The 139,555-nt window shown below is 43.9% G+C and overlaps 9 protein-coding genes, 1 long non-coding RNA gene and 2 other non-coding genes across 29 annotated transcripts in view; 4 read left to right on the top strand and 8 right to left on the bottom strand.

Annotated features, from left to right (window-relative positions):
• Window positions 1-400: 400 nt before the first annotated feature.
• gatad2b (GATA zinc finger domain containing 2B) lies at window positions 401-44,639 on the top strand. 5 transcript variants are annotated; one of them, XR_003270943.1, is made up of 12 exons: window positions 403-883; window positions 27,289-27,669; window positions 28,695-28,824; window positions 30,037-30,168; window positions 31,072-31,200; window positions 32,076-32,246; window positions 33,822-34,194; window positions 34,805-35,007; window positions 35,601-35,705; window positions 35,828-36,038; window positions 36,794-37,837; window positions 37,946-44,639. XR_003270943.1 is itself a non-coding variant. In XM_026155615.1 (11 exons), the coding sequence occupies exons 2-11, from the start codon at window positions 27,290-27,292 to the stop codon at window positions 36,928-36,930; spliced, it is 1,968 nt and encodes a 655-aa protein (XP_026011400.1). In that variant the 5' UTR covers window positions 401-883; window position 27,289; the 3' UTR covers window positions 36,931-44,639. The 5 variants fall into 5 exon arrangements, 4 of the variants coding, with proteins under 4 accessions (XP_026011400.1, XP_026011399.1, XP_026011402.1 ...); XM_026155615.1 differs by having other exon boundaries at window positions 401-883; window positions 27,289-27,666; window positions 36,794-44,639; XM_026155614.1 differs by having other exon boundaries at window positions 36,794-44,639.
• A 7,650-nt stretch (window positions 44,640-52,289) lies between these two features.
• Window positions 52,290-55,079, bottom strand: txnipa (thioredoxin interacting protein a). The gene is made up of 6 exons (XM_026155973.1): window positions 54,675-55,079; window positions 54,446-54,521; window positions 54,195-54,342; window positions 53,746-54,105; window positions 53,364-53,666; window positions 52,290-53,276 (listed from the first exon to the last, which is right to left on the bottom strand). The coding sequence occupies exons 1-6, from the start codon at window positions 54,928-54,930 to the stop codon at window positions 53,229-53,231; spliced, it is 1,191 nt and encodes a 396-aa protein (XP_026011758.1). The 5' UTR covers window positions 54,931-55,079; the 3' UTR covers window positions 52,290-53,228.
• A 2,079-nt stretch (window positions 55,080-57,158) lies between these two features.
• On the bottom strand, window positions 57,159-61,884 carry LOC113014438 (uncharacterized). Of its 3 annotated transcripts, none has more exons than XR_003270966.1 (8): window positions 61,822-61,884; window positions 60,382-60,435; window positions 59,816-59,845; window positions 59,596-59,640; window positions 59,065-59,122; window positions 58,760-58,904; window positions 57,823-57,870; window positions 57,159-57,275 (listed from the first exon to the last, which is right to left on the bottom strand). It is a non-coding gene; the product is annotated as an uncharacterized LOC113014438 (long non-coding RNA). The 3 variants fall into 3 exon arrangements; XR_003270965.1 differs by having other exon boundaries at window positions 58,760-58,901; window positions 61,822-61,875; XR_003270967.1 differs by lacking the exon at window positions 60,382-60,435 and having other exon boundaries at window positions 58,760-58,901; window positions 61,822-61,843.
• On the bottom strand, window positions 58,572-58,702 carry LOC113015453 (small nucleolar RNA SNORA18). The gene has a single exon (XR_003271123.1). It is a non-coding gene; the product is annotated as a small nucleolar RNA SNORA18 (small nucleolar RNA).
• Window positions 59,289-59,426, bottom strand: LOC113015446 (small nucleolar RNA SNORA8). The gene has a single exon (XR_003271116.1). It is a non-coding gene; the product is annotated as a small nucleolar RNA SNORA8 (small nucleolar RNA).
• A 1,367-nt stretch (window positions 61,885-63,251) lies between the features above and the next one.
• On the bottom strand, window positions 63,252-70,116 carry chtopa (chromatin target of PRMT1a). 2 transcript variants are annotated; one of them, XM_026156200.1, is made up of 6 exons: window positions 70,098-70,116; window positions 68,449-68,538; window positions 67,263-67,413; window positions 64,916-65,090; window positions 64,388-64,531; window positions 63,252-63,754 (listed from the first exon to the last, which is right to left on the bottom strand). In XM_026156200.1, exons 2-6 carry the CDS (start codon window positions 68,511-68,513, stop codon window positions 63,564-63,566), a joined length of 726 nt encoding a protein of 241 aa, XP_026011985.1. In that variant the 5' UTR covers window positions 68,514-68,538; window positions 70,098-70,116; the 3' UTR covers window positions 63,252-63,563. The 2 variants fall into 2 exon arrangements, with proteins under 2 accessions (XP_026011985.1, XP_026011983.1); XM_026156198.1 differs by lacking the exon at window positions 70,098-70,116 and adding an exon at window positions 69,032-69,094.
• Window positions 69,267-70,514, top strand: snapin (SNAP associated protein). The gene is made up of 4 exons (XM_026156201.1): window positions 69,267-69,481; window positions 69,607-69,653; window positions 69,726-69,844; window positions 70,117-70,514. The coding sequence occupies exons 1-4, from the start codon at window positions 69,285-69,287 to the stop codon at window positions 70,222-70,224; spliced, it is 471 nt and encodes a 156-aa protein (XP_026011986.1). The 5' UTR covers window positions 69,267-69,284; the 3' UTR covers window positions 70,225-70,514.
• A 2,299-nt stretch (window positions 70,515-72,813) lies between these two features.
• Window positions 72,814-92,980, top strand: smad10a (SMAD family member 10a). Of its 4 annotated transcripts, none has more exons than XM_026155853.1 (13): window positions 72,814-72,971; window positions 77,920-77,995; window positions 78,109-78,352; window positions 82,287-82,461; window positions 82,603-82,626; window positions 83,831-84,016; window positions 84,218-84,469; window positions 85,257-85,358; window positions 85,895-85,948; window positions 86,670-86,853; window positions 88,375-88,543; window positions 89,959-90,112; window positions 90,320-92,980. In XM_026155853.1, the coding sequence occupies exons 3-13, from the start codon at window positions 78,116-78,118 to the stop codon at window positions 90,529-90,531; spliced, it is 1,749 nt and encodes a 582-aa protein (XP_026011638.1). In that variant the 5' UTR covers window positions 72,814-72,971; window positions 77,920-77,995; window positions 78,109-78,115; the 3' UTR covers window positions 90,532-92,980. The 4 variants fall into 4 exon arrangements, with proteins under 4 accessions (XP_026011638.1, XP_026011639.1, XP_026011636.1 ...); XM_026155854.1 differs by lacking the exon at window positions 72,814-72,971 and adding an exon at window positions 73,238-73,325; XM_026155851.1 differs by lacking the exon at window positions 72,814-72,971 and adding an exon at window positions 73,343-74,020.
• A 4,318-nt stretch (window positions 92,981-97,298) lies between these two features.
• On the top strand, window positions 97,299-100,214 carry pex11b (peroxisomal biogenesis factor 11 beta). 2 transcript variants are annotated; one of them, XM_026155855.1, is made up of 4 exons: window positions 97,299-97,590; window positions 97,884-97,996; window positions 98,077-98,278; window positions 99,266-100,214. In XM_026155855.1, exons 1-4 carry the CDS (start codon window positions 97,535-97,537, stop codon window positions 99,657-99,659), a joined length of 765 nt encoding a protein of 254 aa, XP_026011640.1. In that variant the 5' UTR covers window positions 97,299-97,534; the 3' UTR covers window positions 99,660-100,214. The 2 variants fall into 2 exon arrangements, with proteins under 2 accessions (XP_026011640.1, XP_026011641.1); XM_026155856.1 differs by lacking the exon at window positions 97,299-97,590 and adding an exon at window positions 97,598-97,802.
• A 2,381-nt stretch (window positions 100,215-102,595) lies between these two features.
• Window positions 102,596-110,171, bottom strand: ilf2 (interleukin enhancer binding factor 2). The gene is made up of 15 exons (XM_026156393.1): window positions 109,975-110,171; window positions 109,504-109,563; window positions 109,148-109,190; window positions 108,905-109,009; window positions 108,737-108,814; window positions 106,806-106,908; window positions 106,030-106,095; window positions 105,666-105,782; window positions 105,468-105,546; window positions 105,287-105,374; window positions 105,100-105,161; window positions 104,907-105,021; window positions 104,657-104,747; window positions 102,927-103,085; window positions 102,596-102,778 (listed from the first exon to the last, which is right to left on the bottom strand). Exons 1-14 carry the CDS (start codon window positions 109,977-109,979, stop codon window positions 102,934-102,936), a joined length of 1,164 nt encoding a protein of 387 aa, XP_026012178.1. The 5' UTR covers window positions 109,980-110,171; the 3' UTR covers window positions 102,596-102,778; window positions 102,927-102,933.
• A 1,935-nt stretch (window positions 110,172-112,106) lies between these two features.
• LOC113014703 (uncharacterized) lies at window positions 112,107-122,430 on the bottom strand. 4 transcript variants are annotated; one of them, XM_026156395.1, is made up of 9 exons: window positions 121,913-122,430; window positions 120,713-120,812; window positions 120,422-120,535; window positions 120,264-120,320; window positions 118,712-118,849; window positions 114,686-114,733; window positions 114,383-114,496; window positions 113,674-113,781; window positions 112,107-113,257 (listed from the first exon to the last, which is right to left on the bottom strand). In XM_026156395.1, the coding sequence occupies exons 2-9, from the start codon at window positions 120,806-120,808 to the stop codon at window positions 113,153-113,155; spliced, it is 780 nt and encodes a 259-aa protein (XP_026012180.1). In that variant the 5' UTR covers window positions 120,809-120,812; window positions 121,913-122,430; the 3' UTR covers window positions 112,107-113,152. The 4 variants fall into 4 exon arrangements, with proteins under 4 accessions (XP_026012180.1, XP_026012179.1, XP_026012181.1 ...); XM_026156394.1 differs by having other exon boundaries at window positions 120,713-120,815; XM_026156396.1 differs by having other exon boundaries at window positions 112,107-113,254; window positions 120,713-120,815; window positions 121,913-122,428.
• A 3,898-nt stretch (window positions 122,431-126,328) lies between these two features.
• The window catches only part of sema4ab (sema domain, immunoglobulin domain (Ig), transmembrane domain (TM) and short cytoplasmic domain, (semaphorin) 4Ab), a 20,779-nt gene continuing 7,552 nt past the window's right edge, over window positions 126,329-139,555 (bottom strand). For all 4 annotated transcript variants that reach the window (XM_026156671.1, XM_026156670.1, XM_026156669.1 and 1 more), the window contains 9 exons: window positions 137,877-137,999; window positions 137,475-137,602; window positions 136,690-136,871; window positions 135,713-135,857; window positions 130,946-131,135; window positions 130,668-130,783; window positions 129,716-129,879; window positions 129,027-129,121; window positions 126,329-128,730 (listed from right to left, as the gene is read on the bottom strand). In XM_026156671.1, the coding sequence (XP_026012456.1) occupies window positions 127,913-128,730; window positions 129,027-129,121; window positions 129,716-129,879; window positions 130,668-130,783; window positions 130,946-131,135; window positions 135,713-135,857; window positions 136,690-136,871; window positions 137,475-137,602; window positions 137,877-137,999 (1,961 nt within the window). In that variant the 3' untranslated portion in view covers window positions 126,329-127,912. The remainder of the gene's footprint in view (window positions 128,731-129,026; window positions 129,122-129,715; window positions 129,880-130,667; window positions 130,784-130,945; window positions 131,136-135,712; window positions 135,858-136,689; window positions 136,872-137,474; window positions 137,603-137,876; window positions 138,000-139,555) is intronic.

Below are 139,555 nucleotides of genomic sequence, written 5' to 3' on the forward strand. Positions count from 1 at the left end.
GTAAAGGATGGTGAAATGATTTTCCTGATCTTGTCAGTGTGACATAGGCTAGTGCTGGATGCTTCAGAATTTTCAGAATATAGGTATGTGTAAAGTGCTTTGAGTAGTTGATAATACTAGATAAGTGCTATACAAAATCATTTTATTTAGCATGTATATTATTCCATGTTCTGCAAGTCCTAAAGGCATGCGGGCAGCGTCCCCTGACCAGCCTACCACTATAAACCTGCTACTACTGCCTACAAAGACCCGCTCTGCAGCGCAGTAGTTGGGATAGAAGTAATGACGTTTCCTATCATTGAACCATCCAATGCTGTCCGAGCTACATTTGTCCTCCCTTGGGTCTTTGTCATGCATGTAATGACAGAATACCCGTTAGGAAACGGGTGTAACAAGAAGTCACTAAAATTCTCCTCGGAAAATGTAGCTGTTGTTTTTGGTCGCTCAGACGTCGTTGGGTAAAAATTATTTGGAGCAGCATAAATGATCCGGTTTAGTTCAGTGAATACAACCAAACACTGTTTTTTTCGTCTCGTTTGAGGTAACATGGCTCTCCATATAGACACAGACAACAACACTACTACCATCCAATCAAGCCGCACTCTGTCTCCGCCGCGGAAATAAACGACCAATCAGCTGTCTGTCTGGGTCCTCTGTGGAAACGAACAGCCATTCATTGCGCTGTCTGGACTTCACGGAGAGAGCGTCTGACCAATTAGCTGGCTGTCTGGATGCACCGAAAGGGTGAGTGTCTATCGAGGCCCAATCAGCTTCTCAGTGCTGCCTGCCGGTGCCGGGGACTGGTGGTGAGGGGCTGCTGCAACGCGTCAGGACCGGACCGTGAACCCGGAGACGCTACACACTGAGGCGAAAGGAGATACAGGTGAGTCCGAGGATGTGTACGGGGCCTGGTTCTGGTCAGGGATGTTTTGAAACGGCAACTGTGGATTTGACGTCGCAGCCGGACGGTTATTGTGTCGTTTTCCTGTTAGCGGATACGCTGATACGCTGTCAGACAATGGAGCGCCTTTGCTTCGCTATTTATTGATGCATGCTGACATGTTGGCGACCAGCAATGCCGCCTGCAACTGTTACTTTACATTTAAAGGCCTCCAGTCGCAACACAAACACTATGGATCTTTTTTTTATCGTGTGTGGCTTTTTTGTTTTGATAAGCGCCGAGCTGCTAACGGACGTGTTGTAATTACATTCTGATGGAAACGTTGGTCGGAGTGCCTCCAATCCGTTTCATTGTTTCATCCAGAGTCTCTAGGGGTTAACTCAGACTCGATAAAGAAACACGGTCTTTCAGGTACTAGTACAAGCTTCTTGAGAGAACAGTGGAATGAGACGAGGTCGTGAGACGGTTTTATTGAAGCAAGGCTATATAAAGTGGCGGATTAAAAGGCGCTAGGAGGAGGCCGGGGGTGCTGATGGCTCTCAGCAATTAGGAAGAAAAATTCGAAATGCATCAGCCATTTACGTAGAGACTCAACTGACTCCATATGCACCTAAATGGCTGCCTGGCGCCTGTCAGCATAACCAACATTTTACTGTAAGGGCAAGGCTTTACTCGGGCCAGACGGCTGATTGTTTCCTGATCGGCGGATTAACGGAGGTGGATGTCGAGATGACGTTAGACACCAAACTGGAATCAATATTTAATGTGTGCTGCTATTATTCTTTGGTGCACACAAGCTCATTTCAGACAAATTGGTGCCTCTTCAGCCTCTCTGCTGCTGCTGCTGCTGCTTGCTCGGGATTTCAGGCAGTCACATGCTGATATTTACATTGACTTCTTTCAGTCGCGCTACATAGGATAATACAGTACAGTTATCTTTGAGGTGAAATGGAGACGGATATCTGTGCCTTCCTCTCCTATAAGAGGTTTGTCAACAGGAGCTAGCCATTTTAACTTCATCTTCATACAGGATTGACTGTACAACTCAGATCTTTGCCACAGGAAGACTGTGGGAATAAAAGCTCTCATTGTTTTGTCACTTTTCTCTTCTTTATGGCAAATTTGTGACAGTGTGGCATTAAAGCAACGCCCGAGCCTTTGAATGTTAGGGTAAACGTTTCCAGACCTAAAACATTCTGCCTTCCACACACTTGGTGATTGTGGGGTTGTATGAATGAAAGGTCCCTGCTGTTGAGTAGTAGTGTAATCTCAGCTGTGGAGTTTTTTACTCGTCCTTTTTCTTGAATCTCCTGGCAGCCATAGCAGGATACACATCCTCGCTGCCACAGTGAAAGCTTTTTACATTTTTGTAGTAGTGTACCTCCTTGATTTTTAGAAAGGTGTGACAGTGTGGAAAAAGTAAACAAAAACAATGTCATGGTTTGTAAGTAATGTATTGTCTCGACTAAAAATGGAACAAAGAAAGCATTTGAAATGTCGAAACTAAGAAATGTTGCACATTTTAAATTTGATGCCAACCTTGCAGTAAAAGTCGAGGACGGTGGTTTAAAAAATAGTAGATGGAAAAGTGAGTGGTGCTTAAAAAAAACATGGTTATTGTGTCAGTAATGGTTAGTTATAAAGTGAGCATTTATCCAGCCTATAAAGGATTCTATATGAGACAGAAATCATTCAATTTCCATTTCATACCTCTTTAAGAAGTTATGATAAAAAAAAAACTTGAAACAATCCAATAAGATAGACTTGTTTTTTCCCAGGTAAGTAACTATTTTACAAATACCATCAGCGTTGGAGTCAGAAGGCTGCGCTGAAGACCAGCAGGTTTAAAGCTCCTTTGTTTCAGCTGAAAAGAAGGAAACATGAGCTCTGTAAGAATACATTAACATTGCTTAAATAACAGTTTGTCCAGACACTTAACAATACTTTGGTACTGATGAGTCTGGAAGTGGTACTAGTTTAATAAAAGGCTGTGGTACATGTCTCAGTAACAGTCCGTAGAGAGACATGGCTGTTCAGAATAATATCCTGACTTTGGACGCTTTTGTGTATTAGATACAGGTATGTTTCTGAACTTTCATATACATGCGGTTTTCCATGCTTCCCAGTGGCGTCTGTGGTGTGATGAGGTTAATAAATTTTTTGATCTGTTCTTGAAAACCTAAGACTGTAATATTAAAGAATGTCCAAGTATATTCTTGGAAATTTCTTATTATGATCTGTGACCAGGGGTGGAAATTAGCACCCGCCACTGGCCAAATGCGGGTAAGTTTATGAAGTCGTGGTAAATTTGAACAATGCAGAAGCCACCATGGCGGATTTAAGTTTGAACAGAAAAAACTATGTTTAATTTGCACTCCTGACCTGTCGTGGGCGGATGTGTTGCTGCCAGTCTGCTCTAAATGCCATTATGCGATCTGAGCAGGTACTAAAATGTGTCGTCGACAGATTGGCTGGTCAGTAGCGTCACTTGACGAGTCACGAGCACGTCTTGTTCACGAAAGTTAAAACTGCCATCTTTGAAACCAGGCAAACAACGCTGTGGTTCACGAGTGATGAGAAGCCACAGACGGAGCAGCAAGTATATCGTCGCCTCGACGTCGCAGGATGCCCAAACACATTGCAATGGTGACAACCACGCGGGTTTGGTAGTACTGGTTTACAATGGAACACCAGTCGATCCGAGTCTTGGTGATCCGTGGCGAGTCGATCCGAGGAGGTACTAATGGAAAAGGGGCTTTTGAAAGAGGAGGGGAAAATTCGAGCAGTTTAGCAATGTGGTGTTACATTTGTGGAGCTAAGCAGGTGGCAGAAACAAAAACACTCCTCAAGAGGTGTTACGATGGGACGTTAAACGGCAGTTTTTTAACGAAAAATGGAAAAGAAGTGACAACGGCGAGTTACGCGACTGGCTCACTTTTGATGAGAGCAGCCAGTCAATGTTTTGTTCCAACTGTCGGCAGCACACGCCTTCCAGCAGCAAGACTGATAGCTTTATTGTTAGCACAAAATACTCGGAATTAGAGGCCACGAAGGACCTCGGATTGTCTAAAGGCCATAAGGAGGTGAAATGCATCATTCAAATGTTACACACAAAATAGAAAAATAATGGCTGGTGAAAAGTTTGAGTGGCCGATACAAAAAGTGAAGAAAATCTATAATTTCCACCCGTCTGTGACAACAGTCTGATATTTAAAAGATTTTTTTTTTCATATTTTTCCATCTCTCTCTCTAATCAATTATGGATGTTGTATAAACACCTGTTCCCACACAGAGAAAGGATTTACCTTTTTATGGCCTGACTATGCACACGGCTGTCCATATAGTCAGTATACTCGATAGATGTGGAATATGCTCATGTGTTCTTCAGAGGGAATGGCTGATGGGGGGGAATCAGTCAGGCTCAAACTTAAAAACAAGAAGGTTTCCAAAGAACTTGTTGTGGCAAATCCACTTAGCCAAAAAAATGGATCGAAATCAGTTGTAGAAACGATAGTCTTTATATAAGGCTTCAAAAGGGGGAATGTACAACAAATAAACTGCTCGACATCAGAGCAACATATAATGGCTTCCCGAAAACTTTCTTCTTGCTAGCTAAAAAAAAAAACCCAGAGTAACTTTCGTCTACCACAAAGGATTCTGGGAAACGCAGTTTTCTAATGAAAATACCTGTTAAATGCTCCCCTTTAGCAGAAAATTAAATCTATAATTAACAGCTCTCACTAAACATGTGACTAACACTTAAATCACTTACAAAATAACCAAAATGCTGTTAGCAAACAATAAACTGCAATAAAGTTACAACAGAACTGTTGCAGTGGTGGCCCTCTGTGCAGTCTGGGAATCCCTATGCTCCCACACTAATCTATCATTGACACGCCCATAGAGAAAGACCTGCTCGCAGATCTGTGCCTCCAGCTCATCTGCAGCGACTGCCCCGGGCTACACTGCAAAAAGTGAGAGCGGGATGTGACCAGATGAAACAAAACCTGAGCGGTTGTAAAGACACATTGGGAACGTATGGCTGTGCACAAGGAAGACAACAGCATAAACGTTTGGTTCGGTGATGTTTTTCATTCGTCATGTACATCACTGTACAAAGTTTGTGGATGCAGTCACTCGGGAATCTGTCATCGTATGATTTTTAATTTGGTACGAGATGTGCGTCTACTAGAAATTTCAGATGAGTTTCAGTGTCACAAGTCAAGTGTTCTGAGAATCTTGTGTGTGACTCTTATGAAGGAAATCACATTGGATATTCAAAGTCAGACCAAAGCGCATGTACTAAAAATCTTAGATCAATGGTCACAATCAAGCTTAGAGGTCAAGTTTTTCTAAAAATCTAAAAAAACAAAAACATGGCAACATAAGATTTTTTTAAAAAAAAATCATACCATACGTTACACTACTAAAAATCTCAGACAAGTTTGAATCCCGATGACTTTGGCGTCAAGGTCAGAGGTCAATTTTCTGAAAATCACCTGGGATTTTCAAATTTATACTATAGGTGCATCTACTTGGTGCCAGAGGGGTACTTGTATATAACCAAGCATGAAAGGTGCAACCATTTCCACTGTGTATGTCAGCATGGAAGAAACCAGCACTACCTCGGGTATCGTGTGTTTTAGGGCTGCATCGGTTATTCTAACAATCGAGTATTCTGTTGAATATTCCACTGATTAATCGAGTAATTTTAATTAAATTAAAAATTAAAGATAAAAAAATTCAAATGAAAAATCTAATAAATAAAGCTATGTATGTGATCTAAACTAAGGCATAAAAAAGTATCTTTGCTTTGTCTTCTTGGAGGCTTTCTGATGTTAATGGGGATAAAAAGAGTTCTGTTTTATTTCCTGAGGTAGATTCGGTGTGTGTTCATGTTTGGTTGGTTAATGCTTAACCCTAAACCAAGACATGATGGTGGAGATGGTAATTAACATTAATAATAATGTTAATATGAGTGATGGAAGAGATCCCTCGTCCTGCAGGCATTGTGTACTGTAACATGGTCCTGTTGAAAATCCCAGTCGTTACCAGTGAGTCATGGGCCTTCAGTCATGAGGGATGCTCTCTGCAACATCTGGACGCCTCTGAACCTCAGCCGTCCCGCCTCAGCAGCGATGGCGTGCTGCTTATGCAGTTCAACAACCCGACCACATTCAAAAAGGAAAGTTTGTTTGCTTTTGCCATCAGAACGTCATGACAGTGTGACTACCTGACAGAAAATGAGAATGAATCCACATTTTTGCACAGATTTGGCCTTTCAATGTGGCTACAATGTAGCTGCCATCACCAGTGTGAATGGGTGGATGACAGGTTGTGTAAAGCGCTTTGGGGTCCATAGGGACTAGAAAAGCGCTACACAAATACAGGCCATTTATTTTACCATTTCAAAGGCATGTGCTCCTAATGTTTAGATCAGCTGTAAGATAAGATAACTCTTTATTGTCATTGCACAGTCATACCTAGTACAATAATACAGCAACATTGGAAACTGTCCCGCATCAGCACTATGTACAACACAGCAGCTCAACGTAATAAAGAAAAAAGAAATAACTGAAACATCCTGTTTCAGTTTAAGTGCTGTCAGCCTTGAGCTGTCATTTAAACATCGTATCAGGCTAAGTTTAAAACAACCTCTGGATGCTTGCTGCAGATGTTTTGTTGTGTAAAGCAAACTGTGGTGGACGAGCACCTACAGTTTGTTGGTCAGGTGGTTTGATGAAGGACTCCCACTAGCCTTTTCCTGGCTCCATGTTCCAACTACGACAGCATCGTATTCGCTTTGTTATCATAGTTTATGTTTTAAAATGCTGGCGGCGTAGGCGTAACTTTGTCAAGTTACACACACATGCTGCTCCTCAATACGTTTCTATTCCAGGTCTGTTTTTAGTTATAAATGCAGGTGAAGCACTTGCGTGACAACCGTGCGCCACAGAGCCGTGGATTAAAAGAAATGTCGAAGCAAAGTTTGTGTCGAGGATTATTTATAATCAGATTACTCGATGAATCAGCCTTATTATGTTTCAGTGTAATACATGGTGCGAAGTGCTGCACCTTTAAGCAATATTTAAAACTCGATTTGATTAACAAGGATAATAACTAACAGTCTCTTATAACTCTTAAAATACGTATAAAATTATAATATGCATTAAGAATTTGTCCATTTTCTCTATAGTCACAAAAACACGTACCAGGGTGGACAGAGGAGCAATAGGACAGGATGTACCACGGCTGAAAGCTCGCCCCACCCTGTAAATATATGAAACCCATCAGGATGCAGATTTAATATTATTTCACGGCTACACCCGTATTAACTTTTGGGTTTTGTGCCAAGAGCGAACTTTTAAATAAAATAGACATTTTTATGAGAAGTTAACGTTTTCCTGGTTTCACATTGGTTTTACCATTTCACTGATTTAATTTAATGTATCCTTTTTTCTTTTTGTTTTACTTAATAAAAGTCTCATGTCAACATCAATTTCTGTACAAAGTGCTTGCTCATTTTAATAAAGTCAACAGCTTGAGAACTCTTGGTATATAAAGCATACCATGATTTTTTTTTCTTTTCTTTTTTTAAATAAAACCATGGCAGTTTATTCTGTTTCAAAATAATATCATTTAAATGTGATTTAAAAAAAAAAAAAAAAAAAAAAGCTTTTCTTTGCCACCTTCGTCATGGAAAGAGTCCCTGCATGGCATTTTTGGGACAAGTGTCCACAAAACCCTGACAGTAACAGGGATGATGTTTTCTCAGCCATTTCTACTCATGTGAAGCACAACCGGCTAACACATGCAGACGACAAAAATCTTTTTTAGTATTTTATTCAAGATTAAATATAAATAAATAAACGTAGCAGAGTGGACATGTTATGTTTTTCCACATTAATGAACCATGAAGAAAGAGGTTGATCAGTGTGTGATATTTACTGAACCTGGTCAATGATTTCACTCCTGAAAAAGTATAACTTACTGTAATTTATGTGACTAGAGGAGAAGTGAGAGGACTTGTTAGATTTCCTAAACAGTACTGGGGGTCGGGCAATTTGGGAACACAACTTATGTAAAAATGTAAATGTTTAAAAAAAGCTGTAGCACATCTGTGGGAACCCCAACACATGTACCATTAACACAGCGTTTCTTGGTCGCTGCAGATTTCTTTATTCACCACCAAATTTGCACTTTCCAATGATTTGCACTATGTTGTCCAGTCAGCTCGAGCTCACTGCTACACCTTCACAGGCTACACCTTCACAGCTGGCAGCACTAGACTCCTGCTGCACACACCTTGATCCCAGCGTGCTACTGTGTGAAATCAGAGAGACATAATTATATGTTTGCTGGCATATGTGCCAGCCAGTTTCCCCTGGCACTGCCCACCCCGTTCCCTGTAATTGAGCCATAAACCACAAACCACACCCTGCGACCACATACCTCCATTCTGTGGCCTAGCCTACTCCTCCCCCCATGAACAAGACAGGAAATTGGCCAAAGCCGTCTGCACCCCTGGCCTACAGATTCTTTTATTTAAATGGTCTTAAGGAGCGATACCAGTGATTGATCCAGGCATGGCCTCTTTTTTTTTGTGATGGAAAGTGGGAAAGGATGAGCAGTCTGGTCGCACACTTTGATAGCTTTTGTCTCGAGTAACCCACTGGTGGGGTCGACCCCCTTTACCTGCAGGGACAAAACAGGCCTCATGCTTGAGGCATCAGTCTGCAGAACAAAAACAGTTCGGAGTGTGATGCAGGTGTTCCCCACAGAGAGCCTGTTTCAGTCAGACACTGCGAACACAGCTCTGAGCTAGTAAACCTGAGCTAGTAACCAACCACATGTAAAAGCCAGCTTACCTTTTGTTTGGTCTTGGAATGGTCTTAGTACCCTAGATACTGATAACGAGATAGCAGATACCTCCCTCCGTCCAAACACCCACTTCTCCGTGTTGGCCACGAGCTCTGCCGCCATCAGAGATTTCAGCCAGATGTCAGTGCAAATGCTGAAATCATGTAAAGGCATTGGAAAGTGATGGAGCTTTCAAGCTGACAGGAAGGGTGACTGTTACGGCCCTAGCAGGGCCTCTCTCTCTCCTGAGGGTGCCTGTGTGGGCGTGTCCCACTACCTCCTACCTGAGATGCCACCTTTCCCTCCGGCACAGCTGACTCCCATCAGCAATTAAGGGTATTTAAGCCCAGAGCAGGGTGAGCTCTGGGCCAGAGTGCCATTTGTGTGGGTACAGCTAGTGAGCTGAGTGTTTTTGCGGTGTTTCCAGCTGGTGAGCTGTGTTTTGTGGTTGTCAGCTAGTGAGCTGCGTTTTCCTTTTGACATTTTGCATTACTGACCAATGCCTGAGTTTTGTTTGTGTTACTTTTATGGTGATAGCGGCTTGTCCGTCTCTTTTAGTTGAATTACTTCAATAAAACTGTTTTATTTAACTGTTTCGCCTCCTTGACTCCTTTTTCTGACCCGGTCACTTTTGTTACTTCCCCCTCCCCGCCTAGACCCCCCAGGGGAACGTAACAGTGACGAATTGGTAAAACCATACAGAGTGGAAAGCACCATCTTTTCCTTCTGGAGACAACCATACTACCGGCAGATTCCCTTAAGTCCAGTGAAAAAGTGAGCTGTCAATGTGAGCAGCCAGTTACCTCTGAACCATTTGCCTTTTGTGTTCAGGTAACCTACAGAGCCGTGAACGCACCATCAGACATGGGCGAGTTTCAAAGTGGTGCAGTGTAAGTGTGGTGGGACTGTGCGGAGGGGAACACATCCTCAAAGTGATTTTGGAATGCAGCAAAATCAGATTTCTGGGCTTGTGTCAGATGTTTGGATTGTATACCAAAAGCTACTGACAGTCCAGTTCAAAACTTAATAGGAACATTTTTTCATACTGCCTTATCATCTCATCTAATCGACTGCGAGAAAGGAGAAAAACATATTTATCAATGTGTCAGAGCACTCCTTACATTGTGGTACATCTTATCACTCTACCATATCACAGCAGAGTGAGGTGGCAATGAATTTGGAATTTCAAGCCATAGCTAATGTCTTCTTCAGTCTTCTCACCAGAGAAATGGGTCCTGCCTCGCTGTGCTTTCAGCAGGTTGAGGTGGTGTATCTGTGTGGCTCCACCCCTGATCATTTCATAATTAGCATAGCTTACTCAGTAGCCCTCGCCACTAGGTGAGTAACTTTGAGCTGGATGAGTAACATCAGTGCTTTCTCTCTGTGTGTCTAGCACCTTATGGTCGTGGGCCTGTTCATCCCAGTCTGAGGTCCAGAGTGCTTTGAAGCAGGTTATCATCAAGGATGTCTCTACATTGCTGCATTCGTCTTTCTTTCAACTCTGAAATATGCCTGCAGCAGGATGCTGCCACAAACATGCTTCGCTGTAGGGATGGTACTGGCCAGGAGCCTGGTGTCAGCGCTACATTCAGACCAAAGAGTTAAACCTTTGTTTTAGCCGACTAGACAGTTTTGTTTCTCATGGTCTGAGAGCCTTTTAGGTGCCTTTTGGCAAACTCCCGGCAGGTGTTTACTGAGGAGTAGCTTCCGCCTGGCCTCTCTACCACACAGGCCTGATTGGTGAAGTGGTGCAGAAATGGTTGTCTTTCCTCTACAGAGCAATGCTGGAGCTCTGTCAGAGTGAACCTTGGGTTCTCCGTCACCTTCCTAATGCCGCCGTATTTGTTGTGCTTTGGTTTTAAAACCAGGTGCGTTGTCCCACAGCTAGGTTGAGGACACAAATGTATGATTGTGTTGGTTTTTACCACCATTTTGATGATATTCTAGTGCAGGCGATCAGAGATATACAGACACATGAAAACGTGAGACTTTGTGGAAGAAAAAACAAAAACCACTCAGCCAAAAACCACTCAGCCAAGTCTTTGCTTCCAGTTTTGAGTTGTCTCTGTATCAGCGTGTATGCGGCTTTATTGTCCTTCAGGAGAATAATGTGATGATATGGTGGCGGCTATGGGGCCTTACATAAACAGGTATGTGTGTGCCTTTCCAAATCATGTCCAATCAACTGAATCTGTCACAGGATGACTTCAATCAAGTTGTTGAAACATGTGACAGAAAGTCAGTAGGATGCACCTGTACTTCAATTTTGAGTGTCATGGCAAAGCCGTATGTTATATTTTAGTTTATTATTTTGTAATATGTGGATTTCAAACTCTATTTTCACTTTGCCACTGTGAGGCATTTTAAAGTGAAAAATGAATTTGATCCATTTTGGAATAAGGCTGTAGCATGACAAGTGGAACAGTGTCCTGCTGTTAGGACGCACTGTGCTTTGAAGCAGTGTAGTGCATTTATTTTAGCCTGTGCAACAGAAAGATATGAGACCAACTATATGAGCGATTAACTGGTTTGGTGAAATTAACAAATCTGTTTGAGGCATAAAGAATCGTATATTCAGAAGAGAGTGAAGCAAATTGAAGAGAATTCTAAAGATGCTTGAAATCTATTGTGAAATCGACAATTTCACTACTATTAGAATATACTCTCATATCAACAATCAGAATTTTTCAAAAAATAATTATGGGAAAGTGAAGGTTACTACAAAATGCCAAATCATTCTAGAAATCTTTCTAATTATAAAATATTGATTCTTCCTGTTTCACTTATTTATGTTCTGGAATCGATTGTCATATTAATATATTAGTAATTTCTGTAGGTTATCATTAACAAGAACACTGTGTTACTGGGAGCGTGTAAATGATTGGTAGGATCTACTTGTTCTTCCGCCTGTCACAGTGATATGTGAAATACGGCTGCAGAAATGCATCACGGCTCGTGTCCTCGCTCGTTTTGTTGACAATAACAGCTGATCATAGACGGAGCCAGGACGCGGTTTGCGATGCATGTGGCAAGAACACAAACCTTGTCAAACACAAACAAAAGTAAATCATAACACTCAATATGATGATGAGGAGGAGAGGAACAGTTGCTGCTACGGCGACACAGTCCTTTGGTGCTGCAGGCACTGTCCAGGAACTGAGAGAAGATGTGGAGCTGTTTGCGACGTGTAGCACTGCTGCTTCGGAAAGCGACTAGGTTTACATTTTTGTGTCAATGTTTAAACAACTGGAATTCCCTGCATGCCTAAAACTGAAAATGAGTTTAACTTGGAGTAATATGTGTGTCGGTTCAGTTGGTAAGGCTGTTGAGTAGATCAGTTAAAGTGGATTATTTGAATGATTAGGCTTTAATGAGACAGCGTCCTTGCAGTACACTGTGTAATATCTACGCATACATCACGAAGCTCGTTGAGAGAAGGTCAAGGTTTCACTGTCAGCAAAGCAAAGGGAGGATGTTTTGAAGAAATAAAAATATCAAACATGTTTTGAGTTTTTCACACAATTTTTTGTTTACCACGTAACTCCGTATGTGTTCGTTCATAGATTTGATGCCTTTAGTGAAAATGTACGATATAAATAGTCATGGAAATAAAGAAAAATGAGAAGATGGGTCCAAACTTTTAACAGGTAGTGCACGCTGCTTTAGATTTTCCAAGCGCATTAACTTTTTATACAAAGTATCAGATCAATGTCGTCAATAGTAGCCTGAATTTTTCTTTGTGTCAGGTCGGAATGGAAATCAGTGGTGTCGCACATCACTACTTTGTAACAACTTTAATTAGAACCTGTTACAAGATGTCTTTTTTTTTTTTATATGTAGGAAGTTTTTTACAAAAAAAAGTGAGTTAGCGCAGATCGCAGGGCTGCACGTGTCAATGCGTTAACGAGCTAACCGCGCTAACATGTTGACGCCGGGCAGCCCCGCGCACGGGGTGATCCGCAGTAACTCGCTAAGATTGGCTGAGATGTGCCACGTTAATGCGGTTATGGCGTTAACGTCATTTTAACGAGATTAACGCCGACAGCACAATTTCTTTCTTTTTTTCTTTTTATTATCTGTCATTTATCTTATTTCATGAAAAATAAAGGAACATACCGAACAGTGGATAATGGGATACAAGTGCAGATGTGAGTTGGTGTTTCTGTGCGACATAATGAAATCCCAAAAAGTTGATTCTGTTCGTCTGGACGTGGCGTTTTCAGAGAAATGTTTCGTCATCATCCAAGTGACTTCTTCAGAAACTTAGATTGTGATGCTTTATTAATACTTACCATAGCATGTAGTACAGAAGCCTCTTCTTTTGCCTTCTATATAACATTTGTTTTGTGGATAAAATAGCAAAATATTTTATAGGAAATATCGAAATTATCGAAATATAAAAATTTGAGAAAATGAAAATTCTGTCAAAGTAAAGCACGAGGTTACTAGGGCAGATTCAAATGAATGAAGTTTGAACTTTGGCCAAAAAAGTATTTTTGTGTGTTTTTAGGAGCAGTCGTGTTTCCAAATAATTAATTTGGAAATTATTTTGCAGAGTTTAGCTAACCTGCACAGTCCTGTGGGGTGGTTAGAGTACTAGGTTTTCAAACCTGATGTCTGATACCTGATATGCTTAGAAAATGCTCAAAACTTTCAGTACCATGGGATGCAAAAAAACCCAGTACATAAGAATCTCTCAGGTGGTGCCAAAAAACGACGACACACTGTTCGGTTGTCTGAGGTGGGCTGTCTTGTGACTTGGTGTCATTGTTGATGAGGTACAGTTGCTTAAATACTGTTTCTGTCTAGTTGCAGGTGAACCTTTTGCAGCCTCATTGTAGGACTTTTTAAAAGAGTTTAAAGTTTTCAGAGCATGTGCAGAGCCTTCTTGTGCGAGTGCAGACATCACCAGGTTGGCTGGCTGGCTGCTACTAATAGACTTAACTTACTAACATCCATCAGCATGTCCGCAAGGCAACAAACCCTTTGTGTTACGCTCTCCTTCACTTTCATTTGGACTTTGCTTTTCCTCACTTTTAGTATGAACTAATCCACTCAGTGAGATAATGTGGGTAAACATAAAAATTTCCACAGCAGCTGCAAACAGAATTTCTAAACCAAAATAAGGTGATAAGGTTACCTGCTATCTCTTGATATCTCTTACTCAGAGACTCCTGTTGTTTTTGCTGGTCCCAGGCGCACGCTTCCTCTGCCGAAATAGTTTGATGAAAGTGCTCAACATAATTTGAAGGTAGACTATTCTAAACTCAGATACTGAATGCCACAAATTCATTTTTCAACATTAAACGGGGCAGACGTGTCTGTGTGCCAGTGCAGCCATGGACCTGATCTTCCCGTAACCGTTGTGTTGGCTTTAAACACTTTTTCAGCAAAGCCTGAATTTTCTAGTCTTGGAGGACATCCCAAAGCTCTTCTTTGGAAGTTTGCTCTTTTGTTCCTCCTAGCTGCCTTTTGAAGGTCACTCCATGACTGATAGGGAGACAATGTAACACTATGTCTTCTTTTACTGCATTGACAATATATTTGGTGTCATGGTTTTGCTGAAAAATGACACGGCTACCAGTCAGGTTCTTTCCACATGGTTTGCACGGTTGATCAAAATCTGATATTACTTTTCTGCATTAATATATCATTAATTTTGACAAGATCCCACCACAACTGGCTGAAATGACTCAAACCATGACCGCCTCCACTGATTTTTACAAATGGCTTTAGACGCCTTTTCTGTTGACCTCTTCTGTAATATTTGAACCAAAAATTAAAAATGTGGATTTGTCGCTTTAGAAAACCTGCTACCACTGATTTCTGGCTGAGTTTCTGTGTAATCTGGCATACCTCTGTCCTATTTGCTTTGCTTAAGAATGACTTCTTGAAAGCCACCCTTCACTGAAATGAAACTATTTTGGATTAAGTTTGGCGAACAGATGGATAAACTGAAGGGTCAGATACGTGTCTTTGGACCTGTGTCAAGTCTTTTCTTCCCTGTTTCTTGAGGACGTGACTTTCAGATACTGTTCATCTGTAGATAGGCCTGCCACTTCTTCTGACCTCCATGACAGATGGCCGCCCCTCCCTGGAGGTTCTGCTGGAGGTTTCTTCCTGTTTAGAGGGAGTTTTTCCTTCCCGCTGTCACCAAAGTGCTTGCTAATAGTGGGTCACTGAAATTATCCACTAATATGACATGTTATTTTATGCCTCTTAAAATTCCGCTGTCTTTGGGTTGGCTCAAATGTTTTGCCAGGCACCACATATACTGTATTGCCAAAAGTATTCACTCATCTACCTTCACATGCACATCAACTTGAGTGACGTCCTATTCTTAATCCATAGGGTCTGATATTGTGTCGGCCCACCCTTTGCAGCTATAACAGCTTCGACTCTTCTGTGAACGTTTTCCACGAGGTTTAGGAGTGTGCTAGTCATTCTTCCAGAACTGAGGTCAAACGGTGATGTTGGATTAGAAGGCCTGCTCTAATTCATCGCAAAGCTGTGCTGTTGGGTTGAGCTCAGGTCATTGTGCAAAAAAGTTCTTCCACAGCAGACTTGCTCATCATGTCTTTATGGACCTTGCTTTGTACACTGGTGCACAGCCATGCTGGAACAGGAAGTTGCATAAAATTGTCCAAACATTAAGAGTTTCTTTAAGTGGCGCTAAGGGGAGCAAAACTCCTGAAAAACAACCCCACAACATGATCCCTACTCCAGCAAACTTTACACCTGGCTCAATGGAGGCAGACGAGTACCGTCCTCCTGACAACCAGAACCAGAGTCCAGTGCTGGCGTGCTTTACACCACTGCATCTGATGCTTGCATTGCACTTGGAGTTGTAAGACTTGGATGTAGCTGCCCAGTCATGAAGCTCTCACTGTTCTTAAGCTAATTTGAAGACCACATGAAGCCTGCAGAAAGTTGGCGACCTCTGCACACTATGCACCTCAACATCTGCTGATCCCACTCTGTGATTTCTTTTTTGTAGCCTACCACTGTGTGTGCAAGTTGCTGTCGTTCCCAATCACTTCCACTTTGTGATACAGCTAACAGTTGACAGTGGGGTATTTAGTAGCAACTAGACGTGTTGCACAAGTGTGTGCTGCACCCTGAGCTGCAGAGAGTGACCCGCTCTTTCAGAAATGTGTTTGGAGAAGCAGACTTTGTGCCCACGTGCTGGATTTTATACACCTGTGTCCACGGATGGGATTGGAACACCTGAATTCAATGATTTTCATGGGTGAGCTGAATACACTCGGCAATATAGTGCACATAGTTAAAGTCCATGACTTCATGTAAATATGCTGACAATGAGCAGATTTTGAGCAAACAGGAATTTTCGTCTTTCTTTTTCTTTGTGAAAACAACTAAAGGCAACTATAGGCTGATAAGATATCGTTACATTTGAGATGCAGAAACCTTTTAGAGGGGAAAGCAGTGAAAGGATGCAGATTGCGTCATGGAAAGCAAGACTGCAGTAATTGCAATTCAAAAATCCTTGTTGCATTCAAATGTGTTTTAGCGTGTCAAACATAAGTTTCCTGGGCTGAGAAGTAATTTCATATAACATCTTTGTGACGTGGATGAATTTGAAAACGTTGACATCAGTGGTTACTAACTGTCACCTTTACAGTCTTCTTGGATATAATCGGTCTTCAGAATTAAAGATGCACCAAATGCAAATGCAAGTCTGACCTGCTGATTCTGATTCTAGTGTTTCTACTGAGACTATAATGGAAATCTGTAGATGTGCAGAAAGTTTCTAAAGCGTATATGAGTTTGGAGATGTGCACGCACATGTTGCTGGTGGTGTTTATGCTTTTCATTTAAATCTGGAATGATACATCTGCTGCAGATGTAATCAGTCACCAGCATCTAGCAATGGTTATGTCTGAAGCACACAAGTGTTACATGAAAGTGAAATGTGTGGAGGTTAGCATGTTGTGCAGATCTGCTGACTGTTCAGTGTGGGTGTGTTTGTGTTGATGCTCTGCTGGCTGCCACATTCAGCCTCATTTTAAGATGTCTGTACTTTGACTAAACGTCTCCTGTTCCTACAGTTTTCTTTCTGTTTCTTTGTTTTTTGTCCTCTGTGGAAGAGTGTATGCCCCACCCTTTGGTCTAAAGCAGTCAGTCTTTTCTTATCAAAGGGCCTCTCAAAGAGGAGCTTTTCTTCATTCAGCTCTCAAAATGCAGTGGCTGCCCTAACACTCCAACAACGCCCACACCCACCCGCCTGCTCCTCCTGCTCGCCTCCCACCGCGTTGTTTTTCTTTTTCTTTTTGGATGCATGCTCGCGTGTCATTCTGTCTGTAAATACAATAAGTCAAAAACTTGTGCTTGAATTCAGATAAAATGTCGTATGGGTGCAGAGCGGGTCATGGTAACCATGCAAGAGCATTTGCTATATCGAGGTCATCGAGGTCTTCAAAGCCAACGTAAAGAGTTATTGGTTGAAATGTACAAAAAGCCGTATATTTAGGAACCCTGATCCTTACAAGTGTGGTGTGTACTATCAACATACAGAGTACCTTATAAAGGTTTTAAATAAGCTATATTTAACTACCTTCACTGTCAGTAGATTAAGGTCAAAGGGATAATGTTATATAGAGCTATTTAAAACTGTTTGTTTGTTTGTTTGTTTTTAAATTGCCATTACTTGTCCTGACAACACATCAGTCTATACAGAATAGTATGTAGGGATTTTAAATAAGAAGTTCGCACTTCTGACCTCTCCTCCAAGGTCAAATAAGGTCAAACTTTCAGAAAAATGTTTTTATCTTTAAAACTATGATTAAAATTAGACTGCCTTTGTTTGTTTTGGCAACATTTAAGAAATAATAATGGTTGAAGGGGAATTCAAATGATTGTCTGGATCCAAATATCATGTCACCTTTGACCTCTGAGCTCACTATTACATATATATAATCATCATATCTGTCTTTCTTTGACTGCAAAAGTTGTGATATCCCATGCAAGATGGCGGCACGTAGGCACCCAGCAGCTAGGAGCTCACAGTTTCACAGAGCATGTTTCTGTGTGAATGATTGAGGGTAAACTTAGCTAAACTTTAGTGTCTCTGTGTGATTAGACTGGTGCATGAACGGTAGGATCACACTCGCACACTGGAAGCACTGACTGTGCTGTGCAGAGAGCTGACAGTAGTGATCATCGCTGCAGTGTACGTACCACCTGATGCTAATGTTAGCATGGCGGTCTCCCAGCTGTACACCGCAATAAACAAACAGTGCAGGTCTGTCCTGAGGGAATTTGTATTGTCGCTGGGGACGTCATCCAGGCTGGTGTTAAGTCTGTACAGGAGTATGTTGCCTCATCAGCGGAGGAGACGAGACTGTACAGCAAGGAGGTTAAAAAACTGGCAGCATGGTGGTGTGAACACAACCTGAACACAAGTCCAACAAAGACATCCTTAGGAAGAAACTGTTGGTGGCTTTTTACCACAGCACCATCGAGGGTGTCCTCAGCTACTGCATCATGGCTTGGTGGCAGACGGGAAAATGCTGCAGATCATCGGCTGTGCCCGACCATCTCTGAAGGACTAAACTGGCAAACAGTGTCTCAGAAAACTGCTGCCCACTTGTCTCACCTTGGACAGCACCTGTTCAGCCTCATGCCCCCTGACAGGAAGTACAGGTGTTTAATAAGTAGGACAGCCAGGCAGAGAAATGGCTGACCGCTAAGCCCAGTGAATCGACCTACTGAGCTCCCCAGCTGCAGTCACAACGCTGCCAAATGTAATGTTACATGATGGTACAGAACACTACAATAACATGGTACAATGTTCAGTATGACTCACACTCTGTGGCTGCTGCTACCTACCAACAAGTGCATCATCCTTTTTAGTAGAGCAGTGTTTTTTGTCTATTTATACTTTTCTATTAGCTATTTTTGTTGTATTTGCTCATTTTTCTGTGAAATGAATCACGAGTGAACACATGTAAGGATGAATGTCCAGCTGGTCTGCTCACTGTACGAGGCCCAAGTACAGCGACATCTAAGCTGGTCTTTGTTTTTAAGATCAAGTTGTTCATGTCCAGGTATTTACAGAACAGCACTTATTATCCAGACCTGCTCCTTACTGTTCACAGACAAAATGCAAAGCTGTTCCCTTAAAAGTAAAAACGGCCCAGAGAGAGAACTTTGGGTTGTTTGTTGTTTGGGGTTTTTTTGCCACCTTGCTGTGATATCGTTGCCACTAACTGCTACATAATAAAAGATCATTTTGAACCCTGAGCTTACAGCCCAGCTCAGCTGTGGTCGAACTCATTTCTCTTTCAGAGATTTTGACTTTTCAAAATAAATTTGGATTAATGGGCCTTTTTTCTTTCTTTTTTTTTTTTTTTTAGATGCTAGTGTGTAAAATTGTATGCATATTTTCAAAAAGCACAGATAATGAGGGGTATTGTGTTGTAGGCTACTTCCATTGTAAACATGAATCATGAGGGTTAAGTACACAGTAAAGTCGAGCTGATGCCATCAAGTATGGTGCTGTCTCACTGAGCTGTGCTCATGTGCTCAGAGGTCTAGGCTGCTGAGTTTACTAAGTCAGAACTAACAAGTAATTACAGACTCGGCCTCAGAGGTTAGCGATACATGAACCCATCAAAGAATGACAGAAACAGTGCAGTGATGACCTGCTTTTCAAGATGTATTAAATCAATCATTTCAGTTTTAATTAAGTAATGGGCACGGTGGTTAGCACTGTTGCCGCACAGCAAGTGTGGAGTTTGCATGTTCTCCCCGTGTCTGCGTGGGTTCCCTCCGGGTACTCCGGCTTCCTCCCACCGTCCAAAGACATGCAGCTTGTGGGGATAGGTTAACTGGATAATCCAAATTGCCACTAGGAGTGAATGTGCGAGTGAATGTGTGTGCGAATGGTTGTCTGTCTGTGTGTTGGCCCTGCGACAGACTGGCGACCTGTCCAGGGTGGACCCTGCCTCTCGCCCTATGACAGCTGGGATAGGCTCCAGCGCCCCCCGCGACCCTGAAAAGGAGAAGCGGAAGCGAATGGATGGATGGATTAATTAATGGCACATTAGTTAAAGTAAAAATCAATATAATCCAATATAAAAATGAGAAAAAGTACACAATAGCACAGCAGATTAGATGACAACATTTGGGTTAGCAAGACAGCAACCCTCTGGTTATTAAATCTTGTATAATTAATCTTTAATAATATGTTTGTCTGTCATTTTAAATATTTTCACAATATGTTTAGAATATGATATCTAACAAATTTGTCATTAAATTCAGTGTTGCTCTGGTAAATCTCCCAGTACATGGATCTTCCTTCATAGGGTTCTATAATATTGATTGTGCGGCTGGGATGATGTGTTGACATGATAAATGGACTTGTATGTAGTGGTCACTTTGTTCACAATACCACCAACAAACTGCTGTAACTAGGGCTGTTTGATATAACGATTTTACGAGTTGATGTTAGTAACAACGACGGTAAACCCAGCGTGTGGCTCCGCCGTCTGCTTGTTTGTTTTCCACATAAACCTTTCACAATAAAGCTGAAGTTCCTGTTGAAATTTTTCAAAATAAGCTAAAATGATGACAAACAGAAGGACCCGTCCAAACAAATCGAGGACCATGTTCCTAAACGCGGGGCTGCCTCTGTAGCATGGACATGGTTTGGTTATGAAAAGTCTGACACGGACCAGATAAAACTGTACTATGCAAATTATGGTGCAAACGGTCCGCACCTCAGACTCAAACACAACAAACCTCTACAACCACCGACACAAGAATCACGCCAAAGAGTGTGAAGAGAGTTTACGCATGAGAAGAAAAGAAGCTCCAAATAAACCTTAGACTCAGACGTTAGAACAGGCTTTTCCCCGCAGCACGCCGCGTAATAAATACTCACAAAGAAAATGGCGGCCATTACAACCTCTGTCTAAAAATATATAGTTTCACGTATCGGTCAAAACACTCTCCTCCAGGTACACAGCGCCCAGCTGAAAACACTTCATACAAGTCGAGCTGCCCGAGATTCACAGAATTTACAGAAAAGTAACATTTTTGTGATTGTATATGGTTGTCAGGACGATAAATGTCTTATATCAGGATATGAGATTTTGGTCATATCACACAGCCCCAGCTTTAACGTTTCATTATAGAGTGAAATGAAACGGGAACAAATTCTGTTTTTGCGACAGGCTGTGAGTAACAGTGTCTGAAGATGTCATTTAAGACTGAATCTTTGCAAAGTTTATCCCTGAATGATTCATAGGTTAGTGTTCAGTGGTTGGACAAACAAAACATTTCTCCGAAAACTGGTGAAAAAGCACCGGGGGTGTACGGGGGCACTTACACAGTAGATGCTTCTTCATTGTTAGCGAGCTGCACTGAAACAGGGGAATCCACCCGTAAGCTGTAGCATGTGGAGGAGATGGTGTTTGAGTCAAGTGCCACAAGCTGAAGTCTGCCCTGTCCCCTCTGTCAGGTTTGTCCGGAGCTGGCAGAGGGTTTGTCCTCAAGTGACATGATATTCTGTACTAAGAGCGTATGAGTGGTGCTACATGCTCTACGAACCTTTTTTAAATGTAGCCTCATGGCCAGTGTTAAATCTGTTAAGGTTTTTTGTACAGGGCTCCATGGTCTAAATGTCCTATTTAACCTCCTAGGACCTGGGTCCACAAATGTGGGCATCACATTTTGGGTTATTTAGACCAAAATACTAAATTTTGCTCTACAAGGGCCTGATATGCACTTACGAGGACGTTATGCTGCCACTGTTCTACTGAAATTTTAGACGAACATCCTCATATGTGGCTCTCAGAAACAAAGACCCGGTAAAAAAAAATAAATCTGGTAATTCTTTGTTTTTACATTCATCGGGTCCCAATATGCACAAATATGAAAAATGAATGAATGAAGGGTTCGGGTCTTAGGACCTTTTATTTCAGTTATGAAAGGATCACTGCAGGTAATTACTGAGTTAATTACAGTGTAGTCATTTACTGTTTTGTGAGTAACGTGTATATTTGTGCAAATAACACAAAAAAAGGTCATAGATGCAGTTGTAATTTTTGAACGTGTGTCCCTGTTAGGAAAATGTATGAAATGTATTACCTATATTTAAGATGCTTTAACTTGTAAGTATTTGACATTTCATACTTGTTGACGTGATCGGGGCGTGGGCAGGATCTGCAGGTGATCTTGTGTGGGTACCTGGTTACTGGATGAGTGATTGCAGTAGTTGGACGGCGTCACGCGCTGGTATCAGATGGATCCTCAGTACTCATTCATTCTGCTCTGCTCTTTGTTTCCTACTGCACACTCCCCCCTGCTTAGTGTCTTGGTCGCTGTTGCCCCCCCCCCCCCCCCCCCACCAAAAAAAAAAAGAAACACCCCCGTAATACCACCCGCACACAAACAGGACATGGGGGTTGGGGTTTGCATGTTGTTGCATACCCCCACCCCTCAGGCAACAGTAGAACAGGAATTGATTAGTGGTATGTCTTAAAAATAGATGACTGGTTGTCATAGCAACCCCCACAATGAGCTGTTGTCTCATTTAATAAAGAGCAGTCTGTGCATAAGGTGTGTGAGTCGCCTTATGTGCTGTGCATCCACAGACAGCAGGTGAAGGTGTGTGTGATTGTTGTTGTATTTTACTTGTGATCGATTATTCAGGAACAAAGCATCAGCATTCTCCTCGCAAGTCCTGTTGGGTCTGAATCTTTATCCCACAACCATCAAGTCCTAAGCTGCTCCCCACTACCAATTGCAACTCTGTTGCTATGGGCGGTGTTCTGATCGGCCTCATTAGTATCAAAAACTAGCCACATGCAAATTTTGGTCATATTCCCAGCAACCCTGTCATCAGCATCTTCTACAGCCAACCAACCACTGTGTGTGCGTGTGCGTGCGTGTGTGTGTGTGTGTGTGTGTGTGTGTGTGTGTGCGTGTGTGTGTGCACATTGCTGCTTTAGTGTGTCTGCTGGACCAATGAGCTAGGCTCCTTCTTCCTGAAATCACAAGGAAGGTTTTATTGTTTTCTGCACATCTCTGTCTTTTCTAGCACACGAGCTAAAGAAGCCAGATGGTAGCTGACTCTGGTACTTTCCTGAAGGATGGTTGATATGATTAGCAACAAGGCGTTTCCACCATACAGCAGGAATGACGTTACTGTGGATAGGACACAAGCCACTCGGGACATTTTGTTTTATTAAGGTCCAACAACATCAGTGGAAGAGAGGTGCTTGTGCTCCAGGTAGTTAGCATTGTCATGTTGTCAGTCAGCGTTCTATTTATGCACCAGTTTGTCAATGAGACGCAGTGACAAGAAGGAATAATATCTCATTTTTTAATGTTTTAGGAGAGAAACTTCAACAAGTTTTAATATTCTTGACAGTGTGTTTTGTCAAAATTGTCCTTATTCTGGTTGAGAATGATTAAGCTAAGCTCCTGTGGGACCAAAAATAAACAGACCAACTGGTGATGGCTAACCAAGCTGACAGACTAGTGGTGGGAAAGTATAGGAAGAAGGCTGCAGTGATACCAAGCTGTGTTTGCTATACCGAGTTACAGCACCATGAGGGAGGAACACGAGAAGCTAAGAGAGGAGATGGGTGTTGCCTTCACCTTCGATGCTTCTCTAGTCCAACCATGACAGGTTATTTGCTGCTTATTAATATTACATGGTCAACTATTAGTGCTATGATAACAACATGGAGGCAATTGGAAACAATTCAGCCACAAAGTAGCAGACTGTGAAATCACACGTAGTCACAGTAGTCAGGTTATTGATAGTCTTGTCTTTTAGTCAATAGGTGGAGCTGTAAGCAGTCTGGCTTTCATTGTGTGCGTTTGGATGGCAGCTGTCTGAAACACCTGTTTATTCTTCTGCTGATTTGTTGATAAAATGCATGACTAACAAACCAGCAGCAGAATATCGTGAGGGGAGTGGTTCCACTTTTTCTGCAGCTGAATTCAGTGCATATATCATCCCATCTGAGAAACAGATCAGAATAACAAAGGTCAAAATAAGAACAGGATGGTAGCTCCATCGTTAGCATTGAGTAACAGAAAGTGGAATAAGCCATAGCAGCAGAAGCACAATACACACAGCCAAAGTACATCATCACAAATGTTTACCTGACTTGTAAAGTCCAGAAAACTCCGAGTACATTCTGTGATTTTGTTGTACTGACATTATTATGTTTGTGTCATCAGCACATGTGCTGTGCATACTTAATGGTGTCCTGTAAGCTTCAGTGTCTGCAGATACGCTGTGGTCCGCTTGGCTCTAAGCAGCATAGATTTTGGGAGTGCAAGGCTCCGAGCAGACGTTTACATGCCTGAGTGTGACCACGTGAACCTGCCTGCAGACGGCATAAACTGCAGTGCACCTACTACGTATGAATACAGGCAGACTTTAACAGGCATGGCTGCTCGTCTGCAGCCACATCAGAGGTTGGATTTGGACTTGAGGTGCTAATAGTTTAGTATAACAACGTCCATATTTACAGTTGGATGAAAAGTACAAAATGGGCAAAAATCAAATCAGTAAGTGAAGCGATTGGATGTCGGGCCTGACGTATCAGACTCGCATCCACCGCCGAGTAGAACCATCAGTTTGAACATTAAACACTTTCCCACAGAAAAAGGACAGAGTGGACAAAAGACAGGAGGCGGTCAGGCAAATGGGTTTTCACGACTGTGCACTCGCTTTATTACCATTACACCCAGTTTGGCAAACACTGTTAATCTGGTGCCACATCGACAGGACAAGACATCAAGGTTATCTCTGCCATGGATTTCCAACAGCGCCGTCAGTGAGAGGAAGACTACGGATTTAATTGTGAGGAGAATGTTTTAGTAGCACCCTCCTGATTGACAGCTCTTTGAATAAACGTGTGTGTGTGTGTTTTGGGGGATGGGAGGTGGAATTACAAGTTGGCGTTATTTCAGGAGAGAGCTGCTGTCTCTGCCTCTTTTCTAGCCCTGCACACACACGCTCACGCACACACACGCTCACGCACGCTCACGCACACACACGCTCACGCACACACACGCTCACACACACACGCTCACACACACACGCTCACACACACACACGCTCTCACACACACACGCTCACACACACACACACGCTCACACACACACACGCTCACGCACACACACGCTCACACACACACACGCTCACACACACACGCTCACACACGCTCACACACACACACGCTCACACACACACGCTCACACACGCTCACACACACACACACGCTCTCACACACACACACACACACACACACACACACACACACACACACACACACACACAGCAATAAAGAAAAACCCTCTCTGTGTCTCGGTGCTGCTACTCCGTTCCTGTCCCTGCAGCCTCAGAAACACTCACGTGCACACACACTGTTGGCTGGTATAACGTGAACAAATGAAGCACTCGGCTTTGGCGGCATCGAAGGGGCCCCTGAAATTAAGCTTGTGTTTATTTTTGCAGTGAAAGAAGAGGGAGGAAAAGATGAGCGTTTGAGGAGTTGGGGGAGGGTAGAGGAGAAGGGAGGAGTGTTTCTTTGTGGTACTGTACTGCTGGAGTAGGAGGGAGGATTACAAAACTCTGCCCTCTATCGGAATGCTGAGCTGCATGTGTGTTGTCTGTGTGGACGCCGTCTATCTGCTGGTGCAAACTGGAAGCATTCCTTGGAGCGCCACAGTTTTTCAGTGTGACAGATGTTTAATGTTTTATCCTGCTGGGGTTAGGAGAGGTGTGATCGTAGGGCTGAGTCTGTGTTTCTCATCTATTCTTTTCTTCTCCATTATCGGCCTGGCAGTGTGTTGGAAGGGTGTGGTGGATGAAAAGCGAAGGGAGAAAGTGTGCGTTTGTTTATTTATTTATTTATCTGGGGGGCACTGCTGACTGTAACAGTCATTATATTATGTAAAGCCTGGCAGCAGCGACAGTAACCAGGGGGAGGGGAAGTCTAAGTGAGAGAGCGTTGGGTGCCAGTTACTGACGTGCAGAGCAAGGCTAGCTGTGATTGGCTTCTCAGCGCAGATCTCTGGCTCATTAAACGTGGTGAGGTGGCTGGATCGGCGGAGGGGTTACACGAGCTGCTCGTGTTTGTACTCCCAGCAAATGGAGGCGACGACTCCACTGCTGCGTCACAAATTAATTAGAGGAAGAAGTGGCAGGGAGAGCCATGCTGTGGGACCATTAAGACTCCTCCCTGTGCTAAAGAGGCAGCTGTAGATGCGAGGTTAATAACTGACACGAGTGGAGGACAGGATGAACAGATTAGAGCGGTGAAAAGCCCGACACCATGAGGGGCACGCCAGAGTGACGCCAGCAGGTCGAATCTACCAATAGGAAGTGACAAAGTGAGGAGTAAAATGTGTTTGTCAAGCAGTGCTCGAGTGTGTGTGCGCACGTGTGCGTGCGTGTGTGGTAATCGGAGCAGTAACCTCCAGACTGGGCGAATGGCGTCCAGGAGAGCAAAGGCCAGCTCCCAGGCCCAGAGCTGGAAGGATTGTAGTTTTCATTCGTTTTGTATTCATGTAGACCAGATGACTCACTTCATACATGACACTTGCTCCAGAGTTCTCCACCACACTGGACGTTGCACACCCACTGGCTGCTGGGGAAAATGTGCTTCTTGGAGGTTGTCTAGTGTGAGGTCTCCGTCTGATTTTCTACGTACGTTTCTCTACAGTCACTATAGAGCTACTGTAAAAAGTGCAGCACAAACCAGACACGGAGCCCGATTACCTTCAAAGTCAAAGTTGTGCCTCAGCGCTGTCTGGCCTCCACTTTCCTCTCAGCTTTGCCGACATGCAGAAGTCATTCATGCTAAACTATTTTATAGTAACCCAGAGGAGACGATCAATGAAATATATTGTTTAATCTGACTCGTCCATCTGAGTGAGTTTGCTGTCAGGTTCGCCCCCTGCTCTTCCTCATTACACACTGCTTTGTGTGTTTTGTCACGCTAACAGTGGAACTTAGCAGGGACAGGGTTTGCCTTTCCAACTGGTCTATGATCTGGTGGGGTTGTATCTTTGTTGCTCTTTGCTTTTTCTTATCGATCGATTTATTAATTTCTTTATTTTTTCCAGTCTACACAAAAATAGTATTCATCATCGAGCGCCATGCAAAGCTGTGTTCTCTGTATTTACATCTGCATTACATTATCTGGATTAGGAAAAGTGTAGAAATATACAAACGTAATCATGTTAATACCAGATTAAAAACTGATTCGAGCTCGGATCGCTGGGATAACTTGGAGTTGTTCCCCGTGGTTTCAGAGGAACATGGGATTAACTTTGCTGACAAAGGGAGGAGAGAACATCTGGAATAAGGGTTGGGAAGGATTGGAGGTTCCAGAGTCGTTCAGCTATTGCACCCAATGTGGTGGATAACTGTACTCATGCTTTAAGTTACATAGAGGAGTGTGTTTGTTATCTGACCTGAACCTATTTGGGTTTAAGGTGGCTCTGCTGACCTGTCTGACCTCTCTTGTTTTTAGGATGGAGCAGATGTCTGAGGAGGCGCTGAGGCTGAACCTACTTAAGCGAGGCCTTGAGTCAACCAGTGAGCGAGAAGAGGCGTTGGCCAAGCGCCTCAAAATGGAAGGTCACGAGGCCATGGAGCGCCTGAAGATGCTGGCACTTCTTAAACGCAAGGACTTAGCTGACCTAGCAGCCCTAGATGTTGCAGGGAGCTTGGGAGATGGAAAAGGCCCTGGAGCCAGCAGCCTCCATCATCAGAGCCTAATGGGTGCTGCTTATGAGGAGAAGTTAAATGGGAGTCTGAGGCTGGGAAGCCACAGTAGCCCCGTTGGACCAAGTAAGAATGGAAAGGAGAACATCCTGGATGAGCCAGTCGACATGAGCGCTGGGAGGAGGTGGTGAGAATAAACATTTTAAACAGAAGGATTCTGTGTAAAGAGCAGGCATGTGCTTTATAGCATGTCCGTTTACCTGAATCCAGCCATCGTTTATCTGATTATTTGAAGGACAATACCAGTTCACCTTAGCAGCTAGTTTTACTCTGCAAAAGTAACTAGTGGGTGAAACCTTGGCTGTCAATGAAAATCTTCACTTTTGTCCTCGTTGGCACATTTTTGGCCACCGAACTGCAAGAAGTGTCCACGGCACACTGTCTCTGTGGCTTTTACATGACTACAGAGGGACCAACTTATTCCACAGGTTCAGTAAGAAATCTGTGGAATAGTCCACATACAGTATTTGGTGCCAGCTCGCCCCTACAGAGCAGGGCTTGTATGTACATTGTGTGCAAGGTGCATAGCAAAGGTTTAAACCACACGAAAAGTAACGAAAACCCTCAAGGGCCCAAATTACTAAACGGCACAAAGTAACACAGGTGTACCAAAGGTGTGGTTAGTTTTATGGCTGTTTTACAGTAATGAAAATGCACATGCAGCAGGGGCAGCTGTAAAAATCAGTCAGTTCTTCAGTAAATCGGCCCTCAAACTGTGGGGCTGATGAAATGTATAACATGGAACAATGACACAAGGGCACCACTAGCCTACATGTAATCTAGTGTTGCTATACAGTATGTTCAATCTTCTTTGATAAATGAAATGTGTGACAATGTACATTACTGTTTCTGTCCCCCAAACCTTTGTGTCTGGAGCTGGTGAAAGATTTGCTTTTAAGTTTAAGAATCAGCACATGGACGTTAGAAATGGGGCGCAGTTTCTTTGTTATTCTGCTTTTAACCAACGAGCATGACTAAAGATTCCCAACCTGTAAGCTGACTTCCATTGAACCTACCGGGAAAACCAGCAGAACAGATGTCAAGCGACCCCACGCAGTTTAGTAAAGCTGTCAGATCCTGTGATGATAAAGTACGACTTTAAATGCTGCAGAAACTGACTGCACTTTGTGTTTGATCTTTTTTTCTTACTAGTGATGCTGATCACGACAGACGAACTCCGTCACCGGATGTCATCATCCTGTCAGACAACGAGGCTTCCAGTCCCAGAACGACACCTCGGCCCGAGGAGCGTGTGCACAAGGCTAACCTGGACATGTTCAAGGTAAAAGGCATTCGCAGCACTCCTGCAAGGGGGCAGAAATAGACTGAATATGCTGTACAAGTCCTTTAACACTGGTGCATAAATCAAGTGTAGAGGTCGGTCGCTCAGATATTTCAGGATGCTACACTTAATGAGACCTGGCTTCACACCCTAAAAACCCTGCAGCTAGCTTAAGCCCTGCGGTCGGGGCAAGCGATGGTAGCAAAGCCACTGTTAGCTCACCCAGCAGATTGTCCTGAGCAGCAGGGAAAACAGGCCGGGTGGGTGACGGTCAGGAGGAAGCGTAGTCCTGAACTGAAGCTGCCGATGCACCACCAACCAAGAGTGATACCAGGAAGTCCTGATTGAAGCTTTTCCTTTTCACAGGAGCTATTAACACTGTTGTGTTTTTGTTTTCTTACTCCTGCACAGTTGGCGTGGCGCACCAATCATTTGTACATGTACAATGACAATAAAAGGCAATTCTGTTCTCTTAAGGAGGTGACTTGTGTGGGAGTAGAGCTTGGGTAGCTTCTCTGTACGGTGTTGTCACAAGGTTTTCAAGAAAGGAACAGTGGAGGAGTTGTGACCTTTTGAGTCACAGCACTTTCCAAAAGACATCTACTGTAATGAAATGAGTCTAATTTCATCCTGTATGTCAGAAGATCCAGAGTGTGATCAAAGTGGTGGATGGACTGTAATGTTTCCAGAGTCTGATTATAGATGCAGAGCAGAGGACGTCATTGTCAGCAGCTGTTTTAGCCGAGCAGAGTAATCAGGGAGAAGCTCTGAGTAAACGCAGGTGGACAATAAACAACAACAAATATAAGTAATAGTCAGTGTCACATGTGTGAAACCTGCATGTTTCCACAGGCTGTCATGGAAACAGGAATACAGATGTGTCTAAATACCAGCAATGACATTACTACAGATGCATGAAGAATCCTGTGAATGAATTGGTCAAAATCACTTTTTCTTGACGTAAACAGGTTTTAAATTGCTGCTTTTGACTTTGCACAAAAGAATATTTCAGCCAAACGTGTCCTGTTTACTTTCTGCAGTCACATCCTGTGTCGATGCAGAAACACGACGCGCTGTTCAAACTGCAGCTTCTGTGTAGGTTTAGTCTGGTTTATACAGACTGGCTGTTGAGTTCAACGAGCTCGAAGTTGCCTCTGGTCTTATGTCCGGATATAGTGTGCCTTTCTAATTTTGTGTGCTCGTTTGTACCAGGGGAAAACAGGAGAGGAGAGGCAGCAGATGATCAAAGCTCTAAGAGAAGAGCTTCGTCTGGAGGAGGCTCGTCTCGTGCTGCTGAAGAAGCTCAGGCAGAGTCAAATGCAGAAGGAGAATGTGGTCCAGAAGGTCAGTGCTGCTGATGCCACACATTCTCACAGTCACGGCCACTGTTGGAGCTCTGCAGCTCTTTGCATCTGTCCGTGGTGCCTCGCCGTGGTTATGTGGGTTCAGTTCAAGTCACTTTTATTTGGTGCCAAATCAGTGTTTGCTCAAGGAGGCTTCAGTGTCTTATGTCATCACGGCAGCAGTTTGTCATGTTAATATTTCAATAATTTAACTAGACAAATATATTGCATAGACTGATCCTAACATCATAATAATAATAGTCTAATAGTTTATATCTGGAGAGCATGACCTATATAGACAATGGATAGTGCAGGATATTGGAAATCAGTATTGAAACATGTGTGTACCCCTTAGCTGCAGACGGTACTGTAATATTGTTCTAAATCAGGGCTCCCAAAACCGTGGCTCGGGGACCACTCGCAGCCCCCGCTTGCTGCCATATATGGACCTGTAGAAATAAAATGCAGTTTGACTGTTGAAGTGACGATTTTGTTTGTTGTTGAGTGAAATGTTAAAATAAGTTCGTCAAATGATTGAATATGAAGGCGACGTGAGCAGAGACACAAACATGACGGGTGTGTTAGTCCACTGACAGACTCACAAACTAATGTGCACACCTATGTCTGCACTTCTGTTAAATACGAACAAAAATAGGAAAAAAAGATTTGTCTTGTTGTAGAAAATTTGAATTTTTTTTAAACAAAACTACATTTTAGGGGAGATTTGTGGGTGTTTTCTTGTTTGTTTTTGTTTGCCCTCGCATGAGACAACAGTGCCAGCAGTGTCTCGTTTAGTTTGAGAGCCCTGCTCTAAATCATATGCAGTAAACATTTATATATGAAGAAAGCACCAGAAAATCAATCTGAGATATTCCAGTCCTGGTTTATCGTTGCTCTCTTGCAGGTCCCAGTGGTCCAGAATGCTGCGTCATCTGTGCAGCCTCCTCCCATCCACAGCTCTCCTGTCCTGGGGAAGCTACCTGTGAGGCCAGGTCTACACAACCCTGAGCCCCAGAACCTCCGCACTGCACAGGTGTGTGAGTGAGTGTGAGGCGAAGGGTACATTTTCATTAGAGATCACACCAGTGAAGTTCCTGTTTTCCAGGAACTTTGTGATTGTTGGGGTTCTGTAGTGTTGTCTCGACCTTGCACCTTAAACCAGCCGTGCTGACTTTAAATGACGTCTTTGACTCACAAAGAAAGAACAAGAACTACAGAAGTCACTCAGTGTAACCAACAGCAAAGCTGCACCAGTGTCTATGATGTAAATGAACCTTAGACGTTTTGGCTGTAAGAAAGGGTCATGTGACCATGTAGGACAGTAATGGAATCTGAAATGTCTCCTTTTTATCTGTAGTCACATTTTAAACTTCACCAAATGTAGAGTACTTACAGAGACGGCTCCGCACGCTGAACTCCCGCCTTTTGTTGATGTCTTTAGCAAAATGTCAGTTTTCTTTGAGACTGAATCCACGTCTCTGCTGTGGGACAGCGTGGATATGCTATCAGTGACTCCAGGTTAGCCTATCTGATTTACTGAGATGATTCATCGCCTTGTTGGTGGTTGCACCACTCACTGTAGAGGAATGTTCTTACCAAGTACGGTCTTGTTTTCATCTTTTAGCCAATGATACGTGCCAGTTTTTAAAAACTGTGCAAGCTTTCAGTTTTGAGACTCAAAAGGGAAAAAAACTAAATCTTCTGGATTTTTAGCTCCAGATAAAATTTTGAGCTACGGTGGATAAAAAAGCACTTAAACATAGAAGAACGTGCTTGTGTGAATGAGCCATGGTGTGTATTATCCATTTACAGTAAACCAGGTGAGCAGGTGTCATTTGCAGACATCAGGGATTTTCTCTGATCTCTGCTGAACAATGAAACCCTTTGTTGCCCTTCTCCTTTCTGCAGGGTCACACAGTCATCCGGTCAGCAGCTAATGCAAACTTGCCCCCCATATTGATGTCTCAGCGAGTGATAGCACCCAACCCTGCCCAGCTGCAGGGCCAGAGGGTCGCGTCCAAACCTGGGATGTCTCGTTCCAGTTCCAACAGCATGGCTAATGCTGTCAGCTACCAGCAGGTATAGAGTCAAACCGACCTGGGGTAAAGCATTCTTTTGAGAAAGGTGTGAACTTGTATGGTGAATGGTAGGACTGCCTAGAGAGAGATCACTGATCAAATCCTTTACATATGTGGCTTTTCTCAGTAATAGAGGGTAGGGCTGGGCCATATTATACCGTTCACGGTAATACTGTTAGGCAACGATAGGAAAATGAAATATCGCGATAGAATATGGGTAAAACGCGCATGCGCAGTGCCTTTGTTTTCATACGCACATGGCCGCTTGTTGAGTGAAACAGATGAACCAGAATTGGTTTGTAAAAATGGTGCAACTTCCGTGATGTGGAACTGGTTTGGTGTTTGTCCGTCAGATACACAACAAAGCACATTTTTTTGCAGAACATGCAAGCGGCCGTTGTTATTGTCATATTTGTCGGACTAAGATGCTCTTAAATCTGGGAGTAATCTGGGTCCTAAACTCCATATGCTTCAGGTCAAACAACACTGCAGCATCACTTAGAGTTAAAAACTGTCTAAATTCTTTCATCTTTAATAAAACGATCAGCATTGCTGCTTTACCAGGTGTAACTATGAAGTTTAACATCCAGGCATCCATGAAAACTAAAGTTATTACATTTAACGGAGTTAGAAGTTAGCAGGAAGCTAGCGGAAGTTAGCTCGCTAGTTTCGCTAGTTACCTAAGCATGATATAGCATGTTCTGACTGAGAGATTTCTGAAAAAATTCAAACGTACAGCTCTGCTATCACTTCCAACATAAATGAAGACAGGAAACTAAACAGCAGTGACGTTTGTAGGGTTACTGAAGTTGGGCTAGCTGGTATATAATGATGTGCTACGTGATCGCTAGCGACACAGCTATGTTAGCATAACATAAACAGTGAAGCTGGAGGACGAACACTAACACTTTTCCACTTATAAAAGTTAACGTGAAGGTTCTTCATGGTTAGAAACAAATGCAATCGCATGGCAGGATGCTGTAAACGGACCAAACTTCAGTCAGGAGAACAACTGAGATAATCCATCCACAGTACGAAGTTAGTCTTTAATATACTGCAACAACATGGGAATAGAGCCGCTGCCAGAGAATTCAACATTAATGAATCAATGGTACAGAAATGGAGGAAGCAAGAAGAATGAGTTTAATAAAGTTTGATTTATCTGACTGCTTTGTTTCGCTTAATGTGCCTTATAATCCCGTGCACCTTATGGTCCGAAAAATGCGTCCTGCACACTGCAGTTTAATGTTGCAAAGCACCTCTTTTTAACTTCAGTGGATATTATACATGGTTATGCTCAGGATATGTCAGCCCATTTCTACTGGAAATGCCTTTTGGTTAAACTTTCAGCAAGGAATTTGCATTTGCACTGTTACATTTTTATAAAGCTTTAATGTACATAAAAACCAGCTTCTTGTTTAAGTGAAAATAAATGGAAGGTTGTCTTTTTGCACTAGTAATGTTGTGGAGTTGTATTTTGTCTCGCATCAATTATATCGTCAGTTATATCGTTATCGCAAATTTTCAAATATATATCGTGATAAATATTTTTGGCCATATCGCCCTGCTCTAATAGAGGGTGTATATCTCTCTGCAGGCCAGTCAGGTGGCAGCTTCCCAGCGCTCAGGCTCCAGTGCCATGTACATGAACCTGGCCCACATGCAAGCAGCAGCAGCTGGGGCCGGCGGTCTGGGCGGAGCTTCGGCCGTCAGCCCGTCCACCATGTCTGGTTCAGCCAGCGGAGCGGTGAGCTCCATGGCAGACCAGGCGAGCAGTCAGGCAGCAGCCAAGCTGGCCCTAAGGAAGCAGCTGGAGAAAACCTTATTGGAGATCCCTCCACCCAAACCCCCAGCCCCTCTCCTGCACTTCCTGCCCTCTGCTGCCAACAGTGAGTTCATCTACATGGTGGGCCTCGAGGAGGTGGTGCAGAGTGTGCTCGACAGTCAGGGTAAGTAAACATCAGATATTGGGGGAGGAAACATCTGCAGCAAATCTTTGATTTATACCTAACCCGTCAAATTGAACTGACAGACAAACCATGAATACGGTATATTTAAATAAATACGTAAGCGTTTGTGTGTTTGCACCAAACTCCTTTGGTTGTGTGAGCATGACCCAGAGACCATTTTGATAATAATTATAAAAATTTGCCAAGACTTTGTGTGCTGACTAAATCTCCCCAGCAGGTGGTGCTATTGTTTCTTCTGTCCATAGTTTGTGCATCGCAATAACCAATCAAGGCTTAGCAGAGCCAGAAGCAGGAAGTTCTTCTCGTATGTGCGGTCATGGTTGAGAAATCATTGTCCCTGAATCCAGCTCCATCCTTGTAGCACTGCCTTTTTACCCTGTCAGCCTTTAAAGGTCTGAATACAGGAGGCTACACCTGGCACTTGTCTGCTCAGCTGTGCTTGAATCACTAAGAGCAGAACAAAGTGCCTTCAGTTTGTGTCAGGAGTGCTGTGATGACTTTAAGGTTTAAAGTAAATTCTGGGTGTGCGTCTGCTCGAGCACCGCCTGTCGCTGTAGCTCTGTCGTTGTTAACGGAGTCCTGTCTGTAGGTAAACTCAGAGGGACGCTGGCCCGTCTGGAGCCTTTCTTCTGCGCCCAGTGCAGAACTGACTTCACCCCCCACTGGAAGCAGGAGAAGAGTGGGAGAATCCTCTGCGAGCAGTGCATGACATCCAATCAGAAAAAGGCTTTGAAGGCAGAGCATACCAACAGGCTGAAGAATGCCTTTGTGAAGGCCTTACAACAGGAGCAGGTTAGCAGCTTATGTACCTGCATCATGCTGGCTGATTCTTACTCTCACTTAAGTTTGTTTATGTCACGAGATTGTGTGGCTATCACAATTTTACTGTCTAGCCACACAAAGTGTTGTCGTCTGGTGTTGGTAGCAAAGTGATAAATAAATAATAGGGACACAGTTGGGACTGCGTTTCATGTTTTTAAACATCCGAGTCACTAATGAGCACGTTGTCGTTCTGACTCAGCAGAGCCTCACCTGGCTTCACCCTAAAAAGCTGGTGTCAGCTAGCTAGGTTAACCCAGGGTTTTCACTGCATGGTCACATCACAGGGATGGCATTGGCAGCATCTGGATAAATAAGTCTGCTGTGAGCAGAGCAGCTGATTTTAAAAAGGAAGTTAAAAGTGCTCCAGAGCTTTTCAGTACTGAAAACCCTGAATTAGTGCTGAAGTTACTCAGATAAGATGTAATCCTGCTTTGCAGTCTCTTTGTTACCACACCTAAACTCCCAAACATAGCTGGGGTATTTGGTAGTGATTGTGGAGTCGTTGAATGTAAGTACATGGTGGCACCAATGCACAAGACTCCTGAATGTGGTTCTCTTGTTAGGAGATTGAACAGAGGCTGCAGCAGCAGGCTGCTCTCTCTCCCAGCTCAGTCCCTACCAACGCCTCCAAGTCTGACACCATGATCCGACATCATGCCCTCCGCCAGGTATGTTCCAGCAGAGAGTCCACTATTAACTTGGAAGGAATAAGGAGATGTATGGTGCTCGTGTGTATGTATTCCAAACCAAATGTGCTTCAAGCAATAACTAGCAAATCTCTGGTTCTTAGGCTCCCCAGCCTCAGGCCTCCCTGCAGCAAGGGCTGTCGAACTCGGCACGAGGGGTCCTGTCCAACTTTGCCCAGGCCTCCCAGCTCTCTGTGGCCAGCAGCCTCATGGGCATGACCAGTGCCAAGCATTGTGGCGGCAGCGGAGGCGGCAGCAACAGCAGCAGTAACAGACTGCAGCATGACAACCGTCGGCAGATCTACAACATCCCAGGTACCTACACCTTTGCCCTTTCTGCTTGATGGGTGAGGGTCCGTGTGTGTGTTTTGTTTCCTGCCGTGCATCTTAGTCAACATCAGCCATTCGTAGGTTTATTAGCTCCACCCAGGACGTTGTGTTTTGTCTTTCTGTCTGTAAACACGACAGCTCAGAAACTATGGAATGAATTCTGATAAAACTTTGCAGGGGTGTAGAGCGAAGGCGACAACCAGCCATTCAAATCAGCATCCACCAAGGTCTTTAACATTAGCTTAAGCAGAGACGTGGCTATCAGCAAGTCAGAAGGTCAGGACGAGTTACACTGTGGCTTTATAGAAAGCATATGATTGGGTGTTGGGGGGTGGAGGGGTGGGGTCGACTGATACTGCACGAAGACAGAGGAGTATGTGAGGGTGGTGCAGAATATGTGACAGTTGGATTATATAAGCCTGGGAACAACTCTGAGTGCAGTCTTGTTTACATGGATGTGAATGAGAGTGAGGCAAATATGCCAGAGAAGGTTATCTGGGGTCAATCATTCAAACAAACGGGAGAAGGTGAGGACGCAGATGTTTCGCTGTGTCCACCTCTGTATCGATGTAGTTTTATTGCTGTTTCTTTACATTCAAAAAATTCTAGTAAACGTATAAAATAAGAAAATAAGGCTAGTTCATGTCAATAGCAACAAAACAAAAGGTCACTTACAAATGTTTGAGCCTTAAACTCTACAAAGTGCATCTTCTCTGAATGTTGTCCTTCTGCTTCCACAGGGTTAAACATTGCCTATCTGAACCCAGCGGCTGTCGGAGCCCATAAGAGCTCCAGCTTAGCAGACCGGCAGAGAGAGTACCTGTTGGACATGATCCCGCCTCGATCCATATCGCAGTCGATCACTGGACAGAAATGAGCCCTGTCCAGCTCTTGCCCCTTGAAGCCACCTTCATCTTCATACCTAAACCATACCGAAGCACTCCTAAATCAGTCGATACCCTCTCCTCTTCACCTCTCATCGCATGCAGTGCCTGTCCATGTGCCTACCTTAAACTGACCCATAAAAACCCCACCAAGTTGGACAAGGACTCTAAACGACCAGTGCATTTGACATGCTCTTAATATAGTAAAATCCTTCTTCTTCAGTCTATTTAAGAATTATAATTCCCCTTATTATAACTGGTGGTAGCATTATTATTCCCACAACTACCATATTTGCTTCTGTTACTATTACTCATTATGCTTTTTCCTTTTGATGGTTTGTTTTTCTGCTGTTTATCTTTGACTCTGGGTAGTGACGGCCTGTCGTTGTCGGTTTCTTTAGGCCAAGGTCATATAGGATTTTTTTTTTCTTTATAATTTGTCCTACAGCTTAGCTGTGATTGTTGCTAGTAACAGAAGATCAAGATGATGCGTTCTGGTTGCTATGCAACTTACAAGCTTTGTAAAATAGTCTCGACTTGGATGAAACAGTGGAAAATCCCGATGGGTACAAAAACAGACAGTTTGAGGCTCTGCATGCTCTTGAAAAGAGGATGAAGAACCCATTTTAAAAATGGAAAAGCTGGAGGGAGGGAAGGAGGGAGCAGCAGAGCACCCACACCTGTACAATCTCCCTAAAAGGGCCTGCTTCACAGCGACACACAGCCAAAATTCTGATATGCTAAAGTTAAGTTTCAGGACAGCGCCGGAGATTCTGCCACCAACAGAGTTAATGAACTGGAAGCGAGCGACAGACGAAAGCAAAAGAAAATCCTATGTGATCGGCGTTCGGATAATCTTTCCTTTGCTTCCACCGTCGTTCACGAAAAGCTTCTTATCAGGTTCTTCATTTCAGATTGAAACAGTAACACACTTTTTTATGCTGGATGATACTTAAGTTGTACTAATCACGATGGACAGTCACAGCAGTTTACCATCTGCCTCTTCAGGAGACCAGCAGTCAGTCGAAGCTCCAGCGAGACGGAAGCTGACAGGCCGAGTGTGTCGTCTGTGTACCTGCCAAGTATTGGGGCTGCTGATGCTCTTCATTCAGACAGAAACCTGTTGGTCCCATCCCATTTCACTATTTCCCAGTGACCTACTAAACCACCTCACCCATACTCCCCACCCCAAACCTTCGGCTGTTCAGTATGCACAGACTGAACCCTTTCACCCCGCTGTTCCTCGTGGCATCGCGTGTTCTTTGAGAGAGCGAAAAGACCTCAAAGCTAAAGGTGGAAGCATATTTTGTGCGTCCAAACCACAGACTCTGTAACTACAAATCTGGGTTCTTCTTCTTTTTATATTTTGGTTTTTAGATTATTTTCTAAATGTTGTGCAACACCCATTCCCAAACCCTAACTACTATTCCCATCCCTACCTCATCCCTTTTTGTTTGTTTGTTTAAACTTTATGCGGCGTCTCCTAATAAAATGGTTGCGTACCTGAGAGGTACAGCTGCCGGAGACGATAATAATCAACATAAAACAGAAACTATTAAAATGTCTGTATGGATTATGTATAGATACCTAGCTTCAGAGAAAAAGGACGTGGATTTTATCTTTTAAGGAGAGGCATGGCTCAATCATCGTGTGTCTGCTCTGCACACACGTTTCCTCTCCAGAGGAGCACTGTGCATATTTCAAATTCGATGTTTTTGTATGGAGAAGAGTTAAGAGTGGCTGCGGTCTGGATGCTGGCTGACGGCTAACCAGAGTCCGGTGAGACGCTCCGATTTCACCGAGGTGTGTTTTGTGTTTCTCGTTTTGCTTTATTTACAGGCTCATGTTCATAATCCCCAAAAGATGTTTACATGCTTTTAATGTTCAAAAACACTTTATGATCCTGCACTTCTACAAATGCTCCGTTTGAGTTTCTGTCGCTTTAAAGCCCTCCTTCCAAAATTCCAACTCCACTCTTATTGGTCAGCTGTGATGACACAAGCAAGGCAAAGTTGGTGACATAGCTGAACACTTTGTGGGCTTCTTAACAAAGGCCTTACCTGAAGCCACCACAGGATGACTACATGTTGCTTCTATCCCTGAGGGCGCTCACTGAAGTCACAGCAGAGCTGACGTTGGTCTTGATGGCGTTATTTGTCACTACTTGTTCTGTTGTTGACAACATGAACAGGAGGAAGTCGATGAAAACAGGTTTGTGTGGAACGTCTCTTTGTTGAAACAGCTCAGTTAGCATGTTAGCATGACCAGTGCTAAATGGACTGGTAGCGCTTTTCTGCTCTGAGCGCTCAAAGCGCTTTACACAACTCGGTGATTCACCCAATCACACAAGCGCTGTCTGACTAACATTCACACACATTCACACTCCGATGGACGCATCGGAGAGCACCCTGGGGTTAGCATCTTGCCCAAGGATATTTGGCGTGCAGACTGGAGCAGACGGGGATCGAACCACCAACCTTCCGATCAGTAGGCCACCTGCTCTGCTGCTGGTGTGTCACCTCCAGTCATGCTCCAGTTGTTACTCCTTTGAAACATGCACAAAGAAGTTATCGAACACACTGAATAAAGTTTGGAGAAAAGCTGAAAGAGACACTCAACTTGTTGATAAATGACTAAATCCTAATTTACTCTCTGCAAATGTTGGACCTCAGTCCCAGCTTTCATTTCACTGGTGCCCAGTTTGTACATGTATCTAGAAGATGGAGTTACTCCACTCATATTCTGACACATAACCCTTACAGAGCCCAGTGTCAGGCCTGCACCCCGCTCTCACTCATGTGACAGATCACTGCAGCAAGTGTGCCGTTGGTAATGGACCGGTTCTTACGCAGCCCTTTGCTACTGTACCTGAGCACTCTGTGCGCTTTATACAACGTAACCTCATCCACCCAAACACTTTTTCTCTTTTTGCTCAAGCGTTTTCTCTCTAACATTCGTACTGTGATGGATGCATCGGGCACAACTCGGGCTCAGTATCCTGCCCCAGGATGTTTGACAGGGATTGAACCACCGACTCTCTGGTTAGTAGTTGACCTCCTGCTCGAGCTCCCGAGCTACAGCTGCCCCTTTGTGTTTGTGTAAAATGATCCATTGTTGTTGTTCTTTGGTCGCACATCAGTTACAGAGTTCTTATTGCAAACTAAATTCCATCTCAGTCCCAGGATCGGTAATGTTTACCATTGGTTAAAGTGACAGCACTCGTCGTTGAGATGGAGAACTTTTGGCATGAGAGTGAAACTAGTGAGAAGAACCAATCGTTCAATGTTATTACGAACAGACTCTTCGCCTGTTCCAGGCCCATCTTCGCTGTGCTCTGGATAAGAAACGGTGAAAGTTGGTGACATAACTGTCACTGGGCTTTTACATGAGCAGCTCTCAACGCTGCAGCAGAGTAATGTGCAGTTTCCAAAGTGTCAGGAAATGTTATTCTTCCAACATAGTTGTGGAGATGAGACGGGTTGAAAACTGCGGTGCTGTCAAATGAACAGAACTAAGCATCTGATGGTGTTAATCCACTTTTATCTATTTATCATGCAAGTGTGTGTTTTCACAAACCATTTGAAGTATTTTCATGACGACGTCGATGGTTTTGCTCCGGACTAAACCTCTAAACCTGCCCAAACCCAATCTGTCTTACACAGGTTGGACAGTTGCTTCATCACAGTTAGTTTGAGACCTAACAACAGCTGTCACAACCAGCAGTGTTAGATTGTGGTTGGCTGCCTACAGACAGCAGGCAGAAAGCTCGTTTTCCCATAAACGTAACTTTTTCTTCTTCTTTCTTTTTTGCTTATCTTGCCTTAGTGGACCATCACAGTGGATTTGAAATCAAGGTGTTATTGAAATGCAGACTTTGTTTTAATTCAAAGGGTTTAAACAAAAATATTGCATCACCTGTTGAATCTTTTTTACATCTTTCAGAGGCTCAAAAGTATTTGGACAGACTGCTGTAATTTTAAATGTACGGATTATTTTTAATACTTCACTGAAATCCTGTGCTGTCAAAGACTGCCCGAAGTCTCGAACCCACGGACATCACCAGCTGTTTCCTCCATCGTGATACTCTGCCAGGCCGTTATTCCATTTACTCCAGCTGCCTTCAGCTGCTTTTTGTGTGTGTTTGCCTTCAGATTTGCCTCAATACTCAATCAATGTCCCATTTCTTTGTCTCAGAAAAGCTCTAGGGTTGCTCATGCAGTATGTTTGGGACATTGTCCATGTGCACTGAGGTGTCATCCAGTCAGTTTTGGAGCATTTGGCTAAATCTGAGCAGAGAGATCCTGTACACTGCAGAATTCATCCTGATGCTTCTGTCACGTCACCAATAAGTTGTTTTCAGGCATACATACGTATGCCACAACACTGCCTCCACCTGCTCTTTTAGATATTCTTTGTAAATGTCTCATCTGTCCTGGTTGATGGAGCGTAACCACCTTCATGCTGAGAGTTCCCATGATCAGCTAAGTACAAGTTCAACATTCACCATTAATTCCACATCTGTTTTCTCCTTTGTCAGGGAACAATGAGGGAGTCTGACCACGAATCTGCTTGTCTGTCAGTTGTCCAGTTACTTTTGACCCTTGAAGAATCAGTCAGTCAACAGTCAATGCAACACTTCTGTCAATTAAACCAGAAAGTCTGGTTTTGTCACATGTTGATTTGGTTTCAAGTCCACTGTCGTTGTGTGAAAGGCATTTCATGGTCCAAAAACCTCTGGAAATAACTGTATGATGGTGGTGTTGAAGGTTTGGGAGGGAACATGAGCAATCTTCATAACTGTAATGAGGCTGTGCAGACAGCAGGTTATATGACCAACACATCATTCAGACTGCAGTCGAACCCTCTCATAATCTACGCAAGGAGAACGTGTTCAGGTCAAGTCTTTGGTGTTGTTGGTGACAACACTCGGCTATTTCGAGCAGTGTTCAGTTAACGTGCAGTATTAGTCACAGCACACTGGCCCTCCAGGAGTCTGATGCATGCAGATTACTGATGATGATCTGCGACAGCATCCCGGCAGATTCAGATTATTGATAGAGACCTTGGACTAACGTGTAGTGAAACATGGCTGACCTGTTGCAAAGGACTCCGCATGACCTGACACGACCTCTGGCCGCCATGTTGGATTTCTTCAGCTCTCGGGTACCAGCTGATGTTTCTCACAGAAACGTTTACCTCGGTTTGTGTACGGTGTTTGAATGTCACAGATTACAGTTGTTTCTCTGATCCTTTGGTTTATGACTGAGCAGCTGCACAACTACACTCAGTTCATTGAAAAGTGTTTGCTAATCCACATGAACTGCTCCTTTTTAAAAATGATTCACATATTGCAACTTGACATTGGCATTTAGCTTAAAGCACTGCTGTGTTCAAGTAAAAGGCACATGTGAATGTACGAGCCAGAGAAGTGATGGTAGCAGTTAAGACCAAAAATACAGTTTTAAGAAAATGGATAAAAGAGCTTCTCTCTAAAGTACGTCAGCACTTCATCAGCTAATCTTTGCAGGTCGGTCACAGTAGTCTTCTCCTGTTTAATGAGCCCACCAGCCAAGAAAATCACCTGTAAGCTGCACGCGGGACGATTTTTGGTCCATAAAGAGAGCAGCACCAAATCATGACAGAGGAGTGTTGAACACAGTGGGAAGCAAAACTATCCAAAAACATGAGTTTTGCATCTGAAAGCACTTTGAATGGTCAGACGACAGTAGAGAAGGCAACACTGTCCTGAGCTTCTTCACAGCTCAGGACAGTGTTGGAGTTCACATGATGACCCATGGAAAGGTCAGTGTTTCCTCTTATGCCCAGTTTGAGAGCTGTTAGTTTCCCCTCTCCCTAATTCAGCTGTTTTCTCACATGTGCATCTTATAGCCTACTAACAATCAAAGTGTGTTATATTGTTATTGACACAGGGATAGAAGTTTCAGTGTTCAAATCCACAGATTGTGGCTGATACTCTCGTAAGTTTCTCAAATTTGCTTAAATATGAAGGTGGGTGCTGTAACAGTCTAAGGCCTGTCGCCCTGCAGTGAACGCGCTGCCTCATAAAGGCTGTACGATACAGTAATGTCAACTTTTATTACAGTGTTACTGAACGAATCCTAAGCAAGTATCGGTACTGAGTCGACTCTGATGAAGCTCCGTGTGAATCCATCTGTGGTTCAAAGCTCAGCTCCAATAAGCCCTGCATCGTCTACACGCGTATAGTGTTTGTGCGGTTTTTTTGTTTGTTTGTTTGTTTTGTTGTGCGTTCTGGTTGTGTCCAAGTAATCCAGACCTGCCTGTCACTACTACAGAATGATCCAGTGACAAACAGTCCACAGAGAGCGATCCAAGATCCCTGCTGTGAGCTGGCACTATGTGTATAAAGACTGAGCTGAATGGGAGACAACGTTTGAAATTGGATGTAGCGAAACGATACCTGAAATCTATTTTTGCTCCAACTCCTGGTCCGATCTGCTTTAGCTGCAAAGCTAAAGTTTAAATGACAAAATAAGCTCCCGTCTCTCTTTTTGCAGATGCATTTATACATCTTTGTATTTGAACTTTGTTCTTTTCAACATCACTTTTTAGATTTAAGTCATTCTTTATTCTAAGGATTTGTTTGTTTTCTTTCTGTCGCAGTTAAAAAAAATATTGACTATGAAATAAATGACACAATATTTGCTAGGTTTTAAGTGATAATGACTTATTGTACATATGCATTTTTCCTCCGTTACTGAAAAAAGAAATTAAATGGTTGTACATTGTGTAGAAAAGCAAACAAAAAGCCATGAATATTGTGAAGCTTGTCATTTCGTTTTGTGATCACTGTGTATTATTGTGTAACAAATGTGCAAAATGTTTGGGATTCCTTTTCTTTCGCCCGTTCTGCTTCTTGAAGCAGCCTTGCTGGTTGCATTTGCTGTTATTTTGAACTAGTTAGCGTTTGCAGGGAAGTGCTCACTGGTTCAGATCAGAATGGTCTGAAACTCCCGTCTGAATACTTCGACGCATTAAACTTTAGATACCTTCAAATTACTTGTTGATGGAAACACTCTGATTGGTCGGACTCGGTGGGCCTAGCCCTCACTGTCAGAACGCCGTCACGTTGGCGAAACCACCTCTCGTAATTACGTTTCTGTGTTTTGATGGAAACGATTACTGCTCCCCGGTTTGTTACACGCAGGCAGACAGCGGATCCACACGAACCACTAAGACGCAGATTCTTACAACTGTTGAAACTTTTTGTTTGTTTAGCTTTTTCGTAAAGAAGCGCTCGCCCTGAATCAGTGACCACTTTTTCTGCCGACACCAGCATACAACACGTATGATACTGTACTGTTTGGCTTTATCTTCTATTAATTGTTGTTGCTAATGCAGGGAATGATTTAACTGCAAAATCATTGTTTCTTTTTGCATAGTGTTGACAATTTTAAATATCTGGGAAGTAGGAACGAATGATAAAACGGACCAGAGACTAATCAGACTAATTTTTGTTTTACTTGCATCAATCCTGACCTTTTGCACATACTTGATATTTAACGGTCTTCAAAAAAAACGTCAAGAAAATAATGCTGTTTGAATACTGCCAGTTGATTGACAATTATGCATTGATTGAAAAAAAATAAGCTAATTTTGGAGGAAATAACTTTGTAATATTTATCTCTTGCAAGCTATGTTTAATAAAGGTTGAAACAATTTGCTTCAAAGTGTCAACGTCATTCAGCTTTCTTCTTCTTCTTCAGCGACGCTCTGGGCAGCGTTTTCAGCCGATCTGTCCCGACCACTTTTCCTCTGGTCTTTTCATTAATTTTCAAGTTATCATTATCTCCTCAAAAACAGTCTCCATCTACCCCAACAACATACCCTGGATCACCAAGGAGCTCAAGGAAATCCTTAATTTAAAAAAAAGAGGATTTTCTTTTCCGGCTCTGCTCTGGATAAAAAGGAGGTCAACAGGGAGGTCAAGAGCCCCTTAAAAACTGCTAAACTGGAGTATCAAAACACTGTTGGAAAAAAATTCACCACAGGGGACCTCCACTCAGCCTGGCAGGGCCTCAAAACCATGGCCTCTGTGAATACTGTGGTCACCACCTCCAGAACCATCCAGGTTCTCATTCTTGGCCTGTTTATGCCATGCCCTTATCTTTAACGTCTGCTCCGTTGTACCTTAATTGGCCCTTGGGGATAAATAAATAAAGTCTCTCTGATTCTGATTCTTTAGCCGTTTAAATCAGCTGTGTTGGCTCAAGCACACCGGCCCTCGAGGCCTGGAGATCCCCACCCCTGGATTAGGGGGTCTATACTTAAACCAGCGTTTATATCATGTACACAACGCAGTACTCTCCACTAGGTGGCAGCCTGGAGCAACAAACCATTTCCCGGGTCAGCTGAAATTTGACCTGTGTCGAAACCGTTTCCATCTGGAGAGCTTGAAAGAGCCTCCAGGAAAAGTAGAATGAAGCAGACTGATCAGGACTCAATCTGAACCCAAAATGTGTTTTTACTGTAACTTGTTTCATGATGTCACTTCTTGATTTTTCAGTGTTGACTAAACAGCCATCCTCTGTGAGCTGCTTTGAATGAACCGGTACATGCAGGGATCAGGGCTGGTGGACACACACACACACACACACACACACACACACACACACACACACACACACATACATTATTTGGAGCAGCTGTTACAGTATTGTTTCTGTGCTGTGTCATAACGTGACCTGTTGACTGTCTGCCATACTGCATTTGAGATGCCATCTACTGGAACATGCAAAGTTACAAAGCAGAATAGAATAGAAATGGTTTTTGCCTGAATATTAAATATTATTGTAGCATTGATCCTAAAAAGCGCTCTGTGGGTTTTATGGCTCTTTAAGTCATAAGACCACTGCTAACAGAGCAGAGCAGATTTACTGAGCGCTCGCTAACAGTCTTAACTGACTCCTGCTCCTGCCTCCTTTGAGCGTATCAGAAGGTTCCGATGCATAGTTTGAATAGACTTTTCTAAAAATAAGGCTGTCAGACATGTATTTACTTAAGGATGTTTGCAGAAATGCCCGTGCTTACACGGAACCGTTGGACGGTTGGTAATAAACAAGTGTCACATATCTGTTTCTGCCATCATACTGAACTCGTACTGTTACCAGTTCAACGTGTTGATGAAGTCTTTCAGGCTTTGTGCACATGCAGGAAAACAACGAGCTGCATCTCACTCCCCTTTTGTCTAGAGCGCAAACAGTCATTACACAACACAACCACAATCATGTGACCTGTAAAAAAGGAGAACAGCTGCATTAATAGAGTACATGATGTGACGGTGGGCGGGGCCGGCTCTGTGTGGAACGTGTGGAACATGACGTTCTCTGAGTGTTTACATATAGATCTGCCTGAAGGACGGGAACACGGTAGGTGGACGACCTCGAGTGTGTAACTATAGTGCAGTGCGACCTTCCAAAGTGCTTCAAACCACACAGCCTCCCTTAAGTGAAACAGTAACATCGCTCATCTACATTTGCTCTGTGTTTGTCTGTTATGGACTGAACTCTGTTGTCACACTTTAACAACCTTCAAACGTCAGAAAATCTCCCAGCGAGTCATTTCCTTATTGTCAGCCTCGTCGAGCCTGAGTGGCACACACACCTGGACGTTGATTTAATGTCTGCATGTGCACAAGTCAATACGCAGTTAGGCCTTCCTCCATCACTGTAATATACTCTAGAATAAAGAGTTAAGCCACATCTATCGTATGCAGCTGCTCACTACAATAATTCATTAGGATTCATGAATTAATCCTAATATTTGCCTCACTTTTTTAACGTAAACTGTCACGGACTCCTCACAAGGCAAACATCTCCATGTAAGATACACAGAGTGGACGAGACTGAACAAGCAGCAGGGCTGATAATGAACCACAGAGACCGTAGACAAACATTAACATTGATAATAACTCGGGGGGCATCCATCTGTTGCTGTCTGTTTCTCCTGTTCCAGCCAATGAAAGGGCTTACCTGCTCTACAGCTGTGTGCACGCTCTCAGTCACTCTGGAGCGAAACACATTCACCTTACTTTGGTCACTGCTAACGTCCTCTCTCCTGCCCGTCAGTAAATCTTTTCAAACTGCTCACAGTTGTTTGAATGTGCTTGAAGTCCAAACAAAGGTTCCCAGACCAAAGTCTGTTTATTCTGGAAAACATTGCTCAGCACAGAAATGATCAAATCTGTTCTTGCACACATAAAACGTGCTGATCGGTGCTGGTAAAGAGCGGAGCGTCTGCCGGGAACACAAGCCGGGAAGGTTAAGATCCTGCGGTCGGTTTGTTTCCACCGGCCTCAGAGTTTATGTCTTCCTCACTCTCCCCAAAAACACAAGTGTTCACGTCTGTGCGGTTTTATCTGTATTTTCAAAATATCTGCCGATTCATGTTCTGTCCTGCTTGTTGTTTTTCAGTGCGAGCATGCACGCAGGTGGCAGACGGCTGATTAAGGTGGATGTCAAGGTGACGAGTCTGTCTGTGCACATTGCTGTTCCCCACACAGTGAGTGAAATGCTGCAAACGCTATAGCTACTGATCAAAACGCTCAACAAGGAAAACTGTCATTGGTTCAGCTTCCAGGCTTTTATTCTTTCTCACTGTTTCTTTAGAATATGCATGAATAAAGTAACTGTTGTAATGGCGATGACCTTGTTCACTGTTATCACTGCTGACTTTGTTTTCTGAGTATCTCCTCCCAGGACAGACAGTGGGTGGGCCCTCTGTGTTGTCTTCCTTTGGGGACCCTGACTTCCTCCCACCACCCAAAAGCATGAATGCCAGTTTAACTGGTGACTCCAAACTGGTCACGGATATGAAGCAGAATACAGTACTGTAGGAATACATGGTTAACCATGTGACTTACAGTTACATACCTGTGCTTGCACCATATTAAAGACTCCGCTGACTAAACCCATGTGACTTTTTGACAGTCAGAGTTCCCTGAAAGGGAACAACCTGTAACATTTTCAACACTTATTCGCTTCCATTTAAAAGTAAGTTTGGCAAAAACCCACTAAAATATCAAAACTGAAAGCAGATCAAGCAGCAGGAAGCAGAAAGTCCCCCCCGTCCTGCCCAGGAGCCATGAGAAAAACAAAATTCCTCCCGAAGACGCCCACATGCCCTGTGTGCATGCCCCACGCATGAACAAGGACTCCAACCAATCACAGAACACTTAGCAACAGGCTTCAGCCAATCAGTCCTCAAGTTTTGGGGGAAACAGAGAGGACTTTTTTCTCCTGTGGTTGACACTGAAAAGAAAGAATGAAGGAAACTCGTCCAGTTCCTGAGGAGCAACTTTTGTGTCAGTTCAGCAGCAGCAAAGCAGCAAAGCAGCAAAGCAGCAAAGCACAACCACGGTCGCCTCCAGGCGGCTTTATACTGGAAGGCAGACGCTGCAATAATTGTTATGTGAAGAAATGTCTTTCAGCCACTTTTCTCCTTTAGTGGTCAGTTCTCTCTTTGTTTCTCTGCCTTTGCACAAGCACATTTCCCTTTCCTGAAACAGGCTTCACAAAGGCCGAGTTCTGTTCAGTTAAGAGCTTCCAAATCGAAAACTGGGAAAAGATGAAGCTGCTTGAACATCATTCCTGTCTAAAACAATAAGAAGGCCTAATGACTTGAACCTTTGTACTGTCGCCATCGTGCACCTGGTCACATTTTGAGAAATAATGTTTTTATGCCCCCTTAACTGGATTGAAGGCATCATAAATGGAGGCTTTAAAGAGGCCGGTTTTACAGTTCAATGCTTTTTTGGAAGAGCCTCAGCAATCAGTGTTTATTTGAGGCAACTGTATCATGATGTCCCACTCATGACTAGACTCGCTCAGTAAGCAAACTGAACTTCCTGTGGTGAATCACCGCCTCCGCTGAGAGAACAAATGGGCGGATGAGGAAATAGACAGCGATCTGCTGAAAACCGGCGGGTGTGTCTGTGTACTTGTGCTGCTGGTATTTTGTGAGTGTCTTGGTGGGTGGGTGTGAACACGCAGCTCGTGAATGCTAGCCTTTATTCAGTCAGACAGGGGGCAAGTGCTCTGGCCTCTCAGCCAATCACAGCTGGCGTCTGGGGATGGCTCGAGGCGTGCGCCGAGTTATGACATGATGGTGTAGCTGCCCGCAAACACACATGCCTGGAACATGAGAACATTTCTCATCAGCCTTACTTCATCTCTCAGAGTGAAACTTAAGAATGAGCCACAATGCAAATGTCTGGAGATTTATCATCATTAGTTTTATTCATTTTTATGACTATGAAGGATCTCCTGAGGGTTCGGCGCTGCCAGCCCGAATCTTTGTTGTTGTTATTAAGTTGTTGCAAAGTCTCCGTCTGTGTCTCTCTGAGCTTCTGCACTGGAACGACAATGGAGGTGGAACAGGCCTGCAGGGTCGGCGTCTTCCTCTTCTTGCCTTAAAGACAAATGTTAGCCTCAGTGAGGCGAGATGGGAGGAGCCTGTTTTTGAAGAAGTCATTAGAACCCACCCCCAGCTCGCTGCCCTACTGCTCGGGAACGCCTTGATGGACCTCAGACGGTGAAAAGTGTGGATCCAAAGTCAGGCAGACCTTAATAGGAGGGAGTGAAGCCCCGATGAGTTTCCTGCTGTCCTCACCGTCTCTGCGTCTGAGGCACTGCAGGCTCCAGTTGGTTCAGATGAAATTTGTTTTTTAGCTGAACTGTTTAATCTGAATCTAACTCCAGGAGAGAATTCCTGTAGGGCTGGTCAGGGGTCAATAAATCAACATTCTTCCAATCTGCCACAGATTGGAAGAATGTTGGCTCATTTGAAATAATCTGTAACACTGAGGTGTTTATCCTACTAAACAAACTTCCAGTTAAAAACTCATCCAGGGACGAGTCCGGAATAAAGAGGTCAAATCTTTATATCATTTTATTATTAAGAGTTTGCAAAACAAGGCGTTATTAGAGCAAAAGGCCTTATCTGCACAACACCAAAGACCCACACAGTTCTTTTAATGGCACAGCCTGCCAGCAATGTAGCAATCACCTGATAACACCTCAGTGTCCCCAGCAGATAAGTGTGATTCAGAGCTCATATCTCAGAATCAAGCTTAAAATAGTGCCTTCATCTAAAACCAACCAGGACAGAAGAAAGCACCTGCTGCCCTCACTTTGACCCCCCGGGTCCTAAAACCTTTCAGGGTTTCCCAAACTGCAGAATCAAAAGAGTTCCAAGTATGAAAAATCAGTCGGCCTGAGATGATACTCATGGAAAATCCAGTTAGTTTCCTGTGTTCATGGCCTTGATAAGTGGGGCCTTTTTTGTAACAACATAATGTCTGCCTTTAAAGACTGACCCACAGCCTGGACCCAGATAATTACTCATTTTCAGGGATTTAAAGGTGTCCCGTGTGGAAGCACTTAAGCATAGAAAAAAACAAGTGCTCGTACGAATGAATGTGAATGTTGAGGCATGTTGTATGTTTGAGTTCTCTGGGAAAGTAGAAAGGTGCTGTGTAAGAATCAGCCCATTTACCAGACTTTAGCCCCAGTGAGGTCACCTGAGGCAGGGGTGGAGATCTCAAGCCTGTAGGCGACTAAACGCTGGTGGTGTAAGTCCCCACCAGCTGGCAGCTATATGAGGCGAGTCGCCTACATTTGTGCTCGGGCTGCCCAATTAACTAATTAAAATAAAACATATTATATGTATATTTTGCTTAAAGGTAACAAATTGACAAAATAAAATGCATTTAAAAATTGGACTAAATTTCATTATAATTCTTTTTCAGTCTAAACCATATGAAGTTAAATATATCATGTGTTTCTCTAATAAAACATGTCTATTAACACCTGAATTAAAATACATTGGCAAAGACAGACTTAAATATACATATGAACGAGAATGTAACAGGAAGCATGTGTGGCCGGTGTAACGTGGAAAAAACTGTTGTAGCATAAGAACTTTTTTTTAAACCCTTCTTACTACGTTTAGATGAAACGGGATATTGGGAATGAGCCACCTGGCTGTGGAGACACGGATCACTGGTTAGACTGCATGTTTGGATTCGATGTTCCAAAACAGTCCTTTGTTTCGTGAAACTGCTCTGGGTTGTGTTTTGAGAAAAGGTGGAAAGTTTCAGCAAAGGCTCCAAAAGCTGGATACACGTCTAGTCCGAAAAAGGTTTTCCAATTTAAAAGAAGCAGAAATGTGTGTTTGATACGTTTCAGTGAAAAGTGTTTCCTGATGGTTTTCTTTCTGTTTTATTGTTTTTAATAATGATATTAAAATACTAATAAAGTCGTTCTTCTTGAGGCTTAAAAGCATTTTGCTGGTCACCCTTGTACACGAGGCTGGTTTGTTTCCCTGTTATGAAGTTTACATCCATAGTTTCATATTTCTAATATCAAACTGTGTTTATTAGTGTTTGCCAAATGTGTGAAGGTCACTTGGCTGAAAGTCAAGCTGTGAACTTTTAATAACAATTAGACTCCAGTAGTCATTTCCCAGGGAGAGGAAAAGAGCAGAGGAAATGTCACTGCCTCTGAGAAGCTTAAACATGACTTTTCGTCGTTTGCCATTGGTTGGCTGTGAGATGAGCTGAGCCTGTCAGAGGCACTGTTGGATAAACAAACTTTGCTTATCTGTTGCTCGCAATGGCTACTGACGCACGTAGTATAGAGTGGAGAACATCATTTAAAAGTGTAAGAAAAATATTTTCAATGCAATTCAGTTTTATTTATACAGCACCAAATCACAGCAACCGTCGCCCCAGACGCTTTATATTGTACGCTAGACCCTACAATAATACATACAGAAAACCCAACAATCATATGACCCCTATGAGCAGCACTTTGGCAACAGTGGGAAGGAAAAACTCCCTTTTAACAGGAAGAAACCTCGGCAGAACCAGGCTCTGCTGTGATTGGTTGGGGTGAGAGAAGGAAGACAGGATGAAGACATGCTGTGGAAGAGAAACCAAATAGATTCAGCCACACTGCTGCAAGTCACATAAACCACTGACTAATTTCCCCTGTCAGATTCCACAGTGTGTGGAATCTATTCCAGCATTTCTATGACAAAGGTCCATATTACATTTTAATACAAAGAAATATAAATTAGTACCATTCTTTGACCGAAACGCCTTTATTGTATTAATCTTTGTTTCTGTTGTCATCTACTCAGGGAAAACGCCCCGACTCACAGAAACGGGCAGATATAACGGCACACGCGATTAAAGACCTCTCCATCGGCTCACTGCGCAAAGAGTTTGTGCAAGCGGAACAAAAACCTGCAGCGATTAAATTTTTTTAGCTGACAACCAGAAAAAAAAAGAAAAAAGGAGGAGGTAGACAAGTGAGTGGATAGTTTTTAATAAAAAAAGAACCCATAGGGTTTCATACAAAAACATCTGCACGTATCAAGAGCGTATTACAAACATATTTTCTCACAAATGAGTCATTAACAGTGATTTCCCTGCGCCCTGAAAGAACAGAAGTTGTGAATTCACAGAAGTGGAACTCTTAAATGAAATGTTGCCTGGGACAACTGCAGATCAGATACAAGGATCCTCAGATAAAGTGCGTTCCATCGAGAGCGTGTGGTATGGACGGCACTCGCAGTAATTAGCACCAGTCACCAAGCTGTGGTGACTGGTGGAAGTTGGTGGAAGTTGCATATCTCCACATCAAAAACATTGTTCAGTTGAACAGAGTCTTCTGGGCAGTAGGAGAGTCAAAAGCGATCAAAAAGTGCAACAATATAGGAATAAAGGACTTTTTTCAAACACTGGTAACACTACTGACATTTAAGGAAGAAATTTACATGCTGTGATTCTGAAAAGCAACAGTGTTCCCAACAATTTCGTAACAGCGATGCAAACTGAGTGGACTGGTAAAAGGATGTTTCCTTTTGAGTAGTCCTGTAAAAATACAGGCTTGGAGTGCAATGAGAAAAAGCCACGGTGCCACAGCAGGCCAGTGCTCGGCCCAGTAACAAAGTCATAGTGGCTGTAAATGGAGAGTCTGTGGAAAGGGCAGCTTATTCAGAAATGCAGCATATCACTGTGCCATCGGGCCTCAACATCTCTGGTCTGAGGAGCACGAGCAGGAAGACTCATAAGCGATGAAGCAGGTTGAAGGCAGCTGACGTAACAAACGACCAACATTTCAGTCCACCTCCACACTCGTGCCTTTACTTCTCCATCCAACCTCCTCTGGAGTTCAGACCTTCTGCCTGTTTTCAAGTTTGGTCCTTAACAGGTGGACCACAGTTCCACGGTTCCCACTGGTGGACTTCAGCAGACCGGCAGCATGCGAGCATTGCCGTTGAACTCCTCCTCCGCCTGAAAAAACACGTAATTCCTTTTAGTTATCTCAAGGAACGCAACTTCTTACTAACAGGACACTTTTAAGTTACCAGAGATGCTTACCTCACTGTAGGCTGGCGGCGCTGGGTACTGGAAGGCTGGTGCGTTCATAAAGATGGGACTGTCATCGCCGTCAAAGTCATCAAGGAGAGGTGTGAGAGGCTGGTCTAGGCGGCAGTCCCGGGTCACGTCGCAGTAGCTCGGAGGTTCAGAAGGCATCCTGAGAGACACCCAGCTCTGGGAGGCAGTGCTGGCTGAACTGTCCTGGCTGCTCACACTGTTGCTGCGGCTGCCCAGACCGGCAGTCCCAATGACCAAAGGCAACTCCAGGATCAGCTTGTCACTACCAGGAATGTGTACGTAAATCTATGATGTAGAAAAACACAGTTATTAACACCAATGTTTACGAGATAAACACCAAAACTTTCAGAAACTGAAGGCTCACCATCAGAGCGTACTCCACGCGGATGATGTTGCAGCCCAGCATGGATGGTTTGATCTTCGGTACCCTGATAGTTTTTCCCTGCCAGGCGTCACACATCCCAGAGATGATGTGGTTACCACGCACCGAGGACAGCTTCTGGCGTAGGATCTTGGTGCGGCCGTTTGCCTGGTAGGTGTGTTTGGCTATGATGGCAGCCTTGGGCACAACAATGCGGGAGCAGGTGTTCTCAAACTTCGCATTGATGCAGATCTCTTCGCCTTCACAGAATCCACGCCGGTCAATTTTTGCATTCAATGACACCTGACCGTCAGGGATGAACATGCAGGTGACTTTCTTCTCCTTCATGCCACCTGCTGGAGACTGAAGAGCAGCAGAAAGGCTGTTCGGTTATGCAGTCCCAAGCTTCAATGACAAAAACACTGACTATGTTCTGGCATTAGTGAACTCACCAGCAGGTCTGGGGTGTTGACATCCAGTGGCTCCTCCACCTCGAAACATTTCTTGCACTCTAGCACGGGCTGCTGCGGCCTCTCCATCAGGGCTTTGACACAGTACTGGACGTAGCCGAACTTCCCCTTGTATGACGACACCAGTTGCCTGTAAGAACCGTTATTGCTCCATCACTTGTAAGTCGGTGGAGAGGTGCACACTGCATCTCTTTAGTTAACGGAAAATCATGCGTCACATAGCGCATCCTCACCCTTGCTGAGGGAGCTCGAATCCAAACGTGTACTCGTACTTGTTGCCAGGTCTCAACACCACAGAGCCGTCAGAGTCTGGAAAAGAAAGTAAACCGTTTACAGCAATATTCATGCACAGCAGGTTTCACGGCTGCCCTGACAATTCTTACAACACCCACAAACATGTTTTAAGCCGGTAAATGTCGAACACACATTCCAGGATATCCAGCATAAAGGTAATTCCCGTACCTGTGGGCTGGTCTTGCAGCCGCAGGACCGTTTCATGTCTGAGGTACTCGGCCTCCTGTCGGCACCGCTGCTTGCCTTTAGCGTACTCCACCTTGGCGCAGCCCAGACCCAGAAGCTTCAGCGCGGACACCCGCATCATTTCGCTGACTTCCACTTCGACACGGCCGGACACCGTGTCTCCGCCGCAGTAAAAACTCTTACTGGGATCGGAAAAGATTATCTGAAAGATTTTAACTTTCTTCGTCATCGCCACCATGATTGACGACCTCGAAAATGGACAAAATGAGCTGAATCGTGAAACTTCACAAATAAATCCCTTGGAAACTACCGATAATCCAAACACGTCGAGCGACCGATTCACTTTGCTGTAAACAAAGGGAGGAGGCAGTTTTTATGAGCGGGGCACGAGGAGGCAGAATGAACAGCATGGCTCAGTGCGTGCACACCGCTCTGATTGGTGGAGAAAACTTTGTTTGTGTCAGCCCTGCCCAATCAGCGCAACGAAACAACGCGTGTACACCGCGTGGCTGGGAGAATGTACAGCGTGCTCAGCAGATGCGCGCACAGGAAACTGGAAGTACACCGAGAGAACATTGCATTTATAGTAAACACGTTAAAACGTGTGAAATCTTGGCCTGACAATGAGTCAACCCAGTATCACATGTAGGGGAAACTTGAAAGCTCACAGTATCACAAACGACACCCTTTTAGCTCCTACCGCAAAGCACACTGTGCGCTGTCGATCTTACGTGCTGTTTAATATTTAGTATTTACTGTTATATTCACACAGATCATCGCGATGTTGTTTATTATGTTGCTCTTTTCTTTCTTCTGCCTGTTTTCTCTTTTTCTTTCTCAACAGGTGATTGATATTTGTATTTTTTTGTCTGCTTATTTTGTTGGTTTTTGTTTTTTGCCCTTTATCTCCGTCCCTCTTCCCCGCTGTTTTTCTTTCCCCTCTTTCTTTTCCCCAGTCAAGTCTGTCCCGTATTTAACAAGTAAAAATAAAATAAACAATAAAAGGTGAATCAATTATCAATCATTATGGCAAGGCTGGGATGGTCCATTTGGTAAAGTAAATCTGTTGGGCATCTTTCTTCGCCTTTAGACAAGAATTCTGATGGCGAAAGAGCCAAACGGGACAGGCAAAAAAAGAAAGCTCACAGTATCACCAAATACTTTGATAAAGTAGAATAAACGAAACAGATTATAATCACTCGCAAAAACAAAAATACACAAGGCACATGAAATTATAAACCTATTGAAATATTTAAATTTTGAACATCTTCAGTTTCACTGTAGCCTTTTTTGTCCAGTAGCTGTTTTAAAGAATGACTCGAACGCTCAAGGTTTCGAGGTCAACACTAAACAGAGGGCTAAAACTGGATGGATATCCTTTATATGCGCTTCAGGGAAATAAGGGAGTGTTTTGTACAATATAAGCATTTAAAAGGGGAAGTATAATACTGAGTCTTGGTCTAAAACAGGGATGTCAAGCTCATTTTATACTCTTACCTTACATGGATGAGTCAAACTAATTTCAGTCAGTGGCAAGAGTGCAACTATACGTGCAATCAATAAGATCTTTTAACATAAGACAAAGAGCAGCAGGTTCAACATTTCTCAGTTTTTCCTGTAGCAAAAGAAAGAAAGCGAATGACTCTGAGCTTAACCTGCAATTAGTCATGTGCAAAAATAATACATTGAAAATGTAGTTACCTTGGTGTACTGTTAGTGGACACATGGGAGGTTTTCATGAGAAAGAAAGTAAAACTAAAACCTGTGAAGACAAGTATAGACTAAAGAAAATGTATGGCCTCAGGAAAACCCCAACCTAGCCAAGCAGGCTGGGTTGGGGTTTTCCTGGCCCCCAGGCCTCATGTTTGACAGCACTAGTCTAGAAGATGTTAAAATAGCCTGTCCCAACAGCTTCATGACAGCCCATGGAGAAATCTAGCCATTTCTAGGTTAAACCTAGTATTGGAGAACTCCCAGCAGCTTTCTTAGGAACGTCGATATGGTGTCTGGTTCCTGCACGAAGCCGTTCTGAGCTCTGTGAACTTCAACCTACTTTTTGTAGGTTGTACTTGTTAGGTTCAAGCTAATGGAGTACTGCTGCCTCCTAGTGGAGAAAGTAAGCTACTACAGTATACCAGCGCCCTCTGCATCAAGATCAAACACCCAGTATCAGTGAGTGCTAGTCTCAAGTTTAATAGGACAGTGCAGGAATTAAATCTATGACAAGGCAAGATTTTAAAAATAAAACCTTGATCTTTTCTTTAAAAATAGTCAGTGATAAAATAAAAATCCCCACGTCCCTCAGTAGGTTCTGGAACACGTGTAAACATCAACCCTCAGACATCCATGTCCCAAAATCATCATGAAGTACGGAGCTTTAAAATGTATTACCACCAAGTATTCATTGACCTTGTTTCTGCAAGCCAAAGACTTAAACAAGGTCCAAACACAAGTGCCAAGTCAAGGTTTGCTGTAACACGACATCCTTTATTAAATCCTCATTTGCAAAGGTTACAACACGTTTCCTCCAAAGCCAGCGTCAGCCTGGAGAACAGTCTCCTCTCAGGAATCACTGATCCACTCCTGAAAGGAAAAGAACAGATTTCAGACACAGAATGACTGCAGCACCGTCACTAAGTGAAGTCAGTGACATCAATTGTGTTGAATATGTCAGCTGCTTAGCTCGACTCTACAGTTTGTCACTACACTCAACTACTGCCCCAATGGGCTAGGCGTCGTTATAGCAACAACATCATGATCGTTTACCCTCACCCCAAACCAGTCACAGGAGACGACTGCCACCCCCTGAGCCTGGTTCTGCTGGAGCTTCTTTTACATTAAAAGCACCTTTACTGTGAACTGGCCTTATAGAAATACATTTTTATTGAATCAAAGTGACTGAGCGACACCTTCCTGAAAGTGAAGCCTCAACATGTCACTAATCCTGGAATTTTGCTTTTTCATATACCCCTCAGGAAATGTTCCCAACAGGTTCTTCTAAGCTGGTTGCTTGAGAAGCCCACTGGGATGGCTTGCTTTTTGGTCATGTCCACAGCTAAACAGGAACACAGAATCCTGACAGCCTTGGTTCATGACCACTTTGACACACAGACGCACAAACACTACTTACAGCGATCAGCTGCAGTCCTTTCCATGCAGGCAGGACAGCCTTCAGATTCTGAAACACATGGGTTTACAATACAATTTTATTTATATAGCACATTTAAAAACCCGAAGGCACACCAAAGTGCTTCACAGTAATATGGAGAGTTTATTAAATTATTGGAGCGTGTCCTGTCATGTTCTAATGAAGACCGTCTTTAGACCCAGGCCTGCTTGCTGCAGGCTTCAGTTAACTGTCAAGTCTAAAGTTAATTGTTCACCTGCACATTTCATTTTCACTGCTGTCACTTTGCATGCGAGCAGCTGGCTTTTCCTCATACTGGAGCTTGTTGAACAGGAAGTTTTAATGTTGATTACGGTAACAAGTGCTGCTGTTTTTGATGCTCGGAAAGAATTCCTCCATGCCACCTGAGCTCATCGTCGCGGTAACTGCTCTGCCTCTTTGCTCCAGATCTCTCCCTCTTTTTAAAATTTCCAAATGTTGCTGAAAACCTCATGTTGTGAGTTTTATAGAGTTCAGGGATTTTCAGAGATCATTCATTTAAAAAAATATTAAATTTAAAAAAAAGAAACTCTGTTAAAGCAGGCTCGTGGTATGCACAGAACCTCACGGTACTCACACTATACCGATTACTCCTATCCATGTTTATCTGTGTGGTCCACCCTAACCAGTGATATGAAAACAGTCCACTGATAAGACTTGTAAACAATGACAGAATAGAAAATCTATGGAGCAGTTGGTAATATTTGACAGACACTTGTTCTGCATCAGTATCTCACAACGTTCATGGCAGTGAACATGTGGGTAAAGCGAAACAGATTTACTTTGTGAGGCATTTCCAACAACACGGCCCTACAGAGAAAGGTCTGTCGGGATAGACCTCAGCATACTACAGAGCATAAATGATATGCACGACTACATCAAGCACCAGTCAATTTCTTACTTGAACTTGATTTATTTCAGCGTCTTCAGTTGGACAGTCTGCTGCTTCCTCCTAACAATAGAGGGTTTGTCACTTGCACCTCGTGGGAAACATGTTGACACTTACAGGGGAATGAGGTGTGGCAGCAACATTTTGGCACAACCTGCTGATACAAAATTATTTTAGTTACACAAGATAAACAGCATTAGAAACAAGAGAATCTGCATATGCACTTGTTCTTACTCTGTGCAAAAACACATTTCCACAGACATTAGTAAGGAAGGACCAAGGCTCCAGCCCCTTTTGTCCTTTGGGCCAATCCTCACCTTCATTACTGCAGTTGAAACCTTGGATCAGGACATGATCAGTTGTGGCAGCAGAAACCTGGAAAAAGGTAAACAGTGAGCTCAGCAGTTGATGCAGGGTTACTGGGACAAACACCATGGCTGATTACAAAAGCAATTCATTTTCAGATCAGCAACAAAAATTAAGTTGCAGGAAAAAAACAAAAACAGCTTTATTTGATGAGTACGGATCCACGAGTAATGCAGTGTGTACCAACATGTTTACCAGGACTCCAAACACAAGCAGTCGGGAGACCAACGATGCCATTTGTTGAGTTCATCTTGCACTGACTTTTGAACAAACCAGCTAACGAAGCAGCTGGCTGCAGATACCACACAGTGCTGCCATTGTGGCTCCAATTCACTTCTCCTTGAGATTAACATTCATTCTAACAGATCTTGTTTTTCCTTTTGCACATCTTGATTCACTGATTTAATCATGTGTCAGTCTGGTTTTCACTGTGGTGGACATTTACATCGTGGGAGTGATATGGATGCAGAAACGCGACGTACCGTTTACTGCTGCCTCAGTGCAGAAAGTCAGGTCAAGAGGAAAACCTGCCAGAAGGAGGTAGGATGGAGGTCAGCGGGACTTCAACAACACTCAGTTTGTGGTTACAGTGCAGCAGGTGTTCAGAGAGGCAGCTGTCACTCACACTTCAGAGCAGTTGAACATATTAAGCCAATCATCATTACTTGGTCTACAGCACATTAGTCCTCAAGCACGACTTACCGAGTTGGACTGAAGCGTCGTCTGCGACACCTGCAGGGAAACGGTACAGTTTCTCGTTTTAACAAGTTTTCAAACTGAAATTTCAGGTCAGTTTACAGAACACGCGAGGTCACCAACAGATGTTAGTCCTCATTAGTAACACTGCTGCGGAAAGTCTGCAGCAGTGGGTTGCAAGAGAATATATTGCTCTTTGCACTGCATAAGCTTTATGGCCCACTTGACAGAACCAGAGCTCATACTGTGCTAATCAACAGTCATGCGTGAAAGTAGTGTGTCATATTCATTTTGGTGCTTCACCACTGCTAAAGCAGGTTTTTGTTTTTTTAAAACACAGGAAGAAATGGATATTTAGCTGAGGCACCACAGCCAAGCAGATTATGGTTGGACTCTAAAGCCCATTTCTGTTGTTGAAGTGAAAACATCCACTGTTTATCTTCTGCTTTGTTGCTTGGATTAACAAATCTTTAATAGTGCTTTAGCTGAGGCTGACCCATGAGCGTTGCAACCAGACAAAAATCAGCCATTACAGTACAGTTTTGTTGAAACAAACATTAAATACAACTGACCACATGCACCATCGCAGCAGCAAGAACTGTAGAGCCACTGCTCCCCATCACATCCTGCAAAACGAGAAGTTTGTGTTAAATGGGAGGAGATGCAAACTTGTATGTCGAGTGTGTCAGGGCTCATTGTCACCACTAAGCAACCAATGATGCAGAGGTGAAAGCAAAACCTGATGTTCTATAGCCACTGTAGCCCAGGGATTAGTCCACAGTGCAGGAAAACCCCAACAGGTGATTGCACTGTGGCATTGTGGGCAGATACCATATAAAAATATGCATACGATTCAGTTCATAACACCCAAGCTGCATTCTTTCAAACGGCAAGAGGTGCACTGCTCTTAATACTCTGGTTTCTTAATTAACAGCACCGTCTCCATGGTAATACAAGCTTAGATATATCACTAAGGCAGGCTTGCCTTGTTAACACTTGCTATGATAATAATGCATCGATGTACAATAGTTTTTGACTACAGGTTACCAGAAACAGTCTTGTCTCTACATTTATACGTTGCACTTCTGGAAACTTCTAAAGGACGGCTTTCACACATTTTACGTCGTGGGCCACATGCAGCCCACGTTGGTCTTCACAGGACTTTTAGAGGACTTAATACAGACATTCAATTATTTCCAAGACCCTGACTGCGCGTCGTTGGAAGCTGATGACGTTTGAGCCTGCCGAATTTTGATTGGTTGACAAGTGAGCCGGAACAGAGCACGGAGCGATAGCATTGCTCAGAGTACGAAAGAACCACGAAAAAACCCAGAGCGCAAAATATAAAGCAGGAAAAGCACAGACAGCGGCTGCAGCGACGCTTTTCATCATTTTAACTCTTTGTTTCACCTCAGCTTTTCTATTACAGCTTCGCTCTGTCGCGGCTGGCTCACAGACACGCTGTAACACATCCGGCACACTGCCTCCCTCCGACAACAGCGCGCACTGCAGGCTGACGGACAGGCCTCGGAGTGGAGCGGGCAGCAGAAGTGCCCTCTCTGCTCGGCCAGATATTCCTCGGGCACCCCACACTAACATACACGCCGGCCACGGCGCCTTCCACGTGCGTAGGTCGGGTCGTACTCCCCGCAGAAAGCTAACCAGGCCCTCCGGGAGTCCCGAAGTTAACACCCTGTGTTAACACCAGGTTCGAGCAAATCACAGAGTAAGGACTGTCCTGACTTTGTGATTCTGTGCGGTGAAACGCGATTCTAACCAGAGGAAAACCAGTCGACGGTTTATTTTTTTGTCGTTTTTAAAAATAAATTGGCGCATTGTTGGAAGCTTGTATACTAAAAAACGCGTACAGTTTTAGCGCCAAGCTAGATGTTAGCTATGTTCACAGAGGTTTAAGAGCATCGCATTTAAGTTTTAAATAATAAAACGTATGCAACCACATATCTATATACACACAGAGGACATAACTAACCAACACGCTCAGTTCGGCTTACCTCTCGTCCTCGCATGACGGACCGCAGAGAAAGGAACTCGAGACCCGGCGCAAAGCCCTTTATAGGAAGTGTTACGTCACTCGAAACCGGTTTTCGACACCTACTCACGCGACGCTGCAGATCCGATGCTAAGCAAATACAGTTCCAGCGTCGCTGATAGCAAGAGCCCATACTATTAATGTACAAAGCAGCTGTGTTTATCGCGAGTGTTCTTGTTTGTATAAATTGGTGTCACAATAGCAAATAGCCTTCCTGCAAAGTTTCTAGTGTTTGTGTCTCCACAGGATGCTCCTTTGTGTCTGCCATCACTCACTGCGTTCTACATACGTCACGCGTCAGCTCAGCCTCATTCATTTGAGGGCTTGGCAACAAAATATGCAAGACACGTGACAAGTGCTTTTAGCACAGAGACGTCCACTTTCGGATGAAACAGCAACAGTACTAAATGCAAATTTAAATACTGATCGCATTATGCAACCATCGGATACCAATGTGGTATCAGCATTATCAATCTTTGGATTGATCCGGTGTTCTGGTAATCCATCCTACCCGTTGTTTCTGCGCATGCGCACAACACGAAATTCAGTGGCAAAATTGTCCTACCTTTATGAATATTAGCTAGAAAAATACTCTGACGGGTAAAATTAAGTGCCAAACCATGCTACCTTTGTGAATGTTACCTACAAGCATACTTTAACGGGTGAAATGACCATCTCTGTTTAACCTTTTGTGTTGACACACGAACGATTTCTAAACAAAACAGGAACTACATTAAAATTCATCGCAGAAAATTAACCAAACAAAGCTGAACAATGAAGAAATAAGATTCTAAAATCCAATCAAGTCACAACAAACTATTCAGATCAAAGACTGCACCCAAGTACAAGCTGAGAGAAATGCTGAGCCTCCAAACTCCAGAAACTCACTGTAGTTTTCTTTTTACAAAAAAAGGTCAAAGAGGGCAAAGTGAAAGACTTGGGAATAATTCAGTTTCATTAAAAAAACAAACAAGGTTTTTCCAAAAGTTGTTTATTTTTTGTGGCACTAAGTCCTCTGACTTCATTAGATACCCCACAGACTCATGAGAACTATTCTGTTGGTGCAACAAAGCCATCTTCGGCCCAAAATGAACATGGCATCCTCAAAGTTACTTTGTGAAAACAGCAGAAGTGAAAGCATCAACCCCCCCTCCTACAAAAACACCATTCAAAGACAGCCAGCTCTTGGATGTGAATGCACATTTAAAACTCAGACATTTGACACAATTAAGGAAATAGTTTCCACTTTAATTCAAATTTCACCTAGAACATTTCACTGTAAGCAAACGGCAAACAAAGTGATGCTTAAAACTTCTGAATTCCCACGATTCGAGCAGGCAAATGTTTAAAAGAAAAGCACATTTAAAAACTGCTTTCAACAAATGTAAAATTTTGACAGTTTGTCCCTTTGGAGAAAAAAAAATAAATAAAAAAAATGACAACGGAAAAAACCCGTCTTGGACACAGAAGTCTAGAAACAGCAGGGTTTGTTAATGCATAAGAAGTCCCTCCAGGATTAAAAGGGCTCTGAACGAGCGGGTCGATGCACAACCGAGCAGTGACCCACACAATATTGTTTAGACCGCTACTGGGTGCCACCTAAAGTGTCATCACTTTCAGCTAAATTAACAATCATTTCTCAGCACATCAACACTACACTGTTCGTCCAACTTCAGCGCCTCTGTGTGCTCAGTCCACAGTCCTTTACTCCATAGAGTCGGGGTCTGCCTGGGCCATGTAGGCATCCAGTTCTGCGTCCAAATGTCCCTTAGTCTTTGACATGTAGGCATCCAGCTGGTTGTCCAGCTGCTCGCGAGTAACAGCCGGTCTACCGACACCTCGGCCACGTCCACGTCGCCCAGCAAAACCGCCACGTCCACGCAGCCCCCCGCGACCTGTCAAGCAACACAGAGCAGAAATCTTCAGGAGTTTGTTCAACTGAAGAGCAAATGTTTTGTTGGCTCTGAATTTAAAGTCCCCCTCACAAAGTCTTCAATAATCTTATCTTAGAGCCCTCAAAGAACCGCATCACCCCAACAGAGCACCTCGCTCCCAATCTGCTGCTTCACTTGTAGCTCATCAGATAATTGAAGTTTAAATGGGAGGCAGAGCCTTCAGCTTATGTGGAAGAGCTCCCAGTCTGGATCCAGGAGACAGACACCCTCTGTCCTTTTTAAGATTAGGCTCAAACCTTTCCTTTTTAATAAAGCATATAGTTAAGGCTGGATCAGGTGACCCTGAATCCTTCCTTAGTTACTCTACAATAGGCCTAGGCTGCCAGGAGCTTCCCATGATGCACTTTATGCACCTTTATCCAGCTACAGCATTTACCCCACTCTACATTTAGTCATTAGTTATCACTTTTTGTTGTCCTGTGTCAGCGTCTCTACCGTAACATGAAGCACTTTGAGGCGAGCGCTGCTGTGACTTGCACTGTATGAATAAAACAGTTTTGAATAGATATTAAAAAATGACAGTTCACTGGTGCTACACAAATAAGCTGAATTAAATAACAATAAGCCCCTGACCTCTGGGCATTCCTCGAGCTGCTCCTCGGGACAGAGCTCCTCCTCTTCCAACACCTGCACCACGCTGGCGGCCTCCTCTACGCATTGCCATACGACCGGCAGAACCACGGCCTCGCATGGGCCCACCTGTAGAACCTCGCTTCCCTGTGTAATGCAAAGCCAACACTCAGTAGGAGCACGAAGCAAGACTTAAAAACGAAGCGACAGTCAAACCAACGTTTCTGAAAGCATTTCACTAGTCCCACATGGCATTAAGGTTGGCGGCCCGTCTCCTGCAGACATCCCAGGTACCAGTTGCCTAGGTAATTCTCTAATGCATTCAATGCTAGGCTACATGTCAATCAATGGCACCCTGCGCACTCATTGGTAGTCACTTGCATGGACGTTGAGATGAGAGATAAGATCCTGGGTCCCACCTGCCAAATGTGTTTCACCATCTACAGTCTCCTGCAAATCACTTCCAGTATGTACACAGCTTAAAGGATGCCATTAGAATCCAGGCAGACACTGAAGTTTGTTGATACATACCTCTCAGGGACAGAGCTCCCCTCATTATGCCTCCTCTGCCTCGTCCCCGAAGACCTCCTCTGTTCATCCCACGCATTCCTCCTCTGCCTCCAGGAGGTCCTCCACGCATCAGAGCCCCAACAGGCCGACCCAGCCGGGCTTGGATGTTGCTCTTCCCCAGTCGCTGCTTTAGGCTCTGACACATGTTAATTACAAATGCTACATTACAAAAGCAATTACGACAAAATTAAAATCAGTAAGCTGAATCCTCAGGAAATATCATCTTGCACATGGCAGTAACAGGAGCCTCGTAATGACCTGCGGCTCAGACTCACAGCAAGTCTTTACTGAACGAGGCCAGCGTGACCTACAGGTGCTGGGCAGGCTGGATTTCACGTGCTGCCACAGAGCTGCGATGAAGGCTGCAATCATGCTGCTCTGTGTGCATGCACACGTTTCACCCAGGACTCTCACACTCTGCACAAACGCTGCAGTCGACTCCAATCACAAACGTTAACAAATAAGAAATCAAATCTAAAATGCTGTCGGTACCTTAGCTGGATTCTTCCTTTGATTTTAATTTTGAAAGAGCCAGGAACTTGTTATTATAGACTACATCATTTTAAAAGGTCTTATACTTGTACAGGAGTTGTTCCAAAATCAAAGGGCTTTGAACATTTCTGTCAAAAAGGACATTTTAACTTGGACTCTGCAGTCAGTTTAAGGTTGCCATGAAAACTGAAACAAGCCCAGGGGATAAGATAAGATAAGATAACCTTTATTAGTCCCACACGTGGGAAATTTGTTTGGATGATCGTCTTCCGACCCATTTTTCAATCCCCGTTATTTGGAAAGAACATTTGGAAATCAGAGCAGCGTGTGGAGAATTAAGTCACCCGAAACGTAAAAGAAATGCCTAATTGTCAAACACTGACCAGAGCTGTGAGCAGCAGAAGCTTTTCACATTTCAAACTGGGCTGTGGCAGTCCAAGGTTTGGGGAATGGCTGGAATAATAAACCGTTTTGGCACGATCGCTTTTACGTCATTGTTAATATAAAAATGGAAAAATCCAGGTGTTTTCCTATCAAACCTGATACCATCCCTCAGCATCACTGCTGACACTGTGGTTTGATGTCTGCAGGCTCCAGGTAATCTTTTTTTTTTTAAATTTCACATCACACTTTGTCCACAGACTGACCAGGTCAGAGACCAGCTGGAGGACTGGATGGATCCAAAATATTCAAGATGACAGATTCTGACTGGACCATAGATGCAGTTCAGCTTCGGTTGTGCTCTTTATTTACCCACTGCTGTGGTGAACAGCAGCATCAGAGAACCACGGGTGACTGATTCCCTTCTCTACTCACACACTCAGGCCACGTCCACATGGACACCGGTGTTTTTGTAAACTGAGATTTTTCGTTTAAATAAAAAAATCCCGTCAACATTTATATGCAAAAAACAAATTGAATAGCTTTCAAAAACGACCCAAAGCAACAGGTGGCGATATAATCAGGGCTGCACATAAGTGGTCCGCAGGTACGCATGCGCTGTCAAAATGAAAGACGCGCACCAGATAAGAAATGACAACGCGCGTTTGCGTCCATATAAAAGGCCGTGTTTTTGTCCACTAGAGTGGGAATTTCACGGCACATTCCGCACCACATCTCTGTGCGTTCATCATTTGTTTGAAGCCAGCTCACCTCCTGCAACCACTTACGAGAATACGTGTTTCTTCGGACTCCTTCTGCTATTTCTTTGGAGGTGGAGGAACATCACAGTAATTGCTTAAAGGAGCTTCTTCGACATCTTTAAGAGTTCTAAACAAATGTCTGTCCTCCTCCAGAAAATCTTATGTACGCAAACGCACGTTGCAACTTCTTATCTGGTGCGCATCTTTTATTTTGACAGCGCATGCGCACCTGCAGACCACTTATGTGCAGCCCTGTCTATAATCCTAACTGTGTAGAAATGTTAGCCAATCAGAAGTCGAGCAGCCTGAGAGGGAAAGCGTAAACAAATGTCTTTCTAAACTGTATTTGTATATGAAAGCATGTAAAAGCTGCAGATTAACAGCAACAATATTTTGTCAATATTGTAGAAATTCATCGCATGGAAACAATAACGTGTGATGCAAAAAAAAAGGTGCACACCCTTGGCGTTGAGTCCACACATAAAGTTTTTAAAAATCTGTTTTCAGTGATGCAAAACGCCGTGCACGTGTGGATGAAAGGCCCAACGCACAGAAGAAGCTGCGTTCTCAAAAACACTCGTGTACGTGTGGACGTAGCCTTAATTCGGGTTAAACATATTCAGATGGAACCAACAGTGCCACGGACACCAATTTCACCTGAGCGTCGCGCTCACCTGCTTGTGATTCAGAGCGGCTTGCACCGAAGGCCGGTTCTCCATCTGCTGGGCCAGCCGACGATTGCGGGCGCTAGCCAAATGCTGCTGTTGCATGGTGGCTCGAATGCTTACCGCAGTGGGTTGCTTGTTCTTCAGCATGTTAGTGAAGCTTTAGAGGTGGGAGGGAAAAAGAAGGAGGAAGTAAAAGAAGGGGACAGGGGATATACAGAGGAGGAGGAAGCAGGGTTCCACATCATGTCATTTCTCATATGGACGATCGTGGCAGCTCTTTAGTCATGTTAGACTTTGTTCCACTTGTTGGCACTTATTTTCTCTCTCAATCATATGATATTCCAGAGTTACTTACACTTGACTTTAGCCTGTGTTGTAAAATTAACACAAGGAGAAAAAACAGTTGAAAGCAGACTTCAGGACAGAAGGAGAGAGAAAGTTTCAGAAGAAGAGCCACAATTGCCACTTACGAGCCTCCAGCTGACACTGCAGGGATGTCATCATGTCGCAGCAGCAGAGGCCAGGGCATGAGGTGTGCTTTGGCACCCAGCCACTTACAGGATGGACCGTGACTTTATTTAAACCACCAAGTGGTCAGGAACTAGGGAACTGGGGGGAAGGGGTAGTCCCTTGTCACGTCCAAGCTAGGACTGAGTACTCTGAGCAGGGAAAGGAGAAAGGAGAAGAAGAAAGATGATAGAACACGAGGAGATAAAAAGCTTCACTTTTACTGGTCTGAGAGAGAAAAAGATGAGAGGCAGAAAAGACGAGATGCCCCATCTCACTGACTTAGCTTTAGCCCTCCTGTCCCATTTAATGGTGTATACATGACGTATACAGTGCTGTTTAAACGGGGAGCCAGCGTGCCGAGGCATTTACAGGATGGTGGTCTGGTTCTGCGTATGCTTTACCAACCACGACCGCTACAGTCACCCCTCGTCTACATGTGCGTGCTGCTCACACAAAACATTTGGCCTGGGCAAGCCCCTCCTGCCCCACACTTCATTTACATGTAACACAAACAAGGACAGGGCCAAGAGAGTTGAATGAGCAGCGCACACACGGGAACAGCCAGAGCTGCATCCATATCAGGTTTGGTCCCAACAGTAGGTTCCGCAGAGAGTATCAGAACCTGCACAAGCCAAGGCTGGCAGCAGGTGACTAATTTCTGACAGGGTGCGTAGCCTCTCACCGCTCATTTAGGGACACTTTGGTGGTGCTTTTCAGGACAACTTTTTGGGAGGCAGCCGCACTCATTTTGAAAGACTTTGATTGTAGAGTCCTGGAAACAGAAAAGAGAATGTGTTTCACCTCCCTCTCTTTTACACATAATGTACGCACTACTACTAGAAGTTAAATTACCACTTTTAAGTCACTGTTGCAAGGAATTTGCTGTAATTAACATCAGCTGTTACACACGTGTTTAACAGAGAGGACTACACACAGTGTCACACAAATCCTCCCTGTAGGAGTAACCCACGACCCCCTCCCACCCAAGCTACACTTCAGACCACCGCCAGTTTGGTTGACTTAGCAAAGTTTTCAACTTCTTTAAACTCTTTTCTGTGTCACCAGCAACAAAAGGGATCGATTCTTTAAGAGAACGTTTTAATTTTAACCCAATTGTCGATCACGTCCGGTGGAAAAATTTAATGTTTAGCGAGCGTCCATCCGGTTATAACAAACTGCAGAGACAAGAACACGGAGTAACGATTCCGCCTCGTCTTCGCTAGCATGTCGTTTATCGACGAACAACAACTTCGTCTCATACTTACAGCGGATTCTGCGTTGGTAGAGAAATGCCTCAAAGCTAGCTAAGGTTAGCTTTAGCAGCACGGCGGCTTCGTATAGGTGTCCGTGTATCCTGTTTAAATACAACTGACCATATACAGCTCCCCACGCACGCGCGGTTTGAAACAGCGCTTAGGTAAGCGACCCTATATCAAACTCTCCCAGGAATATTGTAATAACGCGGAAATCGAGACTCCTTCGCGATCCGAAAGCCTAAAATGGTGCTCCTGGCTACTGATGGGAAGAAAATGGAGAGGTTCTTGTGACGCTGACGTCACGAGGGCACGACTTCCTGTCCGCTCGCGCTGGTTCAGTAAAATGGCAGCTACAGCTTTAGTCGAAGGTTCTTCTGGTAACGATGCTGTTGCCGAGGGTTTGCTCGACCTCCTGAGACCAGCGATACAGCAGCTCGACCTGCATGTGAACTCGGTCAGGTAACTCGCGTCCTCGTTAGATTAGACCGCGCCAGCTTGTTGACAGTCAGCTGACTTTCCCCGTCAGACTGATTGTTTTGTTGTTCAGTTGTCTCTGGACTCACGTGACTCACGTTTCTTTACAGAAAAAGCCAAGTGGAATTAAGAGAACATATAGACGGTCTGGCCACAGGTAAGGTCCTGCTTCAAATATAGCATCAGCTATAAAAGATTCATAAATAACGTGCTGTGTGCGGTTTTTCAGAGTTATGCAGGATAAACGAACATCAGAAGGTGGCTCTGGACCTGGACCCATATGTAAAGAAGTTGCTGAATGCGAGGCGTAGAGTTGTGCTAGTAAACAACATCCTGCAGAACGCTCAGGTCAGTGACCAGTCTGTAGCTGATCTTCTTCTGTATCACGCTCTGCCCGTCAGCATGCCTACGATCAGCCTTCGTCACATCAGACATTAGGCAGGAAATTAGTATAATGTAATATTGGGCCCCTGTAAGGGAGGTATACTACAAATACTGTATGACGAGACTTGTAATTCCGATTTCCATGGCGACCACAGATATACTAACTATTCAAGTTACCTGAAAATGGTGTGAAAACGATATAGAAACATTACACAACCTGAGCTTTCTTTGTCCAGGAACGTCTGAGGCGGCTCAACCACAACGTGGCCAAAGAGACGGCGCGGAGGAAGACGATACTGGAGACATCGGGCGTCTTCGCTTCCCGCTCACCTAGTAAACCATGAACCTCACCTTGAACCTCCTGCTCCACACAGTAAATACTGTGAGCTATTTTGATCAGCAGGAACGGTTGATTGTGATTATAGGAAGCTAAAAACCAGGAGGGGCCGGTCTTCCTTTGACATTTGCTTGTCTTTTTGTTTAATACCTCGCTGATGTTCTGCTTTTGTCACAGTGAAAAAGCTGCTGTCTGCTTACCATTTGGCAACTTCAGAGTACGGGCTTGCACAGTGGAGATATTTATGTAATAATTCTAATGCACTCAATAAATAGATACACTATGTGGACAAAACTATAGGAGCCACAGCTCTTAATCTTTTGATGTTTTTATTGCCACAGGTGTGTGAAATCAATCACTGGCTTTGCAACTTGCCTCACAAACATTTGTGAAAGAATGGGTCATTCACTGTAAGGCAGTGTGGAAGTGTACAAGATGCCACTGTCGGTGAATCTTTACTCCACGATGATACACAATCAACTGGAAGTGGTATTCACTGGTGTCAAAAGTGGAAGTGTTGGAAACCCCAGTAACTCAGCAGCCCAGTGGCAGACCACAGAGTTAGGGCCTTATATATTTGGACACTGACACAAGTTGCTGTTGTTTTCTTTCTTTTTTTCTTTTACCCGTTTACTGAAACATATTCCAATTATATAATGGACACTGACATAATGTGCAGCTTTCATTTGAGACGATCTTCATCCAAATTGGATGAAGGGTTTAGGACACAGGTGTCGAACTCCAGGCCTCGAGGGCCGGTGTCCTGCAGGTTTTAGATGTGTCCTTGAACCAACACAGCTGATTGAAATGGCTAAATGACCTCCTCAACATGTCTTGAAGTTCTCCAGAGACTGGTAATGAAATAATCATTTGATTCAGGTGTGTTGACCCAGGGTGAGATCTAAAACTTGCAGGACACCGGCCCTCGAGGCCTGGAGTTCGACACCCCTGGTTTAGGAGTTTCAGCTCCTTAACATGTGCCACCTGCTTTTTAAACGAACCAAAAGTAATTGGACAAATGTGGGTGATTCCTTCGTTATGTCATTATCAATTAAGCAGATAAAAGGCCTGGAGTTGATTTGAGGTGTGGTGTTTGCATTTGGAAGACAACATGTGGTCAAAGGAGCTCTCCATGCAGGTGAAACAGGCCGTACTTAAACTGTGGAAATAGAAAAACTCATCTGAGAAATTGCTGCAATATTAGGAGTGGCAAAATCTTCAGATTGTACATCCTGAGAAAGAAAGAAAGCACTGGTGAACTCAGCAACACAAAAAGACCTGGACGTCCACAGAAGACAGCAGTGGTGGATGATCACAGAATCATTTCCACGGTGAAGAGAAACCCCATCACAACCAGGTGAACAACACTCTCCAGGAGAGGTAGCTGTATCGATGTCCAAGTCTAAATGCAGAGGGTTCACTGCAAGGTGCAGGCCGACCATAAGCCTCAAGAATAGAAAGGCTAGACTGGACTTTGATTAAACAAAAAGAACTGAAAAAGCCAGCACAGTTGTGGAAAAACATCCTTTGGACAGATGAAACCAAGATCAACCAGAACGATGGCAAGAAAACAGTATGACGAAGGTGTGGAACAGCTCGTGATCAGAAACATATCACATCATCTGTAAAACACAGTGATGGCTCGGGTGTGCATGGCTGCCAGTGGCACTGGGACACTGGTGTCTATTAACGATGTGACACAGGACAGAGGCAGCAGCGTGAACTCTGAGGTGTTCAGAGACAGCCTGTCTGCTCACATCCAGCTAAATGCAGTCAAACTGAATGTTCCATAGTTCAGATGGACAATGACCCAAAACAACCCAGTTTATCAAAGAAAAACAGTGGGATATTCTTAAATGGCCAAGTCAGTCACCTGATCCTAGCCCAGCTGAGCATTTCACTTACTGAAGACTGAACCTGAGACAGAAAGGCCCACAAACAAACAGCAACTGAAAGCTGCTGCAGTGACGGCCTGGCAGCATTAAACAGAAGGAAACCATCATCTGGTGATGTCCACGAGTCCAGACTTCAGGCTGTCAGTGTCAGCAAAGAGCTTTCAACCAAGTATTACAAGTGAACATTTTACTTTCAGTTATTTAATTTGTCCTTTTCAGCCCCTGAAATGAAGGGATTGTGTTTTAAAAAAGATCCAGGTCGTTTCATTTTTCTGCAATCATTTTGTTCAACCCACTGAATTACAGCTGAAAGTCTGCACTTCAGCTGCATCCAAGTTAATTAAAATGCATTGTGGTGAATTACAGAGCCAAAATCAGCAAGTGTAATATGTAGGTGGCTCAGAACGTTTCTCCATGTAATGTACAGTAAATACTTCTATCCATGACGGCAATGTTAGAAATGTTGCTCCTGTAACAACATGCAAGAGAGAAGATGTGATGGACAGTTTCTTGGGTTGCTGCTGGAGGCACATGGAGGTCATTGGCTTCAGGACCTTCTCCTATGCAACATGACTAATGTCCTTTAAAGGCTGTATTTTAATCCAAACATTTTCCTAAAATAAACCTGAACATGATGTAAATTATTAAGACTTTGTATCAGAAAAGCCCCAAATGTAAACTACTGGCTCTCTGTGCTGATGTGATCTGAGTTTGTTTGTCCTGCAGTTACACAAGCACAGTGTTTGTTCCCTTAATGTTGTGGCTGTTTGTCCTGGAGTAGTTTCAAAGCAGACGCGTATTGTTAAGTACTTGGAGGGCCTGTTTTGTTTAAACCAGAGTAGAAACTTACTTGTGGAAGGTAAACTCTCTGTACACGTTGAATTGTATGTTCAGCTATAGACACATTAAATACTTAAAGACACTTAAATGCAAATGTACCTGTAGAGCGTAGTGTCTTTAGTTGTCTGTATTTTTACCAAATCGTCACCGTACTGGGAGAAATGCGTGGTGTTCACAGATCTGACATTTTGGAAACAAAATGTTCTGTTTGGACTGTGAATGTTTCACTGAGTCCATTCTTCTGCAACAATCTCAGCACTTCTGGCTTGTTATTGGGAGACAGGATCTAAAATTTTCATTAGAAGGGTCACAGCTGATTTAAAACGATCATGGCATAGCCCCCTCCCCCCACGGACGTTACCGCAGTCTTCGTGTAAGGATTCTCCGAGTGCCATTTTCCCTGTTTTTGCTGCTAGAAGGCCAAAGTTGTGCTGTTGCACATGTAAATGACGTGTCAGTGAACTAACATGCGTTGTTGATGTATTCAGTGTGAGCTGGAGTCGTGCTCAAATACCGAGCCGTGCCGTTCCAGTTGGTGGTGGTGACTCGGGGCTAATCCTCAGCGGCGCCACTTTAGAAAAACAGTCTCGCGGGCCAATCTAGGCGAACCAGACAGTTCGTGGCTAGCGGTCCTGCTGTGAGAACCGCGGCGCGATTGGCCGAGAGGTGCGTGCCCTGTGACACCTGGCCGCCGATTGGCTGCGGCGTGTCGAGACACTGACGCGCACGTCGTCTCCCAGCTATTGTTATTGTGGCGTGCACGAGAGGAAGGGGCAAGATGCACGAGGAGACAGTGGGTCTGATAAAGGGATGAAACAACTGAGAAACATCAAGCTAGCGCAGTAGAGCCACTGAGAAACGCTGGCTTTCTCCACTACAGGAATTCACAGAGAAATCCCCCCGTGAACACAGCGAGACACTCAGATCTAACAAAAATCGCTATAAACACAAACGGCAGCTCTGGGCAGCAGACACAGCACGCAGAGCTGTCGGAGTGCAACACTTGAGGCAATTGTCGAATAGCTCAGCGATCGTTCTGTCCAAGTTCTTCTCTACTTTGGCTGATGTGTAAGTAGAAATAGTTTCTCTATCTTTGGTTCTATTTTTCGTCATTGCTGTTACGAAAGCGTGAGGAAGAGTCAAGTTAGCTTGCTAAATTGTTGCTTTTAAAATGCAACAACTGCTCTTTCTACTGTCCCGTTTGGTACATACTGACCGGTGTTGTATCGTCCGTTTTCCGGTTCCAGCGTTCAAATATGTCCAATCTTATTGGTAAAGTTTAAGTGGAAAATGTAAATAACCTTCATATTTATATCTGTATTATATCAGCTGGGCATGTCGAGGCAGCAGGTTTCGGGATGTGCGGAATGTCACTGACTGGAATGAATGGCCTGGAAACTGTTCAGGTTTTGTTAAGCACATAGGACACGGTCAGTTTGGCGTGGCCGTGTCCATTCAACTGTGATTTTGCATTGCGAGTATTATATTGGTGCTCCTGTTTCATGAACAGCATGTTTAGGGAAGTGTGTGTGCGGTTAGGAAAGTATAGCAGTCACTAAAAGCAGCGGCTGCCTGTATTCTTTCCATGAGTTAGGCTATAGTAAAAGGCCGTATTGCATTACAATATCCTACCTTCTCCACACGCTTAGAAACTGTGCGCAGAACACACTGTGCATTTCATTTTAAAGCAAATAGCAGATATTTCAAAGTTCGCATATGTGTTTGCAAAAAAGGTGCAAAGAAACATTCACAAGACTGTGCTGTACAGTTTTAAAGTATGAACCTTGAGGTAATTCTATATGCGATCGTGGCTCAAGAGTTGGGAGTTCGCCTTGTAATCGGAAGGTTGCCGGTTCGAGCCCCAGCTTGGACAGTGTTGGTCGTTGTGTCCTTGGGCAAGACACTTCACCCGTTGCCTACTGGTGGTGGTCAGAGGGCCCGGTGGCGCCAGTGTCCGGCAGCCTCGCCTCTGTCAGTGCGCCCCAGGGTGGCTGTGGCTACAATGTAGCTGCCATCACCAATGTGTGAATGTGTGCGTGAATGTGTGGATGACTGGATATGTAAAGCGCTTTGGGGTCCTTAGGGACTAGTAAAGCGCTATATAAATACAGGCCATTTACCATTTACCATACTTTGCTTTGTTACAAAATGCTGCATGACATTTACTATGTTGTTACACTTCAGTCTGTAAAGTTGTAGTTCTTTTTTACCTTTGGTATCTTGCTTGGTATCTCACTGTGGGAAGCGCCCTCTGGTGTGACCAGTCAAGGTCTACCACGCCAGGCTAAGACAAACCAGTCGCTTCAAGGACAGGGGGTCCCCAACCCCCTTTTTTAGTGGCCACACCAGGCATTCCTTCTTCCCCATGAAGATCACTAGACCTCCTCAGTGGTCCCCGACCAAGTTTATCCAGTGCTTGTTGATGCAGGTCCATGAACGTGGGTTTTTCCGCTTTCACAAATGTTCCTACACTGGAATTATATTTTTTCGTCACAGTATATTGTTTTTAGTAAGCGGTTTTAAAGCTAGCACCTCAAGTGAGCTTGTGACTGTGTAGCTATTGTTAGCTGTCAAAGCTGAGCATTAGTGGGTATGGCTCACATTGGATCCTCTCAGGGGAACGCTGGTGGTGGGAAGGTTAAGGATGTCGCATCCTGCCCTCACCCAGCTGTTGTGGGTTGACTGTCTTGGGGAAACTACCCATCCCCTCTGCATCTGTATCGTGTCAGGCACACACTGGCATCACTCCCAGAATCCTGGTCCCGGAGGCTGAATTTCCTCCTCTCTTCAACCGGCTTCTTGACTGGAAAGAGGGATGCGGAGAAGACAAGGGGGATGATGTTGACATGGATATCCTTGGAGACAAAAATGATGCCCAGGTGTCTGTACGAAAGGAAAACATTGGCAGCTCATTAGACAACCACCGATGGAAGTTTTGGTGCATCCCACCCTCCACAGGGACTTAGGAACTGTGGTGCTGCGGCTCAGTGGGCAGCACTCACAGAGATCCAGGCCCTGAGCACTCTGGGGCCACGTTCTCTGTTCCCTCCTCCCCCCAAGAAGCAGAGAGAGGAAGATGTTTTGCTGAAGTCCACTCTAATCTGCAACAGAGCATTAGGAGCAGATCCCCCCCCCCCCCCCCCCCCCAAAAAAAAAAAAAAAAAAATCAAGATTAAACTCGAAATAGTATTTTGGAAAAAAGTGACATTACAGTTGAGTACCACATCAATAAATCGAGTCAAACCAAGTAGGCACCAGTGGAAAAGAGGCAAAGGAGTGCTGTCCTCTTTCCCCATGCCTGATTCACAATCACAATGCACACAGAGCCATGGTAAGTTTGTTCAGAGCTTTCTTTTAGTACATTAGCACTCTGATTAATGAGGACATCAGTGCAAACATCACAGTTCCTTCACTTCTAATTAGATGCAGCAGCAAAAAAAGCATGAATGAAGAAACAATGTTAGCTAGCTAGCTATATAGCATAAATGCACTGATCAGTATGCTGCTGTGACAGCTTGGATATGCCTCAGTTTGACCCAGCTTGGCAGTAAAAGAGGACCGTTACTTCACCTCTGAAACCAGAGTCTCCCTCAGTACCTCCATGTTTATTATGCTAAAAGGCGACTGTGCCAAGTTGGTGTCATGCAGCAGATTGATTTGATTTCTAATGAAATTTCATGCAGATGAAATCCATGAATCACATCAGGGAACTTTGCAATGATTTAAGTAAATGAATGTTGTTAAACGGCTTGTTAAAACTTTGTTATTGTTGTTTAAAAGGAAAAAAGAATGAATGCCAAACCACATAAACATGAACAATCACATATGGTGTTGCATATTTCTGAGGTTCTATTGTAGTAATGATCACATACTTGATCATCATCTGTAGTAGATGGCTGATGAGGAAGCTGGGTGACACACAACAGACCCGTGGTTGGTACAGTAAAGATCAGACAGAACCAGTCAGACCACAAAGTTGGTTTCAAAATGTCTGTGGCTGTCATCCTGCTTTTTAACACAAAGTGTCTAAAATGATGTAAATATGTGAATTAATAATTAGTTGTTAATCGCCTGAGCAGGTCCAATGATGGTGGAAGATGGTTTGCCTCCCAGTGCTGTCAGTGGGAGGCAAACCATCTTCCACCATCACAGAATCCTAAAAGGACGGAGACAGGAGCATGGACACGTCTGTGCCTCCACCGTCTCTGCTGTTCTCTGTATGTTCTCTGTATGTTCTCCCTGATCACGGATTTCTGATGTCTGTGTGGATTTACTCAGTGCTAATGTGCTAACGTTTATTAAGATGAAGAAAATTTGAATTATTCAATTAAAGCCTCTGGCTTTGTGAAGATATCAGTCTGCACATTTGTGAATATTTTTCTGCAACTGCAAATTAAAAACACGCGTGTGAACAATGTCAAAATACAGTCCTCACATTTTATTTGACAAATGTTCACATTTTGCATCATATGTACCTTCATACCTCAGTGTGCCCTCACAGCTAGCTTTGCCTTTAGGAAGAGTAACCAGCTCTTTGTGGCCCGGCTGCCTCGTGGAGCCTTTTCAACCCTCGGGCAGAAAAAGCTGATTGGGTGTTATCGTCAGTCAAGTCTGTGACTCAAGCATGAGGTGACATAGGATTTCAACATTTCTACCATAGTTGCGTCCACTGAAAATCTCAGATCAGTTTGAATTTCAGTGACCTCGACCTCAAGATGAAGGTCAGAGGTCAAGTTTTCTGAAAATCTTGTGAATGGGATAATTTGAGGACGAGGCAGAGTAGCGGTGGCTTAGTGCTGAAGTGGTTAACAGTTCTTATTCACATTCATATCTGTAAACAATCACTATTCAGGACTGGGAGGAGACAAAAAGCCAGCCTGAGAAACACCTTCTTCATCTTTAGTGACTCTTGTGTACGTGGCCTCACTAGGATCCACTAAGTGTTGGTGTTCTTGCTCCACTAACAGGGAACGATTCAGAGCTGGGCCATCATGATGCCAGTGAACTTTCTGGTCACTCATTGGTGGACCAACTTAACACCAGGTAAGCAACACAGGAATGACGCCATGTTTTAGCTGCCATCAACTTTAGATGTCTCTGCTTTTTGTCACATGCCTAGTAAGTAGAACAAATGTCCATTTTTGGCCCTGTGACAGCACCATCATGTCAGTAAACCCACCAAGCAGCAACGATGCCTGCCTCAGCATCGTCCACAGCCTCATGTGCCACCGGCAGGGCGGGGAGAACGAGGGCTTTGCTAAGCGCGCCATCGAGAGTCTGGTGAAGAAGCTAAAGGAGAAGAAGGACGAGCTGGACTCTCTCATCACTGCCGTCACCACCAATGGTGTTCATCCCAGCAAGTGTGTCACCATCCAGAGGACTCTAGATGGACGGCTGCAGGTCAGTCCACCTGCAGCATGAAGGGCGTCACTTTGATCACTGCTTTGATCTTTCTGTGCATGATTCGTATGTTTATCAATGATTTCACTTTTTTCATTTCATGTTTACGAATTTCCTCGGCGGGTTAGAGTTGCTGTGGTCAGTATTCAACTGAAGTGCGATTCTATACACAATTATTAGTGCTTTGAGGTTTATTGGTGCAGCAGTCGTTTTGTTTAGGGCTGACAGTGCGATTCAGGTTCACTGTTTATCACATACAGCATGTAGGCATAAAAAACGACAAAATGTTAGTGTTACAACGTCACAAACTTTCTGCCAAAATCCTGATGTCTTTGTGCAACAACACTCTTTGTATCCTATTGGCTTTGTCTTGCTCTGCTTTGGGGAATCGTCCCACATCACATTTCCTGCTTGGTTTGGTTTGTATTGACCTTGAAAGTTGTCAGTCTCTGGTTTGAATGAAGCATCCAGAGCAGGAGTCTCCAACTCAGAGGAGCTGGGGGCCGCTGCTGGCACTGTCGTCTCGTTGGACACTAAAGTGTTCAATTAGAACAAGAAAACAGCCACAATTATGTCCAAAAACAGTGTTTTTCTTTATTTTAACCTCCTAGGACCTGGGTCCACATATGTGGGTTATTTAGACCAAAATACTCAATTTTGCTCTACAAGGGCCTGATGTGCACTTACGAGGACATTATGCTGCCGCTGTTCTACTGAAATTTTAAACTAATATCCTCATATGTGGCTCTCATTCTTCTTGGAAACAAAAATCTGGTAATTCTTTGTTTTTACATTCATCGGGTCCCAGTCAGCCCAAATATCAAAGAGAAATGAAAATGCTGCTGTGGAAGAGCTCAGGTCCTAGGAGGTTAAATATTGTATAATAAGACAAAGCTTTTTTCAACTCACTCTTAACTAACCGAAGCCTTTCGTTGAACTGCCAAATAAACAAATTGGTCCTGTCTTTCTGCACAGACACGTGGCAGCACCTCTGCTATAACTTTGTTCGTATTTAACAAAGTGAAAATGCAGACATAGACCATCTTTGTTTTCTTTATGAATAACTCTCACTAACCTAACACAGTTTGTACTCTCTTGTTAGCTCAGCCTGGTCTGAATCGTAGTAAAGGTACCGCCGGCTAATACGTCGAGTTAAGGGGTCTCTTGACTAGCTTTACTGTCTGGGTCAACTTTGCTAGCAGAGACAGAGAGAGACGTTGAAAGGCTGCTCCAACGGAGCTTATTGATTCAGAGGAAAACTCGAACACGCTGTACAGTCGAGTCTTAACAGCTTACTTACAGCTGGGCTCGTCAGGCTCTCTGTTTGGCTGCAGTGGTTTTATTATATTTACATGCTTCCATCTTTTTGATTCTGCTTCTCCTCCCTTCCTCGCGCTCACACACAATGGGAGAGGCGGTCCCGCAGGTTGTCCCTGCAGCACGGACCACACTGTGAATGAGGCTACGTTCTTAAAGGGCTCCGCCTGTAACACTCTGCCTGTTGCCTTCATATTAAATTCCGTTTAATATTTACTTACGTCACCCCGCAAGTAGGGGTGACGTGGGCTGCAAACGGGCCGCGGGCCGCGAGTTTGTCTCCGTCTACATGACTAATTACCTACCGATCTTTGCTGCAATTTAAAAGCTGACCTTTATGTGAAAACCTGAACTGTCAGAAAATTCTGTAGGTTTTTTTCATACAGTGTCATCAGCCACTTTATTAGGTACACCTATTCAGCTGTAAATCTACAGCGGGATGCAAACGTTTGGGCAGCCTTGTTAGTAGTCATTATTTGCCTGTATAAATCGTTGGTTGTGACATTAAAAATGTCAGTTAAATACATCATATAGGAGACACACACAGTGATATTTGAGAAGTGAGATGAAGTTTATTGGATTTACAGAAAGTGTGCAAGGATTGTTTAATTTTCCCTGGAGAGCAGCAACACAGGGTCTCAAAACAACTGTCAAATGACCTGAAGACAAAGATTGTTCAGCATCATGGTTTAGGGGAAGGACACAGAAAGCTGTCTCAGAGAGTTAAGCCGTCTGTTTCCACAGTTAGGAACATATTGAGAAAAAGACCACAGGCTCAGTTCAAGTTAAGGCTCGAAGTGACAGACCGAGAAAAATCTCGGAGAGACAGAAGCAACGGTGAGAACAGTCAGAGTCGACCCACAGACCAGCACCAAAGACCTGCAACATCATCTTGCAGCAGATGGAGTCGCTGTGCATCGTTCAACCATTCGGCGCACTTTACACAAGGAGATGCTGCATGTGAGAGTGATGCAGAGGAAGCCTTTGCTCCGCCCACAGCACAAACGGAGCCGCTTGAGGTTTGCTGAAGCACATTTGGACAAACCAGCTTCATTCTGGAATAAGGTGCTGTGGACTGATGAAACTAACATTGAGTTATTTGGGCATAACAAGGGGTGTTATGCATGGAGGAAACAGAACACAGCAAGAACAACACCTGCTGCCTCCAGGAAAATATGGTGGTGGATCCATCATGCTGTGGGGCTGTGTGGCCAGTGCAGGGACTGGGAATCCTGTCAAAGTTGAGGGACACATGGATTCCACTCAGTATCAGCAGATTCTGGAGAATCAGAGACAAAGCTGAAGCTGCGCCGGGGCTGGATCTTTCAACAAGACAACGACCGAGACACTGCTCAAAATCCACTAAAGCTTTCATGCAGAGGAACAAGAACAACGTTCTGGAACGTTCATCTCAGCCCAGACCTGAATATTATTGAACATCTGTGGTGTGAGTTAAAGAGAGCTGACCATGCTCGGAAGCCATCAAACCTGAATGAACGAGAGATGTTTTGTAGAGGAAATGGTCCAAAATACCTTCAGCCACAATCCAGACTCTCATTGGGACCTACAGGAAGCGTTTAGAGGCTGGAGTTTCTGCAGACGGCGGATCTACTAAATATTGATTTCATTTCTTTTTTTGTGGTGCCCAAATTTATGCACCTGCCTGATTTTGTTTAAACAATTCTTGCACACTTTCTGTAAATCCAATAAACTTCATCTCACTTCTCAAATATCACTGTGTGCATCTCCTATATGATGTATTTAACTGACATTTTTATTGTCACAACCAACGATTTTTACAGGCAAATAATGACTATTAACAAGGCTGCCCAAACGTTTGCATCCCACTGTATAATCAGCCAATCACATGACAGCAACTGCATTTAGGTATGTGGCTAAGATGACCTGCAAGTTCCAACCAAGCATCAGAACGAGGCTGAGCGGTGATTAAAGGGACGTAACGTAACATGGCCGATGGTGTCCGATAGTTGTAGTATTTTAAAAACTTCCGAGCTTCTGGACTTTTCCTGTACAAACTAAGGATTTGGCAGAAACAACATGAAAGCACAGGTCCATCCTGCCTTACATCGGTGGTGGTGCAGGTGTGGTCTTGTGGGGATATCTCACCCCTTAGTAACAATTGAGCCTTGTGTAAACGTTTGAAGAAGCATTTTTGCCGACCATGTCCAGCCCTCCACAACCACAGTGTACACATATCAATGCAAAGTGGCGGATGAGTGTGTATGCAGCACTGGCTTCCCATCATGGTAACCAAGGCAAGCAGGGCTTGTGTGGTGAAATCTAACTTCACCTTGAAGTCTGGTGGCCATTGTCGGTGTATTTTTATTTTGGGTGTTGTAGTGTTGAGGCCAAAATCTGAGACAATAGGACTAAGATGCGTGTTGAAGCTGCGCTCTGCTCTGCTCATCTGTACTGTTGTTGAACGCTGTCACTCAGACAGCAGTATACAGATCCACAAACAATTCTCTGCTGTACGCAGGAAGTCAACAAAGGTTTTCCTGTTACGCTTCACAGCTTCCCTGTCGTAGCTCTAAAACAGGCTTCCTGGTTTAGACTGTACTGGAACTGCTGTAATGTTGCTTTGCTGTCTCTTCAGGTGGCAGGCAGGAAAGGCTTCCCTCATGTGATTTACGCACGGCTGTGGCGCTGGCCTGACCTCCACAAGAATGAACTAAAGCATGTCAAATTCTGCCAGTATGCTTTTGACCTCAAGTATGACAGCGTGTGTGTCAACCCCTACCATTATGAGAGGGTGGTGTCACCAGGCATCGGTAGGTCAACGCTTTACCTCAGCAGCTCTTACGTGGACTCCACGGTCTCCTGCAATGACATTATGACATCATGAATGACAGATATTGTTGTGATGTCTTCAGTCAAAATGTTTCTCTTATTCTGTCCCTGTTCTCTAAAAGTTGGTCTCAGCCTTCAAAACACAGGTGAGTTCTGTTTCACAGAAACACAGCATGAACATTTCCAATCCACATGTAGTTGTGACAAAATACATTTAGTAAATGTTTATGTTGTAACTGGGGACCTCGAGATTTGTTTGTATTCATATGCAATGAGCAGTCTATAAGAAGTCTCTGTATTCCTCAGACGTGTGGTTGACACCACCTAACTAATGATACTGACAGAAAGCGTGTTCTCATCATCCGAGTCACTCTGTGCTGTGCAGCCAACCACACACTTCGAACTCTCAAACATCTCTTTGTAACCGGGACAGAGAAGTCAAAAAACATTTACACAGCGACGACCGAAGCTGCCGAGAGGCTGGACTAAAATGACCCCGGGATCTGTGGGAAAGTCACACGTAGGGATGGAATCAGTAAGAACGTAGCAATTCAAATTCCACTTGATGATTCAATTCCTCATCGATTCTGATTGGCTCCCTCTGCCATCACTGCTTAATTCCTCCCAGGAGACAGTAATTTGTTCCAGCAGTCGTTACGTTACTTTGTTGCCTGAACGGTGTCGCGAGCATTAGTGGAACAGATACGCGGGATCGACAGGCAAGCGGACCAACAAGTCCAAGGAAATGAACTGCTGGGAGCTGCTGCTCCGTTCCAGTCATTTATGTTTTTACTTTAAGGTTTATGGTCGATTCTCATGACAGTGATCAGAAGTGTTACACATGAATGTGAAATCATGAATCAGTTCTTATTACTAAACAAACATGTTTCATGACATAAATGCAAGTGTTAGTAAATGAAAGCAAAAAACAGCGTTAAAGATTTGTTCGTGTGCATTTGTCCCACATGAGCAGCGTCTCTGATAATTATGTCCCTTCGTGAAAAAAGAGCCTCGACAGCATTGTTGTTTCTCTCATTTTATTCCTAATATCACAACTTTATTTTTAAATAATGAGGAAACGAGCAGAGGAATGTATGTGTGTGATTTACACGAACACTAAACAGCTAAATGAAAACACCAGTGGTCGGCTGTAGTGAACAGGCCCACGTCACACTGTGACTTCTGTTAGAATATTAAGTACATTCACATCATTGAAGGCCTTTGGCAGGTGACCCCTTACATGGTGTAGTCTGATATGAACTCTCCTTCGCACTCATACATCCATCAGCATTAAATACAAATCAGTGCTGTGCCTCTTTGTGTGACCTCACCTCCTCCTGCCTCTCACAGCTGCATCGAGCGGACTAATCAAAGAAGAATACATCCCTGATTGTATACAGATGGACCTTCCGCCTGGTATGCCTCTGTCCGACCACCAAGCAGCTCCAGACCACTATAGTCCCCTTCTGCCCCCTTCTGAACCCCACGGCCCCCCACCTGTTACCAGATACTCTAACCTGGCTGTGTCACCCAAAGGTCAGCAGATCATTATTCAGCGCAGTTTGATGAACCTGTCAATGTTCATATCTTGTCATGTGTACTTTTGTTTTACACTGGGACTGCTCAAACTTTATATTAAGGGACGACAAAGCTTCTTTCTATCTTTCCTCCGCAGATAGTTGATAACAGTCACAGCATGTAAACCAGGTCCGACGTGCTCCTCTGTTTGTCTTCCAGTGCCTGCCTCTGGCTCCATGCTGCCACTGCAGGGCAGTCATGGTGATGGCTGTCTCCAAACTCCATCTCCACAGGCTCAAGTCATTCAACAACGACCTCAAAGCCCACCCCAGGTTTCCTCTCAGCAGCAGGCTGCCCAGCATCCCTCGCAGCACACCCACTCACAGCAGCCCCCTCTACCTCCCTCTCATTTGAATAGACAGAATGGATACAGCAGCAATACGCAGTCTCAGACTCAGCCTTCATTCCACAGTGAGCTCACGTCCTTGTACTAACGCACTTCTTACAAATCAAAGCCTCTTGGTCCTGTTGCCAGTTCACCCAGTAATAAAAGAATCAAAAGCACTTGTTAGCATTCATATTTGTTTCCGTGGGTTAGTGCTGGACACGTTAGCTGGTTTGATTCATTCATTAACACCAATCTTTTCATGCATGTGCTCCTGAGCTCGACACTAAACAGTGTAAACATGATGCTGCTTAATTCAATTCAATTCAGTTTTATTTATATAGCGCCAAATCACAACAAAAGTCGCCTCAAGGCGCCTCATAGATACAGAGAAAACCCAACAATCATATGACCCCCTATGAGCAGCACTTTGGCAACAGTGGGAAAGAAAAACTCCCTTTTAACAGGAAGAAACCTCCGGCAGAACCAGGCTCAGGGAGGGGCGGGGCCATAGTCTTGTCTTTTGTCAGCTTAGTCTGAAGTTTACAGCCACTACAGACTGGAGGATTGTTTAGTTTCAAACATGCACTTAAACAGTAAATGTTGGATAAATATCTGAGTTCTAATCATTTTTAATTGGAAATAATATTTGTTTTATTTACAAATGAATTCTTAGTGCTGATTATATGCAGGTTATAAATAAATATGCAGTGCAAAGAACAAACAAAGGTGCTTCTGATTTCTTCTGCACATTTAGCTAACGGATGTTTAGTAAGTTATTCACTGGTTAATTTGACTTTTGCATACATTCATTTCAGATTTGAGCGCGTTATTTCAAAAACACTGATCAGATTTTGCTTTCCTGTGACGCAGCTGTTTGGACAGGCAGTAGCACGGCCTCCTACACTCCCATTGGACCCCAGCAGGAAGGGCGCGGTCACCAACAGCCTCCTCTGCATCTTCCAAACCATCACTGTAAGAAATGCCTCACAATGTGTCCTGTTCTGATCACTGATACTCTGATATTTGAATGCACTGCTGCAGAACTTCCTCCCTTATGAAGCCTCACACAGAGCGTGTGCACGCTGTGATGTCTGACACTGTGCACAGTCACATGCACAGGTCAAAAACTCACATTTCAAATGTGCTGTGCTTGAATGTTTGGGGAGGGGTTTGCTCACAATCAATAACTTACTTCATGTTACATCACATTATTTTTTGATTTAACTATTTTCTGCATGACTTTAGGAGTTTTTTTTTTACTCTGTCCTGATTTGTAAAATATTCAAATTGCAAGAAGGTGTCCTTCTTTTTACCATGATTGTATGTTCAGTTCACGTTCAGCACTTCTGTCATCATGTTTTTGTATGTTTGTTGTCATGCACACACCCCGGACAGCCACACGTCTCAGCGTAAGGTCGAGTGTGGAAACGTCACAGCCTGCCACAGCCTTACAAATGTTCTGCTTTTTTGCCACTCCAGACTAATGTACGCATCTTTTTGCTTTTTAGGGTCCCAGCATCACAGCTCAACCTCTTTCCCTCCTTCAGGGTCCAGTCATTCAGGTTAGACACCATTTGTCAATATGAACACGGCTGTTCACCAATAATATTCCCAGCGGTTACATACGGAGACTTTGATGCTCGTCTTTTGTCAGTTTAACATCTTAGTTGTTGGTTTTTTGTCCACTGCAGTTTTTCAGTTTCTGTGGTTGTAATGGTCACTGTAAGATGGACCCAACACACACACACACACACACACACACACACACACACACACACACACATGCACAGCTCCACAGTCTCTGCTCAGAGCTGGTCTCTCGACTGTGATTAGTCCAAATGCACCGCCTGTGCCCCCCCTGCGTCACTGAGCCGCCCCTCCCCTGCAGCTGAGCCAGTCGCACCCCCACAGTCACTTACTTTGTCCAAATGAAATTTTAACACAAAAATAAGGCTTTTTCCTAATTACTGAACTACATGGACGTCATAGAAATTCTAGATTCTGATCCAGCCATCTGTCAGTGTGGACCAGTCCGCTCTACCTCATATTGTCACAATATAGTTTCAGAGCTCTCAGGGCTGTGGGCTTGTACGTTGAATATCTGTCTTTAGATTTTCTCACAGAGTAACAGAAGCTGATGATGTGTTTTACTTACATATGGCTGATTTTCACGCATATTAAATGTCTATTAACACATCTCAAATCATTTTTGAGTCGTGCACTTCACAAACAGATCGTCTGTTTTCTTGACTTTGTTGTAAACATGTTTCTCTCTTACTGCAGGACCAGAGTTTTGGTGCTCTGTCTCCTACTTTGAAATGGATGTTCAGGTGGGGGAGATGTTCAAGGTGCCTTCCAGCTGCCCGGTAGTGACTGTGGATGGTTATGTTGACCCGTCAGGAGGTGATCGCTTCTGCCTCGGCCAGCTGAGTAATGTCCATCGCACAGATGCAAGTGAGAGGGCCAGGTGTGTTGACGCAGACACACAAACTGTGCAATGACTTTTCGAATACTCAGCAAAGAACATCACCCTTCAGTTTTATTTATACAAATCACAGCAACAGTCGCCTCAAGGCGCTTTGTATTGTGCGGTCGACCCTACAATAATTCCTCTCCCAAAGTGAGACTGTACAATACAGCACTGATTAGTGAGGCTTTATGATAGCTCGTAAACATCACAGGTGAACTTTACATTCAATATCCACAATTAATCAGGATATGGATAATTCTTGGATATTTGGGACAGATACATTAAAAATGTCTGTATATTAAAATTCAAGCAGTCCCACATTTGAGTACACATTAAAAAAGAAGTTCAAATTCCAAAAGTGACCATTTCTGGATTACATGTGGTTGGATTTCACTGCAAAATAATCCGCTTACCCGTGTCAGGGTCGGGGGGGGTGGAGCCTATCCCAGCTATCATAGGCCGAGAGGCAGGTTACATCCTGGACAGGTCGTCCGTGTGTCACAGGGCTTACACAGAGAGACAGACAACCATTTCCAACCTAACCCAGCTAACTGCATGTCTTTGGACTGTGGGACGAAGCCGGAGTACCCGGAGAGAACCCACACAAACACTGGGAGCAGACTCCACACAGAAGGACCCCGGCCGGGTGCTGGAATTGAACTCAGGACCTTGTTGCTGTGAGGCGACAGTGCTAACCGCTGTGCAAAATTTTAAAAATGTGAAATATTTTTTTATCATGAATTTATTTATCGCAGAAATGAAGAAAATCACAGCATCAGTTGCCTCGTGGCACTTTCTATTGTAAGACCTTACAGTAAAACAGAAAAACCAGAGAAAACGCCAACAATCGCATGACCCTACATGAACACGTGCTTTAGCAACAGCGGGAAGGAAAAACTCCCTTTTAAACCTCCAGAATCAGGCTCAGGGAGGGGCGGGGCCATCTGCTGCGACCACGTGATGGGAGAACGACAGGTAGATTAGAAAAGTGCTATAAGAACCAGTCCATTTACCAGTCCTTGGGACGGAGTTTTCCAGACTACTAAATTTAACCCAGTTTGTTACCAAGTGCACCGATTTAGAGGGGAGCTACAGGGATGTCTGTAAGATGCCGGGTTTTCTTAAATGAGGGAAGCAGAGGGATGTAGGAGCGGGCGAGTCCCCTCGGCCATTGGCTCCACCTGAACTCTGCACAGTACCCGTAGGATTCGGACTTTTAAACAGAAGCTGACCCTGACTTCCTGTTTTGGGGGGCTGCTTCCACAGATCCACACTTTTGAAAATTGGCCTCTGATGGGTAGTTAACCGCCCGTAGTGATGTGGCGTCGGCTTCAGCCAACACTGGTTGAATAAGCAGATAAAAATGTTTTCTCATGGTAGTATTTGGTGATAACAATGACACTAAGACATTTTTCAAAATAAGCACAAAAGGTTTTATTTTCATTGCATCATTTCCCTGCACACCGTCCCAAAGCAGAGCTACATGCTGGCTTCCTGACCTGTTTCCCTGTGTTCCAGGCTACACATAGGCAAAGGTGTGCAGCTGGAGTGTCGTGGTGAGGGGGATGTGTGGATGCGCTGTATGAGCGACCATGCTGTGTTTGTACAGAGCTACTACCTCGATCGGGAAGCGGGCCGGGCACCAGGTGATGCTGTGCACAAGATCTACCCTGGAGCCTACATCAAGGTATAAATCCAGCTCGCTCGCATCATTCATATGTAGGGATGGGTACCGGTGTCCGGTGCCATGATGGCACCGGTTCTGACATAAACGGTAGTAACCAGACCGAAAAGCAGCGCACATTTCGGTGCTTTTTTTTCCTGAGCTGTGATACACTTTAGATTCTAGCCAATAATTTTACGTTTCCGAGGATAGTAGGCGGGGCCAGGTACATACGTTCTTTTAGAGCAGAGCTACAGATTAAAAATGCCCAAGGCGAAGCGGTCAAAGTCTGGCTGTACTTCACAGCAAAAGATGCAAACTCAGCAGCAACAAGTGCTTTAAGCTGATACTGTGATACTGTCAAAGGAGGTAACACCAAGAATCCGATGAAACACCTGGAGACGCATAGCGTTTTTTTTAAAAGCCCAGAAATGCGCCGTATTTGATAGCTTGCTGCGAGACCTCACACCGAGCGCATCTACTGCGGGTGTGGTGCCTGTTATCTGACCCGGAGTTAGCAACATCCCCCAAAAACACGAAGAGGAGAGTCCTGGCCCCTAGCCCTGCCAGTGTAGCAGAAATGATGATGATGCAGCAGCAGCCGTTCTTCTCTGCGTGAGTAGCTTAATGTTGTTTGTGTGTAATTTACGTTGAGTAGGCTAACCACGTTATTACATTAATGCATGTAAGGTGAACTAGCAAACATCATCATAGCTACATGCGGCTGTCTTCTTGTTTGATGGCAGATACTCCCTTCACCCTGGACAAAAAGGCTAAAATGACCAAAGAAAAAGTGGAAAACAGTTAAACATGAGCGGTTTTTGGACAAAGTTTGTGTTTTTTCCATTGTTTAAGCACTGCTTCCAGCCAAGAGTGATACCATATATGCCCCATAGCTGGGGGCACGCCATATAACGTTGTTATCTTTTTACAAAAAACAGCTGAACATGAGGTTTTTGGACCAATTTTGTGTTCTCCATTCTTTAAGCACCGGTTTGAGCACCGGCACCGTTTCAAAAGTACCGATTTGGCACCGGTATCGGATAAAACCTAAACGATACCCATCCCTAGTCATATGTTTTTAAAACTGTGAACACCTGTGAGCAGCACTGGGTTTATAGGTGGCACTGGGCACAAGAACACTGTACCAAACACTTAAAATGCTCAGTAATAAACTGCATATATTACATATATTTATTACCAAGGTGCTTTTTTAAGACCCTACAATAAAACAAGGAAAATGGCAACAATCAATGACACCCACTGAGCATGCACTTGGTGACAGTGGGAAAGAAAAACTCCCTTTTCACAGGAAGTAACCAGCCAGACTCAGGGAGGGGCGGGCATCTGCTGTGACTGGTTGGGGGCAATGGGCGGAAAGTAAAGCAGTATTCATGAGTTTCATGCCTCAGGTGGTTTGCTGTTACAGTGTACACCAGTTGTGTCTCGGTCAGGTATTCGACCTACGGCAGTGCCACAGACAGATGCAGCAGCAGGCAGCCACGGCTCAAGCTGCAGCTGCTGCACAGGCAGCCGCTGTCTCAGGAAACATTCCTGGTCCAGGCAGCGTCGGAGGGATTGCACCTGCAGTTAGTAAGTGCTGAGACACGCACAACACTCACAGTGGAGTTAAAGGTAGAAACTGTCATGATGGGGAAAAACAGCAACTTTTAAATATACTAAGAATCTACTAATTCCATTCACAGTGACCGAGTACAGCCAAACACCGACCAACAGCAGGTGGAAATGTCCTTATATGGTCTCTGATATTAACCCCTCCCCCTCCCTGTTCACTGGCAGGTCTCTCTGCAGCAGCAGGCATTGGCGTCGATGACCTGAGGCGACTCTGTATCTTGCGGCTCAGCTTCGTGAAAGGCTGGGGGCCGGACTACCCCCGTCAGAGCATCAAACACACTCCCTGCTGGGTGGAGGTCCACCTGCACCGTGCCCTGCAGCTTCTGGATGAGGTGTTGCACACTATGCCACTGACTGACCCAGGGCCTGCGAACTGAGAACCCTCAGCAGTCTGGAGTCTTTGAATGTGCACACACCAGACACACATGGTTGCTTCTTTGTTTCTTCTTCAAAAGGATTTCTCCAGCAAGTCAGTCAGAAACCATCAACAACCAATCATGCTTGTAGCAATCACTCATGCTTTTTGAAACGCACATACACACTGTAACCAAAAGGTCTGTCCAGACACATATATGCTGATGTCTTTGGGATTTTCCTAATGCTTTAGTCCTAAGAATCTAAAGTCAAGGCAGGCGACATTTGAACCCACCAGTAGAGAAATCCAGGGATTTGTTTCAGATATTCAATTCTCCGATATGCAAGTTGGATTTCTTCTTGCAGGAGTGTTCTGCACATTCACTCATGGAATATAAACAGATGTTTAAAAATCCAGTCTGGAGTCAAAAGCACCTCAGACAGGAAACTGCATACCTCTGGAAAATGCTGTCAGTGAATCTACGCTGAGCACATTACACTTCTCTTTATGTGTCATTGACGTCAGAGCTGATGTAGAGGTATGGATTATTCCATCTGCGTACTTGTACTCTGCTCTTCACTCTACGTTGGTTTATATTATTACTATATTATTTTTGTACCAAAAGACAAAAAAGCCCAAAACATTTAGCTTTAACGCCGTGTTGTTGTACTTTGTAATGAAACAGTGCTACTCTGTATGTAACCAAATGGTTGATATAACTCATGAAAGCCAGATTACCTCATAAGTACAGTGCAGAGTCACAGCGTCAGGCTGAAGTCAGTCTGTGACTCGGTACCAAAACTAACAGGTCGGCCGATCAGATCCTGACGCCAACATTTAGTCTCACAGCAGAGTGAACTCATAAGACAGCAACTAACTTCTCACACGCAGAGACAGAAACCCAGACAGTGTTTGCATGGTCAGACTCAGCATCTAGCACCAGTCTGTACCTTTGACACCAGTGCCTTTCTGTCCTCTGAGTGACCGCAGCAGTTTACTTGAACTCTGACTGGTTGTGTGCACGAGTTCTGGTTGGGAAGCTGATTTCAATCATCCTGCCCAGTCTGGGTCGTAGTCGAAGCCATGACTACAGGCTGCATTCGCCCATTTACACATATATTATTATCGCACTTTATCACAGCAGTGGATCCGTCGGAGCAGTTTGGGGTTAAATGTCTCGCCGAGGACACTTTGGCTCGTAGATAAACCTGAAGCACCGACCCGACCCGTAGACAATCTGCTCGACCTCCTGAGCCATAAAGTGTAAAGATCTCATCAATCAGAAGATTGAATATTTAAATGAAATAATTGAGCTCAGTGCTTGTAGTTAACTATCAAAGAGATATAATAATAATAATATAATGGGCACATCTGGACATTGGCTGTCTCGTGTAAAACCCTGATGCATCATTTCTCTTGTAATCTTCAACATGACTGCATTTCATGCAGGTGTGATGGATTTTTCCCTGATTTCCCTTAAATGTATGGGAAACGTCACCTCGGTGAGGAGTGTCTGACTCGAGCACCCCAACAGTACAGCACACACCCAAATACACCCTGTGCCTTTGTTTTCTGTCCTCCAAAACACCTGTTACATAAAGAGTCTTGAAACCACACAGATGTGTCGTTTAAAGGCAAAGTCAGCTCCCCACGTGTACTGTCTGTACGAGTGTAGCTGGATCTGCCACAGAGTTCAAATACACTGCACACAACACGGCCTCACATACAAAGGCGCGTTTGTACCATGTAGAGATAAATCTGCTTTCTTGTGACTTGACAAAAAGAATTCTGGAGAAAACGGAACTATATTATACGGGAATGTTGTGTGTTGATCTAAATGTGAATACATGTACCAACCAGTCTGTGTAGAGATGCTTGGACACTGTGGAATCTGCCTGGTTCAGCTGCTTTACAGTGATCAGCCATTAACATATGAATATTTGTGATGTGTGCCTTTTGTTGTAACAGTAGATGCACCGACACTGGATATAAGAAAACACTATAAAGATCGATGTTGCACATTGTGAGTTGGTTTTTCAGCTGTTCGAATCCTTCTGCGATATTCTGTGGCTCCCTCAGGTTTCAGCGATGTGGAGACGGTGTGCGAGAGAACAGAGGTCCTACTGACAGATGACTCTTTGTACCTGAGTAGTGTTATTTATTGCCTTAGTCTTTGGTGAGTTAAATATTTCAGAGTATGCTTAGCACTACTTCATTTTAGCAAGAACGATATAAGCATGTGATACACGCTGGTTTTCCTCTGTTCACACAGGGTTGTGCAAACCATCGCATTTTTATCATGTTATCCAGATCTTTCTACAACCAGTCACTTTCATGATGTGTCTACCAAAGCACCTGTAGATTGCTATTGTCTCTTTATTCATCACTATTAAACATGTACTTGTACTTTTCCATGTGAGCTGCAGGATTTACAGTTGGTATCGATTAAAAATAAAAAGATATTTCTAGGCTTTCTGGATTTTATTTCACCCATGGCGACCAGTCATCATTGTGGTTTATTAGAAACATGACTTTGCTCACATGTAGACAAAAGTCACTTAATGAACCAGCTCAGTGTTGCGTCCGTTTGCACACTGAGTGCTGAACTACACAGTTCTTTGCAGGAAACAATAATTAGTAGGAAACTGCAAACGTATGCGTTGCCCCTCAAATAATCCACGATGTTTTCTTCCAAAGTTCTAAAGCTTTGACGAACCTTGTGTTAAAGAAGGCCCGTCGTGGAGTATAACTCACCTACCACCATCTAGTGGTGATAGGTATTGGGATAGGGTTACGCGATGGGTAAAATATACAGGGACGGGTGTCTGAGAACTTCCTTTCTGTCCGTGTGTTTGTAGAGTAACCGTAGCAACAGGCCTCGCTCATTACGACGAAAGGCTTCAACTGTAAACTGGATGTTTACAGCTCAATATGTAACGTTATTTGAGCTATTTTGGGGGGTTGGATACTATATCTCTGATAGTGCTGATTTCTGTGGGATTGTAAGAAGGATTTAAGGAGGACAAACTAGAGCTGTTGACTAAGCGAGAGTACATGTTGCAAGACAACGATCCTGCAGTCACTGAAGACCTGCCACTCCCTTAAGAAGAAGCCACAATGAGGACTGACTGCTTGTGCTTGTGCTGCATATTTCACTTTATTTGCACGATGACCCAAATCCGCACGCTGTCTTTCAGACTTCCTAGTCCAGCCAGCTGCGATGCCATCTCTCCAACGCCACTCTTCTTCCAGATCCCTGCGTGCTACTCAAATAAGGGAGGCATGATTAGACAACGAGCACCAGCCCTCTGAATCCACTGCCCCACCCTTCCCCTGTAGCCAAGCCTCAAACCACACACACCCCCAGAAATCTAACCAGGGAGCCATCCAGCCTAGCTTACCCCTCCCATCTGTGCTCCCGGCCTATGGACCAGCTTAGTGTTAAAAGGCTGGAGAGCCAGACTGCAGTAGGGCGTGACCTGAGCAGAGGGTGAATGGACATCCCAGAAGGTAATAGTGAAGGGAGTCGACCGCCCACTGGATTGTCCAGCATAGCAGCTAATTCCTAACCCTTAACAACTTATCTTTTATGTTTAAGCAATCTTTAGGTCACTTTTTGGAGGTCCTGAGGAGAGGTGCTGAGATGGAGCCTCCAACAGCAGCTGAGTGTAGCAGGCTAATTATTGTAAACTACTGACCTGGTGTTCTAGTCACTCACCCCACTGCCCCTGACTTCCTGCATTTCTTGGTGCTGTTGGTTTTGATCCCAACGAATATCCCCAGTTTGGTTTTGTCAGATTCAAATGCCACAATGTACAAAATGTTAATGACTGCAAATATGTGCATAGATAGAATCTGGTTCCCTTACTCCTAAAGAAGAGCAATTCATGTTCCTGGACAGTGCAACGACAACTGCTCATGCAGTGGCGTGACTTTGTGTGGGCACAGGAAGACTACCTTGTGCAAAGAACAAACACTGATACAGATGTGCGATCAGCACGATCAGAGGAAAAGTGTCTCAGATGCTTGGCTACATTCAGATAATCTGATTAAAATATTTGTTTCTATATTTCACCTGTAACGTTAAGATATTTCTTAAATACCAAAGCATGAACATGAAAAATACACTGGGTACATATTTATCAGAAGCTATATAATTGAACTGATGTGGACAGAGGTCGGAGCCAGATAACATAATCCCTGTTTATGCTTCCTTAAATCCTCGACCTCTTTGGACAGGTCTTCTGGAGATGATGCACACATGTCCAGTTCAGGGGGTGAGCTGTAGTTATGATAATTTATGCGACTCTGCTCTTCTTGCTCTGGTTCAGTGAGTCGCTTCATTCTCTCCAAAACACGATGATGAGTCATTTTGACCCGGAACACAAACTTGTTTAACCAGGAAATGAACACAACATGAGGATTAACAAAGGGTTTGTGGGTCTGCTACGAAAAAAATATGTTGCAGATACAGACTTTAATGAGCTGCAAGTAATAAAAGTGTATTTTTGTAAAAATGTTTCATTTGAGCAAAAAAAACAAACTATTTTATCTCTTTGTCTTTTTCTGGGTGTTGTTTGTTCAGGAAACTCCATTTGGAAATGTTGGTCAAAGTTGCTGATGATTGTTGGTTAGTTCACCTGTAAAGTCATTCTTGTTGTTCTGTGCAGCGTTTTGGGCCTCTGTTTGCCGCAGGTTGTGTCTCAGGTTCTTCCTCCAGTTGTTGTAGAGGAACCACAGCTATAAAAATGCACTATATAAATATTTGGTAAAGGAAAAAAACTCAGTCTTTAATATATTAATAATTATTAAAAATAAAAACAATAAATCATTAATTAATTAAAATGTGTTCTTCTTACAAAATAATCCTTTCTTTCTTTAAGATAATCTAAATTTAAGAGCACATTAAACTTTGGTGCACTTTATTTATTGTAATCTGTTTTTTATGAGATTAACTACTTTAGATTTATCTAATAATAATGTAGAACACATTTCTGTTTTTTCACATATAAACACATTTGTTCTATGTAAGCTTTGTCTTTTATCTATTGCATATATGTAGCAACACAGTACAATAGTCTTTAAATTGTGCTACATTTGTATAGTATATGCTTCGTTGTTATTTTATCTACACAAATAATAACCCACTGCTCCGCCACTGTTGGAAGCCCCTAAGATAAGCACAGATAAGAACATGTAAAAAAGAAGATAATAATAATAATAATAATAATAATAATAATAATAATAATAATAAAATCAGCACGTGTTTCTGGAATGTGGGAAACATCCATGAAGATAAAACAAATGAAGTTTACCCAAAGGTCACTTATTTTTCGAAGAAAACAGGCTCTACAGCGCCGGTTTCAAACTCCGGTCCACAGGGGGCGCCAGCGGGTCAGCTGCTTTGCCGAGCAGCAGCTCAACCGAAGAAGAAGTAGTGATGGGATTTCCGGATCTTTTTAGAGAACCGGATCTTTCGGCTCGACTCACTAAAAAGAGCCGGGTCTTCAGGTTGTTTTGTTGCTTTAATTAATTTATTATTAATAATAATATAAAATTATGCACAAAAAGAATTACTATTTTTTTAAAAAAAGTTGTTTTATTTATATATGTTTATATATAAATATATGCGGTGGCCCCTTGACACAAAGCACTCCAAAAAGCATGTACAAATTCCAAAGCATGTACAAACTTCATAACACATTTCTAGCATTAAGTGAACTTCCAAAACAGAGCTACCTAGATCACACCAAATCCGGTCGTTGGTACTTGCTGGCTTGTGTAGCCACGAGGTAACAAAAGCTCAACACGCCTAGCGCCTAGCATTCTGGAGCACTGCCGTTGTGTTTTGTACATGTTTTGGAGTTTTTAGTGTTTTGGAGTTTGTACGTGCTTCGGGATTTGTACGTGCTTTGTCTCTAGGGTACCGTAAATATACTTTTATTTATTCACTCCACATAAAATGTAATAAATAAATCATATAATACAAAAACCAACTATTCACATTTCAACTTTTAAATATTTAAATGTTCAGCTTTTTCCTTTTAAACAAATTTAAAGTGAAACAACACAAAACTGCAGCACAGCAAGAAGGTCCTGAGTTCAATTCCACCATCAGGCTGGGGTCTTTCTGTGTGGAGTTTGCATGTTCTCCCCGTGTCTGCGTGGGTTCTCTCCGGGTACTCCGGCTTCCTCCCACCGTCCAAAGACATGCAGCTTGTGGGGATAGGTTAATTGGATAATTCAAATTGTCACTAGGTGTGAATGTGCGAATGAATGTGAGTGCGAATGGTTGTCTGTCCCTGTGTGTTAGCCCTGCGACAGACTGGCGACCTGTCCAGGTTGTACCCCGCCTTTCGCCCTATGACAGCTGGGATAGGCTCCAGCGCCCCCCGCGACCCTGAAAAGGATAAGCGGAAGCAAATGGATGGATGGATGGACAACACAAAACACTGCAAACCACAACACAATTAAATATAAATTGAAACGTGAAAACAAAAAGAACATGCACATTCTCTGTCATATGGGCCTGCATGAATAAACTTTCTGAATCCTTTATCATCCGCAACTGAAAATAGTTGTGGATGATTACTATACCTTTCTAATGTGACGTTGTTGTCCCTGGCTCTCTTTCTTCCTCCCGCTCTGTTCCTGTGCTACTGTGAGTGTAACTACCGGCCCTCCCCCTCTGCTCAGCGCAAAGCAGAAAAAGTGCGAGAGAGAGAGAGAGGGTGAGAGAAAGAAAAGAAAAAACACGGCTCGCGATAATTAGTCGGCTCGCGTCGTTCATGTCAAAGAATCGGCTCTAAGAGCCGTTTCGTTCGCCACCAACACATCACTAAGAAGAAGAATTAGAAGCGCTGGATTGACCCTCTTGTTTTCTACTCGGACAGTTAAGCGTAGAAAGCAGAGCTAAAAACGGAGGAGCTCTTCTGGCATTAAAACAAACAACCGCACTAAAGCATTTAAAGATAAGTTAGCAGTTTGACAGCTAGCCGAGCAGCGGATACGAGCCGCGAGCCAACATGGACTCTTGGGTTCGCTTTAATGCCCAGAGCCAAGCCAAGGAGAGAGTTTTCAGGTGACGTTACTGACGTTTGGCACGTTGCTGGTTGAGACGCGGGATTCGTCGAGCTTGTTCATTTCTGCTAATGTGATAAAACCGTCGGCTGGATGTTGCAGACTGAGTTCCGTGTTTGAAGCGGAACTTTTATCTGCTCAGTAGGAGCAGCTCTTCCTGCGCTGGTTTCAAATCAAGCGGCCTTAAGATGCCAGCTGCAGCTGCACAGAGTAGTTGAGTTTGTTAAGCGCACTGCTTTCCGTCCTGGAGACGTGTGTGTCTGTTGATAATGACTGTGCGTTGTGCGTTCACAGGGCTGCACAGTATGCTTGCGCGCTGCTCGGATCCACTCTGCAAAATGACGAAGCAGCTCAGATCCGCAGAACTGTCAGTCAGCTGGAGGCACACATGAGTCTGACAAGAAAGTGTGAGTAAAACAGCCAGAGCGAGTCTGAGTCGTTTCCACGTACCAAAGCTTAAGTGGGACTGGTGTTGGTTCTTCCACAGTGCTACGCCTGGGCAACTCCGTGGAGGCCCTGGAGGCCGCCAAAAGGGCCATACACCTTTCTGACAGCGTGCTGCGGCTGTGCCTGACCATCAGTCACCTTAACAGAGCCATGTACTTTGCCTGCGACAATGTGCTGTGGGCGGGAAAAACCGGTCTCATCTCCAAACTCGACCAGCACAAGTGGAGTCAGAGATCTTTCAGGTGTGTGAGGAAGAAATACATGCAGGACTGGTTGTGTAAAGTGTCATGTTGCTCCACAGATCAAACTATATGTACATCTACTGATCGCATTGAGGGCCTAAAAATCCTCCATGTCATTCATTAGCAACATTATGTTGTATTATTATAGGGTCTTTACACTATAAAGCACACTGGGGGAACTGTTGGTGTGATTTGGCGCTGTATAAATACAGCTGAACTGAGCTGCCTCCCCAGTGAGCCTCTGGTCCCTTACAGCTGTCCCTGTTCAGCTTTCTGGAAAACCTTTTTCAGAACTAATCAGAACTGTGTGGTGACGTGTGCAGTTATGGCAGCCTCACCGAGGTTACAGAGTAAGTCAAGCCATTGGACAGAGCGACTGCACAACCCTACAGCCGCAACATAGTGACCTGACAACCTGTCATGTAAGCAGACAACAGATACAAAGTAGCGCAGGATGAACCTGTTAATGAGAAGCAGTGGGCTTAATCCAGTTAATCGAGTGCTTCCAATTATGAAGGCTAAGTAACTTGTTGTTAGACTCAGGTTTCGGTTTGCAGCTCCTTCAGTCCACATGTCTAACATGGCACTCGAGTGTGTAAGAATACACCAGACATTCCTCTGTGAAAGTGTCACTGAGGCTTTTAATTTGAAAGTACTTTAAGCGCTCATAATAAAAAGGTTCAAGTCTGTTTACTGATAGTGGTAACGAACCTGTTTCAGAGGACATGCGGAGCTTTAAACCAGAGCTGGTGTGATGCCTTTGTGTGGGAAATTAAGTCATGGTATTTAACTCACCTGTGTCCACTTCCAGCAGTTACCCACAGGGCTTTGAGTTTGCATCACATGCACTCAAAGCCTGATTTGAAGTGTGCTTGCAGTCATCTTCATATCAGGGTCACAAAGGAATCACAGTTATCTTCTAGTGATTGATTTCAGGTAACTGAAATTTAAAATTGAGTTAAACAAACTGTGTGGTTAAACCTGCAGGTACTACCTCTTTGCTTTGATCCTGAACCTGACCCGAGATGCCTACGAGCTCCATCTCCTCATGGAGCGCGAAGCACGTTCCACAACCAGCAAACAGCCATCCTCCCCCAGCATTCCTCTGCCACCTGACCACCTTCCCTCTTCCTCCTCACCTGCCACACAAGCCATGGGTTTTGGCTGGCTCTACAGACAGCTTCATCTGGTGGGGACTGTGCTGTACAGCAACCCGCCACTGCTGTTGGACCTGGTGAAGAACAGTTGTGATGTCTTCATCCCACTGGACCGGTTGGGGATTTACCCTACAGGTCCAGGCTTTGTCGGGGCTTGTGGCCTGGCCTCGTCCGTCCTGTCCATCCTCACCATGGTTCACCCCTGGCTCAAGCTCAAGCCATAAATTGTAAGACTTGGAGGAGATATTCATTTGAGGACTAGTAAGGATTGAGAAAAATCTACTCGGGTTAACAAAATTTATTTCCCCCTGATTCTACACAAAGCAGTCCTGACTGCAGGAGCTGTAGTACTGCCACCATGCTGTGTAGTCGAGTTCCTTCAAATCTCTTGCTACAGAAAAGCTGAGGAGTTTCTAAAATGCTAAACCAGTTTCACATATTACTTCAGACCTGCATGAACACGGTTGTTTGGCCTTAGATCACATTGCTGCTTTAAAGCCCTCGCTTCCCTCATGTGAAGTAAACCATGCTAGTTGCTGCCGTTCTGCACATAACCATCACATCTCCAGCTGTCTATGACCGTGTCTGTAACAGAGTGTAATCAAGGCAGTACTGTCTGTTGATATCACTCCAGAACGTGTGATTTCTGCCCTCTGTGTTTAAAGTTTTTACATCATGTGATTTTACCGCCTGCTCCCAGCAAGTTTGTGTTTGAGATATTCTGTTTTTGAACTACTAAGTGACTTAACTACTGGAGAAATAAATCCAAAGGAATTAGATTTGTCTGAATCACTACAGTAAAGTGTAACAACACTACATCCAGTTTCGTACAACATGGATCTGGATCTATTGCATCTGTAACCAGGGTTAAGATTCCACATGAACTATTAACAGTGTTTGTGCAAAGTCAGGCCAACATCAAGAATTAGTCTTCTCATGCTGATGAAAGTTGTGTCAGATGTGTGTTGAACACATCAGTTTTATAAGTAAATATATTTATAGGTGCTGTTGACACGACGTCACCAGTAACAACACATCCAATCCACACATGCAAAGAAATTAACTACAGATGTCCAGAAATGAAACGGGGTAAAAAGTATTGAACACATGAAGAAAGGGAGGTGCAAAAAGGCAGGACAGTCATGACTAGGGATGGGTACCGGTGTCCAGTGCCATGATGGCACCGGTTCTGACATAAACGGTAGTAACCAAACCGAAAAGCAGCGCACATTTCGGTGCTTTTTTTTCCTGAGCTGTGATACACTTCTAGCCAATCATTTTAAGTTTCCGAGGATAGTAGGCGGGGCCAGGTACGTATGTTCTTCTAGAGCAGAGCTACAGATTAAAAATGCCCAAGGCGAAGCGGTCAAAAGTCTGGCTGTACTTCACAGCAAAAGATGCAAACTCAGCAGCAACAAGTGCTTTAAGCTGATACTGTGATACTGTCAAAGGAGGTAACACCAAGAATCCGATGAAACACCTGGCGACGCATAGCGTTTTTTTTAAAAGCCCAGAAATGCGCCGTATTTGATAGCTTGCTGCGAGCCCTCACACCGAGCACATCTACTGCGGGTGGGTTGCCTGTTATGCAACATCCCCCAAAAACCCGAAGAGGAGAGTCCTGGCCCCTAGCCCTGCCAGTGTAGCAGAAATGATGAGGATGATGATGCAGCAGCAGCCGTTCTTCTCTGCGTGAGTAGCTTCATGTTGTTCGAGTGTAATTTACGTTGAGTAGGCTAACCACCTTATTACATTAATGCATGTAAGGTGAACTAGCAAACACCATCATAGCTACATGCGGCTGTCTTCTTGTTTGATGGCAGATACTCCCTTCACCCTGGCCAAAAAGGCTAAAATGACCAACGAAAAAGTGGAAAACAGTTAAACATGAGAGGTTTAGGACAAAGTTTGTGTTTTTTCCATTGATTAAGCACTGCTTCCAGCCAAGAGTGATACCATATATGCCCCATAGCTGCAGAAAAGGCTAACATTGTTATCTTTTTACAAAAACCAGCTGAACATGAGAGGTTTTTGGACCAATTTTGTGTTCTCCATTCTTTAAGCACCGGTTTGAGCACCGGCACCGTTTCAAAAGTACCGATTTGGCACCGGTATCGGATAAAACCTAAACGATACCCATCCCTAGTCATGACACCTGCAGAAATGAGAGAGTCAGGCTGGTTGGCCTATAAATGTCTCATTACCAACGTGCCACACAAGAAACATCTGATGATGGGTGAAACGACTGAGCTCGCAACGACCGTCGCAACCTTATTGTTGCAAAACATTTCGACGGCATTGGTTACAGAAGAATTTCCAAACTACTGACAGTTCTTGTGAGCACTGTTGGGCCATAATCTGGAAGTGGAAATTCCACAATAAAGTGTGCCGCAAGCTTCCAGAGTGAGATGAATTATCAGAAAGGTAGTCGAGGAGCTGAGGAGAGCAACAGGAAGACCTGGAATCAGCAGAAAACAAGTAAAGCTCACTGTTTAAAGTTTGCTGAACAACATTTAGACACACCTGTGAAATACTGGGAGGATATAGTCTGATGAGACCAAAACTGAACTCTTTGGATGCCGTAATGCACACGTTTGAAAGGCGCTGCATATCACCCCAAAAACACCGTAGCAGCAGTGAAGCCTGGAGGTGGGAGCATCAGGATGTGGGGCTGTTCAGCTCCCTGCACTGAAACGCCTGACAGAACTGAAGGAAGGATGGAAACATTTACAGAGACAACAAAAATTGCTGCCATCTATCAGGATGATGAAGATGAAACTGACGTCTCAAACCACGCAGCTGGTTTCACAGAAGGAAAATAAAGCATGGCCCAGCCAATCAGCTGACCCGAAAGAACCAAGTCATTACCAACAAAGGCTTTTGTATATGTATTAAACACATTTCAGTGACCATGTTCAATGTTTTCCCTGTGTCATTTATGGTTTGATTGGATGGGTTGTTCCTGACATCTGGTGGGAATTTTATGTCACATTGGTGATGTGTTCAGTACTTATTTTACCCACAGAGTGTGAGTGAGTGTGTGTTGCATAGATTTCACTTCCTACAAGTTTAATTGTAATGAGTGAGACGTGTGACCAGACCTGCGTGTTAATTCTTCCCAGTTCACCTTCATCTTTGCAAAGGACACAGAAGACTCGGCAAAACTAGAAATAAGTTTATGTCAACTGTTACAAAAAGGAAGTACAAACAAAACCAACATTACCATTTATATATAAAAAAGAAAAAAATCAGGGACACGAGGGGACCAGTGACTGTCGTACGAACTCTGCTGCTGGTCTTTCAGAGTGGTCAGGCTGAAGGGACGATAAATTACCCACGTTCACTGTGGAAGAAAACAGAGCGAGGTCGTGTTTGTCAGAACGAACACAGCGATGAACATTTTAGCCATATGATGAGAAGACTCAGCTCTTTAAGATACATGCAACTGAGCATTCATCCTGCAATGCGGTGGATGTTGGTGATGCTCGAACCTCTTCGTCACTCCTGTGTCTCCATGCTCTCGTCCTCTCCGTCCCCTCCTTCCTCCAAAGCTTCATCTTCCTCCTCCTTCCTCTCCGGAGGTTTCTCGTAGGCTTTCTCTGAGGGAGTCACGATCACGCCGTCCCATGTCGACATCTCTGTTGCTAGGTCTGCAGAAACACAATATTATTTTACAGCGGGTACAATTGATCAATCACAGCTCAGCATGAGATGCTGCTGTTCAGCCCGAGTAGATCCTGAGTGATTTTCTGAAAACTTGACCTCTGACCCTGACCTTACGGTTGAGGTCACTGAAATTCAAACATAGCAAGAGTTTCAGCGGCTGTTCCTACGGTGGAAATTTTAAAGTCCTAGACTGCCTTGTCCTCGAGTCATCATATTGTTGTCCACAGCGCCCAGTCTTCCCTGAGCAGCCTTTCACAGTGTAGATGTGTAAGAAAAACAAACGTTACACTCTTTGAGTCCCGTGTCAGTGTGTACACAGTGACTGCACCCAGTCACGAGGGTAAAAATGCTCATTCTAAACTGGGATTGTCCCAGAACACTTCTCTTTGCCTGGCTCCTTCACCTTTCATGCTGAAATGCACACTTATTAAAATAAACCTGCGTTCGTTTTAAATTAGATTCAATAAACTACCAGGCACACCGGTCACTGTTTCATTGTGTGTTTCTGGGCTGGTCTGTGTTACATTCTGTCAGGCTCTGTAGCAAACACGCGTTTCATCACAGTGGCTTTGTAGGAAACATGCAGTTAGATTACATACATTTATGAGCAACTGCAAAGTCCAAGATCAATTCAAACAACTGTATAAGATGAGCTTATTCAGCCTCAGCGTCACCGCTTTGTCAAACTGTGCCTGACAGGAAATAATCCAGAAACCACCGAGGCTCAGATTTTGAGAACATTACAGTTTAGCATCTTTTTCAACTGAAAATATTTGGCTTAAAGTTCAACTTTGTCAATATCTGTTTAATCCAATAAGATATTCTAGTTTGTATGAAGTACACAGTCACTAAAACCTGTTACCACAGAGTCAGCTATCAGACTGGTTAAAAAGGGGCAAGCTGACAATTACATGCAGTCTTTTTCTGATAAGATGAATTAACTGTGATAAACCTTCATGATGTATCGTCTACATCACCAGAACCAACACATTTAAATCAGCCCTGCCAGTTATACCAACTGCAGACAGAATGATGCTCGCAGCTTGGTGACGGCTGCCATGTTGCAGCTTGCTGAGGGACGTTTAACCAAACATTAGTGGAGGCATGTGTACATCTGTGAGCCTGTGTGTATAATTCTGACCCTTTATGGGCTTTCCAAAATAATCCAAACAGAAAATCCCAAATACATTGTTGTGTAACTAAAGATGGATGCTGTGCAGCACCGGTCCAGCCTAGAAAAAGTCTTTAAAAGCCCAAACTTACAGTGACGTCCATTATGAGTGCATTCTGTCCATAATATTACATAAACACGCAGTTATAAATATGGACACTGACGTTATTTAGAATGTTTATCAAATATGAATACGGTCTATTTACACAGGTGTTCACAGATGTTAGATGAAGGTGACTCCATGATGTGTGCATTTGCAGTGTGTCCTAGAGACAGCTCAGCTGTAACGTGTGCAATTTAAACTGAGAAATCAGGTGTTTGTTCATTTAGCCCATAAACTATAGACTACATGTTAAGGTACAGAGAACAATGATGTTATCTTACAGCTGGCATCGCCCTCCAGACCGAGGATCTTCCTGTAGCCTCCGTGAGACAGCACCCTCACCAGAGTCTGAGCGGTGAAGCACACCATGTCCTGCACAAACACACCTGCAGTCACATCCTCGCTCAGAGCTGAATATTCTGTATTGTGTTGAGTGCGACATAAACATGTTTCCAGTTCCACAGACAGGATTAAGCTTGGCACAAATAAGAAACGTGACCTGCAGGAATAAAAAGCACTGAGCAGATCTACCTGCTGTTCTAGAGTCATGACTGTGTGCACTCTGAAGTTTCCACTTTCACAGGGGTCAGTGATGCCCACAGAGCCAGGCAGAAAGAGACCAGCAGCCAGCATCTGCAGGCAGCGCCTTCAAGAACAACAACAGAAACATTTCTTCCACAGCGACTACAAAACAGAGTGCAATCTGAGCAGAGTGACGACTGACCTGTAGGCCACGTTCAGAGACAGAGGCTGCCTGGAGGGGTTGTTCATCACTGCAGAGTGGCCCTAGAGAGGGAATACTCACTGCTTTATGGAACAAACCAATGTTTAACGTCCTTCCAATAAATAAGGACGTCAGCGTTGTGGACGTGGATTATTTATTCACTCAGGACATCATTTATGGAACTTACCAGCAGATCGAGGATCCAGGGCGTCAGGGGTTCGAATCCAGGGAAACGCAGCCTCAAGTCTTTCAGCAGGCGGATCAATACTTTGACTCTAAAGATCAGACGTGAAACAAACCAAGCTCCAGTGAGCTTATTTGTATTGTTACTGTGAAAGCAGACCAGGTAAAATACGACTTTTCCTCACGTTGACTGAGAGGCGTTCTCCTCAAACCAGCGAGCGTGACGGATGGCAGCGAGGGCACTCTGCAGCACCTTGATGTCCACTGAGGAGACAAGAAACAAAAGACATTCCTTTTTTTTAAACAACCACAGCGCTACACATTTGTACCAAGACTGGCCCACTGTGCACATTTGTGTCTCCAGACCAGATCAAAAGTCTCACAGTGCAGCTCGGGGTCCAGTTTGCGCAGGTTAGGAGGGACCGTGGTGATGAGGATCTTCACTGTAGCATCAGCTGAACTGATCTCGAAGCCAGTCTCATTGGTCAACATGGACAGCACTGAGAGGAGGAGTCAAACACTGTGTCAGGCACGTTTTACAGCTGCAAGGCTGAGAAGCACTTGGTTATAAGCTCTGGTCAGTGTCACAGCCAACAAGTCAAATGACTAAACCAAATGTTTTTATCCTGAAAAAGAAACATTTACTAAATCGAATTTGAATGAAAACTCTGAACATTTAGGACATGACACGGTCAGAGCAGGACTCGCCCACAAACGCAGCTATTCAAACACCACACGTCTGTTTACCTTCAGTAGGGTCTTGTGTGCGAAGCGTCTCCACTACTTTGTTACCGAGGGCAGCCACAGCCTCCACTGTAAAGAACAATGACCCTCAGAGCGCGACACAAAGGGGGCAAGAACAACCCACACAACAGCAAACAGTGCCAACAGGGTTTATATGAAATAGCGACCGATACAAAGGTTTTAGAAGCCCCGCCTTTCAGGTTGTCTCTATGAGCAACATCACACTGATGGATGGCTCAGAAAGTAACACCTGCTCAAACTGAGGACGGTCACATACATCTGGTTACAGCCCAAACTACATGTGGCTCAAAACCAAGACTGAAACCTGGTGCATTTGTTTTTATGGATTTAAAATAAACAGATGAGACTTTATCACCATAGATTCTTTAATAACGGCAAACAAGTTGCCAAATTATCCAAGTGACAAGAAGCAGCACAACGTAGAGCATTAAAAAGGCTTAGAAGTGATGTCTGTGAAGGTTCTCAGTCATCCAGCTCATCGCAGTTTAAGGAGCTTGGAAAGAAAAGCGTCTGGACTTCTTCAGGTTCTGAAGCTTCTTCAGTTCTAAGAGAAATTGGTGGAGAGTCCCAGGTTTGAAACCCTACTGGGGGATCTGGGACTTTCCACCAATTTCTCTTAGAACTGAAGAAGCTTCTCAGATGAAACGTCTTCAAGAAACCTAAAGATGTCCAGATGCTTTTCTTTCCGAGCTCCCAGGCTGGTGTGTGCCTGAGCAGCAACTTCTCTTTGGACAGTAACTGTGCCATAAATTACTCACATGTAGGGAGAATCTTGAGGATTACAACCAGGTCAGCAACATTATGTCCGGTCGTCATGGTGCCCTTCTTGTAGGAACCCACCTGACGCACCTCTTCAATTTGCTGCAAGTCGACACGTACAAGATTACTGACACGAAAGCCATTATTATTATTATTATTATTAATTAGCTTATAATATAAATATGAAATCTGTCTAGAGCTGGGCGATATGAGATTTTTTCATATCACGATATGTTTTTTTCATTTCAGGCGATAACGATATCTATCACGATATAAGCCAAATAACTATATTTGTAAGATTTAAATGTGCCGTTGCTCACAAGTAAAATGTGAAATAATCAGCAGCTTGTTTTTATTTAAATATTTATTTCCCATAATAAGTTCAACAGGGTAGATGTACTTAAGGAACATGAGACTTTTTCAGATAAATAAAGGCAAATATTGCAAACTACACAAAAGGCAGCCGCTAAAGCGTTTAAGTTTCAAAATAGAACAAACGAAACAGACTAAACTGTCAATTCCACTTAGAAACAAAATATTAATTCTAAAAATAAATCAGTTTGTTTTACAGAAGAACAGACAAAACTGACTAACTTTTGTCAATATCAAATAAACTGAGAACTAAAAGGAAATTCTCAATCTCTCCTTGTTGTATAGCTGAGCTTTTCAAACAGTTTTAACAGTTACTTTAGTCTGACAAAAGCCGAATGACGAATTAGCGCTTCCAGTCAGAGACTGAGGCTACGTCCACACGTACACGGGTATTTTTGAAAACTGAGATTTTCCGTTTTCGTTTTAAAAAATAATCCCGTCCACACATAAAGGCAGAAATGAAGGAAAACGCTGCTATGAACATGCCAAAGCAGCAGGTGGCGCTAGATTCCTAACCGTGCAGAAATGTTGGCCAATCAGAAGTCTAGAAGCAGAACCGAGTCGTATGTGTGGAGGGACAGTAACTGTGTGTATATGTAAGCATTTAAACACTGCAGAGAGTAGAATTAACAGTATTGTAGAAATTCATTTCACCGAAACAATAACGTGGCGCACAGTGTGACGTCAAAAAATGCGCACACCTTTGACGCTGCGTTTTCTCCGTTTTTCTCATCCACACATAAATGCAAAAACTGCGTTTTCAAAAATATCCACCCTGGTCGGAGTTTTTAAAAATCTCCATTTTCAGTGACCAAAAACGCCGTTTACGTGTGGACGAAAGGTGCAAACGCATAGAAAAATCTGTGTTTTCAAAAATACCCGGGTACGTGTGGACGTAGCGCATGCACCAGTTTATTGTATTTCCAGACTTGCTTTCGGCACAATTTACAGTGCACGCTACTCTGTTTTTTGTCAGACTTGAAATAGCCGAAATACCTTCACACTACGGAGCTTCTATGGCTCTTCCGTTCGACAATCTCTCCGGCATTGGAACCATCATCTGTTTTCTCTTCGGTCACGCTCGGTTGATTTTTCTAGTCGGCACACTCATTTCCTCCATTATGCGCTGGCTGCTTCCCAAACAAACACACGTGCGGCTTGGCACTTGTGCTGTACGTAACAAGTCACGTGACGTGACGCTGCGGCTGTGATTGGTTCGGCTCTGCGCTACTTAATTTGGATTGGCTGTTCTTTTTTTTTTTTTTATTAAGAGGACAAGAGCGGCGAGGTCTATCGCGATAGCTTAATTTCTCTATCGAGTAAAAGTTATATCGCGATACATATCGTTATCGTTCTATCGCCCAGCTCTAAATCTGTCCAATGGAAATGAAGCTGTATAGTGCACAGAGCACTGTTGCTGCATTCAAGTGATTCAGTGTTGTTTCTAAACAGTCTTGATGTTTCAGCTCTGAGAGAACAGCTGACACACACCAGCGACACAAGCAGCGCGTGGACTTCACTGAAGCCATTACGACTCAATCGCTCATGTGCGACTCACCACTTCAAAGTTGCCAGGTGCAACAATCAGGTTGTCGATCACATTGTTGATCTTTGTGACCAGGGACAGGATGGAAGACTGACGGACAACGAACAAGGTTTGTGTAAGTGAACTTAAACAGCAGGTCAGGTGCACAGCTACTGGGTGAGTGCAGGCTCACGGACTGACCTGCTCCGCAGGGGTGGGGCTCAGGTCCTGGTTCCTTTTCAGCAGACACTCACTGAAAGCCGTCTCATCAGGTGCAGGCTTCACTCTGGGGAAGGCCATCTCACACTTGTGACAAACAACAGTCTGCTTGAGTACTTGCCTTTAGAACCACTCTATACTATTATTATACACTGACTGCTGGCTGACGTCTTGCTGCTTTGTAATTTGCTGAAGTGTCTAATTCCCACCACCACACATACTTACCACATAAAAGTCGAATGGGATGTGTGGGACAAATGGCCGGTACCTAAACAAAAATAACGTTTAGTTAACGTTTGGTTCAACAGCATTGCAGCTGCAGGGTCTTATCTCTGGCTACACAGCAGTGTTAGCGGTTTTCATTCCAGTTCCCGGGGTTGGCAGTTAAAGCACAACATTCAAGATTTCATAGTTCTGTTGTCTGAGAACAGGAACAGAAAAATGAAGCGTAGAGATTTCAGCATTTACATTCTGACACATTGGTCTGTGTAGTGCAATAAGCAGAGGGACAGGAGCACCGTACAGCGTGTGTGATGATGGTGCTGTTGGAGCAGCAGCATGCGGGACTGCAGAGAACTCACCCCTGGACCAGTCCCCCGCGGGCCCCGAAGCGGCCGCCTCGGCCTCTGCCGCGGTCTCCTCTGGACACAAACACAACACAGCTGACGTTAGCGCGTGCACGAGCCAACATGTAACGATGCTGTGATGTAATGACTTAATGTAGAGAGACTAATGCACCACATCAGCGCTGCTTCACTGAGCGTCCCAGCAGGGTAGCTATTAGCCACAGATGCTAACATATGTGCACTACTGTAGCCTTCCCTACACCGAGAGAGCTCCTGCAACACTCCTCGGACTTTTGAATTCATTGAAAGAAAAAAGGAAACAGCGAGCTTTCAGACAATACACGCCACTGGCTTTAAATGACGAAGCCACTAACTGGCTGTGTCAGGCACTCAGAGCTAGCTTGTAGCACAGGTACGAGGTAAGAACTCAAAGACTTGATAGTACTCGACTTAAAACACATTGGCCAACGCGCTACACTCGGATACCTCATTGCGTACGACGTTTTGATTATTGTACGTGGAAAATCTCAGAGAATTGTTGAACGTCCCTCTGTGGACCGGCTCCTCGCTGCTGCCTGTTAGTCGTCGGCTTCTTCTGTTAAATGGGCGGCACACTAAGCTCAACACTGCCCTCCACAGGACATCTTTAGAATCACACTGCGGCTGGGATTCTAACAATGTAGACCACAGGTGTCGAACTCCAGGCCTCGAGGGCCGGTGTCCTGCAGGCTTTAGATGTTTAGAGGTTTGACTCCTTATGAAGGAGCGTCCAATATGCTTACAGCCTCTACACCCTGAGGTTTGCTTTGCTTGCTTTGTGATCTGTTGTCTTGCTGTTCTGTGTAATGTCATGTACTGTTTTGCTGTTCATATGACTCTGTTTAATAAACTGTTTCCAGAATAATCTTTTCTAGAGGATCTTTTTTGATTTTAATGGGATCTAAAACGCAGGATCTGCACATCATTGGCTGGATAAGGTTTTCATGTTGGCTTCAAAATTTGCAACCCAACAAGTGCACCATCACCTACACCACTGCCGGGGAATCTTATGCTTTCCTCCAGCGCACAGCAGAATAAAACCACCAGTTCATTGACTGGATGAGGTCCCTAGCCCAACAGTATGTGGAAGGCAAGGAAGTCTGGGTCCTCCAAGGACAGTCCTCTCAAATGCATGTCAAAGAAACTGGACCCACATTACTCGGGACCGCTTTTCATTGAAGAAATCATTAACTCTGTGGCTGTGTGCCCCAAATTGCCGACCTCCATGAGAATACATTCCATGTATATCAGTTGAAGCCAGTATCTTCCAGCCAGTTGTGACTCCAGTACATGTCAAATATCTTTGGGCAAAACACTAACCCCACGTTCTCTGACACATCCACTGGAGTATGAATGTGTGTGAATGTTATATAAACAGCACTTATGTATCCATATAGAAAAATGTACACGTATGAGTTGGTGTGAATGAGGCAAATTAAAAGCACTTTGATAGCTCAGAGTTGAAAGTGCTAAATAATAACCAGTCCATTTACCATCTCATGTTCCTTAGTGAGCTGTGCAGTTGTCATGGAACTGAAGATGTTCAAATATTTGTTCCTTTTAGCCTTTGAAAATCTGTTGTGACTTAGTCATATGATTTTTTTATTAATAATTTATGTCTTTCTGTAATTTATGCAGAAATTGCTCATGCTTGCAGCTTTCTAAAGTGACATATCAAATATTACTTTCATATGTAAAGTTATTACAAGAAAAGGTGAGATGGAGTATGAATTACAAACTCTGTGTAAGCAGTAATCTAATCAAAATGAAGCTAACACCTGTGAGACTTCATCAGAGGTGCAAATATTACAGTTGATGCTATCGTGCCAAAATAACTCAACACAGAAAAATGTATTTTATAGCATCTCACACCTTTGAACCTGTGCAAAGACTGATGCTGCTCAAGTGAAACGTCTCTGCTCTGAGGCATTGTGGGAAATGGAGTTATTCAGTTAGTGCGATTTAATTGCATTTAATTAAGTTTTGGAAGCGAGACAGCAAAGGTAAGACAGAATTCATGCTAATGTTTGAAGAGTGGCGGAGCCAGGAAGGTGTCAGTGAGGGGCCAGGACGGAGCTGTAATCATTTCAGGTTGGCTGACATGTTTCAAATAAAATACACGGCTATCTCAGCACCGAAACCACAGACCTGTACAATGTTTGAATGCAGGTAGTGGTGGAGAAGATAAAATAATATTTGGTATAGCAAACTTTTTTTTTCCATATTTGTGCGGATAAAGTAACAAAGAAGCTTATGCTGTACTAATGTGGCCCCGTTCACAGATTATTCTGTGTAATACTGCTAAATTATTACTGAATTATTACTTGAATCTTTACTGAAGTGCTGAGTTAAATGTCACTTTTTAGTTAATTTTTTAATTATATTCCACATATTAATGCAATAAATTTAATGTTGGCCATATTGTTGTTACATTATGTCACAAGAGTATGATGGACACTAGTCTCATAAACTACATGAGCTAATTTGAACTTTTTTCACTGTCTAGCTTGTTTTTCACCATAAGCAACATTCAGCTCTCCACACAAACATGAATTTAATTACACATAATCACACAAAGATAAAACAAAGCTTGACTTTATTTAGCAGAATCGTGGCCTTATGTGTGCATGCTGAGGAAGATTTACAATGATCTCAAAATTACATAGAAAAAAAGACAAAGCTGTGGTTAATATTGCATTAATATACAACCTGCAGACTCGACAGAACAACCCCGCGAAACAAAAATATTAGTAACAATTCAACATTTCAAGCTAATCTTTAGTGACTGGTGAGAGCGATTTATCTGTGCAGCAGTAATTTTATTTTCAGTGAGATTAAAACTTTCATACATTCATTTACAGTTAATTCTATATTATAGTGTTTTGAACAGAGGACTAAGAAGCCACACATGAAAGCAGTGTCAGGTAGATTTGATCTGCTAAGCTAACTGTGGAGATACACGTATCTGTTCTGTGCATTTAACGAGTTCAACTGCTCGGGTTTTATGAAAACCTCATCTTATTCCCTAATTTGCCAAAAACAATGAACAATTATGAGACTGTTATATTTTTGGAGATATTTCTCTCTTTGAGTTCTCATTGGAGAACATTTCAGTGCACAAGTAAGTCAGAGGCTTACACGCCAGCAGCTGATGAGAGAAACCCTGAGTTACAAGCAGGAGTGCTGGGGCAGGCGAACAGTGTGACAGAGGGGGCTAAAGCCGCTGCTTTTATAATGTTGACCAATTCTGTTCTTTATATTTCACAACTTCATTCATTTACTAAGTCATGTAAAGTTTTGATATTGACAGAAGTATAAATGGCATACTACGGCGCAGTAATGCTGTGTAAATGATGAATGAACCACTTGTTAATACCTTAATAAGGCTTAATAGTGTGACATTATTATAAAGTGCTACCATGTCAACGTTCGTAATAAAACTGTTCCATCATAGTTTACTGTAGGGACAGCAGCACTAACACTGATGCTGTGATCACAACATGCCAGAAACTTGTTAAACATTCACATTTATTTTCCAACATAACATACAGAATATGCTTCCCTGCTGACACTCAGCCGTCTCTTGTGACTGACATGACACCACTGTGAGCTCTGTGCGCTGAGCTCAGGGTTCTGCGGTTTCTATTGGCTCCACCTGGGGCTCAGTGGGTGGGGTGGAGATGTCCTCTACCTGCTCTGAGTCAGGTTCTGTCACAACTACAGCCACCTGCTGACACGAAGAGAGCAGTCCGGTGTCAGTGTATGTATCAGCATACTGTAGGTAATAGTAGAGGGTTAAAGGGCACGAGGTGAAAACCCTCGGGGTTCAAATCTGATGTGACGATCATAAATCAGATTCTTATTCCAGATCAGTAAAGGCACCGACAGCAGGCTGTAAACAAATCACACTTTTCTACTCTGAGCACTCAAAGTGTGTTTCATGCATGTGCATATATAAGTATATATATATATATATGCACATGCAAGTTCATACAGCACCTTTAACCTATGCACAGATTACATTCATGCATACACTCACACACCGATTATGCATCGAAATCTGGAAGTCATTCTTAATGCTCTCACCAGAAGCAGGATCATTCAGTCACAGGTGCCACCTTGTATTACACGCAGGTGTTGTGTTACCTGAGTTGGCTCAGCAGCAGCTCGAGCAGCCTGAACGGCCTGAACAGTCTCCACAGCTGGGACAGGTGGGGGGCGAGTTTGCGGATAGACGGGTCCCTCACTGGGAGTCTGTGCGACACATTCACACATTTACGTAGATTTGACATGTTGCTCTTTGAACAGGCCAACTTTAAACAGCTCCGTGGAATCTGATGTTTCATCCTGTTTCTAAAGTCAACCAGATGTTACCACAAAGATTTCTCTGCGGTTTCACCTGCTGCAGCACACGCATACATCTCTGTTGTGATGCTGTGGCATGCACGAGTCTTCATTTCATCAGAGTCAAACCACAACAATGACATGATGCTAAATTTATTCACAGATTTAAGGAGAAAACCAGGTGAGTTATCGAACTAAAGGCAAATGCTCTAACATGAATGCATATTTATCAGCTCTGTAACTTTTTAGTGGGTGCATTCTTGTTCAGTTAGGTTTTAATGCAGGGGTGGGGACCTCCGGGCCTCGGGGGCCGGTGTCCTGCAGGTTTAGATCTCACCCTGGGTCAAAACACCTGAATCAAAGGATTAGTTCATTAGCAGGCCTCTGGAGAACTTCAGGACATGTTGAGGAGGTGATTTAGTCGTTTAAACCAGCTGTGATGGATCGAGGACACATCTAAAGCCTTGAAGCCTGGAGGTCCCCACTCCTGCTTTAAGGTATCAAGGCTTACCTGGCTGCCACCAGCAGCTAGGACGCTGAGTCCAAACAGCATGGCAGTGATGCAGATTAGCAGCTCAAGCACCAGGAATATAACCAGTGTTCCCAGAATCCCATCAATCAATAGCTAGAGAAACATGAGAGAGACGTGTGTGAACATATATGATCAGAAAACCATGTTTGTTTCAGTGACAGTGATTGTTCTCACAAAAACAACAAATCTTTTGTCTGACCCAAATATATGTCTATCTTCTACATGCACACTTCAAAGACACGACTTCCAAAATATTAGTTATAACAACAGTCTGTCACTTACTTTACACTTTTGCTCGATCAGCCCGGTGCATTTCCTGAAACAATGTTGCTGCAGTGGACAGTAAAGACAAAGAAACATAGTCTCCTTTTTAAAAATGTGCAGGGTCAACTATGAAGTTATGTGATTCTATTAAAGGAAAACTACATTTATACCCTGCTGACAGCTCTGTGCATGCTGCATTACATGCATCATCCGTGTACGTGGCCATGTGACAGTTTTATGTGGTCAAAAATCGACCGTGTAAAAAAGTTGCACTCCCTGTTTTCTACAACACATTCAAAACATTGGAACCACATTCACAGACTGTATCTTTTAACTTGGCGACCCTCTTTGCCGTTCACAACTCAGCAACGTCGTGGTGCAGCTGATTTTGTGACGTGACTCTGCAACATGTAAATGTGTGATGTTTCTGTACTGTCTGTTTCTCAGAAAGAGAGAAATGTTGTTTACAAGACGTGAGTCCAGTTCTTGTTAATCAACAACTTAACATACGCTGCATTTCCCTGTTGTATTGTGTTTCTGATACCACCAGCACCACCCCAACATCCTCTCTGGCATCAAAGAGCCACTGTTGATATTTAACAAAGAGGTGCAGTATCAGCTTTAAGATGCACAGCACAGAAACAGGCAGGGCTTAAAGGGAAGATCAGATGTAGAGGCTGCGATCACCTGATAGTCACTACTTTTTGTGCAACTGAATTCAACAAGATATAAGCAGATGTTTCATGAGCTGTGTGGCTGATTTTCCGGACACTATAAAGTTAGTAGAAAAGGTCGAATTCAGTGAGTGAATCTAATCAGCATCAACCTTAAATATAAATTGATGTCGGCTACTGTCGTGTACATTGGTGTGAACGTCACCACAATCCTGCAAACTGAGCAGTTTATCCTGCAGCAAACTTGCAGTGGTGCAACCATGTTTCCATGCAAAGTTTGCATAGCACAAAATTAGCACATTTCATTTTGTTTTGCACAATCATAACCCCAGCAGCACATCATGATCTGATGCAAGAACTTTCAAATGAATTAGGACAGTAAGTGTCAAATGTCACTTTCTGATCGGTCCTTAAGTTTCCTGTTAATCTCTCCTGACGTCTTTCACCTTCTGTCAACATTAACAACGTTTTCTTTCTATGCCCAGGAAATAAACAACTGTACATTTGGTTAGCAGACATACTGCAACAACCTAACTACACTGTGTGTTGATGATGACCTCCCACTTAAACAACAAACAGCATTGTTTACGCCTGCTGCTGGATAAATCTAACACTAGAAAGTGCAGATCACGACTTTATATCTGCGCTGTGGCTGGGAGCAGATATAAAGTGGTGGCTGTAGCTCAGGAGGAAGCGCCGGTCATCTACTGATCGCAAGGTCGTGGTTCAGTCCCTGGCTCCTCCTAGTCTGAATGCCAATCTTGGGCAAGATATCAGCCCCACGTTGCTCTCCGATGCATCATCAGAGTATGAATAGTAGATAGCAAAGACACAAAGCATAGAAACAGTGATTGTTGCATTGTACGCTTTGAATAAAGCGCAGTTCATTTACTGTGAACACGTGACAGGGAGGTGAAGAACAAGAGGATGTGTTGATGGTGGAAGCGAGCGAATGTCTTTATGTTATTATTACTGAGCTGCCACCAAATACTAAGTCCTCTGACAGTGATATATATTAATGTGCCTTTCAGATTTAATTGGTCATCAAGTGAAGGTCCCAGAACAACATTCTGGATCATTCCAGCACACCTTAACCCCTAAACATAGATTTGTTTTGGCAGCTGGCCTTATTTCACATGCATTTATTGAGGTTTTGCACTAACCGGGCGACCGTGGCTCAGGGGGTTGGGAAGCGTATCTGTAACCGGAAGGTCGCCGGTTCGATCCCTGGGCTCTCTGTCCTGGTCGTTGTGTCCCTGGGCAAGACACTTTACCCTACTTGCCTACTGGTGTTGGCCAGAGGGGCCGATGGCGCGATATGGCAGCCTCGCTTCTGTCAGTCTGCCCCAGGGCAGCTGTGGTTACAACTGTAGCTGCCTCCACCATGTGAGAGTGAATGAAAAGTGGTATTGTAAAGCGCTTTGGGTGCCTTGAAAAGCGCTATATAAATCCATTATTATTATTAACTCACGTGCCATTTTGGATGACAATTATGGTGACGATGCAGGATCAAATGTGGCAAGTGGATGCTAGAGATCGATGGCAGTCGCTGGGAAAATGGTTGCTAATAGTATGATGAAAGATTTCTAAGGTCGAAGGTCTCTAACACATGTACTGAAAGGGTACATGTAGCACTTTAAACACAAAATACAACGGGCAGAAGATTCATGCACAGGAATGTGTGATGAGCTGCTGCTGTAGTTTAATATAGGACATATTAAACTTAACAACATAAGAAAATCAGTCACTGTCATGAATCCCTTTTTTGAACATTAACATCCACCTGCACCCACCTCCTGCTTCATTATTTTTACAGGAATGCACATTGAATTTGGCGACTGTGCATTCAAAATTGTTTGAACCCTTTCACCGTGGTCACTACAGTTACAGCTGTTCAAAGGCTGTTTCCCTGTGTTTGTGTCAGTGTTGATGGTGTACTTGCACATTAACCACTACATTGGACGCTGATGTGTCACTCCACACCCTGCCACCCGCTGCTCGTTTAATGTGACTATAGATGTGCGACGCGTTTCATTGTAATTGTTGTTATTTAACCCTGTCATGCATGAATTATGACAACCTCGGTCAAGATTTTTCTGAAGTATTCTTATTCATCTTTTCATGCCTAGAGATGAATAAGAATACTTAAGAAAAGGGATTAAAGTTAATCAAGTTACCATCAGCCAATCAAGCTCTGTCACTAGCTTAAATCTACTGTAGCCTACTTGACAGCCGAATCTAGTTCAAGAGAAGTTTGAATTTTTGACCATTTCTACTGAAGCAGGTTTGTGAGGTCTGGCCTGGCTTGCAGTCTCCGCTCTTGCACCACTGCATCGCATGCTTTGCGTTGCTCTTTGGGTTGTAAGGGGGGATGCGGCTGCTTGGCCGTGGAAACCTGTTCCATGAAGCTCTCTACGCACTCTTCGCGAGCTAATCTGAAACTACATGAAGTTTGGAGGTCTGCAGCAGCTGACTCTCCAAAAAGTCGCTTCCCAATCGCTTCCACTTTGTTATAATACAATAAATAGTTGACAATGAGGAAATTTCATGAGTGGACGTCTTACACAGGTGGCATCCTATCACAATGTCTGTAGAAGCAGTCTGCATGCATAGCTGTTTAACTGTCTACAGCTGTGGAACATCTGGATTCAGTTCATTACGTTTGGCATTACAGTGCATGTCTGTGCAGCTTTTCAGGTCAGGGTTGTCTTAACAGCTTGGAAAAAGAAGGCTCAGTGTTGTGTTTTGTTCTACCACCAGCAGGAGTATCTTGAAATTTTGGGAGCCCCCCCACAGCACTATGAAGCCCCAGTCATCCAGGCCCACAGACTGGTCAGTGACCCTCTGGCAACCACCGGATATCCCAACAAAAGCAGTTGCTCTAGCAGGCTGTTCTCAATCAATGCTCAAGACGTCACATGAAAAACACTTAAAATGACAAAAAGAGGAACTGCCAGGATAACGGCTGCTGACATGACTGTAAACGTACTTACTGTATCTTTTTTCTAGCTGGACTTTCTTTGATAAATATCTTTACAGCATGTCCTGCAAACATTGTTTCAGTCTTGCACCAGGCAAGACAAATTTATCCCAAAAACGTCAAATCCCAGCATCTTAGCCCCAAACCTTTGCTGGTGATGTTTTTTAGGCAGTTTCTATTTGACAAACTGCAAGTACATCTGAATGATATTATGTTAGATGTCCTGCAGATGCTGCTCCTAACCAAAGTGTAACACTGTGTGCTGCAGAGCCAGAGAGTGTCACACATTGTCATCAAAGACAGTTAATATTCGGCCTTAAAATATGAACACTCAATAAATCAATGTTTATGTGTTACTAGCTTCTCTCTGTTGTTATTTAAAGACAATACCACAGCATGTAGCTCCAGTTTACGGCAGTGTTCACAGTGGTAAGAGTCCTGGCGGTAGGGGAGGTGCTTGGACATTAGACCCAGGGCAGCGGTGGCAAACGCAGCACTGATGAGATGAAGCACCAGGACACATTTCACCTGCAAGCAACAATCGTATTATTCAGACACAAACCACGCACAACCTGTAAGGCTAATGTGTTACTATGCTACGTCAAGTTGAATCACTTCTGAATGTGACTGTCCAAATGGGACGTACACTCCACCTTTAAAGTGTCCTCCTTAACAACACTGATAACATGTTCATGCACGTTTTCATGAGCCCTGACTTCAGTTTGACGTGAGGAGTTTTATCCAGATGCCGGTCGCTTATTCTCCTTCGTTCGTCTTTTAGATGAAAACACTTATCTTACAATCCTTCGTATCTTGAAGATGCAGTTAAAACGTGCCTACATAGCAGGTGAACACTTTGTTCTCTTCTCATCCACAAAGTTAAAGCAGAGAAGAGTCAACTTTCAGTCAACAGTTCAATTGTTTCTGACAGTGTAAAGATCAGGGACACAGGTCTGCAAAAACCTGTTTTTTCTGCTGGGATATTTTTGGTGATGTTTTTCAGGGAGCTGAATCCAAAAATGACCTTCACTTCCCTCCACCATGTACAGCTTTTTTGGCAAAGCGTGAGGAGTTTACATGAAAAAAGCACAACAGTGATGAAAAAAATCAATATTTTATTACAACTATGAATAATTTTTCTTACAATTGAACAAAGAAAAAAAACTTTTCCTTCATGATATATTTATCGCTACATATTTACTCTTTTTGTCTGAGAAACTTCACACTTTTGCTTTCCATCCTCTGGTTCCCTCCTCACATTTTCCATTTGCATTTCTCGTGAGTCTCGCTCTTAGAAATATGAAATTAATAGAAGAAATCATTTTTGGATGTGTTTTTTTAATCAGTTTAAAAAGGGAAATTGTTTATTAAACTAAAAACACGAGTTTTGCAAGAAAACCTGATGAGATGGAATTTTGAAATTATTTTTCCTGGTTTCAATCTACATGAAACAGTCAGAAAGTCCTACGCAGCTCTTTGGTTGTAGACCTGTGCTATTGTAATTCTTAAACACCCGACATAAAACCTGGATTAAAGCTGAAAGTCTACACTGCTGGTAACTGGTTGAAATGATTTTTCTCATTATGGATGCATCTTGTCCTCATCCATACAAACAGAACCACTGCCTTTTGTTCTGCTGGTTCACAAACAAACCCAAGAGAAGTGGTTTGTTTGTAAAGTACTACATATCTACAGATTCTTCAGCTTGATATCATAAGTTCCCCCAAAACTAACTAAGAGATCCTAAATCAGCACATAAATAAATGGCAAAAATACACCGATTAGAAATAGATTTAAGGATAATAAATCAATTAGAAATTTAAAAAGCAGATCAGAAAAGAATTTATGCAATGCAAATATAGTTACATACAAGGAACCCTGAACAGCTGCTTTTGCTGACTTTGAATGCAGAAATGCATTTTCATGCATGGCACAGACTCACCCAGAAAAGAGTAGGTCTCCTCCCACTGTGGACCAGCACTGACCCAGACACAGTCACCTGGTGCATTACAGTGAAGTCAGACGCAGCTGATGAGTATAACATGATGACGTGACCTGACCAAATCTAAAAGTAGCTGCTGGAGCTTTCGCCACACTGACCTGTACGACAACGATGAGGAAAAGAGCCACATCTCCGGTAAAGTGGACTTCGTGAACCTGGAGCACAGACGCGCTCAGACAAAGGATCAAAATCCCGATAACAATCTGGATGGCCTGAGAAGAGTCGCCAGAAAAAGTCATCAGCACATCATGCAATACATTTGAAACTTCTGAATGAGGAAAAATGCACTGAATATGTCCCAAATATTGCTTTGAAAATACCCAAGTGTTATGTATAAACAGACATCTGTTCCTATGTACACGTCACAGACTTTGAATGGTTTTCTTTACCCCTAGAGTCTTGGGCTCCATCTTAAAGAGGGACTGTCGCTGTCCCTCAGAGAGCGTCCCTGCTGGAGGCAGCGGATTCTTTTCTTCATGAGCCATCCTGCTGCTGACGGGGAAACAACAGCTTTCAATATACAGCCCAGAACAGCAGGTAGAACAGACTGAGTCAAAGTAAAGAGACGCAAAAGAAAAATTGATCATATTTAAACAGCAGGACTGTGTCCATTCAGCACGTGGTGCTACTTTTTAAACTGCTGCTACAGCTGCAGGTGCATGCTGTCCCGTGTTAGGATCCAGCTGCAGGTGCATGCTGTCCCGTGTTAGGATCCAGCTGCAGGTGCATGCTGTCCCGTGTTAGGATCCAGCTGCAGGTGCATGCTGTCCCGTGTTAGGATCCAGCTGCAGGTGCATGCTGTCCCGTGTTGGGATCAGTGCACTTGGACGGGCTGCTGCACTGAGATGTTCTCGCCTCTGTCACTGTGGACTCCATGTTCTTTTTGTTTGCCTTGTATCCTGACCTCATGTCTGCTAGTTGGAGGTGTTGTGCATCCACCTACAGGCTGCTCACGGACACATGCAGGTCCTGCAAAGTACTGCAAAACTGAAACTCTCTGATTACTGTATTAGTAAATTTAGGGTACATCAAGAAATCATCAAGTCTTTACTGTTTCCACTATAAGATCAGTGAACCTGTCCCCTGTATAAAACTAAAATGTCTCCAGACTGTCTCTGTCAAGGTCACAGGCTCGACTTTTAGCAGTAATAACACTGATGGATCAGCAAAGGAGCGATGCAGCTACTGGCAGACTGCAAATCTGCGATTATCATAATGATTCATGTGCTGACTCATTTTCCAGATCGAGCCTTTAAATTATTGTATGAATGAGCTAGAATGTATGAATGCATGTGCAGCCTACAGAGACGCTGATGATGATGTTTCTGCAGTTAAAAATAAAGCAGAGCTGCGCAGGACCGCAGTCAGATCTGGCACCGCTGCACCACAACATGAGAATAACATCACACTGCCTAGTTTTTGGACATTCCCACACATCACAGTGTTTAACTCACACTGATGTACATATATCTATATATTTATGAAGACGAAGAAAAAAGAAAAGGGAAGAACAAACAAACAAAATGAGAAAAATAAAAAACCCGCAGTGTCCACAACCAAACACCGATGACTGCAGTGAACGATCTTACCTGAGCTGTGTCGCGTTTTTCCAGAAGATACTGAGCAGCTTTAGGAAAGCACCAAGCCTGCCGTGAGTGCGGATGCTCTGCAGACTGCAGCGGGGTGTGTTCGGGTGTATCCTGCCCCTGCAGGAGACTGATGCTGTGTCATGCGTTTCACATGCACGAATGCAGGCAGAGGAACCGTTAGCAGGCTGTCCCGTTACTGCACCTTTAATATGAACACCAGCGAACCTTCAAGAACCGTCTTTCCGTTCTTGACGTCTGCGCTCGGTCGTAAAAACAAATTTGAAGTTGTGCTGAAGTGTTAAAGACTTAATGTCGCCATCTACGAGATTTTGCCAGAGTAACGTCAGTGGCAGATGTAAGATATTAAAGTTAGCAACAAAAGTAACAGTAGATATAACCGGTTATTATTTTGTTTCGGATGTTATTACTGAAGCAAGAACCGGAAAGAACACACAGCTCATCTGAGATTTACCAAAAAACATCCCAAACAATTCTGAGAAAAATATTTTGTGATGCAGTGATGGGATTTCCGGCTCTTTTTAGAGAACAAACTCTTTCGGCTCGACTCACTAAAAAGAGCCGGCTCTTTCGGCTCCCAAGCGGCACTTCAGGTTGTTTTGTTGCTTTAATTAATTTATTATCAACAACAATATAAAATAAGATTTAGTGCATGAATAAACTTCCTGAAAACTTTATCATCCACAACTGAAAATGGTTGGAAATTAAGTGCAGTCATTTTTGCCAACTCTTCATGACTTGAGTTCTGTCTTGCTGGGTCACAGACTTCTGCAAAAACCGTCTCATAGAGCTCTGGGTTGTTTAGGCGCTTGTGGTGGTGTACTGCATGATGCTGTAGGTGAAGCAGCAGCAGTTGCAGTAGACACACTGGCACCTTCATTAATAACCCACTCAACTGTGTTTTATCTTCCCATTGCACTGATGGGTGGACAGTTCTCAGGCTGCTGTGCAGGCTGTATGTGGAGCTGGCTCTGTATGATATCCTTTTCTTGCAGACTCTACACTCTGCCTTTGTATTGTTAATATAATTGAAATGGTTAAAGATTTTACTTCTTTTCTTGGTGTCACTTATTTTCTTTACTGTACCTTTCTAAAGTGTCGATGCTGTCTCCTCCCTCCTGCTCTGTTCCTGTGCTGCTGTGACTGCCAACAGTGGCTCAACCAGTTATTAAGTTCAGGGGTCAATCACTTTTTTTATACCAAGGCACGTGCAGCTTTTCCCGTTAATAAATGAAATAAATGAAATTTTAAAACTGCCTTTTGTACTTACCTGGGTTATAAGATGATAAGATAACCTTTATTAGTCCCACACTTGGGAAATTTGTTTTGTCTGATAGTAAAATTTGTTTGCTGATTTAAAACTTCAAACAAAAAAATCTACTTAGTGATTTCTTTGTTTCTTGTGTTTTTTTTTTTTCCAGGGTGGAAAGATTGTACAGCATACATTATTAATGACATTAAAAAACAGGAAATGTGTGCACAAGTTTGAATTGATTTTAGACTTTCTTTAATTCGAACAGGGTCCAAATTATGCATACAAACTCAAACATGTATATATACACTCACTTTTTTTAAAGGGTCGTGCTGAAGGGTCTACAGTGCCTTTTAACTTTACAAGGCCATTAACTTCTCGTTAATGATCGGAATTGCTTATAAGTGGTACTTTCTCTTTGCCAACATAAGAATTACTCGTGTGACAGCACTCTGACTGTCCAGTACTCAGAACAATGGGGACGTTCAAGGAACTGGAGAAGTGGAGGTCAGCCAATCAGAAGGCAGAAGACCAAGAGGTCATGCTGGACTGACAACCACAGGGAGCCATGGTAAGTTTCCTTCAAAGAGTCTTCCTCAGTACTTTCATACTTTTTTCTGTAACTGTAAATTAAAAACGACACATTCTCAAGTTTTATTCTACAAGTTCTCACATTCTACAACAAAGTCCAGCAACTGGGCTCTTCAGTTTCCAGATGTTTATAAGCTGCTGAAGAAGAGAAGATGACACACGTTACAATACAACTTTACTTATATAGCACATTTAAAACCGAAGGTACACCAAAGTGCTTACGTTGGTAAACATGGCTCTGTCTGGCATATTCCTGCCATTAAATTCAAAATAACTTTTCCACTCCTTAAGACATTTTAATCAAATCTCAGGATGTACCGAAATCCCCTGATCACATTATCTCAGTGGACAAACACATCAAGTTCACCATGGAGGATAGCCTGTGAAATTCCCGTCAGTAATGGGGGACATTTAAAGTCGACGTGTACCGTAAACCAGTGCATACGGATCAGGTTGCCATCCATTGGAGCACAAACTGGGTGTCATCAGGACGCTACAACACAGAGCGAACATCATCCCCACAGACACAGCAGCCAGGGAGGCAGAAGAACATCAAGAAGGCCCTGAGTAAATGTGGTTATCCCAGCTGGACTGAAAGCTCCAGCCGATCCAGGAGAGAAGGACAGCCGCTGCCTAAGAGAAAACCCGTAGTGATGCCTTATATATGTCAGGAGAATCAGAACAGCTGAGACGCATCTGTGGCTTTCAAACAACCAAACTGGTCCACCCCAAGGACGGGGTCCCCAGCACACTCAGAGAAATATAGTATACACTGTTTAGTGCCAGGACTATTACCATGATCTATGCAACAAGGGGAACACAAGAGGAAGATTAACAGCCTTAGTGACCTCGTCCCTACAGATGAGCAAGTTGTTCTCCTCATCCTCAGACTGTTTCTCCTCTACAGAAGACGTGTTAGTGGTGAAGAGGTCCTCAAAATACTTCTTCCACTGCCCAACAATGTCCCCAGTTGATGTCAGCAGTACCCCACCCCCACTATACCCCATGTGAGTAAAACGCCACTTTTTCCTTCGGGAATTGCTAACTTATTTAGGTAGAAGGGTTTATGTGCCCCGTGATCTCAGAGGCTATGTTGACGAGGGTCTCCCAAGACAAATAGGTCCTGGGTGATGGGGCAGACAATGAGTGATTCAATGGACTCCCCCGAGTAACAAAACTTCATGAGCTTTTCTGTCTTCAGGTCGGTGTATGTAAATACACTTTACTTACTTACCTGTGTCCCTGCTTGGGAAAGGGTTACCGGGGTCCTACCTGGAGCCAGGCCTGGGGAGGGAGTGCAATGGAGAGTGCCTGGCCCTCTGGCTTTAGCCCATGGGGCCTGGCCAGGTGCAGCCTGCAGAAGCTGCATGGTCACTGTAGGCCCACCACCAGCAGGAGGTGGTGTTAGGGTTGGGTGCATCGTGTGTCTGATTGCGGTTAAAGGAAGAGCACTGATGGACCAATCCCTGCTATTGAGACATACAACATCACCTCTTTGGTAAGGAAGGGGGGGACACGGCAGGGGAGGATGCAGGACAGGCTTAGCACACCTAAACATGGGGTGTGCTGGGAACCCCCTGGCAGAGGGGTAGCCTCTCAGAAGCAGCTGACACGTATCAGCAGGCCAAGCGAAATGCAGCCCAGGTGGTGGTTGAAACAAGAATTCCAGCATGTGAGTTTGGAGAGGCCGTCGAAAAAGACTTCCCATCTGCTTCAGAGCAATTCTGACAAACCATTGGGCATCGAGAGAAAAACGGTGCTACAATAATCTTAAATTGGTAATAAAGTGTTAATAAAAATAAACCAATTCCTTCTGCTGTGAGGTTCAATAGCAGCTTTATGAACGTGGAAATGAAACATGTCAGTCAGTTGGCTCAGACACAGCAGGATGGAAACAGTCGGGAGAGAAACTCAAAGTTTGTTGAAGAAAACGTGACCAAACCAAGAATATGCCAGCACAGCTTAGGTTTGAAAAGTTGGATCTAAACAAACCAGTTTACTTCCTGTTTGTCCAAAGAACTAAGTGGAGATGTTTATCATTAATGTACAGCATCACGTGTGGTGAGAACCAAACAGCATTTCAGCACAAACATCTCTCACCAAGTGTCACACATGATGGTGGAGGGCTGCCAAAGGACCTGGGCACCTTCTCTATATACTAAAGCATTCTAAACCAAATGTGAGTCCATCTTTCTGAGAAGCTAAAGCTTTGCCTAAATTGGATCACGCAGCAGGACAATGATCCCAAGCACAACAGTAAATATACAAGCAAACCAATCTGAATGACATGCTGTGGCAGGACCTTAAAGACACTATGGATGAATGAACCGAAGGAACCCTGTAAAGCAGTGGGACAAAATTCCTCCACAGCAACGTGAAAGACTTCAAGTTCAAGTTAATGCTGCGAAAGGTGGTTTTATTAGTGAATTGTGTAGTTTACTTAGGTTTTAACAGAAGTTCATTGAGTGCTGTACAAAAGCGTCCTGAGAGGACGATGGCAGAGCAGACGGATTTCCAAGTCGTTAAAAAATTGAGAAGACATAAAACAAAATGTGATGGTTTTTTATATATTTTATAACATTTCAGAAACCTGTTTATTGAAGTGAATATAAATATGTTGAGTCTTTATTACAGTTGTGGATGATTTTTTTATTGACATGTCCAAATGGTGAGAAGTACAAACAGCTCCACAGGATCGTCACATAACATGTAGCAAAGGCACATTCACTTTGTTTTGTCACACAAGAAAAGAAACTTGGCTGACTCACCCTGACCATGTGCTACAAAGTTATGTGAACACGCGCACACACACACACACACACACACACACACACACACACACACACACACACGTCTTTGGATACATTTTCTGATCCTTACACATTTTGATCAAAATGTAATATATGGAAACAAATGATTTCTTGTTCTAAAAGGTGCATACAACTGTACAACTGGCCGACTGTGGCAGTTACTGGTGTTGCATTTGACTAATCTATAAAAATATTTAAAGAAGCAGCTGCATTGGACAGAACTGTACCTTTTACCAAATGAAGCTATCAAGAGAGAACAGAATAGTCAGAACATAACCAGCTATAATATGACGAGCAACCAGAACATTCAGAACCAACACGTCACAGCTAATCAACAGTTATGCTTTTCATTGGATCAGTGCTCCTATTCAGAGAGATTTTAACCAGGTTTTTGTCACCACTACTTACAAATACCTAAATGTTACAGTTTAGGAGAACACAATTACTGACCACCAAAGCTACGGCTGCCAGAAACAGCTGCTAAATTCGTCTTTTTAGAATCGTGTGCAAACTTTATTCCAGTTATTTCCACACAAAAGCGTGTCAGCTTCAGGCAATCAGCAGTGAAAGTGTTACAGACAAGTCAGTTATCAGAACTGGGACCTCAGCGGGTCCAGTACCAAGTGTGACAAATGTTTGATCTCCATCAATACACCAGTTCGAGCTGTGAAAAAGACTGGGCAGTTACAACACACACGGTTATACAGCAATTGCGCCTGTTCCAAATGTAGCTGTGCAGAACAGGCGCAATTGTGTAATTTTACAGTCTTGTTGTGTGTTGTTGTGTGTTGTTGTCCGGCTATTTGAGATCACAGCAATGACACTGTGGAAGACATTTTTCACAACCCTTCAAAGGCCTGTTTGAGGGTTCGAGGAAGGGTCTGGCACTTAGGTGTAACGGTTGAAGCTTTATATTTGTGAGACATTCATTTCCCCACGCCTCTTATTCCACCACAACAATACTCACAAATGCTGCCAGTAAATGGCTGTTGAGAAAAGTGATCCCACGCACAGTTCTTTGATTTATTAGTACGATCACAGATCTTACCGATTGGGATGGCCCCCCTCAGCAGCCACTTTCAGTTGCATATGGGACCTTATTTGTGACCTAAACTGAGCTGTAATTTCAATGTACACCAGGACATTAAAACTGCATGTATAGAATAATAAGTCAAATCCCATGAAAACCACTTTAAAATGGTTTGTGTTACTTCCTCGCCCTTCAAATAAAGTTTTAAATCCTTTTCCTCCTGTTGCCAAAGACTTCCCATAGATCAGGAGTCTTTGAGTGCCACGTGACTTTTTTCATCTGTAACACTGTACCTCTCTTTAGATGGGGGTGTTAGGCAAATGTCCATTAGAACCTGAAAGCGCAGCGTTACAAACCAACTCGCTGCCATGTCCACTTTGCTGTCCTTGTTCATTCCTTTTGCTCAGAAACACATTCGCCCTTCGGGCCTCCTGCTCTACAGGGGTCCTTCTGTCAGAGTCTATGGTTGCTGCTTGTGGGGCTGTTCTGTGGTTGCAGCGCTGTGTGATGACAAACAGAAATATGGTGATTAACAAACTGAGGGACAGCACTAGCAAAAGTGACACAATTACCAGCTCCTTTAAATAGCATGGGGCTTGGGCGGCCAGCAGCGCTTCCCCATCCCGGAGCTCTAATTCTCTCTGTCGAGGCTGCTTTGTCCATGAGGTCAGGTTTTTGCCCAGCTGTCTGGTGGTGACTTGAGTGTTCCTGTTGGATGGCGTTGTCTTAGACTCTCCTTGGTGCGTTTCTGTTCCTACAGATATGTGGAGTCCAGATCCTGGCTTGGCCATAGATTGTGTTGTGGGTATGGCATTTGTCCGAGGCTGGGTGTAGCTGGTTGGAGTTTGAGACAGAGGGCTGGTCTTCTGCTTGACATGATAGATGGCCATAGTCTGTTGGTAGCCATTTTCAGTGGACAGGCAGAGGTAGTGGCCCAGTGTGGCAGGGGTGGCCACAAAGCTCAGACTCCCATCCTCCAAGTTCAGATACAAGTCTGAGGACAGCCGACTGTTGGGACGCTCCCAGAGCTGCTGAGACAGTCGTGATGCAGCAGGACACTGCAGCCGCACGACTTCGTTCAGAGACACAGACACCAGCTCGCCTGGAGGACACGAGGCTGACATACAGATTATAGTTTGCATCAGAAACAGGTGTTTGGATATCACAGAAACTAAGAACAATGACCGTGCTTCTAAACAAGAATCTATTGGAAAAATCTGAACTTCACACAATCATGTCTAAATTAGAAAAGTAAAAGTTAAATAAAGCAAATTCATGTTTTATATGTTTGACTCACAGCCCACACAAAACCTCAGACGTGTGACTTTTCATGATTTATTTCATTCCTTTTAGACTTTTCTCCTCCATTTAATCTTCAGACTAAAATAGATATTAAAAAGATGTTATACTCACCCGCAGGCAGTTTGTTTGGACCAAATCTGCTCTTGTGATTTAATGAAACACTGCTGCATGCCTCTTCAGCGTTTCCTCTTTCTATGTCCTGGGCTCTGAGGAGGGAAACCATTAACAGAGAAGGTGGGCACTAGGTTTCACAGATTCCCCACTGATGACCAATCCTCAAACCAGAAGTAAAAACATGAAATTCACAAAGCAGTCATCTATTAATTGGAAGGTTGGTGGTTTGATCCCTGGCTGCTTCAATCTGCCAAATATCCTTGGGCAAGGTACAAACCCAAGTATGATGTGTGTGAATGTTACAACACACTTTCACAGAGGAAAAAGTTGCACGGAGCGCTTTGAGTGCTCAGGAAGAATAGAAAGGTGCCAAGTAGATAAGAACAAGACCATTAAACATTGACCGAGAGGGAGGAAATTCCTACATGGATGTTGTATAATCCCACCTGGAGTATCCAGATGTGTGGTCGCGCCTGTAAATGATTCATTTAAACAAAGCTGTGCTACCGGCTCAAAAGCTACAAGGTCAAGAATAAAAGTTGACTAGCTTTGCACAGTTTGGTATTACCGACTCCTTCCTCAGCTGATGTAGTTTCATTGTGCAACCTTGTGTTTCATAATAAAATATGTGAGCAGATCGTGTGTGCTGAACGTATTAATCATAATAAAAATGTAGTGTTACTCACAGGTTAGTGTTTGTTGTAGAGACCATCACACAGACCCTACTGGCAGGATCCCAACCACAGAAGGGATCTCGGGCCAGAACACACTGAGCACAGGTCCAGTAAAAAGAACAGTTAGCTGTCGGGACCTTCACGACGCCCTCCGACGTGCCGATATAAATCACTCCCTGCAGTGGGACAGAATAAGCCTTCAGACATGTCTGTATAGTACTCTGTCGCAATGACATCATCCTGCTTCACTGTGATGGAGAAACTTTATCTAGTTTGCAAAACTGAGTTCAAACGGTTTACCTGCAGAACATCTGGAACAACACAGAGATCAAGTCTACTTTTTACCCAGACTTGCAAATTGATCAGTTAAGGACTCCAGCATGTTCATAAAAATAATAGATAACTGAACCGAGTGCACGGTAAACCTCTGGGACATTATGTCACGTCCCATTCGATGCAGCCAGTTTGCACCTCCGACTGTCCCTGAGCTCAGAGAGGTGATTCCCCACGACGCTATCTGCTGTCTCACTGGGAGATTCCCCTGATGCTGTCAGGCATAGAAGGCACGTGGGAAACATACAAAGGACTGAGCACTACTTTGAGTTGCTGCAATGGAATCTGGGCAAAATGGACCAGTCTGCCATATCATTAGTTTCATTTTGATCTTTCAGTGTGTCTTTGAATTCATTTGCATCCAACAATGTGACATCCTTTTGTCCCTGACGTGTCCGTCGGTCCATATCAGTATGAACGTCCAGCATGACCTTGAGATGGGTTTCCTACGTGTTCCTTTATTTTATTTAGCAGTGTAGCTTGGAGCTAAATAATAATACATAAATAATTAACCCTCAAAGCAGCACACAGGAACTCTCTATGGTCATTGCCACGTCTTTGTCTCCATTGCCTCCAATAGTCTAAAAACCTAAATGGAACTGAACCACCAAACGTCAGCAGCAGCGTGCACCTTGGGTATGGAGAGCTTCAGGCTCCTGACAGGCTGAGGCTGCTCAAAGACCTGAATCTCCTCGATGATATGGGCCCCTCTGAGTAGCAGCACTGCTTTATGCAAGTAACCAGACTCTGAAACATCAGAAAAGAAATCATTAATAACATAAAACTATTCAAGAAGAAGTGCTGAGAGGATATAACCTGTACTGTGAGGTGTCAGCCTGGTAGTCGTGGAAGAGTTCAGCCTTTGAAATGTGTTAGTTGTGTATTTTACTGCTCTGCCTGCAGTCCTACCTGTAAGCAGAAACAGGACAGTGTAGTGTTTGCCGTTGGCTGCCTGGACCCTCTGGACAGTCAGGTGGCTGTAGGTGTTTTCAGCAGACACCATGGTCAGGTTCCTTCCAACTGCTCGCACACTGTCATCTGCCAGGAAGTTCTCTTTGACAAAGCGCAGGGCATTGTCTGAGGCGTTGTGCAGGCCACACTAACACAAAAGTTGACACAAACTAATTATTTTTGTATTCATTTCCATTTGTGCGGCACTTTTTTAATCGCACATTATGAGCAGCAGAGAGCGTGCCATCAGCGAAACTGCTCCCTGCTCACTCACTCAACGCTCTAACGTATTTAGGTTACACCTCAGCCTGTGGGTCTCGTCCACTTCACCCTGCCGACTGTTATGTTGCCCATAGTTACATGTTTCAAATCTGAACAGCGCTTTGAAATGTGAAGTAGAGCATTTAAAGAATTTTTAAGAAAACATTTATAATAAGGACTACAGTGTCGATGTTAATAAGTTTACAATATTCTGAACACATTAGTGGGTGTGTTGAAATATGAAAGTATGGAAAAGGAAATATGTTAAAATCTGGGTGAGATGATGATGAGAGATGATGATGAGAGATGATGATGAGAGATGATGATGAGAGATGATGATGAGAGATGATGATGAGAGATGATGATGAGATAGCCTTTATTTGTCAGCTGCAGGTCTTTTGCCCACAACCGAGATGACAGACCTTGCCGACCATACATACAATACAAACATCACATTGGGGAGACAGGTCAGGCCAGGTAGCGAGGAAAAAAAACATTGAAATGTGCAACACAGAAGGATAATACAGGAATGCACAGATATCAACACACCACAGCACAATAAACACAGACAGCAACATGGGGAAGAGTTCCAGTGTGTACATCTGATCTGGGACCGCTGCAATCTTTCTACTGCGCCTCCAACTTTTTTTTTTTTTTTTTTTTGGCCTGTCCCGTTTGGCTCTTTTGCATCAGAATTGTTGTCTAAAGGCAAAGAAAGATGCCCAACGGATTTACTTTACCAAATTGACCATCCCAGCCTTGCCATAATGGTCCATTTGATTCACCTTTTATTGTTTATTTTATTTTCACTTGCTGAATACGGGACAGACTTGACTGGGGGAAAGAAGGGGAGAAAGAAAGAGGGAAAGAGAAACAGCTGAGAAGAGGGACGGGGGAGAAGGGCAAAAAACAAAAACCAACAGAACGGGCAGAGAAAAAAAAAATACATATATCAATCACCTGGATCACCTGCTGAGAAAGAAAAAAGAAAACAAGCAGAAGAGAACAAGAGTAATAGAATAAACAACATCACAATGATATATGGGAATATGACAGTAAATACTAAATGTTAAACATTATTGTGCAGCACATAAGATCAACAGAACACAGTGTGCTTTGAGGTAGGAGCCAAAAAGGGTGTAGTTTGTGGGTGTGATCACCCGTGTGTACACCTGTGAGCATGGACGCGCTTGTTTTTTTAAAAGGTTCCTTCATGTAATGATCTGCTAGAGGGTGTGGGGGGGCCACAGCCCCGTCCTCCAGGGCATGAAGCAGGTATGGAGGAGATCAAAACTCCAGACATCCAGAGGCCCCCAGAACACAAGAGACCAAGGAAGACCAACAGAGGGGCAGCCGCGCCACTGTCCCAGAAAGAGCTGAGGAGAGTCCCAGATGAGGGCTCACTCAGCAGCCGCGGAGCAGAAGCCAGGGGGGGTTGCAGTGACGCGCCCGTGAGCTCCGCCGGCAGCCAGCCGTGCCTGAGTGACCGAGCCCCAGGCCGAGAGGCCGGGGGCACCCCACCTCCGAAGTGGCCCGAGCGAGCCCCAGGCTCCAGGCCCCGATAAGCGGCCGCCAAGGAGTGAGCCGGTGTGTACCCGGACGCCCATCCCCGGACACAAAGAACCACCAACGCACCGATGTCTGAGGGGGTCCGCCACTGGCAGGGGAAGTGGTGGTAGGGGGAGATAGGCCTCCAAACCTTGGAGGGCCTGAGATGTCCCCAGAGAGGTGGCGTCTGATACCCAGCCTGACATATAGACACAGACATACAGGCACACACAGACACAAACATCCATTCCCACCCTCATGCTCTCATATGCACTTACTCCACACTCAACCAACGTGGAGACAGACATAAAGAGACGCTGTACACACAATCACACTCCCCAAGCGTACTCTACAAACCGGGTCTAGGTGCCCCCGCCCCTGGAGGGGGAACTGCACCCAGACCCAGGTGGTGTTACCCTTTTCCCTGCGGTGGGGGGAGGCAGACCGCCCCGACTCCGCAGCAGCAGGGAGGCCCCACACTCCAGACCGCAGTCGGACGGCCAACTCCTCCTCCTAGCCCCCCCGCTCCAGCAGGTCGCAGAGAATGGGGGTGGGAGAAGACTCCAAACCTCCCTCCACCCGCTCATTGTAGTGTTGATGCATGTGTGTTCTAAGGTGCAATTAAAACCCAGGAGGGCATGGAGCTACCTGCCAGAGAGCAGCAGGTAAGCGCATGGTCCCTCCTGCTAGGCCCTCAATGTCTACGTGTATTTAAAATTGAGAGGTGGGCAACGATGCCAGGGGTGAGGTGTACACCCTGATGGTACTTTGGACTCCGTGTATCGTGCCCACCCCCAAGATCCTACATGTATGTGTAATGAGAGTGTGAGTAATGTGAATGTCTAAGTTGTGGGATAAAATTGAGGCAGAGGCAGCCAGAAGGGGACAGAGGGGGGGTAGCCTCCTCTGCACCCTGGTGACATACCCCTACTCCAAGGTCCTGCATGTGTGGGTGGTTGTGGTGGAGCGGGAAGAGGGAGGCAGCTGGAGATGGGGAGGGAGGGAGGGGCAAGTGACCCCTCCCTGGGGCCAGCTCCCCCGCTGACCCCAGTAGGCACCCCCATACTCTGCGACCCGCCAGGGAAAGGGGGCCCAGGCCCATCCAGACCGGGGCCCAGTGCAGCAGCGCCTCCCGGCCCCACAGAGCCCGGGACAGTCCACCCAACCCCACCACAGAGAAAACTGCACCCACCCCACCATCCACTCATCTTCCAGACTACATAAGACAATAAACACCCAGGCTGAGATCTTCCTCCACCTCTCCTGTATCTCCCCCTCCTGCAGGAGGGGGAGATACTGGACTGCGCCTCCAACTGACCCGATGTCCAGATCAGAGGGGAGGTAAGCGTTGGAGGTGGCGTTGGATCCGGGGTAGGGAGGGTGATGCGTCGGTGAGTGCTTATCAGTATCAGTATATGTATGTGTGTGCGTGTCCATAGTTCAGCTGAGACAGTGTCCTTCGCCCTGCCAGGCTAAGTAAACAGTCTTCCAGCCAACCCAGGTGGCCTTGCAGGGAATGGGAAGGAACAGACTCAACACAGTCGTTATCAGATGCATTTAGAAAAAATATCATTTACTTTGGTAAACTGAATTTCCCCGGTGTTACTAAACAGAGAAAGGAATTTTTGACACAACTTTCCAAATAACTTCATCCAAACTTTTTTTTTCTTTCCAAAAAACCAATAAATACTGAGGTTAACATTATTAGCTCCCCGATGCTATTCTTCACTTTTTGCTGTATATCAGGCTGCAGTCGTTTGTTGTAGCTCCTCCAGGTTTGATGGCATGGACTCTTCTCTTCAGTTCACCCACAGATTTTCAGCGAGATCCGGAGCTTTGTGCAGGTCAGTCGATAACGTTCACCAGGAGAGACGTACGTTTTAGTTGTTGTCATGTTGGAAGACAAACGATGACCCAGTTTCTGCTGCCGAGTGCTTGAGGTTTAAAATGGTCACATATCCTTCTTCTTCATAAATCCAAAAATAAGAAGCATCTCAAAGAGCTGTAGTTTAATGTCATCTGACCAAAGCACGCACTTCCCCTAATCCTGCTCCAGGCTGAGTCTGGTTTGAGGTCGTAAGTTCCTGTGCAGGAGTCAAGTGATCATCTTCTTTGAGACTCCGATTCCCAACTCGGCCAAGTCATTCACTCGTGTTGTGGCAGCGTTTTCTTAAAATCTTTCACTTCTGCAACAGTTGTTCTGTCCTGTTCGGCTCTCATTACATTTCTCGATGATACATCTCAGTAGAACAACTCGGAAACGCTGCGATAACTTTGAGTATCCATCTCCTGCTTTGTGAGCATCAAAAATCATTTTTCTCATGTAAACAGATTTGATTTGGTTTTCGGCTGCTGCTTTCTCTGTGACACACGAGACACTGGAACCTCAGTTTTAACTTAATTTTATAAGCTTTCAGCTTTAAAGAGTTAAAGCACATCATTGCACAACCTGGTTTGTTATTCAGGGATAATTTATACTGACCCTGGAAAAAACACTTTCTCAGATAATTCTATTATTGTGAATAAATATATATCATTTATGCTTTCTAGCATGCTTAGAAATGCTATGTTGGAAATCCTTTGTTCTGTTTTGTCAAAATTTTGACAAAAACTTGAAATTTCATGCTAATAATTTTATCCACATCTGTATAAAGAATGCTAAGCTAACTGTGAAAGTGTGAACTTGGTACCAAGAGCAGAAGTAGGAAGTAGTGAGAAAGCAGGAAGGACCAGACGGCAGTAATGACGTGGAAGAAGACGACAAATAATCGTGAAACTTTTACATCTGAGAATTAAAGTTTCTCACAGCTGTGAATATGTAATTAGTTTTTGCACATGAAGGCAGCGTGTGTGCACGTACACCCGCTGGTTCATGGAGACTTTACTCTAAATAAGTTTTCATAAGTAACCATTTACCTCGCCTGGATTTGCGACCTTCTCTTGAACCCGTGCACTCCACTGTAATGTGTCCCGGTTCAGGACTTTGTAGTTACCAGAAAAGACCGATTTGATGTCAGTGAGGCGGAAGGAACACACTGCTGATCGCCCAGAGTTGACAGACCTGGTTAATCAAAAACAAACATTAAGAATACAGTCACGAAGAATCAGAAACATGGAACTACGGCAAGCAACTTGTTTCATTCTTAAATGTGCGTCCTTTAAATTGTATTTCTTCTCTGTTGTATTCTATGTCCACGGGTGCACATAAGTGTCAAAATAAAAGACGAGCACCAGATAAGAAGTTGCAGCGCGCGTTTGCGTACATATCAAAGGCAGTGTTTTTGTCCACTAGAGTGGGATTTTCACGGCACATTCTGCACCACATCTCTGTGCGTTCATCATTTGTTTGAAGCCAGCTCACCTCCTGCAACCACTTTTCCGAGGATACGCGCTTCTTTTGTGGTTCGGACTCCTTCTGCTATTCTTTGGAGGTGGAGGAACACCAAAGTAACTGCTTAAAGGAGCTTCTTCGACATCTTTAAGAGTTCTAAACAAATGTCTGTCCTCCTCCAGAAAATCTTACGTGCGTTGCAACTTCTTATCTGGTGCGCGTCTTTTATTTTGACACCTGCGGACCACTTATGTGCAGCCCTGGTTATATCAACCCTCAATTCGCCCCTGAAGGCCACAGAAAGACTGCCTGGAGGACTCGTGAGCATGACGAGAGCCTTCCTTGACTGGTACAGAAGAGCACATCCCTCAGATTTGAATGCTTCCCCGGTCAGATGGCATGGATACATCACTGCAGTTTTCTAAATGCCCCAAAGATCAAATCTACGCATGCTTCACCTACACAGTAGGTCAAAGATCTGAAAACTGTGCTTCTCAATCTCAACAGCAAGTTTGTATTAATGGAAACATGGTGATTTTTTTCAGGAGACATCATCACTCACCACTGAGAGGTGAATATGCCATAAAAGAGTATGTCATCCACAGGAGCGCCCTCTGCAGGCAGGAGGGTGTCTATGTCCTGGAGCACATTATAGGGCAGCTCATGGTCAGCTTGGCAAAGCAGTTGAGCTTTTGCGAACGTGGTCCAGCGTCGCTGCAGGGTCCGCTGACCTCCAACATCACTCTGACAAATGAGAGAACACTGTGATGTTATCATGTACATAATATTACAGAAAGGTCAGAGTTACAGCCCTTTGACAGAATTATGAATAACAATCCTGACAGGTAGAAATCTTGGAGATGTCATCCAGTCATGTGGGTGGAGTCACAAATTCAGCTTCACCTTGCTGACTAAGTTCCCCTGCACCGTCAGACGCACTAAGAAGTTACCTTACAGGGGGATTTCTTAAATACTGACATCACTCCAGTTCATGTTGAGAAGATCAAAAGAGACAAAGTTGTTATTACAGCCTGTGATGGTGACATTCAGCCTTACTGACCACTAAAAGGGCTTTGCAGGCACATTCACCCATTGTATTTCATAAACACATAACATTCAGTGCATTTTAAGGTTTGTTATGCTATAACTGCATCTGTAGCCTTGGACACACATGTGACTGGCTGTCTGTTTCCTGTGTCTGAATGAGGACTATTAGTGTTTGCGTGACGGGTTTGGTCTGCTCGTGAAGTTTGTTTGTTCCTGGGAGAAAATTCCAAATATCAGAGCACTGCTAAATCTTTGCAGAATCTCTTTGGACGGTTCGTAGACACCGTCGTTCCCACTTACCACACAGATCTGAGAGACGCGGGAGACGATGAACTTGTCGATGAAGTCATACTCTCTGCCCACTTCAGTGAAGAAGAAATAAATTTTCTCTTCATCTGGAATAAATGTGGAACTGATGAAAGTTGGATCTATGGCAAACAGAAGGTAACATAAGCAGAAATGTAAGTTACTGGAAACAATGTGTGAAAGACATGGTAAAGCTGGAAATCCAAGTACATTTTCAAGAATTAAACAGAAATAAGAAACACTTATTACAATGTTTGTGATTCCCACCACATAACAGGTAACAGACAAGATGTGCCAGCAAACAAATGGATTGATACTGATCTAAGACGCCATAAACGTATCTAATATTAAAGAAATTCAAATATCTGAGGTTGGGGAAGAACTCGCTGCACTCACCCTCCAACCATCCTAATGTGTCATCCAGCTTCAGGTCGACACGCTTGCCCTCGCTGAGGTGCCTTGAGATGACTGGCCGGTTCCCCCTGTAGTCTGCCACAGTGCCAGTATAAAGCTCTCCATCTGAGACACATGACAACATCTAACATCATACTGACGAGCAACAGCGACACAATGAAAATATATTCGACCATCTTTGTGGCTGCTGGCAGCATGTTTGTGTGCATACACACTGCTGGCAGCATGGTTGTGTGCATACACACTGTTGGCAGCATGTTTGTGTGCATACACACTGTTGGCAGCATGTTTGTGTGCATACACACTGCTGGCAGCATGTTTGTGTGCATACACACTGCTGGCAGCATGGTTGTGTGCATACACACTGCTGGCAGCACGGTTGTGTGCATACACACTGCTGGCAGCACGTTTGTGTGCATACACACTGCTGGCAGCATGGTTGTGTGCATACACACTGTTGGCAGCATGGTTGTGTGCATACACACTGCTGGCAGCATGGTTGTGTGCATACACACTGTTGGCAGCATGGTTGTGTGCATACACACTGTCTGTAAACACGATGAAAGTTCTCAGTGGACTCAACGTGATTCCACTTTACACAGTAGAATCATGTCAATAATCCACCGTCTTACGTTCACCAAGCTGATTTATTGGTCGCGCTATAACTTGCATGTGTGGCGTGCGCAATCAACATGCAGAAAGTATTTGATAAAGATTTAAAATGTCATGTCACATTTGACCTCTGACCTCCTCAAGGTCAACAGACTGATCTGCAGGTCAAAGTGATAATGATGATATATGAAGCCATTTAAAGCAGTGTTTCTTACTGCCATTGTACTGAGACATGCACATTCTAAATATCACCTTACTTTGGACCTCCGACCTTCTTCAAGGTAAAAGATAAAATAAGGCCTTTTATCTTTAAAACAATGATCAAAAATCTACTAATGGAAAGATTCTGATTGGTAATGGCTTCATGTTCAGCAACACAAAGATCCCAAACCGGCTGATAATGCAGTAAAAGCACACCCATCATCGTGGATTAGCCTTCGCTAATCGAAAAAAAGGCATTTACAGGTTGGGGTAACATTCAAATAAGAGGTTTGAAATGTCCTCCAAGAACATGGACAACTATTCCTGAGAGCGATTAAAGAAATAACAAGAAACATAACAAAGTTCATACTGTGTTGAACCGAGTTCAGGCTCTGATGAAGGATAAAGGTGGTCACAGCAAACACTGCACAGCTGCAGCCTGAAGGTAATAAGCTCTGCAAGAACCATTACTACCCAGGTTAACTTCAAAACTGCTCGTGTTTGAAGTCATCAAAAGTGCTTCATGCTGTGAATTCCCCAATAAATCCTGCAGCTGTGCAATCCTGCATTTTCCACCAGCCAGAGACAGGACAGGGATAACTGGGACAGGGATAACTGGGACAGGGATAACTGGGACAGGGATGATTGGGACAGGGATGATTGGGACAGAGATGATTGGGACAGGGACAGGACAGGGATGATTGGGACAGGGATGATTGGGACAGGGACGACTGGGACAGGGATGACTGGGACAGGGATAACTGGGACAGGGATAACTGGGACGACTGGGACAGGGACGACTGGGACAGGGACGACTGGGACAGGGACAGGACAGGGACGATTGGGAC

Source organism: Astatotilapia calliptera, chromosome 22 (genome assembly GCF_900246225.1).
Source record: "Astatotilapia calliptera chromosome 22, fAstCal1.2, whole genome shotgun sequence".
NCBI classification, from domain to species: Eukaryota; Metazoa; Chordata; class Actinopteri; order Cichliformes; family Cichlidae; genus Astatotilapia; species Astatotilapia calliptera.

What these genes read in the sequence shown, in the direction of transcription:
- ilf2 (XM_026156393.1), bottom strand. An exon ending in CACCTGGCAACTTTGAAGTG is followed by an intron (nt 106,909 to 108,736) that starts GTGAGTCGCACA and finishes GTCGACTTGCAG; the next exon opens with CAAATTGAAGAGGTGCGTCA. An exon ending in TCTGGAGGGCGATGCCAGCT is followed by an intron (nt 103,086 to 104,656) that starts GTAAGATAACAT and finishes GTGTTTCTGCAG; the next exon opens with ACCTAGCAACAGAGATGTCG.
- pex11b (XM_026155855.1), top strand. Translation starts at nt 97,535, where the DNA reads ATGGACTCTTGGGTTCGCTTTAATGCCCAGAGCCAAGCCAAGGAGAGA. An exon ending in GCCAAGGAGAGAGTTTTCAG is followed by an intron (nt 97,591 to 97,883) that starts GTGACGTTACTG and finishes GTGCGTTCACAG; the next exon opens with GGCTGCACAGTATGCTTGCG. An exon ending in CATGAGTCTGACAAGAAAGT is followed by an intron (nt 97,997 to 98,076) that starts GTGAGTAAAACA and finishes GTTCTTCCACAG; the next exon opens with TGCTACGCCTGGGCAACTCC.
- LOC113014703 (XM_026156395.1), bottom strand. Translation starts at nt 120,808, where the DNA reads ATGGCTCATGAAGAAAAGAATCCGCTGCCTCCAGCAGGGACGCTCTCT. An exon ending in TGGAGCCCAAGACTCTAGGG is followed by an intron (nt 120,536 to 120,712) that starts GTAAAGAAAACC and finishes GACTCTTCTCAG; the next exon opens with GCCATCCAGATTGTTATCGG. An exon ending in AACTGGAGCTACATGCTGTG is followed by an intron (nt 114,734 to 118,711) that starts GTATTGTCTTTA and finishes TGTCCACTGCAG; the next exon opens with CAACATTGTTTCAGGAAATG.
- snapin (XM_026156201.1), top strand. Translation starts at nt 69,285, where the DNA reads ATGGGAAGAAAATGGAGAGGTTCTTGTGACGCTGACGTCACGAGGGCA. An exon ending in CTGCATGTGAACTCGGTCAG is followed by an intron (nt 69,482 to 69,606) that starts GTAACTCGCGTC and finishes GTTTCTTTACAG; the next exon opens with AAAAAGCCAAGTGGAATTAA. An exon ending in TATAGACGGTCTGGCCACAG is followed by an intron (nt 69,654 to 69,725) that starts GTAAGGTCCTGC and finishes GCGGTTTTTCAG; the next exon opens with AGTTATGCAGGATAAACGAA.
- chtopa (XM_026156200.1), bottom strand. Translation starts at nt 68,513, where the DNA reads ATGAGTGCGGCTGCCTCCCAAAAAGTTGTCCTGAAAAGCACCACCAAA. An exon ending in AAAGTGTCCCTAAATGAGCG is followed by an intron (nt 67,414 to 68,448) that starts GTGAGAGGCTAC and finishes CCACCTCTAAAG; the next exon opens with CTTCACTAACATGCTGAAGA. An exon ending in AGCTCGAGGAATGCCCAGAG is followed by an intron (nt 63,755 to 64,387) that starts GTCAGGGGCTTA and finishes GTTGCTTGACAG; the next exon opens with GTCGCGGGGGGCTGCGTGGA.
- txnipa (XM_026155973.1), bottom strand. Translation starts at nt 54,930, where the DNA reads ATGGTGGCGATGACGAAGAAAGTTAAAATCTTTCAGATAATCTTTTCC. An exon ending in TTCGAGCTCCCTCAGCAAGG is followed by an intron (nt 54,343 to 54,445) that starts GTGAGGATGCGC and finishes CGGTTCTTACAG; the next exon opens with GCAACTGGTGTCGTCATACA. An exon ending in GCGTGGAGTACGCTCTGATG is followed by an intron (nt 53,667 to 53,745) that starts GTGAGCCTTCAG and finishes TCTACATCATAG; the next exon opens with ATTTACGTACACATTCCTGG.
- smad10a (XM_026155851.1), top strand. An exon ending in CCTGGCTGTGTCACCCAAAG is followed by an intron (nt 84,017 to 84,217) that starts GTCAGCAGATCA and finishes TTTGTCTTCCAG; the next exon opens with TGCCTGCCTCTGGCTCCATG. An exon ending in GACTCAGCCTTCATTCCACA is followed by an intron (nt 84,470 to 85,256) that starts GTGAGCTCACGT and finishes CCTGTGACGCAG; the next exon opens with CTGTTTGGACAGGCAGTAGC.
- gatad2b (XM_026155614.1), top strand. Translation starts at nt 27,290, where the DNA reads ATGGAGCAGATGTCTGAGGAGGCGCTGAGGCTGAACCTACTTAAGCGA. An exon ending in AGGCCTTACAACAGGAGCAG is followed by an intron (nt 35,008 to 35,600) that starts GTTAGCAGCTTA and finishes TTCTCTTGTTAG; the next exon opens with GAGATTGAACAGAGGCTGCA. An exon ending in GCAGATCTACAACATCCCAG is followed by an intron (nt 36,039 to 36,793) that starts GTACCTACACCT and finishes CTGCTTCCACAG; the next exon opens with GGTTAAACATTGCCTATCTG.